Raw genomic sequence first — 144,179 nt, 5'->3', positions numbered from 1 at the left:
ATATTTTCAGTTTCTTTACATTGTTGCAAGCAAACGAATCTGAGTCCAATCGTCCAGGATCACCCCTACAGTATAGTTCTTCAAGATTAGGAGCTTCAATCTTAATCTTTTTGACTCCATATAATTTAGCCTTCTTAAGCTTGGGAGCATAATTTATGTGAACACGTTTCGCTTTCACGCAACAATTCGATTGAGTGAATTCCTCAAGCAAAGGGCAGCAACGTAGGATCTTTGTTATTGTCAAATAATCAACGTCAACTCTCTCTAGAGTCAGCTTTCGCAAATAAATAGACTTAATCATATCGTCACCAAAATAGTTTCCCAACACTTTACAACCCTTCAACGTTAATTCGGCTAAAGATTCAACAAAAAAGGTTGTCTTAGGCAAAACATACCTTCCCACTTTGTTCATGCTGGTCAACTCAAGGTATAGCGATTCCATGAGATTTCTATTAGCCAATTCAATCCAGTTATCAATACGAGAGGCATATTTGTGATGACAAAGGGTCATCCTCAACCTAAACTGTTGGACAATTTGGATTGTTGTCTTGTGCTCACGGAGTGGTAACAAATCTTCATCAACGGACCTAACAAATTTCTCGATTTTCTTCTCAAAGTGAGCTGGGCTATTATCATAATACGTTCCATCACAGAATGTGAAATCATACCTGGGCAGTGAGTTCCACACTTGTTTCCATGACTTGGACAAAACAGTGGTACGAGCAGCATCTTTATGGGGCATGAGGAAGAGGATGTGGTGTATAATATGTTCTGGCAATTGGGATATACGATCCAGAGCATCAACACCATCTAGATTTCTTCTCTTCTGCTTCCTTTCAAACACCATCTTCTCAAAGATTAATAATTATATCTCGGTGGCGGCGGCTTTGCTTTGTTGAGTTGAGTTGTGATGGTTGCGGCGGCGATTCAGGGTTTTGAAGGGTTAGGAGTGAAGTAATAGCCGCAGATGTCTGCCAACAAGCAAAACCTAGTTTATAAAGTGACTTTTCTTTACTTTTATATATATGCAACAGGTTTCCAAGTTCCAATGTTATTCAATAATTAGCATAGGGAAAGGAAATAATTTCGTAACCTATATGGAAAGGCAAACAACTCCTAATTAAATTACATTAATGATTATTCAGAAAAAAAAAAAAAAATACATTAATGATTAAACACGGTAGATAAAATTAAATTTGGCTCATGAATTTGAATTTTGAAAAAAATAAATTGTAATAGTAGGAGTCAAAAAAAATTTTAATTAAGTTGATTACAATATGTCATATGTCAGATGCAACTGCATTATTTAAATTAATGTTACATGGGTGAATTAAAACTTGCAATTTGGGCCATAAAATAAAGAAAATTTTTTCTATTTAGAATTAATGGATAATAATTTTTATTAAAATAATAAGAATAGAGATAATTATTTTCAAGTAAAAAATTATGGAGAAAATCTTTATTGATTATTATCTTTATAAAAATTAGTGTATAAACCATACATATGCATATGTACAATTAAAAACAATCAGCGACGGGTGTTAATGGAAGATGTATGTGATGGTTGTAAGTTGGCATCGGAAAATTCGAGCCACTGTTTCTGGACGTGCAAGTTTGCACGTGAGATGTCGGAGAGTTCTAAGTTAGCTCTACCTTTTGAATTGGACCGAGATTGTAGCTTCAAGGAAATAATGTGGGGCTTGCTTATGGAGGAGGACAGTACACCGGAAAAGGCAGCCAAAGTAGCGACCTGTGCATGGGCGTTATGGGGAAATCGAAATTAGGTTAGAATGGGTGGGCAACACAAATCCGGGTTGGCTCTTGTTCAAAAGGCAGTACAATATTTAGAGGAATATTATGAGTATATCTAAAAGAAATTAAAATAATTAAAATAAAAGAGAGAGAGAGAGAGAGAATAATTTAAATCAATATATGTGTGTAATTGTAATTTTTTTTTAATTATACTGTGCATATACACGAGTTATACACTAGTAGATTTGGGCTACAAAATAATGTTAATTAAAAACCTTATTTTCAAATTTTTTTTTTTATTTTTATTTTAGAAGGAATTGACTTTTATTTTTCTTTCAAATATTAATATAGAAAATGGAGTAAATAATTTGGTGGCTTTTAATTAACAACTCTTTCAATTAACATTATTTTTTACTCATTTATCACATCCGTTGCAATTTATTATAAGAATCATTGGTAAATCTCATTTTCAAATAGTAGTTCATTTATATATATATATATATATATATATATGTAGTTGCACGATTTTCCTGGCCCAAATTTGATTGATCAGGCCCTGGCCCAAAGCGCAACCCACAATAAATATTTGTAGAGGATGAGTCAAAGAACTTGGCCTCAGCGAGTCTATTCAATCTGATGCATGGGCAATATGATTGCAGAAAATAAAGACACGAAAATGGATCTCTCACGTGTAAGTTTATTTCTCTAGTTCCTCATACAAAATTTTTCGTCCCCTTCTCTAAGGGACTCCACTACATTATATAGCTCCCTTCTCTCATCTCAACCCTACATTTGTTGACCATCTAAGCACCTACTTGAGTGGCTGTCCCATCAGACACCTTCATCTCTCCCTATGTGAGTTGCAGAGGCCAAGGCGGTACTGTTCAGGGGTCATTTCCTCATTAATGCGGCCAAGAGGGTGGTTGGGGCGCAATTAATGTGGTGGTAGCTCTCCATGGGATATTTTGAATTTTATTCATTTTATATGTTGGGAGGATGAACTGAAGTGGCCGGGGAGAGCTCCTCGTCTGGGCTTTGTGAGGTCCGAGGAGGTGTTACTCCTCGGACAGGTTTCCTTGGCGTTTATTGGGATTGAGTAATGCTTCATACGTGGTTTCTCTTCGGACAGGACGCTCCTCGGACGGGCCTGAATTTGGAATAGCCCATCATTTCTGGGCCGGGCCCCACATTAGCCCCTCAAAACTCCGGTTTCTATCTCCCTCCGAGGAGGAAAAGACGGGGTTTTGATATTTGGGAGAGGGTGGAAATAAGGAGAACGTGTGGCGTGCGTGCGGACTGTTACTTCTGACGCGCTGCAATTTACGAGGCGCGGCCATTAACTTCTGGAGGCGTTATGTTCCCTCATCCAACGGTGTGGCGTAGATCGAACGGCTATTGTTTTTTCCCGTATTTTTAGGCAGAAGCGATCTTTTCTCTCTCCTCCTGGCTATATAAGACGTCATAAGGGTTCAGTTTCTTCTTTTATCTGCATTTCACAAACCTTAGAGGCTTCCAGAGAACTCCATCGAACCCCAGAGGTACACGAACACTTGCGACCGTTACGCTATCGTAGCCGTTTTTGTGAAGCGTTTCGTCCACGAGAGATTCCCAGCCGCCTCATTGAACGTTTTGTGAAGGTACCAGTACATTTCGTTCATCTTGCTGTTTCAATTTCCTCCTCGGACTCTACTTTTTTTTTCTGAGTCTTTACTTTTGTTCCTCGGTTCAGTCCAGATGGGTAGATTTGAGAAATTAGTTAACACCCCCGCCGCTATGGAGGCCTTTAGGGCTAAATATCACATTCCCCCGGGGGTTGGGCTGCGGTACTGTCCTCTTGAAGGAATATTGACAGATAGGCGTGCGGGAGAAGTCGTTATCCCCATGATTGCCTTCATAGAGGGAGGGATGACACTTCCCATGCGTAGGATTACAAGGGAGTACTTGTTCAACCATAGGTTGACGCCGTACCAGTGTGCCCCGAATATGTTCAAGATACTAGGCTGTGTAGATGTCTTAAACGAGCGGATGAATCTAGGCCTTACTTGGCACGATGTGGCTTATCTGTACGAATGTCATCGCCTCGGGGATGAGGGGTATTATCTTAAATCCCGGAACGAGGACGTTAGGTTGATCTCTTGTCTCCCAATATCCAATAAGACAGTGAAGAATAATTTCCTTATTGCTTCTGGGGAGTGGTTCGACGGTATTCATTATCCAACTCGGGCAGGAAACCCAGGTGCGGCGTCTCTAGGATCGGTCCCTTTTGGGATAGGATTTAGCATTGAGGGGTTACACTTTTTGCTTTCTTTATAATTGGAAGATTTCGTGGACTAATCCTCTTTTCCTTGATTGTTTGCAGATAAAATTCACGTCGCCCCTCGGCTAAACTTTGTGAACGTGCCAGCACTGAACTACCTTCTTAGGTCAGAGATCTACGTTTCCGAGGACGGGTAGTTGCGTGCTGCCCATCTGGTTCTGGGCTATCAACCCCTGAGCAGCTCTTTCCAGGCTATCGGTCACGCCATAAGGGCTGGTAGTCCGAGGTTGGCTAGGATTGACGTGTCCAAGGACGGGCTTCTAGCTGAACACGATCTGCCACCAGTTGTGTTGCCCGGTGTTAGAGATCCTTACTTGGCAGAGCAGCTACCTCCGCCAAACGAGCCTGGTGCTGCCGCTCAGGTCGAAGAGGAAGCTGAATCATCTCGTCTTTCCCTTGAGGCAGAAATAGACGAGTTTTATTTTGAGGAGGAAGTTCAACAGACCCCCCTGGTGGAATTTTCTGATCCCGAAGGAGAGCGGGACCGACATTCTGCAGTTGGTGTTCCTTCCATCGTTATCTGCTCGGACGATACTTCGGACGAGGAGATAGAGCCCATGGCAGAAAAAGGAAAAACTCTAAAGGAGCTGATGGCCTTCCGAGGGAAAGGCCGGTTGCCGAAAGGACAGTCCTCGAAGGCGCCAACTCCACCACAGGGCAAGACCCTCCCTCCTGTGGCTCCTACGGACACCTCAGACCTTGGCCTTAAGGTTAATCCGGACTTAAAGAAGAAAAGGCCGGCCGACACTCCTGAGGAGGGCGAGGTGGTTGCCCAACCGACCAAGCAGCAAAAAACCACTCGCGCGCCAAGGAGCAGAAGGGGCAACTCCTCAGAGAGTCGAGACGAGGAGACTCTTGCGGAAGTACGTGCTACCCCGCGTGTATGGGGCCCCAGATTGGAGCTGGATGGGGTGGCCATTCCCTACAATGTTTCGATCCGAGAGTACAATCGAGGCCGGGCGGGCTACGTGGCCGAGGCCTTAGAGCAGCCCCTACTTCTTCCTCGGGATATGGAGGCTTATAGGCGGTTCTCTCAGCTCGAGATCTTCCTATCCCTTAAAAGGGATCTCGCGATGGTAAGTAATCCTTTTACTGTTTCATTAATTTATTTGACCTCAGATTACAGCAATCTTGTTTCGTTTGTAGATTACCCAGCAGGTGTTCGTGGCTGAGGAATTTTGCCGCGGTAACAGTAGTCGGGCTGAGGTCGAGAACTAGGCGCGAGCGGAGGTGGAGAAAACCTTGGGGTCCCTTCAGCACGATTACGCTGAACTTATGGACAAGTTCAAGGAGTCGGAGAACCGGCGTAAGTCTGCAGAGACTGGTTTGAAGAGTGCTGAGGCCCAGGCGGAGGACCAGCGCAAGGAGCTGTTCTCGACCTAGATTAACCTTGCCATCGAGAAACAGGCAGTGCAGGATCTCAAGACCGCTCTGCAAAGGGTCGAGGATGAGCTGCGACGGGCCAAAGAGGAGGCCCAACTGATCCGAGAGGCCACAGAGGCTGAGAAGAGTGCCGTACGCCAGCTCAGGGCCGAAGAGACGGAGGCCAGGCTATCCGAGGAAATCCCCGAGGTATGCCGGGAGTATTGCGATATCTCATGGTCTCGTGCCCTCGACGCTGCAGGAGTTCCTGCTGACTCGGCGCTGAGATTGCCCGAGAGCATCTTCTATCCTAAAGAGATCCAAGCGCATCCTGAGGGTGTCCAAGCTGCCTCTGAGCAGGATCTGGCGACGCCTGATGCTGTCCTTGTGCCCGATATGGCGAATGATCCCGTCGTAGACTCTACCATCGAGGTTCCGCCTCCTCAGCCCGAGCAGAAAGGAGATCCTCCTGCTGAGGCTTAGCCTTCTAGGCTTTTGATTTTTGTACTCTTTCCTTTTTTGACCGAGAGTCGTCCAATTTTCCCGCTCTTTTGTAAGGACCTCTCCTTCTAATATACTTGGAATATTAATATAAAATGTTCGTTTTGCTTACTATGGATGCACGTCAGTAGCGCTCTTCTTTAAACATTTGCAACTATGTAGATACAGATAAACGGTCAAGATAAAAATGGGTTTTTGGGCTGTGCATCTGAGGGTTGCGATGGTGCCAGACTGCGCGCACGTATTAAAATGGTTTCCTTTAAGTAATGATCTCCCAATCTACCATAAACAATAATTTCCCCCAAGTCTGTGGCCCGAGGAGCCATGCAGGACTTAGGTTCTGTTTAAAGCTATGAATAGTTGTCTTAAGTATCAATTTCCCCTTAGTCTGTGGTCCGTGGAGCCATGCAGGAGGGTTCTGTTTAAAACTATGAATAGTTGCCTTAAGTATTAATTTCCCCTTAGTCTGTGGTCCGTGGAGCCATGCAGGACTAGGTTCTGTTTAAAACTTATAGTAATAATTTCCCCCAAGTCTGTGGTCCGAGGAGCCATGCAGGACTTGGGTTCTGTTTAAAACTATGAATAGTTGCCTTAAGTATTAATTTCCCCTTAGTCTGTGGTCCGTGGAGCCATGCAGGACTAGGTTCTGTTTAAAACTTATATTAGTAATAATTTCCCCCAAGTCTGTGGTCCGAGGAGCCATGCAGGACTTGGGTTCTGTTTAAAACTATGAATAGTTGCCTTAAGTATTAATTTCCCCTTAGTCTGTGGTCCGTGGAGCCATGCAGGACTAGGTTCTGTTTAAAACTTATATTAGTAATAATTTCCCCCAAGTCTGTGGTCCGAGGAGCCATGCAGGACTTGGGTTCTGTTTAAAACTACGAATAGTTGCCTTAAGTATTAATTTCCCCTTAGTCTGTGGTCCGTGGAGCCATGCAGGACTAGGTTCTGTTTAAAACTTATATTAGTAATAATTTCCCCAAGTCTGTGGTCCGAGGAGCCATGCAGGACTTGGGTTCTGTTTAAAACTATGAATAGTTGCCTTAAGTATTAATTTCCCCTTAGTCTGTGGTCGTGGAGCCATGCAGGACTAGGTTCTGTTTAAAACTTATATGTAATAATTTCCCCCAAGTCTGTGGTCCGAGGAGCCATGCAGGACTTGGGTTCTGTTTAAAACTATGAATAGTTGCCTTAAGTATTAATTTCCCCTTAGTCTGTGGTCCGTGGAGCCATGCAGGACTAGGTTCTGTTTAAAACTTATATTAGTAATAATTTCCCCCAAGTCTGTGGTCCGAGGGGCCATGCAGGACTTGGGTTCTGTTTAAAACTATGAATAGTTGCCTTAAGTATTAATTTCCCCTTTTTGACCTTTTGTGTTCCCTCTGCCTGCTCCCGGAGGGGAGCCGATCAACGGCTAACACCCTGGGGATGGGTGGTCCCGTTCTTCCTGGTGCAGCGAAGATGACATGTATCGTCCCGGTGGGTGGTCTTAAGGTCACGTCCTTTCGAGGCTCTTGTGTTGCTTGGCCGGTGTGGCCACTCGACGGGTGCAGCAGGTGACGTAACTTTCCTTCTCGGACCAACTGATCCAGATGATTCCACAGATTCCTGCAGTCCTCAGTAGTGTGCCCATGGTCTTGATGATAGTGGCAGTACAGGTTCTGGTTACGTTTGGAAGGTTCTCCAGCCATCTTTCCCGGCCACCTGAAATAGGGTTCATCTCTTACTTTCTCCAGTACCTGTTGTACGGGCTCTCTGAATATGGCATTCACTGTTTGCGGATTACTCTGCCCAGCCTGTCGCGAAAAATCTCTCCTCGGCTGACCATGATTGTGCCGTTCCGACCTGAAATCATTTGCTTTGGGGTGGATAACCTTCTCCTTCCCCCTCCCTTGCAGCTGATCTTCCTCCACTCTTTTGTACTTGTCTATCCTATCCCTCAACTGATCAACGTTGGCAACCGGTTTACCAGTGAGGGATTTCCTTAAGCCATGGTCGGTGGGGAGGCCGCTTTTGAATGTGCTGATAGCGACAGCATCGTGGTTATCATCCAGGTCATTATATACTTCCTAGTATCTATCGAAGTATGCTTTCAGAGTCTCTCCCTCGTGCATGGACAAGGACAATAGCGAACCGAGGGGCCTGGGGACTCTGGTGTTGGTGATAAAGCGAGAGCAGAAATCCCGAGTGAGCTGCTTGTAAGAGCTTATGAAATTTGTCTTCAGGCCGTTGAACCACCTCATCGCCATTGATCCCAAGCTGGACGGGAAGATTTTACACATAAGGGCCTCATTTTGCGAGTAGATCGCCATCTTTTGGTTAAATTGACTCACATGCTCTACCGGGTCTGATCGACCGCTGTAGATGGCGAATGCTGGTTGGTTGAACCGTCGGGGCAGCTCAGCCCCTTCGATTCTATACTTGAAGGGGGACCTTGAAACCTGATCCAACGCCTTCTTCATGGCGTCGTTTCCCGAACCCTTACTAGATGTGCTCTCATACTTCCGCACAGGGCGTGGTTCCTTTTCGTAGGTAAAGGTTTCACTTGGGGGGGTCCTTGACCTCCGTCGGTAACTCACATCCTCCGCATTAGAGGACTTGTCTGAGTCTGAAGGAGATCGCCTTCGCTGTGCTCGTCGTAGCTTCCTCTTTAGATCATCTATCTCTCGTTGCATGGCCTGGTGACTATTTCGCTTCTGGGACACGTGACTACCTGTCTGAGTGTGACTCTGGCTTGTCTGGATAATATGCACACTTCCCTCACGATTTCCCCTGTGGCCCGGATTGACGGGGTTATTTTGCCTCTAGGACTCGACGGGTTGTGTCTGTTGGGAGTCAGCCTGGTGAGGATTCTCCTGGTGCGGACCTAGTTCTGCCATGCTTGACCGTTGTGCTAGCTGATGCTCTAGTTCTTCCCACAGACGGTGCCAATTGTAGTTGCACGATTTTCCTGGCCCAAATTTGATTGATCAGGCCCTGGCCCAAAGCGCAACCCACAATAAATATTTGTAGAGGATGAGTCAAAGAACTTGGCCTCAGCGAGTCTATTCAGTCTGATGCATGGGCAATATGATTGCAGAAAATAAAGACACAAAAATGGATCTCTCACGTGTAAGTTTATTTCTCTAGTTCCTCATACAGAATTTTTCGTCCCCTTCTCTAAGGGACTCCACTACATTATATAGCTCCCTTCTCTCATCTCAACCCTACACTTGTTGACCATCTAAGCACCTACTTGAGTGGCTGTCCCATCAGACACCTTCATCTCTCCCTATGTGAGTTGCAGAGGCCAAGACGGTACTGTTCAGGGGTCATTTTCTCATTAATGCGGCCAAGAGGGTGGTTGGGGCGCAATTAATGTGGTGGTAGCTCTCCGTGGGATATTTTGGATTTTATTCATTTTATATGTTGGGAGGATGAACTGAAGTGGCTGGGGAGAGCTCCTCGTCTGGGCTTTGTGAGGTCCGAGGAGGTGTTACTCCTCGGACAAGTTTCCTTGGCGTTTATTGGGATTGAGTAATGCTTCATACGTGGTTTCTCTTCGGACAGGACGCTCCTCGGACGGGCCTGAATTTGGAATAGCCCATCAATTCTGGGCCGGGCCCCACAATATATATATATATATATATATTTTTTACCTATATGTTAAATGTCTATTACGAACTAACACACAAAACAAAACAATTATGAATAAATAAATAAATAAAAAAAAAGGAAGAAGAAGAGATTTTAAGTTGTTCCAGACTAGAAAAATCTTTTATTGCCCAAATAAGAGATTTTAAGTTCAACTTTTTTTCTAAATTAAAAAATTTTTATGTAAACAATATTTTTACAAAACTTTCATAATAAATCATGTTAGACAAAGTGTTATATACACCAAAAAAACAAAAGTATTAAATTCAAATTAAAACTAATAATAACACTTTTTATATAATTTATTGTAAAATATTGTAAAAATAAAATAAATATAACTTTTTTTAAAACCAAAAACTAATTAATATTTTATTCTAATCATTTCCCCAGTGATGGATCATGCACTAGCAATATATGCCAATTATGAGACGGATAGACATTGTCAACCTTTCAGGGAAGAATTTCCTGACACCCACAAACGAACCTCGTCTCTCTCTCTCTCTCTCTCTCTCTCTCTCTCTCTCTCACCTGTTGACTTTTTAAACTTCTCTCCTACCTTACCGTTCCCACTTAGATCTCAAACATAACATAACAACCACGTAACATTGTTTTCTCAGTTTTACTCTATATTTCTTGTTTTTTTTTTTTTTTTTTTCTTTCTGTTCTGTCTTTCATTATACTAATCAACACAGCACAAAAAGAAGCAAACATGTCAGGGGAAGAGCCTGTGTATATTGGTTCAATCGACCAAGGAACCAGCAGCACCAGATTCTTAATCTATGACCACTCAGCTCACATAGTTGGTTCTCACCAGGTCGAGTTCACTCAGTTCTATCCAGATGCTGGGTAAATATCAATATATCTATCGTAAATATCAAATTTCATGCACACCCTTTTCGGTTTTCACTGTAAGTGTAAACGAAAAGGTTGTATCTTTTATTAATTTGAATGTATTTTACATATACAGATGGGTGGAGCATGATCCAATGGAGCTTTTGGAGAGTGTGAGGACTTGTATTGCAAAGGCAATGGACAAGGCCACTGCGGATGGCCACAACGTGGACAAAGGGCTGAAAGCTATTGGGTTGACTAACCAGAGAGAGACAACTATGCTTTGGAGCAAATCCACTGGTTATCCCCTCCATAACGCCATTGTTTGGATGGATGTTCGTACCAGTTCTATTTGCAGGTCTCATTTCATTTCTTTTATTATTTGGTATTGGTTTTAGTACTCAGGCCTTGCATTCTTTGATGCTCTATTAGGTAGTTTTTGTTTATGGATTTTTGATCAGTTCTCATTTATTGGATAATAAAACATTTTTCTGTACTAGTTGTTTCTTGTTTTTGGTTTTTGAAGGATACACTATACTTCAATTGTTTGATTATTAATTGGATGTCAACTACTTTTGAATTTTCAATTTTGTTTGAGGCACATTTCTTGAAATTTCTGATCATTAATTGGATTTACTTTTATTATAAATTGGTTTCAGTTACATTCATCAAAGCAAGAAATGGCTTGTGGTTATTTATAAAATTTGATTTATACCCATCTCTTATAGTTTTTGATTGTGTATGGGGTTTCAATGTTTTTTTCACATCAGTGCATATAATATATATATTCTTTTCTCTGGGAATACCAGTGTTTCAATTTCAATGTTTTTATTTATGACAGAAAATTGGAGAAGGATTTGCCAGGTGGAAGAACTCATTTTGTGGAGACATGTGGTCTGCCCATCAGCACCTATTTCAGTGCAACAAAGCTTCTCTGGTTGATGGAAAATGTTGATGCTGTTAAGGAAGCGGTGAAAGCAGGGGACGCTCTATTTGGAACTATAGACACTTGGTTAATCTGGAATTTAACCGGTGGGTTGAATGGAGGACTACATGTCACTGATGTCTCAAATGCATCAAGAACAATGCTCATGAATCTTAAAACACTTGATTGGGATCAACCCACATTAAAAACTCTCAGGATTCCGGCTGAAATTCTGCCCAGAATTGTCAGTAATTCTGAGGTTATTGGACAAATCTGCAGTGGATGGGCAGTTGCTGGTGTCCCAATTTCAGGATGTTTGGGTGACCAACATGCAGCAATGCTGGGGCAGGCTTGCCAGAGAGGCGAAGCTAAAAGCACTTACGGAACAGGTGCTTTCATACTTCTCAACACGGGTGAAGAGATAACTCAGTCAACGCATGGGCTTCTGACCACTTTAGCATTCAAGCTTGGAGCTGAAGCTCCAACAAATTATGCTCTGGAGGGATCAATTGCTATTGCTGGAGCTGCAGTTCAGTGGCTCAGAGACAGTCTTGGGATTATTCAAAGTGCTGGTGAGATTGAGGCATTGGCATCTGAGGTTGAGTCCACAGGTGGGGTTTATTTCGTGCCCGCGTTTAATGGATTATTTGCTCCTTGGTGGCGTGATGATGCCCGTGGAGTTTGTATTGGAATCACAAGGTTTACAAGCAAGGCTCACATTGCTCGAGCTGTGCTCGAGAGCATGTGTTTCCAAGTCAAAGATGTGTTGGATTCAATGCACAAAGATGCAGGGGAGAAGGGTGAGGTTAAGAATGACAAGGGGGAATTTGTGCTTAGGGTGGATGGTGGTGCTACTGTTAACAATCTTTTGATGCAGATACAGGTTTGGGATGCTACGTTTCTTTTGTTATAATTTTGCCTCTGTTAGCTTACTTTCAACATTGTCAATCTAGCTGTTTCTTTTTGTGAACCTTTTCTATTGACATGCTTCTTAAAATCTTTTCCGTGTTCTCCTCTACTTAGTGTTTCTCCCTTAGAAAATATTATTTGACACCATTTTTATGGCTTTAACAATTTTTCTATCGCTGAAAGTTCTATTGGCTATGTTATTCTCATGCCAGAATGCAGGTTTCTTAGTGGTGTAATATCAGAAGTATCTCTAAATAGTTACATATGACTTTTCTCTAGTTGGTCAGTTTTGACGTATTATGGTTAAGGTTCAGCAAACAAACTTTTTCGTGCAAATGTATGTCTTTGGATCTATGGGTGTTGACGGGAAACCCAAATAATGGAAACAATATATGGAATTGAAAGTGAAATCATGAAGTGTATCATGATTATGGTTATTGTGATACACATTCATTTCTATCAGACATTGCTTGGAAAATACTGCAACATGCTTCAAATAGAATCGAGAAAATTGTTTGTAACCATTTTTGCTAAAAAATGATGTTAGTTTATTAGAGCCGTTTCCTGGATCTGCATTTCACTTCCACTTATGGAACCTTTTATGAAGATGTAAAAGAAGTGACTTTGGAAAGCTTTTGTTTTCACCAAAAAAATTGTTCTTTATCTGTAAACTAGTAGATGAATAATCTACCAGCTGTTCATATGACCATCATCCTTCGATTTATAATATCTACTTTATCAAGTCTTCTAAGTTTTTGGTTACTTTTACACTTGTACATTGACTGGATGTTTTTTGTCACATAAACTGGATTTTTTATTTTTATTGTTTAATTTATTATAAATTTTTAAACAAAAGAACTTTTTTTTTTTTTTTTTTTTCTGTTGAAGTTTCACCAAGGCAATAAGTTATCCTATGTTAATTTTTAATAGCTATTTTCAATCTTTATTTATTTCAAATATTGTCAGTGATCTTGTGTTAATTTTGTGAAAAACTCTTCCATAGGTAAGTATACTTTCTTTGTTGTAGGTAACCCTTCCCCAAACTTTGTGATGTAATCTAATTTTTGGAAGCTCCTTTTCATTGTCCTTATTGGGTTTCTTAGCTGTAGAGCTTGCCCTTGTTACTGTTTTGTAGGCGGACTTGTTGGGAAGCCCAGTGGTGAGGCCGGCTGACATAGAAACGACTGCTCTAGGAGCAGCTTATGCTGCTGGATTAGCAGTTGGGGTGTGGACAGAAGATGAGATCTTTGCTGAAAAGGCTGAACGTGCTACCATTTTCAATCCTGAATTAGATGAGGAGTTGAGGAAGAAGAAGCTTGAGTCTTGGTACAAAGCTGTTAGTAGAACTTTTGACTTGGCTGATCTTTCCCTCTGATATACCTGTGGCAATTAGCTTCCATAACCCTTCACCTTTTCTTTTTTCTTTTTCCCAGTCCTTTTATTCTCTAAATTCTGGGATGGTGACAATGTTTTGCTGTTTTTATAGATTTCTGCGAATTATGGACACTAGAATGTATTACAGTGAATAAAAGTTTTAATAAATGCTAATATCTGCAATGTACAACAAAAGTGATTTATCTATAAGGTACAACAGGCAATGGCATTGGCTGTTCTTAAGCACAATTCAATACAGACAATATATGAGATAGAAAAGAAAAAAAGTAACATAACAAATTTTCTTTACCTCTATATTTGTGGGAACTGTAATTCCCTTTCCAAACTTCAAATGCAGTTCCTTTAAAAATCCAGCGGACATGTAATTGGAAAATCTTTTGCACCTATTTCCTTGAATTCGGAAAAACATGACTTCGAAGTAAAATCCTTTGTACCTTATCTTCTATCTTCCTTGTTTTACATAATACTGCTGACATATTTTAGCTACTAGCTACGATTTTCTCCCTTCCACAATCTTTTGTAAATTAATTTCTCATTTTTTGTTTTGGTAGCAGTCATATATTTAATTGATTATAAGTTCTCATTTAGAATCATTTCATCCTTCTCCTTAATGAGATGGAGCTTGTCAACGACACTTTCTGTCATCAAAGAGCAGTGATACATAGCCTTTGTTTTTGTTGTACACTAAAATATGCTTTGTAAACAACCATTTTGAACACTATGGGCACATTGGATTGAGGAGAATTACATGAAGTTGAAGACAAGGTTGGAAGGTAATTAGAGAATGTTAGGCAAAATGTTAAGTATAAAAATATTATTCCTGAAAAAATAATGACAAAGAAATACAGCATTTGAAACAACTAGTAATTTACCCGTGCGATGTACAGATAATGTTGTAATGTTTTATGTAAATATTTTTAGGAGAACAATGTACATATATTTTAGCATATTTGTTATAAGACTTTGTTAATAATGAGTTCATCATAAGAAGCAACAATTATAAATTGCACACATATATCCATTATAATTATTCTGTTCAAGTAACGAGCAATAAAAAAAAAAAAACTTTGGAGTAAAATTGTTTAATAAAAGTTGATAAAAACATATTAATTCATTCCATATTATTGATTTTTATTATGTGATGTAATAAAGAGCTTCATTACAAAATCTTTTTTTTTTTCTTCAATGCTTTGTTATTGTAATATGGCAATGCTTGTAAAGCTTGTTGAGGGGTATGTTATCATCATCTATTTCTTTATCTTCAACGTTTGAAGTTTTGTCTATCCCTATTTGTTCAATTTTTGAACTTTCATCACTTTTTCATTTTGTTGCATCATTTATGCTAATCACTAAAGAATTGGCATTGGAAGATTCTTGATTGGATCTTACAAAGTTTGGACTTGTGGATTTGTTGTCGCTAAGGTTTTTCGTAGGCATTTGCACTTATATTAAATTTTAGTGATGTGACAGTTTTTTTTAAATGTTTATATATATATATATATATATATATATATTGTGGGGAGTAAAAGACCAGGAAGCCCATGTCAATATCTACATTGGGCTAAGGGCCCAGTCCAAGGAAGAACCCCTCCTCGACCATGGGAAAAATCCCTCCTCGACCAGGTATGGCCGAGGACAAAGGGAACAGCTTATCACTGAGAGAGGCACTTCGGGTCACTCCATGGAACAGGAAAAGTACTAAAACAGAAAAGGACAATTGAGAAAATAGAAATGTCTAAGGGAAAAGTTGCCATTATTGCATTCAGTGCCTTGTACCTGACATAGCCATATTTTTCTGTCTTTACAACAACTCTGCTGTCATTATTGCATTCAGTGCCTTGTACCTGACATAGCCATGCTTTTCTACCTTTACAACCACTCCCAACAACTTGGGGGAAGGGGCTGATGGAACAAGTATCAGTACTAGGAACCCAATTTAAGAGGAAGGAAACTACTATAAAAGAAGGTGAAGGGAAGCAGAGAAGGGGGCTGAACCCCCTATCACTCAAGAGGCACCAGAAAAAGCTCCTCGGACCGTGCCAAGGACCAACTCTCTTTGATAAACCCAGTTCATCCTCACTTGACTGTGATAAACACCATGTTAACTGTTGTCCATACATTAAAACCTAGCTCTTCGACCACTCTCTACAAATTTATTGTACCGGGCTCACTAGTCCAAGATCCCATACATCTTGGGTTTGGGCTGTAAAACGTGACCCTACAATTGGCGCCGTCTGTGGGAAGAGCTTGTGCGTTAACGAATGCAACAGCTAATTATGATGGGATCAAGCTCCTATTAGCAAGAGTCCCTCGAGAAGACCATTTTGGCGGTGGTGCAAGCTACACGAATGTTTCCCCATTATTTCCAAGAACACATCGTCGCTGTCATAACTCAGCTTCCGCTTAGGTCTACACTTTGAAGTACTGATTACGCGGAAAGGATTGCTAAACGGAGCGCAGTTCTAGAGGCTTCTGACGTCAAGTATGTGCCCCATGCACTTGTTAAAGGGCTAGTTCTTGCGGGTCTAGTAGTCCGGTTCGCTGAATTCCCTTTAGAGAAAGAAGTCGAGGGCCAAAGCAGAATCTTTTGAAGTGGTTAAACAGAACCTTAGCTATGTCTCGAAGTCGTACCAGCTTTCTAATGTAAGAAGATCTTCCTGTTCTGGGAGGAAGAGAAGAAGAAGGCTGCTTGGGCCAAAGGGTTCTTCAACTGTGTATGGAGAAATTGCTTTGGGAGGTGGTGTGGCTAAAGCAGAACTATAACTGTGTTGTCCTTGGGGCCTTTGGTAATTTGGTTTTGGAATGGTAGACACCAAATAACGATTGACAATAATGGATGGTGGCACAGGTAAGGTCTTTGTTGGACTAGAAAAAGGTACTAAAGGGCCAGGGTTCTTTACTTGACTAGTACTTCTAGTGGTTTGCTGTTTAGGCAACTTTGGAGATTGGGGTTGTACGGGTTTCTTCCCAGACATTTTGAACTGGATTCTGCAAAAATTCACGGGTTAGGAAGTCAGGGATACTGTTCTGAGTTCCGGCTATGAATTCAATGTCAAAATAAAAAACTGAAAGGATGGCTTGCCATCTTGCTCAAAGACCTCCATCAAATTCTTCCTTCCAAATTTAGGTGAAATTATTTAGTATACATAATATATTATTGGACAAAGTTTAGTTATAAAATTAATTGTCGTCTTAAACTACAATTTTACTTAATATCTATTTATTGGAGGTGAATTTTGACAAATCCATCATTGGAATACACATTCTTTTTATATCCTTCATACTTGCAAAATTTCTTAAAAATTAAAGATCAATAGCTATGTCATCAAAAAATTATTTAAATTGCAAGTTTTTATACTTTAAAATTATACATAAAATATAAGTTTATAAATCACCTAGTAAATAATATCCGACTGACATAAAATTTGACATGTGTATTAAAAGTAGAAAAAACATGCAATTCAACAGTTAAATTTTCAAAATATGTAAGAGCATTAGCATCCAATTACTCAAAAATATCCAAATTTACCATTTTAAAAGCTACTTTATCTGTTATATCATACTATTTTACAATACATCAATTATCCCTAGTTTCTATTTTATCATACAACTCATTAAAATAATATATTTTACCCAATAAATAATATAATATATTACCTTACAACTCTCCCTCTCTTCTCCCCCATCTCTTTGTTTCTCTTCCTTGCTGTCTCTTTCTTTCAACCACCAACCACCTGAAGCCAAATAGCTCATCCACTGGCCACCAGCAACCAGCAACTAGCCACTAGCCACCGCCCAAACCCATCTCATCTCAATCCACCATTGCCCACCACCCAACCACCAAAACTCAACTACCACCACTAGCAACCATCACAACTAGCTACCACCAGCCAACCACAAAAAACCATAGTCACCACCACCACACAACATGCCAACCACCAAAAGCCATTAAATCACAAACCAACAAAACCATAAACTTAGAAAACCAACAAACCTAATAAATCAAAAAACCAACAAACCCATTAAATTAGAAAACCCATTTGGGTCTTATTTGATGCCACTTTCTTCTCTTCCTTTCTATCCATTTCCTCCTCCACTTCCACCACCATAGATGCTTCCCTCACCATCGCCACTAGATCGGACTCATGGTCTGGACCAAAACCCACAACCTTTGCTTCTTACCTATGTGGAGGCCCAACCCAAAATCAAAACCCACCTCACCACGCCAATCTCCATGCACGACCTCGCCACGACCTTCATGCCCCACGATGAACTCCATACAAAACAGCCCAAGCAACTCTAGTGGCAAATTTTGAGAGAGAGAGAGAGAGAGAGAGAGAGAGAGAGAGAGAGAGAGAGAGAGAGAGAGAGAGAGAGAGAGAGAGAGAGAGAGAGAGAGAGAGAGAGAGAGAGAGAGAGAGATAGAGATAGAGTGAGGACACTAAGAGAGAAAGAGTGGGAGAAGAAAAGACAAAGTGAGATTTGAAAAAGCTATATATAGGCAAATATGGTAAAATGCAATAACAATTAACACTATGAGAAATCCTAATCAAAATAGTGGCTCATGCAATACCTACCTATACTATGGGAATTTTTAAAATCCCTAAGTCCTTATGTGATACCATAAACTCTACCTTGGCAAAGTACTGGTGGGTGCAGACAAAGAATGAAAAGAAAATACATTGGATCAATTGGAAGAAGTTGTGTACCCATAAACAACGGGGTGGTATGGGGTTTAGGGATATTCAAGCTTTTAATTTAGCTTTACTAGCTAAACAAGCATGAAGGCTGATCCACAATACTCACTCTTTGTTTTATAGGGTGTACAAAGCAAGATATTTTTCCAATTGCTCTTTCATGGATGCAGGTCTTGGTAACAACCCATCCTATGTATGGCGTAGGTTGCTGGCAGCAAGGGAAATTATACAAGAGGGAGCGGTTAAGGTGGGAGATGGCAAAAAAAAGAAAAAGAAGTTTCAATGCATAAATGGCTATCACACAAACCAATTTTCATTGGGGAGACTCGGCCAAATATGCTTGTAAGGGAACTTATGAATACTGTGACTATGCAGTAGGATAGGGAGAAAATTGTAGATCTGTTTGCCTATAGAACCAAAATGGAGATCCTATCAATTCCTTTGCAGAACACCACGGGCGGAGACAATCTGGTTAGGCAGGAAAATAGCAGCAATAACTTCACTGTGAAATCAGCACACCAGGTAGCATTGAGACTTCAGGATAAAGCCCAAAGTGAGCACTCAAGAGCTGGGTTGGATCGCCCAATATGGAGGAAAATCTGGAAGCTAAATGCCCCTCCAAAGGTACGGAATTTTCTCTGGTGAGCTTGCTAAAATATTCTGCCTACTTGAGAAAATCTTCATAGGTGCAAAATGCAGGTGAAGCTGACGTGTGGGCTGTGCTGCCAGTGTACAGAATCTATTGAACATGTATTGTGGGAGTGCCCGCTGGCCAGAAATGTGTGGGCGTTATGTCGAGGAAAAATTCAAAAATGCCCAAATGCAGCTCACAAGTTCTCTCTGTTCAAGCAGATGGTGGAAAAACTTACTCAGCAAGAACTGGAGTACTGGGCGACGGTGTCTAGGGCAATCTGGAATGCAAGGAAAAAATTCTGCTTTGAAAAAATTCAGCGGCACTTGGAAAATATTAAGAGAGGCTACTGGTTTTCTGCAGGAGTATCAGCGCCTAAATGCAGCACAGGTTCCAGGGGATGAAGTTTTTAAAAAAAGCGTACGGGTAGGGGTGCTGACTAGTTTTCCTAGGCTGTGGTGGTGTTGTTTCCTAGCCTTGGCAATATCCATTTGGCTATATTGTAATGCTTCTGTGGCTTTGGTTGCCCATGGCAAAGCTTGTGTAGTGCAATAGTTCTTAAACATCAATAAAAATTTCCATCTTTTTCTCAAAAAAAAAAAAAGTTTTTTTTATTTGTTTTTATTATTATGTTGCTTGCAATAAGACCCCTTAACGTTTTTTTCCCATAAATTTAGTAAATAAATTTTTTTTTTTGGAATAAACAATAATACTTATTAGAACACACATGAAAATAATAATGTGGGGGCCGTTTTTGTTGTGGAGTGGGAAACTCTTGTACTCCCACTCCACTTTTTTACGTAAAAAAGTGGAGTGGGAGTACAGGAGTTTCCCACTCCACAACAAAAACGGCCCCCACAATAAAAGGACTAACTGATGGTACTCATAAAAAAGTGGAGTGAGAGTATAAGAGTTTCCCACTCCACAACAAAAATGGCCCCCACAATAAAAGGACTAACTGATGGTACTCATTTCTCTTTAGCTCACGCTTATAAGGCAGAGGGGGGAAGGAGATTTCTTCAATGTGGGACGCACGTAAAAAAGTGGAGTGGGAGTACAATAGTTTCCTACTCCACAACAAAAATAGCCCCCACAAATAATATTAGTGTTTTAAATTGGGTTTATAATACATTACATAAAGTTTAATATTATAGCAAATAGACCTTTTTATGTTAAGATTTCATTAAGTTTTTATATGTACAAGTGATGCAGCAATCTAGAATTTAATCCATAAAAACTCCTTGAATTTTTTTTACTTACCCAATTGTTTTTATTTATTTATTTATTATTATTATTATTATATTAATTTAAAAAAAAAAAAACACTTTGAATTTTTATGTTGTTGCAATAAGACCCTCTTAATTTTTTTTCCTCTCGTCAATTTATTGTTAGCAAAATTGACAGATTGTTAATAAGAAGGACCAATTAACTTGCTACAATATCAAAGTTTATGTACTAAATTGATAAAGAAAAAAAAAGTAAAGAGATCTTAATACAACAACATTAAAGTTCAACAAGCCTTAGTCCATTTTAAACAAGAAAATAAGTTAAAAAGTTAAATCATACGCATGCTTAATTATTATTTTCAATATAGATTTTTGTTTATATTTCTTAGATTCTATCTTTAGCTAATTACTTTTTATATATATACTCACACATAAACATAAACTTATGGGATTCCCTCCATAAAGAGTAATGACCATGGAACATAAGCTATAAATTCAAATGCTATCATATTTAACAAAATTTTTTAAAAAAAAAAAATCAAATTTTTTAAGCTTCATTGTGGACATAGGGGGGGAGTTGCCTCCTAGTTTTTGCAATGATCTAGGAACCATATATATGGCGTCCCTTCGAGGAAGGACTTTTGATCTTACTACCAGATTATGGGTTCAGAGTTTAGGTCTGCTCTTGGGAAGGTGTTAGGCACCCAAGATCGCCCCACTCTAAGATTGGCCTTCTATCATTGTGTCTTATGTCTTAACCCTATTAAAAACTAACTTACCACTTATATTCTAGACTCACATGCACACTAACATGCATCTAACATACAACATGGCATCTTTCATTCTTAAACAAGCATACTTATATATCCATCAAGCAAAAGATAACCAAACATACAAAAGAAACCCTAGCATTCATCTAGCATGTGAAAAACCCTATCATACATCTAAGACAAGGCAACAACTTGATCATGGCAGTAAGACACTAACATATTACAAACCCTAATAATACATTTAAGTATGTTCTGTCATATCATCAAAGTAAAACAAATGCATGGTCATTTTTAAAGCATGACTTACCCTTTACTTACCTTGCAGCAACACAGCACCTATGACAATAATGCATGAACATATGAATGAATGGCATGGCATCAAAACAAGAAATAAACATAAAAACCCTAGTCTAAACATGTTGAAAACAACAAGCACATAAGATAGAGGCATAAACATATAAACATATGAAAGAAGACAAAGGAAAAGGGACAAAACATGTGAAACAGGCAAATCAAACAAACAAGAAATCTGGATTAGGGTTTCCGGGCAAGCACCTACGTACACAACCAAAAGCCTATGTATGTAGGATTTAATCTGCATGCTCATGGCATGCATGCATGGGACTTACTCAAAACCCTAACCTAGAAACAAATAAGGACAGAAAACAGAGTATGAACTAAAACCCTAATTCTAACAAACAAACATACATTTTAAGCACACCAAAACTTAAACCTAACCAAGAGAAGCATATTAAAACATGTTTTAACAAACAAACAAAGCAAATAGAAAGATTTAAAAACAGAAAAGAAATTAAAAAGGAATACCTCACAAAAAGTTTTCCAAGCTTGATTTTGACCGTTCCCCTCTGTTAAATTTATTACAATTCAATAATATAGTGATTAGCAACATTAAACTAAAAGGATTGGGCTTAGAAAAGGTCTCAATAAAACAAAATTGACTTGAGAGTGTTTTGTGAAAAACTCCCTTTTGATTCACTATTTTTTAGTGAATCTTAGGTTTTTCTCTTGGGATTCCTGTATGTTTTGAAAATATACCATGTAAGGTTTTATATAATGGAAAAAATGGGGTTTGTAGTGGCTCCTAGACGATGTAAGATTCATTCCAAACCTCAACCATTATTGCAGAAAACTTACATTTCTTATGCTTTTAAAACCCTAGCTGCATACGCAGGAATGTGCCTGCGTATGGAAGCTTTGGCTCACGTACGCAGGCCGCAACCCATGTGTGTAGGCCGAGAGCTACTTTGGTAATTTTATTTTCAAAAATAGATTTTTGCTCATTTAAAAGGTTATATTTTCCATCTTAACACTCTTTAAGTCAATTTAATATCTGTTTGAGCTCTAAACTGTGCTTGGGCCTTAGAGTTTGAGCATCATTGGAGAATGGAGGCCTAAGTTGTAAGGGTACAAAATGCGGTGTCTACATTCATAATGAAATTACTCTATTCACAGGTGAATTTGGGATGGACTGAATTTTTGGCTTATCTCACTTTCAGCTTAGTTTTACTACTATTCACTGGCCTCACTGCACTTTTTGATACTATTTATGGGTTTCACAACACTTTTTGATACTATTTATGGATTTCACAACACTTTTTGTTACTATTCATGGGTCTCATTGTACTATTCAGCTTATTTTTTAACATTTTTTTTTTTATACTTTCAGCAAAAAGTTTTTAGTTTTAGCTAAATAAATTGTTCCAAACAGACAATAAGTGTTTGCTTAGGGGAATCCACATTACCTTTAACATTTCGATTCTTAGGAATGTGATATCTTTATTTTTGTAAGCTTAATATCAAGTGCTTCTTCTTCTTCTTCTTCTTCTTGTGTGCGTGTGTTGCACACCTTCCTACAAATAAATAATGAGAAACAAACTACAAATCATCAAAAAAAAAAAAAAAATTCACTAAAACTATGGTGTAACATTTTTTAATTAAATTTATAATGTAAAAACAATTATTTAAATTCTTGTTCTTCATGGAAATCACAACATCATATCCTGTTGATAAGAAATTGGTTATTATAGCATCTAAGTCAATTCCAAATAGGAGATATGAAAAGTGGAGAACAAAAAGACTAATTCTTAAATATAAATTTTAAAAAGAGTATATATATATATATATATATATATATATATATTAAGTTTTATTTCTATTGGTTCAAGAGTAGAGTAGAATGACTAAAAATGCTATTTTATAAAGAGTATAACTTTTTCGAAGCATGGGATTGTGGATACCCACATTTTGTTTTTGTTTTTTAATGAAATTCGCATTCCTACAAGAACGAGATTGAGTGAAATTTCAAGTACTCATATACATTAGATTATTTGATGTGATTTGTAACCAACCATAAGAAATCTACAAAATCTTTTAATATTCACATGAATCCTCAAACATTGGCCTAAAAATGCCTCAATTAACTTTACATCAAATAGGACATATCAAGATTTCTTTAATTTGTTTGTCTCCGCTCACTTGGCATACGAAATTTTCCATCTTCCTATCAAGTATCAACTCTACCCTTGTGGGCCTGTGGCCATGTCCCACGCACATAATAAACACTTTCCAGAAGACCTGACTTTTTAGTCATCAAGCATTAACTACCACATGCCTAACGTGATACTTTCGGCTGTTTTGTCAATTTTATGACATCTTCTGTTGTTTTCTAGAAATTTTCTTGCTTAGGGGAAAATCGTAGCACGGGGCAGTTATAGATCTTACAAAACATGACCCACAATTGAATCTTTTCCCGCCGTAATTAGCGCAAAGTGATCCACATTATTTATTATACAATTGTTTAATGTATGCATAATTAAATGTTAGGGAATGCTAATAAATGTCTTTAGGATAATAGTTAAAAATCTATTTAAAAAAAGTTTTTATTGAAAAAAAAAATTAATGTTTTGATAATTTTTTTCATTTCCTATAAAATTGATGTAAAAATTTTTTAAAAATAAATTGTTAACTATTTCTCTAAAAGTACTCGTTGGCATGACCCTTAAATGGTATAGGAGCTCCATTTTATGAGCAAATCATATTCCATCAACCTGAGAAATACAAATTTAGTATTCAATTGCCATGTTATCACTTATCACCAAGCATATGAAAGGGTCAAAAATCTTAGAACTTAACTGGTTGGCACTTTTAAGTATTTCTATCTGAAATATCTAAAAATCAATTCCTCCACCTTTAAGGTCTCGACACACACATACATATTCTTTTCTTTTTAAGTATATAAATAGTTCTTCTATTATAACTTTTTGTAATTCTAAATTTTATTCACAGTGATCATCGTTACTTAAAGTATAACAAATGAGTCTCTCTCTTCCTTTTTCTTTTAATTTTTAATTTTTAATTTTTAATTTTTAATTTTTTTTTAGAGAGAGATCAAATGTGTCCTTAATATTTCAATTTATGTTCCTGCAATATGAGCAGGACACAGATTTTTTATTTATTTATTTATTTATAAATTTCTCCACACAGTAAAATGGAAATTTTTGTCAAAGCACTCAAGAAGAGTTTTTTTTTTTTTTTTTTTTTTTTTTTGTGATAATCAACAAATTTTATTAATAAAAGAACACCAACTACAAACTAGAAACCAAAATCTTAACTTGCTTAAGAGCTAATACATCACAAAAAACAGAAGGGGAAATGCTAATAACAAAACAATTTAAGTACTTATTTTTAAGAGACTAAGAAGCCAAAACATGAATAGCTTTATTTGCCTCTTTAAGAGCTCATTTGAACTGATGAATTGACTAACAAAGAGCTGCCAACTTGGTAGTGTCTAAACATAGATCCTAGATCCTCCATGAAGATGTTGTGGATGGTCCATTAATAGCATTTATACAAATCTTTGCATCACTTTCAACAATAAATTGATTAATATCGGTGTGAAGCTAATTTTTGAGTTGCTCAATTGATTTCTTCAGCTTTAGCTTAGATGGGAATATTGATTTTTACTCGTTTTAATAGAGCAAAAACTAATATCCCTCTCCAATCTTAAGCAACAATTGCAATATATAATCTATCTCAGCCGTCTACGTCTTAACAATCAATGACCCCTTCCCATTGAAAAAGCACTCTAAAGTCAAGTCCATTACTATTCTCTTCTGCCCAAAAAACCCAAAAAAAGTAAAAAGAAAAAAAGAAAGTCATGTACAAATTTTACTGATTTTTACACTTCACAAGTATTTCCCATCCCAGAGCCTCAGGATGGCTTCCACCTGTAATGTCCTTAAATAATGGTTCACCCACTCTCACGCATTGACTTGACCATTTTTCCACCAAGTAGGAGAAGCGCAATAAAAAACTGGTCTAGCAGCATGTAAGGGAGTATTTCATTTTTCACAATGGCTGGCCTTTCATAAAGAACCTATTTTGGGGTTTGCTCATTTTGGTTCAAATTTGTGGACACAGTGCATGCTTTGTAGAGGAGAGGATGGGTCTGCTAGAATTTGCTGTCTGTTTAGATTGAGGGGGAAGGCGGGAGAGTGAAGTAAAATAGAATAAAATTGATCCAAAATTAGTCTATTTTTAGTCAATTCTACTTTACTTTCCTCCACTCCCCCTCCATTCCCACTCAATCCAAATAGGCCATTAAGGAGTTCGATTGATCCAATGGTGATGATGCTGACCATCTTCTTCCTTCATGGGTTGATGACTCAAACAGTGAGTGTTGTGGTTGGGAACGAGTTAGGTGCAATTCCACCACTGGTCATGTGATAGAGCTCTATCTCCAATGCTACCCAAATATCTGATTATGTTCTCTATATTAACTGGGATATTTGGGACAAAGTATTTTATTACAAGGATTATGATAAAATCTGGCTCTTGAATATCTCTATATTCCAGGCTTTCAAGGAACTAAGAAGTTTAAATTTATCATTTAATGAGATTGGTGGTCGGATTGAGAATGAAGGTATGTTTGAATCTTGCTTTTTTTTTTTCCTCTTTCATTCATGTTCCCTTCGTTTGGTATGGTTAACTGTTAATTTGTTGAAGAAATTAAGTGATCAGAAAAATAATTCAACTTTGAGGTGTGTTGACAATTAATATTTTCTGTGAGATGATAACTTCCATATATACTCGAAAGACTATATTTTCGGATTAACAAAGTCACCAACTGCACGCAAAAATTGTGTATTTCACTCTAATTTAGGCCTTAATTTATGAGCACGGTTTATTTCACACTCTGTTAAGAACCTCTTGTTTTTACCATCGTGCATTTTTTGTACAGTGGTCACACCATAAATATAAGTGCTTGTGGGACGTGAGGGGTAAGGGATGGGGATCAAATCTCCAAGAGGGAGTTTTATACACATATACACTTAGATTATGTTAGAATAGAAATTCTATCTTGTAAAAAAAAAAAAAAAAAACCTCTTGTTTTTTGTAAGTACTACGTGTGTGATAGTGCGTGTGTGGTGTATGATAGTATTTCCTTCCTTATAGACTATAAAGAGTTAACACTTTTGTATGGTAATAACTTTTCATATTTTTTCATAATCCTTCAAAAACAGTGATTTAGTATGTCTCTTTTTGTTTCAATAAAATAAAAATTACCCTCTAATAACTAATTCTATTCACATGCTTGTGTTGAAGTCTGTTTTTCCTCTTTTTATTTATTTATTTTTGTTATAAATTTAATAATTACAAAGGAGAAAAATTATTTATACATCGAATATCTCTTTTAAAAATACTAAAACATACCAATTGTGCTACTGCAATCTACCAACATGTGTTTTATATTCCCATCAAGCGCTTTGTAAACTTTCAGCGTACTATAATTCTTGAAACTAATATCCACATTCGTCCTTCAATATCATTGATAAGTGCATTTTCGTCCTACGATAGTTTCATTATTTATTCGTCCTTCGGGCTTCATTAGGCATGAATGTCTAGACAGAAATTTCCCCTTCCTTGTCTGGCGAGACGCTCATCATGACTGATGGCCCCGATCCTCGCCATCCCGATGGATGAGTCACGAAGCCTACCAACCACGGGCCCTTCGGGCTTTAAGCCCCGTCAGAACCCTTAAAGTCCAGATGGATTGATATGCCACTCTCCTTGAAGACCCGGCAAGTAACTCTCACATATGCTTGATGGACGATTCACACATTATCCTTTGAGTGCCAACGAATGGATGACCATACTAAGGATGAGCATGCTGGGTCCTACATTCTTTTGTGTATTCTCCACGGATGTGTCCCTACATGGAAATTACTTGCTCACCATGCCCAAAGCCCCTACTACATGTTCATATCTCCTTTATATGGAAAGAGAACCCTAAGATCTTGGAGTCTTAACTCCAAATCTCCTTTACAAGGAAAGACTCCTGCATTCAAGGGATCTTGGTTCACTCTTCACTACTATATAAGCATCAAATCTCCTCTTTCCTAAGGTACATAGAAAATCTCTATCTCTCTCACTATAGAGTTCTTAGAGATCTTTCATTCACTGACTTAACCTTTAGAGGGTCTTTGGCCAGCACCTCATCGGTGCTCTCTGTTGGTTCTCGGTTTCTTGTTCTTCAGGTACCCATTGGAGCGATCAAGAACAATTAGGTCACTGACAATTTTTGTGCATCATTAGTTGGTGCTGTTTGTGGGAATGAGTGATTAGCCATATTTCCACTTCTAGGACAAAGAGTTGCATGGTCTAGAAGTGATCGATGGCTACCATCAACTGGGAGACAGGGAACCCCCCCTAACACCTTAGAGAGACAAGTGCAAACCCTAGCCGCGGTAGTTGAGCGACTCACCCAATGCAACCAAGAGTTGGAGTAACAACTAAACAAGAGGAACAAACGATGTCTTAAAGATTAGCACGATGAATGGGACAACGAAGAATAGAACAGTAGTCACCTCCCGATGGGAGACTGGCGGGAAAGGGAAGATTAGGAAGAAAGCAACATCCCCAGCAAGCGAGATAGATAGGCAGATATCGACTGCCCGCCGGAATTGGAAAGTAGCATGATATGCATGACGTAGGACATGTAGATGATGAAAGAGAATATGGACATAATGAGGAACACCATGAGGGGACGGGTATCCACCAACCTGGACGAGCTAGTTCAGTGGATTGACTAACCCTTCATAACGCAGGTGACTTCTTTCCCCCTTCCAACCAAGTTTCGGATGTCGTAGATGGAAATGTACAATGGATCGTGGGACCCGCTCGATCATCTGGAGTCATTCAAAACCCTTGTGCACCTATAAGGGGTCCTGGATGAGATCATGTGCAAGGTAGGGCATTCCCCACCATGCTCAAAGGATTGGCTAGAGTGTGGTTCAGTAAGTTAGCCCCAACACCGTCTCTACCTTTAAGGAATTGAGTGGACACTTTATCACCCACTTCATTGGGGGCTAGAGGTACAAGAGGTTCTTGGCAAGCCTGTTAAACATCAAGCAACGGGAAGATGAAAGCTTAAGATCATATGTTACTGGATTTAACAAGGAGACCCTTTTGATTAACGAAGCAGACGACAAAGTCTTAGTCACTGCATTCACCAACAGACTCTAATCGGGAGAATTCATTTTTCCATCTACAAGAATGACTTGACGACGATGGCTGACATGCTGTACAAGGCCACTAAGTACATGAACGTTGAGGACGCCATGATAGCCTGAGGGGGCAGACCAAAGGCAAGACGACACCTATCAGGACAGAAGAAGAAAGTCTGCCTGGACGAATGACCGAAGAGACGATAGAAGACCAAGACCTCCGCTTGGGAAGACTGTTAACTTCACCCCGTTAAACACTTCACTTGACCAAGTCCACATGCAAATAAGGGATGACACAACACTGACTTGGCCGGACAAGTTGAAGTGCGATCCAAATAACAGACTTAGGGACAAGAATTGTTGTTTCCATCGGGACCATGGGCACAAAATTTCTGAATGCTATGACTTGAAGCAACAAGTAGAAGACCTCATCAAGTAAAGGAAACTGCAGCAGTTTTTCAGGGGCAGAGAGAATCCACCGAGGGACCCCAAACCCAATCAACGGGCCAAGGAGCGACTGAGGGCTCTGCTTGGGGAGATAAGGGTTACCGTAGAAAGGAGTTCAATGGCTGGTTCCTCTAGGAAAGCAAGAAAGAAATACTTGCGGACTGTGCAAAGTGTCCAGATTTCTAGTTAACTGCCTAAAATGACTAAGGTTGACAACTTAACCATCAGCTTCATGGAAGAAGACGCCCGACAACTCCACCACTCCCAAGACAATGCTCTAGTCATCAACTTATCGATAGTTGACTTCAATACCTGACACATCCTAATGGACAATGGGAGCTCAGCCAACATCCTTTACTATCCCGTTTTTCAACAAATGAGGATCGACAAGGAGAGGCTTCTACCCTCTGACACACTGCTAGTAGGATTCGGAGGTACCAAAGTTTTCATTATCAGGACCATCACCCTACTAGTAACCATTGGCATATACCCTCAATAGCTCACTAAGGAGATCAGCTTCTTAGTTTTCGATTGCTCCTCCACCTACAACGCCATCATTGGGTAACCCATGCTCATCATGTGGAGAGTAGCCACATCTACATACCACTTGCTAGTGAAGCTCTTGATAGAGTATGGGATATGAGAAGCACACGGAGACCAAATGGCGGCTTGTGAATGCTACATAGTCATGTTAAAAATTGACGATCGCTTGCAGGCGTTGAACGTCGAGAAACAACGAGTCACGGTAAAACCAACAAAAGACCTGGAAAAGATCTCCCTAGATGACAGCTGCCTAGGTCAGATCCCCCGTATCTGCCTAAGAGAGAGACAAAGCCATAGCGGAAGAGGTTCACAAGTTGTTAGAAGAAAATTTCATTAGAGAGGTATATTATCCTGATTGATTAGCCAATGTAGCGATGGTCAAAAAGGCGAATGGCAAGTGGAGGATGTTTGTGAACTTCATCGACCTAAACAGAGTCTGCCTAAAGGATAGTTACCCATTCCCACATATCGACCTCCTGGTGGACTCGACGACCAGACATCAACTACTAAGCTTCATGGATGCAATCTCCGGCTAAAACCAAATCAGGCTAAATGAAGCTAACCAAGAAAAGACTTCGTTCATCACAAATCAAGGACTCATTTGCTATAAGATCATGCCATTCAAACTAAAGAATATGGGAGCAACGAATTAAAAACTTGTGAATAGGATGTTCATCCAACAGATTGGACGGAATGTCGAGGTGTACGTGGACGACATATTGGTAAAGAGCAAGAAGGAGGATCGTCACCTAGATGACCTTCAAGACCCTTCGTCTCTACGACATGAAACTTAATCCCAACAAATATGTGTTCAAAATATCGTCAAGAAAGTTTCTGGGTTTCATGGTATTACAACGTGGAGTAGAGGCCAATCCCAACAAAATTTCGGCCATATTGGAGATGACACCTCCAAAGAACATTAAAGAGGTACAAAACTTGAACGGAAGAGTTGCGGCTCTCAATAGATTCGTCTCTAGGGTGATGGACAAATGCTTACCATTCTTTAAAATGCTGAAGAAGGCCTTTGAGTGGATTGACGAATGCCAGAAGGCCTTCGAGGAGCTGAAGACATACCTTGCATCCCCATCGTTGCTCAATCCATCTAAACACGGTGAGGTACTCTTCCTGTAATTAGTCATGTCCCCAACAACCGTTAGTTCAGCTCTTATTTGGGAAGAGGACTGCGTGTAGTTACCCGTCTACTACACTAGCCGAACACTCCAAGGGGCGGAAAAGAGATACCCTTCTATGGAAAATTTAGATTTTTCTCTAATCACGGCCGCTTGTAAACTTATGCCATACTTCCAAGCACACACCATGGTGGTCTAGACGGATAAGCCATTGCGAAAGGCAATGAACAATCTGGAGGCAGTCGGACTGTTTATTTTATGGGCGATGGAATTTCAATAATATTTTCCAGGAGACTTCCTTGAACTTGAAAATCCAACCCCATGAGACTGTAATGCGTTAAGCTTCTCAGAAATGTGATAGAAGATCCAAATTGAAGATAATTAACACCAGTTTTCCCAAATGTGATATTACCAAGGCAGCTGGTATGGAACCAGAGAAAGAGTTTCTTGAAAGATCCAGCAAGCCTATCTCATTCAACTGGCACAGCTGATTTGGAATAAAACCGCTGAAATGGTTCCCTGCTAACATAAGAACTTTTAATCTGTAAAGTGAACCAATTTCTAAAGGTATATTGCTAGACAAGCTATTATCTCTGACGTCCAAAGCTCGAAGAAAAGATGAATTAAGAAAAGCATATGGAAGTGATCCAGTGAAATTGTTCCCTTGCAAGTATATATGCCTTGTGCGGAGGCAGAAAAGGGGGGCTGAACCCCCTATCACTCAAGAAGCACTAGAAAAAGCTCCTTGAACCGTGTCGAGGACCAACCCTCTTTGATAAACCCAGTTCATCCTCGCTTGACTATGATAAACACCATGTTAACTGTTGTCCATACACTAAAGTCTAGCTCTTCGACCTACTCTCTACAAATTTATTGTACCTGGCTCGCTGGTCCAAGATCCCATACATCTTGGGCTTGGGCTGCAAAACGTGACTCTACATATATATATATATATATATATATATATATTTGTTAATTTAGGAATAGCGTAGCAAAAGAATTAATATAGTATATTGGTCTGTGTATATATATATATATATATATTTTTTTTTTCACAGCATTCACTATGACCTATGGAATTCTTACGACATAATTGCTTGATGCAAGTAAAGTTTGAGAGCAACTGTCATTTTTACATACCTTCCTTTGAAAGCTACCCTTCCAATTGATTTCTACGCAGGTCTAGTGATGTAAGGGCTGAGAGAGAACCCAAATACCTTAAAGTTTTCATGTCGAAGTCATTGTAACTTAGATTCAGACGCTTCAGCTTTCTCAACTTAGGCAAATAAATGGAATCTGAAAAACTTTGAAACCGTGGTTGTCAAATGTTGCCAATAGTTAAATTCAAGAAACATCATAAAAAAATAATAATAATAATTGTTTTCCATTTCCTTATAATATTAGTAATTTGGTTTGTTGAGCAGTAAGTCTTACTTTAGATACTAATAAAAAAAATGAGTGGTTAATATAATTTACCTGAAAGAAAATTTATAATTTTAAATTTTTGAGTCAAATAGTGTCTCTTTATGTTAAATTAACTACTCATTGACTTAAACTTTTAGATCAAACCTTGGCCCACACCAAAGTTGTCTCAAGTGTGTGGCAAAAAAGTTGGGGCTAAGTGTGTGTTTGGATAGAACTTATTTTGCTGAAACTGAAAACTGAAAACACTGTAGCAAAATAATTTTTAAATGTGTGAATAGTACTGTGGGACCCATTTTTAATGAAAAAATTGATAAAAAATGAAATTTGTGGATCCGTGAACAGTGCATATATGCACTGTTCACTGCAGAAAGTCAACATTTGCGGTTACTGTTCATTGAACAGTAACCGCAAAACGCGTGAAAAAAAAAAAAAAAAAAAAAAAAAAAAAAAAAAAAAAGGAACGCAACGCAACTCCAAACGCAGAAGCTGAATACAAACAGACCCTAAAAGAAAAAGAAAATGCCAATGTGTGGTTTTAGGTTAGGTTTCTAGATTTTAGATTTTGTTTTGATCTTCTTTGGACTTTGAGGTTGTGGGGGGTTTATGACTATCATAGTAACAAAACCCGGACCATACGATCCAACTGATTAACCAAAAACCGGCCTTTGATTCGTTTTTAGAGACATAGAATTGACTATGGCATACTTTTTTCTTAACCGTGTAAACAACAGTTGAACTGGCCAATTCATTGAACGACACCCAATTTACGACAGTTTAGACCAAGTGGGAGGGGAGCGATGAGAGAGAGATTATCGGTCTTAAGGGCAGTGAGAGCCATGAGGGGTGAGGTGAGAGAAAGTGATATCAGATATTGATAGAGTGAAACATTATGGATTAATTTTCTTTTTTACTATTAAAAAAAGGTTGAGCACTCTAGCAACGATTCATTTTCCTTTGAAGATGAATTATTTTGTCTCCATACATACAATACATTACTGCTTCTTTGTGCCTAACAACTTCCACCTATGCCCATTTATTTTTGACAAACAGGCAACGAAAAATTATTTCATCACCAATTGTACCTAATTTTTTACATATTGGAAGATGAATTCTTTGTCGCCATACATACAGTACACAAATAGGCGATGAGAAATTATTTCGTTACCAATGATACCTAATTTTTTACATGCATGTTGGGGAGATAATATTAGCTTTTCGTCGCCTATTGTTAGTAGTATTTGGCAACGCATATTTTCATCTCCTTAGATCTCATTTTTCACGACAAAATAGTTCATTGCTGTAGACATCCTTACATATCCCACCTAATAGTTTTAATGATGATGAATTTAGTTTTTCCTCACTACATCTCCCGTCTAAGAGTTTTAATGGTGATGAATTTAGTTTTTCCTCACAAAATGTTGTAGTGTACTTATTTTGAAAAATAAAAGCTTAAATACTAAGCTTGGCAAGAATAGTTAGACACTATTAATGTCCAATATGATAACCAGTAGCCTGGATGCTTGGAGTTGGTAAGGAATGTAAAACTATTATATTTAAAAACAGTTTAAAGAATCAAATCTATTAAAATAGTTTTTGGAGTTCAACTTTGTATTCAAGCCAATATTAACAAACACACAAAAAAAGCTCCTTATATAATAACAGTTCAAAGTGTCCAGGAAAAATTAGGTTAATATGTTATCCAACTATAGATAAAGCACTAACAAAACATAAATACAAAATCTCTGAGAGAGAGAGAGAGAGAGTAACAATAAATAAATGGATATGTCAAAAGAAAATGGTGATAGGATTGGATAGTTTGTCCTAAGGAAATAACCTATCTATATTGCATATAATTGCATTATATTTTTATAAATTATCTCGTTCTTATGTATGTAACTACGTAAAAGTGCAAGACCCCACCAATCTTGATCGGATGTCATCATCTCCATAATTATTCTTGTATTTGAATAGCTTAGAAATTTGCCTTCTATTTGCATAGTCTACAAGAAATTGGACAAGTAATGGCTGAAAGTTAGAAATATCTCTCTCTCTCTCTTTACCTTGCATTTTCTGGGAGAAATTGAGTCCATTGGAACCTAAATCTAGTATCTCCAAGTTTTCCAAGGTTGATAATTCTGCACGAAAATTAAAACAGATAAGAATAAAATATAACAATTATTGGATTCCATTTTAGATTTCATAAGGAATATCAAAAGTAGCAATGCCTTCGGCAGGAAAGTATCCCATCAGATCATTGCTGGCAAGAATCAGAGTCCTAAGAGATGTGAGCGAACTCAATGATGTCATGACGCTTCTGTTGAAGTCGTTATGACCAAGATCTAATGTCTCTAGCTCTTTCAATCTTGACAAGCTACTAAAACCTGCAAGGTTACAATTTGAATAACTAAATAGTTAACTATATGTAAATGCTTGACAATATAAAAGGTGAATAATTTAACTCTATTCGTTTTTAATTATCTTGTTCTAATCACCCTACCCCCAAAAAGAAAATAGCTTGTCTCTTTAAACCATGATTTATTATTTTGGGTAACTTTGTATGTTATATTTCTTCCATATGGAGATGAGCCCCACAAATATGAGATTCACCTCTATGTAAGAAAGAATCTGTATACAATCATTACACAAAATAGAATCTCTTAAACAACCCCAAATTAAGAAGTTAAAGGGAAACTTGGGTTCAATTTTTTATTTAAAACTTTGACATTGAAAAAATATAATAGAAGTACTGTACAGTTAGACATATTACACATTTCAAATAAAAATTTTGAGGTTATATAAAAGAAAGATTATAAATATTATTAGGTTTTTTTCTCATTATATTCGAACTTAGTAGTTATTTTAATCTCATTTCAAATTATTTATTATAAAAAATAATTTAATAAATTTGTCATTAATTTTCCATATTTAGTATATTTTTTAAAATTATTGAATTTTTTTCAATTAAATAATAATAATTTATTTATTTATTTCTTCATTTTACTATAATTTAAAATATTTTTACTTTTTAGTTCAAATCTAATGTGTGTTTCTTATTAAAACTAATTAAGAAAATACTAGAAAAATATTATTAGGTAAAGAAATGAGTCTTCAATCTATTATATTATTATATTTCATAAAATTAAATAATCTAATAAAAATAAAATCATGGCGTGTTATTTAATATCCCTTTCCTCACATGGGTGGGATATGGAGTAATTGGGCGGGTTTAAAATTCAACTTATTTGGTTTACAAGGGACAATATTTCAAAAGCTGACTGCTTGTACATCTTATTTAGACATCAATTGTCAAAAAAAAAAAAATGTCAAAAAATGGACCCCACACAAATTCCGCCTTAAAAATAACTTGAATAAATAAATAAATAAAATTAAAGTTATACCAAATAGATACTAAATGGATTCCATGCTTGTGAGGTGGGGTGGTGAAGAAGTAAGTTTTGTGGACAAATCATTTCTCTAAAATCAAACTCTTTATATCCATGTAAGATATTAGAGGACCTTGACACAGGATGAGGTTATTTTATAAGAACAAAACTAACTTTCTAAATAAGAATTTATAAATTGAAATAACAAATTTTTTTGATAAATCTTAGTATAAATTTATAAATTTTTATGGCAATCATTTTCCCTTGTTTTTTAGAGATGCCACATGGCTTCTAGCTCGCATGTCCTAGAAGCTTCGTGTAAATTGTTGCAGGACAGCGAAAATGATACTTCACCAAACATATACCCTTAATTGTTGGGGTGATAAGAACATTAAGAAATGCGAATTTTAGAAATCTTGATTAAATTCATGTGTTCGCTTATAATGAAATATTAATTCTTGTAACTACCAAAAAAAAAAACCCCAAAAAAGAAAAATTCATGTTGTCAAGTCATGTTCGTTGTGGAAATCCGTGAGCGTGTTACTTCCAAATTCCAATCCAAAGGGCATTATATGAATTTTATTTTTTTAACTTTTAATTAGAATATTACATCAAAAACACTTGGTCGAAACAGTTTAATTATGACAAACTTTAGACAAATCTAAAAAACTTCTTTAAAGTTTAAAGCATGAAAATAATGCATGGATACTAAAGTTTAAATTCTTTGTATTGATTAAAGTGGAAATATTTTAAAGGACCTTTTATAACAAAAGCTAATCTCAAACTCAAAAGTCTGTATATTTGGCTTCAATTCTTAAACTTGTTATTTGGATTTAAATTTCATTATTTCCATGAATGTGGAATTTTTCATTTTTCTCCGTAATGAACAAACGCAGATGAAATGCAGAGAGAGAGATTAAGATAACATATACCTTCGTCTCCAGCCCAACCACCGATTGCACTGTTGGACAAGTTTAGACTTCTTAACTCCTTGAAAGGCCATAACAAAGAAACGTTGAGGAACCAAATTTTAGTAGCTTTAAAAGGCAAACCCTCGAAAGGTATGTATATTGTTGAGGGAGAGCTCGATTACGTGACTTGTGGTGAAGTTGCATGTAAGTTGCTCCCAAGTACAGCAGTCACTCTCTGTATCGCCAACCCATGAACGGAGAAGACTATCAGTAGCACCATTGGATTTGATAAACGCCTTGATTTCTAAGAGTGCCAACTTCTCTTCTTTAAAGCAGCCTCTACTCACATGGATTTGAACCAAAACTACTATACCCCAGAATATGCACTTGGCTAAGGTTCTCCACTCCATTGAAAAATGATCTTATCCTGCCATTGCTAGACCGGTGTTCATGTATTTAAGCCAGCACAAAGAGTCAAGCTAATGCTAGAAAATAAGGGCCATAATAGCATGGAAAAATGGGCTATACACTTATCAATCATCTTGAATCTTTTAGAGCATTCACGTTAGAGCTCTTATTTTAACTCCCAAACAACCAAAAAATATGTTTTATTGGAGTTCTCATATCTAAATTTTTTTAATAGCTTGCTACAATAAAAACTGTCATATGTAGTAGTTACTATAACAACAAACTAAAATTAAAAATCAATTTTTTTTTAATTTTTTTTTCATTGAAAAATATCTTTTACACACATCTCACTTACATACATTGTACACACACTTTTTGAACTAAAATCATGACTTCAAATCACAATTTTTGTGCAAAAGTAATGTGCATTTATAGTATGTGTAAGTAGATATGTCATGTGTGTAATAGACATTGCCCTTTTGTTTTACCTCTAGACTCTAGTTAGTGAGTCTACATCTCAATCTAGTATTTACATGCCTGCCGTCTCTTAAGAACCCAAATTATTAATTCAATTTTATAAGGTCCTATTAAATAGTGTCCTAAAGGCACATATTAAAAATTAATAAATATTTAATTATGAATTGCAGTACACACTTTAAAAAAATAATAATAAAATGCACATGTTAATAAGTCATTGGCATACACATACAAATTCATTAAATTGTGTCTTTTCAAATATATGTGTACAATATGACTTTATTTAAATAAATAAAAAATTGTATAAAAACATTTTTAATGATGCATTAATTAAATGCATATTTATCCGTTAACAAAATCCAATTTTATATGCAAGCTGATATAAAAGTTTCACTTATCAAGGCTTACTAAACTAGGCCAAGACCAATAACTTCTAGCTAAACAAACATGATAGCCGAAGTTCACCTCATCATATCCATGACAATATTTGCATAGCTAACTTATTACTTTTGCCAATGCTTCACTATCATCTTCTACCATGAATTTGCCTAGAAGTGTGCTCTCGCATATGTACAGATATATAAGTTTGGCTATGAAAGCTCAATTAGTGTGAAAACACTAAAACTTATTCAGACCCCCAATTTTAAAATTATGGCTAGATTGTTTTTACTCTAACTTATCAAAGTGCAGAATAAGAGTAAATGAGCACAATAACCCAGTAACACTACTCTAAGCCATATGCAACCACAATAGACAATAAAAGTAAAGATTAAAGAGTAAGGAAGAGAAATACAAACACAAGATAACACCGAGACATGTTATTGAAGAGGAAACTGAAGAACTTGGCGAAAAACTTCTCCGTGACCCTCCAAGTTGAAATCGATCCACTAGTGAATTCAAGCTCCTACTACCAACAGACTTCTCGGAGTCTTGTCTTCACTAACTTTTTGGATCCTCCAATTCAACCCGATTGCAACCACCACTCAATTGCTTCTTCTAATGCTTCCTAAAGGCACCAAAATATGTCTCAATACTCAGAATGGATGAAGTAAGTGTTTGGGCTAAGAATCTTTCAAGGATGTAGAGATGGAGATGTAGGAGTAAAGGAAAACCATAAGAAAATGTGTAGATGATTATGGGTATAACAATCTTTAACTCTCAAGTGTTTTGCTAGGGTTTTCTCTCTAAAAAGAACTTTTTAAAATTCGTGGGTAATGGGGGTATATATAGTATGGATAAAGAATTTGGTAAAGCACTTTTCATTTTTGCCAAACAGAGAGTTTTGTGAGCACCTCTCGAGATGGCCTTTCTTGCAAAGTACTCGCAAATTTGACAACCTAGCATGACTCTTCAACTTCTAGTTATATGTTTCACATGTGGCCTTTTCGTGGGTTGCTTTACTCGCGAGCTTCTCATGAGCTAGTCGCAAACTTCACTAATCTTCTTTTGACACTTGATTCTTTACCAACTCTCACACTCATCCCTTACAATTAAACCCACACAAATACAGGAAAATGATTGAATGAATTACAACTAAATTTGGCACAAAATTAAAGCTAACAAAGGCTAGTTAGAAACCACAACTTTACGGGCTAAAATTATAATCTCATCTTTCTGAAAGCTAGAGTCAACATTGTCCATAATTAGCATCTTTAAAGGTTTTTTTTTTTTTTTTTCCAAGAAAAAGCTAGCCTCGTGTTGTAAAATCAGATTCTTATTTCATCTATCTATAAAATGATCTCCTATGATTTCTTAGCCACGTCTCAGCCTAAAGACCAAGTTCCAGGAAACTGCCCAAATTCAAATCAAGTAATTTTATGGAATATATTCTTATCCAAAAATATATAATTAAGACAAATTTATTGCCCACAACTAATTCGTGAAATCACAGTTGATTCCTTGCAATACAAATCACAAACCAATGTATTTCCCTTTTCTAACCATCAATCCATGTTATTAGAGTTTTTCAACACCAATAATTTCTGAGGGATCAATCGCCATCGCTTGAAAAATTGGCAATTATCCTTACATTCTTGTAATTTCTTTTCCTCTTCTTCTTCTTCATTTTATGTCTAGATATTTTTTTTTAACTCTTTTTTAAATGTATTCTCTTAGTTTTTCAAATTTCAATTTTAAATTGTTATCAGATTACAAGTGTTAGGTTCTAAAGATTTAGGTTTAAATGTTTAGAATCATGTTTTTAGTGTGTTGGCAAACCGAGAACAAAACATGTCTTGTCCATGTATTAGGCAATGATTAAAACTGGTTGTTTCAAGGTTCAAGTTCAGCTGACTGTAGAAAAATGAAGAAAGTTTCTGTCAAGCTCGACCAATCGAGAATTAGGCTCGACCGATCGAAAATCATAGGCACAGTTTTTCTGTAGAATATTTAAACAAGCCCAAGCCCGCTAAAACGTTTAGGGTTTCATCTAAACTTCTCTACATATAAAAAGGAAACCTTAGCCACGTTTTGAAGGTATGGAAAAGACTTGTGTGTTACTCTTTGTAAAATCTGAAAGGTTTTGTACCTTCTAACTACACAAGAATCTACCGGAGCAAAAACTACAATCAAGCGTTTGGTAAAACATAATTGCTACATCAAGATCATTACTGATGGTGATCTAAAACCTTTGAGTGGGATCTCAAAGTCACAAGCAAGGCGGCTTGTGTTGGTGTAAATCCAAGAAAAGAAGGAGTATGTAGATTTGGAACTTGCACGTGGTCGTGTCAGTAAGTTACTACTGGAGATAGCAATAGATTTAGTGTTAAATGTTATTGTAAAAACTTCAATTCTCTTATAGTGGATGTGTTTACCTTGAGGATAGTTAAGTTAAATTCTCTCTAAATTTTTATCTTAAAACGGTTCGTTTCATCAGTTTTCCTAGGTCATCATATTGTAGTGTTATTTATTTTCCGCTGCTTTGCATGATATAATTTATTTGAGTTTAACCTAGATCTGAATAATTAATCTAAGTAATCACTTGGTTAATATAATAGGTTAAACAATCTAGTTTTAGGGGTCTAAATGAACAAACAACAAGTATTTGGAATTGGTTGTTGATTTTAATCTCTTCTCATTATTACCACATTCACAATATTAGCAGACTGCCATGTAAGAATCTTGCCATCTTGATTTCATTATTGTTTGAAGTATAATTAGCAATTTTAGGAGGAATCACAGCAGACGTATTCTCGACACAACAGCTGCTGATAGAAGCGTTCATAATGAGAGGGAGAGCCCATGGTTATATTTTTTTTATATTGGATTTGTGTAACAAGTAAGATCACAAATCCAGCTTTCAAGTTCTTGTCCTTCCTCTGCTTCAAAATGGCCACATCAGAATTCAGAAAAGCCTCATATGTTGGTTGCAGCGTCAGTAAGAAACACTTCTTCATGTAGCAGAATTACATTTTGATTCTTTAACTCCTATGTAATTGTGGACTTGTCAAATTTTACATTTTATAATAAATATGAGGGAAGTTTATAGCCATTGTCTACAAATTAGTTTAAAGTAGAATTTTGTTCTTGATATTTTTACCTAAAATGAAATATGGAACTATAGTCATACTACCATGTCATTTTTTTTTTTTTTAATTAATTGAAAACCTTTATTGAAAGCTAAACAGACAAAACAAAATAGTAGAGGGGTTGCCAATTATTTACTGGCACACCTCCTCCAAAATTACATTTATAAAAGCAGTAAGGCTATTCCCTAAATCAAAAGTTCCAAAAATAGAATTAAGCATAGACCATCTAGTTAAAGAGTGTGCTGCTCCGTTTGCTTCATGGTTAACCTAACTAAAACTGACATTTAAAGAGCTCTCCAATAGCAATCTCACATCAGCAACAAAGTTTTTAATTCTCCAAGGAAAAGCAGCACCGCCATCACTTAATTCCTCAATAAAACTTCTGAAGTCTCCATCAAAAATCATATTACCAAAATTTTCTTAAGAAGCTAACTTCACTGCCCACAGTATTGCCTTAGCTTCTACTTAGACAGGGTGTTGGTGTCTAGTTTTCTTGAGGTTGCAAACACCACCAACTCTCTCCAATCTCTGGCAACAACACAAGGTGCCCTTGTGGTCAAAATAGGATTTAGACCCGACAGTTGTTCTTACACCAAGGGAGGACTCAAAGCCCGACGGTTCTCCTGTCTTGACGTTCAAAAGAGTTAGAAAAAATTTTTATGGTAAAAAATACCCCCATAACTTAACAATATAAAAGGTGAATAATTTAGGTATAGAAAAATACTAGAAAAATCTTATTAGGTAAAGAAATGAATCTTCATATTATTATATTTCATAAAATCAAATAATCTAATAAAAACAAAATCATGGTGTGTTATTTCAATTCAATGTCCCTTTCCTCGCATGGGTGGGATAAGATGGAGTAATTTACGGAGCTTAAAATTCAACTTATTTGGTTTACAAGGGACAATATTTCAAAAGCCGACTGCTTTGTATATCTTATTTACACCAATTGTCAAAAAATGGACCTCGTACAAATTCCGCGTTAAAAATAAGTTGAATAAATAAATAATTAAAGTTATACCAAATAGATACTAAATAGATTCCATGCTTGTGAGGTGGGGTGGTGAAGAAGTAAGTTTTGTGGACAAATCATTTTGTCTAAAATCAAACTCTTAATATTCATGTAAGATGTTAGAGGACCTTGAGACAGGATAAGGGTATTTTATAAGAACAAAACTAATTTTACTACAGAGAATTTATATATTGAAATAACAAATTTTTTTGATAACCAATTGTAACAACAACATAAGTGATAGGAGTATTAAAAATGTAAATAAATTTCGCAATTATTTATTCTATTTTGTGCTTAAATGTTTTTTTTTTTTTTTTTGTGCTTAAATATTAAGTGATACTAAGAATATTATGATATTCTTAATACATAAGTATTACAAATTCTTGTGCCGGATGTTAAAAGTTAAATACAGTACCAACTAAAATGCATAATTTTTTTTTTTTTTTTTTTGAGAAGGAACTAAAATGCATAATTAAGAAAATTATTAATGGAAAATTTTATATATTTTTATAGTAATCATTTTCCCTTTTCTTTAAGAGGTGCCACACGGCTTCTCGCATGTCCAAGAAGCTTCATGTAAATTGCTGCGGGAAAGAGAAAAAGATACTTTACCAAACACCCTTAATTGTTGGGGTGATAAGAACATTAAAGAAACTCAAAATTTATAAATTTTGAAAAAGTTCATGTGTTCGCTTATAATGAAAAACTAGTCGCTAACCCGTGCGATGCACGGGCTAGTTAAATAAAAAGATAATTAATCAACCACATGGTAAAAAAAAATAAAAAATTAAAATTAAAAAAACCAATAAGAGACTAATTTTTTCATCAAGTAATCAATCTAAGTAGCATCATAGCTCATGTACAAAACTATTAATCTATTGTCAAAAGGTCAAATGACAATGTGGAAAACATTTCATAAATAACTTATTGATAACAGGTATATAGAGAGGGGACTTTCGTAAATCATCAATGGAATTGGAGTCAACATCTCATTGCAAATGGAATGTAGCTCTATATTAAAACTAAGAGTAAAGTTTCAATCATTCTCTTTCTATAAAACATTATCGAAACTATATGTAGTTTACCTTGGTTTCAAATAGAAATTACTTGAAGAAACAACTATATCTATGTCCTCAGCACCATACATTTCCATCACGTATTACTGTGTCAAGCACGCCAACACAGTGAAGAAACAGTTACCAATGCATGCTCTCACCAATCATAGAAGTTGGAATGCCAAATTGTGACGATGCAGGAGATACCATTGCCATACCATAAAAAAGATTCTCTCTTTCGTCTTATTCAACTTCAATTCCATTACTCTTTCCACAAAATTGTAAAAAATGAAATGAAAAAGCATGAAGTAAACTTTGACATCACAGCCACCAAGAATGTTGTCTTTGCTAAAAATTGAGGGATGAGGGTTCACACCCATCACAACTTGGCAACAAAATTCATTCCTCTACTTCAAGTTCATAATTTCTGTAAAAGCCATAAAATGTTAAATACTATCCCAAGTTTCACTATTGCAACTGAAACCTTCATGACTGCCTGTTTTATATGCTTACAATTAATCATTAAATAGGAAGATAAATACTTGATAGATCTCATTTACCTACTTTGCCAAGTGCAAACATCTTCCAAATCACTTTTTTTTTTTTTTGATTTTCTATTATTATTATATGGTAACATCTTCTAAATTACCTATGACATGGGTGTGATGATTTAAAAAAAAAAGAAAAGAAAAAAAAACATGAATTGGTAAACCTCAATCCTATCTATGTCTATAACCTTGAGATTTTGGAAACCTGACTGAGCCAAGTCTTTTAGTAGCTCACAGCCCAATCCATCAGCCCCTACTACTAACACTTTTGCATATTTTGCAAGATCCTCACTCAAGTCTCAACTACCACCAATTAAGACAAAAACCTTAAAAGTTTTAACATATTTGAATAAGGATTAAACCCAAGAAGATTGAAGCTGAAAATTGATAAGAAAGAGCAGTACCACATGGGGGTACCTTGTTTGCTGATTAAGTCCATGAAATAAAAGAAAAAGAACTGAACCCATAAAAGTTGAAAAAAAATAAATAAAGACCCAGATATTATAAACTAAAGAAAATAAAATTTACTTTAAGAAAGTGAGTGAATTTGAAGGAAAATTTAAAAGAAACATTGCCATCACATAACCAAGTATATGCTTTGAAGAGCATCCCAAAAAATAAAAACCTATACCTGAAAGGCCAGAGACAACCTTCATGGCCTTCTACTTTGATCTATAATCATATAATCTTTTACATAGGCTATTTGAGACTTAAAGATTCCATTTGTGGCACTGTGAGATGATAGCCTACCCTAATAAATAAAAATAGAATTGGTAAAGCAAATAATACCTTCATAGATTTCATCCCATCCAATGTAGTAATGATGTCCATTTTTCTTTTCAAATCCAAGGCTTTTCTTCTCTAAAGATTTCATTGCATCTTCCATCTCTCCAACTTTCTCTTTTATGGTTATTGTCGCTGCTGCCTAATGAATTAAAAGAATAATCAAAATATTTAGTCAAAAACCATGTTATATGTACAAAAGATTGCAAGACTTTTATTTTTATTTATTTTATTTTGCCTCATCCTCTTCACACAGGTTCAAAATTTTTGGTAGCACCAGACTCAACAATATAGTTGAAATTTTGTGGGTCAGTCTTGATGGTAAGCTCAGCAAAGCATCTGTACATTTGAAGTAGAATTAGAACCTTCGAATACCTAAATAATTGTCACCAATAACATCTACTTATGGGGAGCATCATGCATGCTTGACCCCTCAAAAGCCTCTGGGTTGAAGACAAGTGAGTAGTATTTGTCTAGCACCTTCCTCTTTCCCATCCTTCAATTATTAAAACCAAGAAAATTTTCAAAATCCAACACCTAATTGTAATGTGTAAGACACAAATAAATACTAAATCATAAGAAATAATTTGTTAGTAATCTCCATCATTTAATCAAACAAAACACATCCACTCAGCTTATTTTTACCAGTCAGCATCTGATACCAAATACCCCCCCTTCTTTTTATAGAGGAAAGAGTTCAGTCAACATCCGATACCAAATACCCCCTTTTTTTTACAGAGAAAAGAGTGCAATAGTGATACACATTGTGATTTCTTAGAATGAGCCAACAATTATGAACAATCACATGATAACAAAGTCAATGTTTGGTACATGTTTAGTCATATAACATACAAACGAATAAAAGAATTGAAAGTCAAAGATTTCAAGTTTTTCATATCTCCTCTTAGATTCATTGTGACTGCTTTGGTTCTCATTAAAATTATAAAATATGCAGATTGAAGTGGCTTTTCATTCTTCTTCTTATAGTCATGCTCCAGTTCCTCCTAACACATAGACACCTAATAATTAAATAAAACATATATAAAAAAATATGCTAGAGTTCCAAAGATTGGTCATTTGGTTGCATTCAGATAAAAAAATAATAATAATAATGGAAAAGAGATGAACAAACAATATGTGCAAGAGTATAAAACTAAAAGAGAAGAAAAAGAATCTGTCCAATACCAAAACAATCTCATATACATAATATTCAACTCCATGCTTCATCTGGTTGTGCCCTCTAATACAACAATCTCTTCATCAGTATTAGAGGGCACCGGTCTGACAGTAGTGAAGGGCCTCCCATAGATCTCTCTCTTTCCAACTCTCTCTGCACAATAAAAAATAAAAATAAAAAAAAAGAAGAAGAAAAAAAAGGAAATCAAAATTAAATCGCTGAAAACTAAATTGGAACAGAAAATTAACAACAAAAAGCTTGCATTTCTTCTCAGCGTCAAAACAAAGGTCATATACTTGTATTCATAGAAAGTAAGGACTTCATTAATTTTGACCCTTTTTTCAAGTAGAGAAACCCCTGATAGGATTAAAATCAAAAGCACAAATAGGAAGGCGGAAAACAAAAATCAGATAATAAGTCATAGATTAAAACCCAAATTGCCCAACAAAAACAACAAAATTTTCCATTTTTTAACCAATGAAAGCAAGCCCAGATTATAAATCAATCAGGACTACCCAAATTTTGATCGCATAAACACAATAAACCTAAAAACCCTAGAATATGAAACTAAGATAAAAAACCAAAAAACAGAAGGCAAATAATAGAAAGATTCAGAGAGAGAGAGAGAGAGAGAGAGAGAGAGTAGAAACATTGTGGATTTGAAATTTACTCCACTACCTTCTTGTCTAATAACCCAGATATCAAGCCAAATAAATAAAAATAAAAAACAAAATAGAATAGAACAGAACATGAAACTGAAACTGAAACTTACCGACAACTGTGTGGAACTAGAAGATGGAGGGAGATCGGTCTAACAGTAGTGAAGAGGCCTCCCTCAGGTTTCTCTCTCCAACACTCTTTGCATCGTATCAGATTTTTTTGTGTTTCACAGTCACAAAAGCTCTCTATTCTTTATATATAAATATATATATATATATATATATCTCTTAGTCGTTTTTTATGTAATATAGAGAAGCAGAGCATCCGGTTTAGGGTTTAAAAAAGTTTTATTATTATTATTATTATTTTAATATTGTGCTGACGTGGAAAATTGTAGAAGCTTCAAAAGCTTCAATTTTGTATAGATATATAGATTAATTCATGTAAGGACGAAATAATAACCAAAAAATACTATACTATCAATCAGTTAATCATCAATATATATATATATATATATATAAATATATATAAGCAGAAACCTCATGTGAGAGTGCATGAGGTCCTGTCACATGGCACTCTAATATTGCATTTAGCATTTTTTACCTATTTTCATTAAGTTTTTTTTTTTTTTTTTGTTTACTGTTACCCAATAGATCATAATAACTCATTTTTACTATCATATAAATTTAACATTTTTTACCTTTTCTTTATTAATTATTTTTTACTGTTACTCAATAGATTATAGTAACTTCTTTTTACTATTATATCAAATATGAGCTATTTTTGACAATTGGACCAATTAGACCAAAAGCTATTTACTACAAAATGGATTACCTTTTAAAAGTAGACCAAATCTTATGAAAAACTCAAGCCCAATCATTACCTCAATATATATATATATACACACACACACAGAAGCAAAAACCTCATGTGAGAGTGCATGAAGTTCTGCCACGTGGCACTCTAATATTATATTTAGCTTTTTTTTACCTCTGTTCATTAAGTTTTTTTTACTGTTACCCAATAGATCATAGTAACTTATTTTTACTATCATATAAATTTAACATTTTTTACCTTTTTTTATTAAGTATTTTTTACTGTTACTCAATAAATTATAGTAATTTCTTTTTATTATTATATCAAATATGAGCTGTTCTTGACAATTAGACTAATTAGACCAAAAACTATTCACTACAAAATGGATTACCTTTTAAAAATAGACCAAACCTTATGAAAAACTCAAGTACAGTTATTACATTATACGTTATGACCAAAGTTTGACCATTCCCACGTGCAAATCAAAGCAAAAAATCTTACCCTCTTACAAACTCTCTTCTTCCTCCCCCCACGTATAGATGATACTTCTAGAAAATCTCATTATCATGAAATCATGTCTCCATTTTTCCCCAATTTCAATTCAATATACTTTTGTCTATCAATAATGTTCTATGCAATTTATGCAGACAAATTCTCTATCATTGACCAGTGCAATAAAAATAAATATAAATCTTGAGATCCCTGGGGTTGTTGAAATAATTGACAAGTGCATATTTCTAAAATTTATAAGAACAAAAAGTCTAATAAATAGCATATACTATCTCACAAAATGCCATTAACTTAATATTTTCTTTAAAAAAATTCAATGATAGGAATGGTAAAAAACATGATCCTATACAAGAAATACCAAAAATACGTGCAAAAAAAATTTCATAAGAGGATCTATCTTTAAATAATATGAAAACAATAATAAAGATAAAATGCATTGAATAAGATCCTACGAAACAGGTTTGTTAATCGTTTCAAATTATACTCATCATTTATGTAAAAAAAACAATACATCATATTATTTATATTAAAAAAACAATACATCATATTATTTATATTAAAAAAATAATACATATTAATTTCAAAGTTCATTGCAAGATGTGAACTGCTAGGGTATTGCAACAATAAGTAACATTGATACAACAATGGGTTGGTATTACATTTTGTGCATACTTTGTGGAAGAAATGTCAAACCACAAGTAGGATCATTTTGGTGTGCAAAATGTGAAACAAAAACAAATCTTTCTATCCCAAAGTTAGAGGCACTCGCATTAACTACAAACTCTCCAAATATTTATAATATATTTATCTCACTGTAACTACTATATATATATATATATATATACACGCAATTGCAAACTACTTCAGATACTGGATTCAAATTGAAGTTTTCGATGCAATTGACAAAACAAATTTTGTGATATTTGATCGAGATGCCAAGAAAATCCTAAATAAATCTACAAGAAATCTTGCTGAAAAATAAATTGAGGTACAACTTATTTAAATTATTATAAATCTATTGATATTGGAGAAGGAATCCCACGTGATTTGAAAAAAAAATAGGAAAAAAACGAATTTTCCTACTTCATTTGAATAAATTTAATCTAAATGATAGTTTCGAAAATTACATAGTTACTAAGATTTTTTATGCACCTTCAAATGACAAAAAGGTATGGAAGAAAAAAAATACATAAACAATCCAATATGCTATATTAATTCTTTTTGTTGCATTATTCCAAAATTAACAAAAAAAATATATATATATATATATATATAAATTTACAAAAAAAACTATCACATCATTGAAATTTAATATAATTGCAAATACCTACGAAAAATCTTAGCAACAAAGTCCAAACTTTGTAAGATCTAATCAAGAATCTCCCGGTGCCAATTCATTAGTGATTAACACAAATGATGCAACAAAAGGAAAAAATGGTGAAAGCTCAAAAATTGAACAAATATGGACGTACTAAACTTCATTGATGATGATAACAAGCGTCACCATACCGCAATAACAAAGCATTGAAGAAAAAAAAAGATTTTGTAATGAAGCTTTTTATTACATCACATAATAAAAATCAATAATATAGAATGAATTAATATGATTTTATCAACTTTTATTATACAATATTACTCCAAAGTTGTTTTAATTATTGCTCATTGCTTGAACAAAATAATTCTAATAGATACATGTGTGCAATTTATAATAGTTACTTTTTATGATGAACTCATTACTAACAAAGTTTTATAATAAATATGCTATAATATATGTATAATATTTTCCAAAAACAAATTTATATAAAACATTACAATATTATCCGTGCATCGCACGAGCAACTTACTGGTTATATAATAAAAGTTAGACTTAGGAGCCGTGGTAGTGCTAAGTGACTACTCTCACTAATTAATAAATTAATTTTCTTAAATTAAGATATGTTTCCTCAAATTAAAAGATAATACTTAACAATTTTTTAACTTGGGTAAAACTTTATTATTTAAATTTCAAAAAATTTAAATTCTATTCAAACTAAAAATCTATTATAAAAAATAAAAATATAAAATATAAACTTAAATCTCAAACAGCAATCCTCATTTTCTTTCTCTAATAAAAAAAAATCCCACATTTTGACTTCTACTCTGACTAAAAATCTATTCACAATATTTTAATAACAACTAATTGGTAAATCAATTTTATACATTTAAATTTCAACAAATTCAAATTATATCCAAACTATCAAAATTTTCTAAACTTCAATATTTCAACAAATATAAACCCTATTCAAACTAAAAGTCTATTATAAAAAATTCTAAACTTAAATCCCTGAAAACAACCTACATTTTTCTTTCCAAAAAAAAAAAAAATCAATATTTTGACTTCTACTCCAACGAAGTCTATTTTTATCAACATTTTAAGAACAACTAATTATTAAATTAATTTTATATTATTTGTTATGATATATTTCCTCAAATTAAAGGATAACATTTAACAACTGTTTAATTTAAATAAAACTAAAAAGCCAATCATCAAAATTTTCTAAACTTAAATCCCACACAACTCACTTTTTTGTTTTTTGTTTTTTTCCTCAAGTTACATTTTATTAAAATAATATTTTATTTGAATATTAAGTTACAAGACTCTTGACTAATTGATAAAATTTGACAATAATTTAGTTGAAATAAAAACTTTATCATCTAAGTTTCAAAAATTTAAATTCTACTCCACCTAATAGTCTATTATCACACAAATTCCTAAACTCTCTAAAATACTCATATCTTTTAGTTAGATCATTTTAAATTTAAAAATACAAACTGGTTAAAGAGTAATTTACTAGTATTTTTAAAACGTTCCTAAATTTTAGGCTTATAAACCTTTATCAACTCTCACGTAAAGAAAAATCCTAAAAATTAGAGCGCTGTCTATATCTCATTTTTAAATGTTATTTCACTAAACCCAAAATAAAAAATAAAGCCTCATCGCACTCAAAAAGTGCGTGTGATGAGGCTAGTGTGTGTGTGTCTGTGTGTTACGTCATGGCTTTTCAATGTAATCTCTCTTAACCAATAAAGTCATCCCTATAATTAAATCCCCACAATACACCACATGTTGTTGTATTTTTTTTTCACTTTTTTTTTTCCCCCAAGATGCAATGCTTATATTTTAATCCAATAAATTCATATTATTTTGTTGCTCTTTGCTTTTGAATTTGCGTGTAGGATATTATGTGAAAGGAAGTTTACTATAAAGAAGCGAAACAATGAACACCCATTTAAGTTCTTGGTTCTCTTATGTAAGTTTTAATTTTTTTTTTTTTTTTTACTCTCGCTAATTTGAAAATTAATTTTATATTATTTGTTATGATATATTTCCTCAAATTAAGGGATAATGTTTAACAACTATTTAATTTAGGTAAAACTTTATCATTTAAATTTCAACAAATTTAAATTCTATTCAAAGTAAAAGTCTATTATAAAAAATTCTAAACTTAAATCCCTGACAACCCACGTTTTCTTTCTTAAAAAAACTCATGTTTTGACTTTTACTCCAACTAAAAGTCTACTATCTATATTTTAAGAACACCTAATTAGTAAATTAATTTTATACATTTAAATTTCAACAAATTTAAATTATATTCAAACTAAAAGTCTATTATCGAAATTTTCTAAACTTAAATATTTCAATAAATTTAAACTCTATTCAAACTAAAAGTCAATTATAAAAAATTATAAACTTAAATTCTAGACAGTAACCCATGTTTTCTTTCTTTAAAAAAAAAAAAAAAAACACTTTTGTCTTCTACTTCAAGTAAAAGTCTATTATCAACATTTTAGAATAACTAATTAGTAAACTACCATCCCAAATTGTTTGGTCTGTATTCCATCTTGGGATGTTCCAAACTTATGTCCTGTTTGAAAAGCCAAATACCATTAATTTATTAATATTCCTTTTATGCCCTTAATTTATTTGTGAGAGCATCTTTTTAATTTAAAAAAATTAAAAACCTAAATTTTGAAATCCACTATACATGCTGTAAGGACGCGATTCGTGACGGACTGTAACAGTGTCGGGTTCGCACGTAAAAAGGCCCCTAACAATATCACTTGTAGAGCGTGGGTTTGGAAGGCTAGGCCCTGGTTGACAGGCGGTGGGTTTTCACGGTGTTCGTACGAGTTTAAGTTTTCCTTCACCCCTGGAGTCTTTCTCCTGGAGGTGGGCTGGGAGGCTCTGGTTTCTGGCCATTTTTCCCAACCACCCCTATAGATTACTTACTCTTCCTTTTATACTAGCTCGCGTCCACTGTCCTTCGTCCACGCATAGGGTTAAACTTTCCAAGGTTGATACTTGTCCCATCAGTCCATATTCAAAGTCGTTAGGGATGGTTGTAAAAGCCAAAGAATACGGCTCTGTCAGGTTCAGAGCATTAAATGGCAGTAACAGCAGCTTTCCCTTGATATTTTAGATCTTTCTTCCAAGTTTCAGTCCTATACCGTCTTTACCCTTATTTCTTCTTTGGGGGGACTTTGGGTCTGCCGAGGATTGAGCTGTCCTCGGCGGTATCCAAAGGCTATTTTGTCGAGCTTGGGCCATAGCCCTCCTCGGCTTGGGCCTCTGGATTCTCCCTGGGTAGATGGGCCTGTCCCATAGATCATGTGGGCCCCACACATGCCATCTTTATTCAAATTATAAAAATAAAAAAAATATTTTAAATAATTTTTTGATAAATTTGTTTAATGGTAATTTAGGAAATTTTTAATTTTTTTTTAAAAAGATAAGGCAGTTAATGATGTTTCCTTAAATAATTAGGTTTTTCTAACTAGGGCAAACAATTTGGGATGGAAGGAGTATAATATATTTTCTCAAATTAAGGGATAACATTTAATAACTATTTAATTTAAATAAAACTAAAAATCTATCAACAAAATATTCTAAACATAAATCCCACACAACTCACATTTTTGTTTTTGGTTTTTTTTTTTTTAATTTTCTCAAGTTGCATATATATATATATATATATATATATATCCCTTAACCAATAAAGTCATCCCTATAATTTTTTTCCCAATATGCAACTTACTCTTATATTTTAATCTAATAAATTTATCATATTTATTGTTCTTTGCTTCTGAATTTGCATGCAGGATATTATGCTAAAGGAAATTTACTATAAAGAAGTAAAACAATGGGCACCCATTTAATTTTTTGGTTCTTTTACGTAAGTTTTTATTATTATTTTTTTATATTCTCAATTTTGAAATTTTTGTGTATGTTTTGATTTTGGGTTTTGGTTATTGTATTTAATTTTTGAGTGTATTGATTTTTTTTTTTTAATTAGACTATCACTTGAAAAAATTTGTATTAAGGAACTATTTTGTTTATTATTGTTTATGTTGGCTAGAGTATAGATTAAACATAACCCAAAAAGAAATGACCAAACTCATTCAATATCTCATGTTAAGAAATTAACACAAAGCACAAAGAGAATTTTTGGATATAAAAATTGATAAACACTAATAAAGTCCAAGCTCTAAACAATTAGAACTTAAACAATTTTTTATTAAAATTATTTACTTATTTTATAATTTATTATTTCTATTTATTTAATAATTTTATTTTAATTATTTTTAAAAAATTAATTTACGTATAGATTTTCATTAAATCGTCGGCATAGCAAGAAAATAATATTAGTATAAAAAGAAAAATTCATGTTATCGAATAATGTTTGTGGTGGAACTCCCTGAGCGCATTACTCCCAATCCAAAGGGCATTATATGAATTTTTTTTATATAACATTTTAGAACATTACATCAAAAACACTTGGTCGCAACAGTTTAATTATGACACACTTTAGACAAATCTAAAGCCAACATCCGTCGAAAGAATCAAACGAAACAAGGTAGGCGTTGTCATGCATCCACTATGTCCATGAATGTGGAATTTTTCACTTTTCTCCGTAATGAATAATTGCAGATGAAATGTGGAGAGAGAGAGAGAGAGAGAGAGACCAAGATAACATACCTACGTCTCCAACCCAACGACCGATTGCATCGTTGAAGAACCAAATTTTAACTCTTGAAAGGCCATAACAAGGAAACGTTGAAGAACCAAATTTTGATAGCTTTGAAAGGCAAACCCTCTAAAGGTATTCGATCGTATATTGTTGAGAGAGAGCTCGATTACGTGACCTGTGGTGAAGTTGCATGTAAGTTGCTCCCAAGTATAGCAGTCACTCTCTCTCTGTATTAGCACCATTGGATTTGATAAACGCCTTGATTTCAAAAAGTGCTTAACTTCTCTTCTTCAAAGCAGGCTCTACTCCATGAATTTGAACCAAAACTACTATACCCCAGAATATGCACTTGGCTAAGCTCCTCCACTCCATTGAAAAATGATCTTATCCTGCCATTGCTAGACCGGTATTCATATATTTAAGGTAGGACAAGGAGTCAAGCTAATGCTAGAAAATGAGGGCCATACTAGCTAGTATGGAAAAATGGGCTAAACGCTTCTCATCAATCACCTTTTGACTCTTCATTCACGTTAGTGCTCCTATTTTTAGCTAAAAAGATATGGACAAAATTTAGTTACAAAATTGATTATAGTCAACGACTACAACCTTATTCAATATTTTTTTATTTTAGGTGAATTTTGACAAATCCACCATTAGATTATATCTTCTTCTTATATCCTCTTCTTATATCCTCTATTCTTGCAAGTTTTTGTAATTTAAAAGTATACATAAAATATAAGCTTATAGATCATATAGTAAATAACATCCGATTAATACAAAATTTGACATGTGTATTATTAAGAGCGTAAAGGATATGCAATTTAACAGTTAGATTTTCAAAATATGTAGTAATATTTATTTTATTAAGTAAAATTGTAGTCTTACGCTACAACTAATTTTGTAATTAAACTTTGTCCAAAAAATATTTTATCAAACAACCAAAAACCATGTCCTATTATTGGAGTTGCCATATCTTTTTTTTTTTTTTTACTAACTTGCTACAATAAATTGTCATCTATAGTGGTAGGACAAAGAGTCAAGCTATAATGCTAGAAAATGAGGGCCATACTAGCTGGTATGGAAATATGGGCTATAAACTTCTCATTAATCACCTTGAGTCTTTAGCGCATTCATATTAGAGCTCTTACTTTAACTAAAAAGATATTTTAACTCTCAAACAAACAAGAACCATGTTTTATTAAAGTTGCTGTATCTAAATTTTTTTACTAACTTGCTACAATAAATTGTTATCTATAGTAGCTAACAACAAGCTAAAATTAAAAATAAAAAATAAAAAAAAAGTTTATTGAAAAATATCTTTTACATGCATTGTACACACTTTTTTGAACTAAAATTGTGACTTCAAATCACGATTTCTGTGCAAAAGTGATGTGTATGTATAGTATGTGTAAATGGATGTGTCATGTGTGTAATAGACGTTGCCCTTTTGTTTTACCTTTATTTAATGAGTCTACATCTCAATCTAGTATATACATGCTTGCCGTTTCTTAAGAACCAAATTATTAATTCAATTTTATAAGGTCTTGTTAACGAGTATCCTAAAAGTACATGTTAAAGATTAATAAATACTTAATTATGAGTTGCAGTGCACACTTTTTAAAAAAAAAATGCACATGTTAATAAGTCATTGGCTTACATGAACAAATTTATTAAATTATGTATGTTTTTAGATATATGTGTACAATATGACTTTAATTATTTAAAAAAAATTATAAAAACATTTTTAATGATGCATTAATTAAATGCATATTAATTAATTCGTTAACAATCCTATTTTATATGCAAGCTGATATAAAAGTTTCAAGGCTTACTAAACTTGGCCAAGACCAATAACTTCTAGCTAAACAAACATGATAGCCCAAGTTCACCTCATCGTATCCAGACAGTATTTTGCATAGCTAAGGGAGTGTTTGGTACATACACTTAAAAACATGTGTGAAAATATGTGTGGATGAAAAAGTATGTGGAAATACGTATAATGCTGTTTAAAAACATGTTTTTTTTTTTATTGAAATGGTGTACCAAACCCCCCCTAACTTATCACTTTCGCCCGTGCTTCACTGTCATGTTCTACCATGTATTTGCCTAGAAGTGTGCTCTCGCATATGTACATATAGAAATGTTTGGCTAAAATTATAATCTCACCTTTCTGAAAGCTACAATCAACATTGTCTATAATTAGTGTTAGAAATACTAAATGAATAGTATTGTATTTCTCAAGTAATAAAATATATATGAGTGTCTTTATATAGAAGGCAGAGTGTGTAGTACAAGTATGTATTCTATACAAGTAAACAAGATAGGCCGAAGGCCCACAACCTATTACACATTAACAGCCTCCCTCAAACTCAAGATGGGTGTGAGACCAACTTGAGGTTGTCAACCAAAGCACGAAGGTGTCCCTTAGGATGTGACTTATTGAAGATATCTGCAAGTTGATCTTTAGAGGAGACTGAGAACAGCTTGAAAGCACAATGGACAAGATGATAACAGATAAAATGACAATCGATCTCGATGTGTTTAATCCGTTTATGGAAGACATCATTGTAAGTAGTATGAATGGCACTTTGGTTGTCATAATAAAGAGGAGTAGTTGATAATGTAGACACACCTTAATCCTTACGAAGTCAAAGGAGCTCAAATGTGGTATCAGCAAGGGCATGATATTCTGCTTCATTACTGGAGTGGGCCACAACGGTTTGTTTCTTGCTTCGCCAAGAAATCAAAGAAGAACCAAAAAGAAAGTAATAACCAGTGGTTGACCTTCAATTAGTGGGATCTCCTGCACATTAAGTTCAACAAGAGTGTCAACAGTCTTGCTATCAGTGAGTCCAACTCGAGACAAAAGTTCAGAAGCATACTTGACTTGAGTAATATAAAGTCTATCTATGGAATGAGTGATTTCAAGATCCAAGAAGTAGCTAAGATGTCCGAGATCTTTCATCTCAAACTGCTAACTGAGAAAATTCTTGAGTTCTTGAATGCCACTGAGGTCATCACTAATTATGATCATATCATCCACGTAGTTTAAAATAGAATTTTGTTCATGATATTTTTGCCTAAAATGAAAGATGGAACTATAGTCCTACTACCATGTCATTTTTTTTTTTTTTTTGGTTTAATAACTGAAAACCTTTATTGAAAGCTAAACAGGCAAAACAAAGCAGTATTACTGGCATGCCTCCTCCAAAATTACATTTATAAAAGCAACAAACCTATTCTCTAAATCAAAAGTTCCAAAAATAGAATTATGCATAGACCATCTAACTAAAGAGTGTGCTGCTCTGTTTGCTTCATGGTTAACCTAACTAAAGCTGACATTTAAAGAGCTCTCCAATAGCAATCTTACACCAGCAACAAAGTTTTTAATTCTCCAAGCAATTGCAAGTCCCTTAATTCCTTAATGAAACTTTTAGAGTTTCCATCAAAAATTACATTACCAAAATTTTCTTGGGAAGCTAACTTCACTGCCCACAGTATTGCCTTGGCTTCAGCTTATACTAGGGTGTTGGTGTCTGCTTTTCTTAAGGTCGTAAACACCACCAACCCTCTCCAATCTCTGGCAACTAGAGTGTTTGCAGTGCGGTTTGATTCTAAGCCATTTTTAGCACCGCTCTTTGCAGTGTGGTTTAGCCAAAATCATAACTACACCACACCTCATTTTTGCAATCACATGTGTGGTGTGGTATGATGCGGTTTAGAGTTTAGTCAAAACCATAATAACACCGCACCTCATTTTTGCAATCATATTGCGCGGCGTATAATATGCAATTTACAGCCAGTGTATTTTTCAAATTTTAGGTTTTTCCTACCCAACCCAAAACTAATTTTTCTGTTTGTTTTGGACCAAGTTTTAAACTATTGAGCTAGTTTTTCTTTATTTTGGGCTAGCTTTCCTAATTAACACTTGTTAGGGTTATTAAACTTTTTTTTTTTTTTTGGGAAAACTAGGTTATTAAAATATTCATAATATACTTAATATTAAAAAAATAATAAATATATTAATATATAGTAAGAGTGCGGTGTGATTTTCTTATTATAAAACTGCAAACTACACTGCACCATGTGGTGTTGTTTAGTGTGGTGCACTATTACTTGTGGTGCGGTGTGATTATGCCAATTTATGGGCAATTTTAGTACGCTTGTTGTGATTTAATAAACACCCCTACTGGCAACAACTGCTACCAGTAGCAAAGCTTGAATCCCCAAAAATTGCATCACAGTTCAACTTATAGGCATTTTGCGGTGGCTTTAACAGGGGCAGCTTGAGGCGTTTGGGGGCCTGAGGCGAAAATTGATTATCTTGTTTTAAATGCAAAATTATTACTAATTAACATGAACTACATAGAATTTTTTTCTTTTTTTGGAAAATTTATAGATGTAAAAAATTTGACAAAATTTTTCATATTTGTTGATATTGCAGATTATAGTGGTAAGTAAAAGAGTTGTGTTAATGATAGACTTAAATGAAAACTAGTAAAAGTTTGCTAACTAAAACCTTATTATTATTATTATTATTATTATTTTTTGTTTAGAAGTGCAATATTCACAATATCTTTTACAAAAAATTTTAGATTTTAAGTTGCTTTTGTTTTCTATTTGAAAATATCACTATAATTATTATTTTTTCCATCAATAACAAACTGTAACAACCTGCTACTTAACATTAGTTGTAAAAGGGTTGTGAAAAATATTATGAACGATGCATTTTCCTATATCTTTTATCTGTATTTCATCTGGTAAAAAAATATTATTTTATTTATTGATTATAAATAACCCTATTAGTTAAAATTTAGAGATATTTTTTTTTTACTTGGACCTTAGACGACCGCATCTCTTGCTCTACTATTCAACCGGCTCTTGACCTGCTCAAAACTCTTCTATATACCGTGTCATTAATTTTGTTCTTTTAAAATTTTCTGTGTAGTCCAAAATGTCTTTGTCAATGAAATATCTAAGCAACTTATTCCCTTAAACCCAAAGTCAACAATGCCACTATTTCGACTTTGGCAATCCATCGGTAGACCTCATAACTTTTTTTCTTGCCAAACAGAACTACCACTCAATAGAGTCCAAATCCGACAATAAAGTTATGAACAATTCTACATAAACAAAAATTTGACAACAATGATTTAGTAATATTTTTGTGGGGCCCGGCCCAGAAATAATGGGCTATTCAGGCCCGTCCGAGGAGCGTCCTGTCCGAAGAGAAACCACGTATGAAGCATTACTCAATCCCAATAAACGCCAAGGAAGCTTGTCCGAGGAGTAATTCCTCCTCGGACATCACGAAACCCAGACGAGGAACTCTCCCCAGCCACTTCAGTTCATCCTCCCAACATATAAAATGAATAAAATCCAAAATATCTCATGGGGAGCTACCACCACATTAATTGCGCCCCAACCACCCTCTTGGCCGCATTAATGAGGAAATGACCCCTGAACAGTACCGCCTTGGCCTCTGCAACTCACAAAGGGAGAGATGAGGGCGTCTGATGGGACAGGTACTCAAGTAGATGCTTGGATGATCAACAAGTGTAAGGTTGAGATGAGAGGAGAGGAACTATATAATGTAGTGGAGTCCCACAAAGAGGGGGACGAAAAATACTGTATCAAGAACGAAAGAAATAGAATTATACGTGAGAGATCCATTCTGGTGTTCTTGGTTTTTCTGCAACAATATTGTCCATGTATCAGACCGAATAGGCTCACTGAGGTTAAGTTCTTTGACCCATCCTCTACCAATATTTATTGTGGGTTGCGCTTTGGACCAGGGCCTGATCAATAGAATTTAGGCTAGGAAAATCGTGCAACTACAATTGGCGCCGTCTGTGGGAAGAACTAAAACATCAGCTAGTGCAACGGTCGAGCATGGCAGAACTGGCTCCGCACCAGAAGGATCCTCACCAGGCTAATTCCCAACGGACACAACCCGCCGAGTCCCAGAGGCAAAATAACCCCGTCAACCCAGGCCCCAGGGGAAATCATGAGGGAAGTATGCATACTACCCGGACCAGCCAGAGTCACACTCAGATAGGAAGTCACGTGTCTCAGAGGCGAAATAGTCACCAGGCCATGCAGCGAGAGATAGATGACCTAAAAAGGGAGTTACGGCGCGTGCGGCGAAGACGATCTCCCTCTGACTCAGGCGAGTCTTCTAATGCAGAGGATGCGAGTTACAGACAGAGGTCAAGGACCCCCCCAAGTGAAACCTTTACCTACGAAAAGGAACCACGCCCTGTGCGGAAGTATGAGGGCACATCTAGCAAGGGTTCGGGAAACGACGCCATGAAGAAGGCGTTGGATCAGGTTTCAAGGTCCCCCTTCATGTATAGAATTGAAGGGGCTAAGCTGTCTCGACGGTTCAACCAACCAGCATTCGCCATCTATAGCGGTCGATCAGACCCGGTAGAGCATGTGAGTCAATTTAACCAAAAGATGACGATCTATTCGCAAAATGAAGCCCTTATGTGTAAAATCTTCCCGTCCAGCTTGGGATCAATGGCGATGAGGTGGTTCAACGGCTTGAAGACAAACTCCGTAAGTTCTTACAAGCAGCTTACTCGGGACTTCTGCTCCCGCTTTATCACCAACACCAGAGTCCCCAGGCCCCTCGGTTCGCTATTGTCCTTATCCATGCACGAGGGAGAGACTCTGAAAGCATACTCCGATAGATACTGGGAAGTATATAATGACCTGGATGATAACCATGATGCTGTTGCTATCAGCACATTCAAAAGCGGCCTCCCCACTGACCATGGCTTAAGGAAATCCCTCACTGGTAAACCGGTTGCCAACGTTGATCAGTTGAGGGATAGGATAGACAAGTACAAAAGAGTGGAGGAAGATCAGCTGCAAGGGAGGGGAAAGGAGAAGGTTATCCACCCCAAAGCAAATGATTTCAGTCGGAACGGCACAACCCTGGTCAGCCGAGGAGAGATTTTTCGCGACAGGCTGGGCAGAGTAACCCGCAAACAGTAAATGCCATATTCAGAGAGCCCGTACAACAGGTACTGGAGAAAGTAAGAGATGAGCCCTATTTCAGGTGGCCGGGAAAGATGGCTGGAGACCCTTCCAAACGTAACCAGAACCTGTACTGCCACTATCATCAAGACCATGGGCACACTACTGAGGACTGCAAGAATCTGTGGAATCATCTAGATCAGTTGGTCCGAGAAGGAAAGCTACGTCACCTGCTGCACCCGTCGAGTGGCCACACCAGCCAAGCAACACAAGAGCCTCGAAAGGACGTGACCTTAAGACCACCCACCGGGACGATACATGTCATCCTCGCCGCACCAGGAAGAACGGGACCACCCATCCCCAGGGTGTTAGCTGTTGATCGGCTCCCCTCCGGGGGCAGGCGAAGGGAACACAAAAGGTCAAAAAAGGGAAGCTCTTTGATACTGGGGTTCTCGGACGAGGATAAGAGAGGAACTATTCAACCTCACGATGATGCCTTGGTGGTCACTCTGAGGATTGGGGGCTTTGACGTGAAAAGGGTGTTGGTGGATTCGGGAAGTGCAGTAGAGATAATGTACCCTGATCTATACAAGGGGCTGAACCTGAAGCCAGAAGATTTGGCGATTTATGACTCCCCCCTTCTCAGCTTCGAGGGAAGAATGGTTACGCCAAAAGGACAAATCCGACTACCCGTACAGACTGGGGCGGAGGTGGTGGAGGTGAATTTTATCGTCGTCGACGCTTACTCACCCTACACCGCGATAGTCGCCAGGCCATGGATCCATGCCCTGGAAGCCGTAACCTCCACACTTCATCAGAAAGTGAAATACCCATCCAAAGGACAAGTAGAAGAGATCCGAGGAGATCAGGCCGTATCCAGGCAGTGTATGGTGGCCGCCGTCTTACATCGGCCCCAGGCCGAGTCCTCGGCCCCTGAAAGTTTATAGCAATCAGCCGCCTCGGCAGAGCAAGACGACGGACTAGCCGAGGAGATAAGGTGTGAAAGTTTAGATAAAATTGCTGTCAACGACGACCCGAAGAAGTTCTTCCTGGTCGGCTCTGAATTGCCCTCTCAAGAAAAGGAGGAACTGGTCAGATTTCTTAGAGAAAATGTCGACGTGTTCGCATGGGACGCCTACGACGCCCCGGGCGTCGATCCTAGCCTTATTTGTCACCACCTGAACGTCAACCCCTCTTCCACTCCGAAGAAGCAGCCACCCCGACGCCCTTCAAAGGAACATGCTAGTGCCGTAAAAGACGAAGTGGCAAAACTAAAAAGAGCGGGGGCTATCAAAGAGGTCTTTTACCCGGAGTGGTTGGCAAACACTGTGGTGGTAAAGAAGAAGACAGGGAAATGGAGGGTCTGCGTAGACTTCACGGACCTGAACAAGGCGTGCCCAAAGGACCCATTCCCCCTACCCCGAATTGATCGATTGGTGGATGCAACCGTAGGGCACCCTCGAATGAGCTTCCTGGACGCCTTCCAAGGCTATCATCAGATACCCCTTGCGTTAGAGGACCAAGAGAAAACGGCTTTCATGACGCCCCTCGGAAATTATCATTATAAGGTAATGCCATTTGGGCTAAAGAACGCAGGCTCAACCTACCAAAGGATGATGACTCGGATGTTTGAACCACAACTGGGCAAGATTATTGAGGTTTATATAGACGATATGGTTGTCAAGAGTAGAAGGGTGTCCGAGCACGTGAAGGACCTCGGAACAATCTTCACTATATTAAGGGAGCACCGATTGCGGCTCAATGCCTCCAAATGTTCATTCGGGGTCGGATCTGGGAAATTCCTAGGGTATATGGTCACCCACAGGGGAATAGAAGTAAGTCCCGATCAAATCAAAGCCATTAACAGCCTACAGGCTCCTCGGAATCCGAAGGAAGTACAGAAGCTCACTGGTATGATTGCGGCATTGAACCGGTTCATATCGAGATCGGCGGATCGATGTCGGCCTTTCTACCTCCTGATAAACAAGTGGAAAGAGTTCGCATGGTCGGAGGACTGCGTTCAGGCTTTCCAGCAACTTAAAGACTACCTGTCCCGACCACCCATCATGTCCAACCCTGAGGCAGATGAGGTGCTGTTTGCCTACATCGCCGTAGCTCCCCACGTTGTAAGCCTGGTACTGATACGGGATGATAATGGGGTGCAGCGACCGGTGTACTATGTGAGCAAATCACTACATGAGGCCGAGGTGCGATACCTACCTTTAGAAAAGGCAATTCTGGCGATAGTGCATGCGACCCGAAAACTTCCTCATTACTTTCAGGCGCACACGGTCATCGTTCTGACTCAGCTTCCCCTCCGAGCAGTGTTCCGAAGCACTGACTATACAGGAAGGATTGCCATGTGGAGTGCGCTCTTGGGAGCCTTCGATATAAAATATATGCCCAGATCCTCCATCAAAGGACAGGTCCTCGCAGACTTGGTAGCGGAGTTTGCTGAGCCCTCCATAGAAACAATAACCGAGAAGAGGGACATGGATGGAAAGTCGGTTGGTGCGATTTCAACAGGGAGGAACACGCATTGGAAGGTCTACGTAGATGGCGCAGCCAACCAGAGAGGGTCAGGAGTTGGGATAGTTTTAATATACCCGGACGGTGCTGCCATTGAAAAATCATTAAGGCTCGAATTCTCGGCTACGAACAATGAAGCCGAATACGAAGCCTTACTTCAAGGGATGACGATGGTTCAAAGGTTGGGCGGAAGAATAATAGAAGCGTTCTCGGATTCCAGACTGGTAGTCGGACAGGTGATGGGTGAGCTGGAAGCCCGAGATACTAGGATGCAAGAGTATCTGGGACAAGTCAAGCGGCTGCAGACGAATTTTGAGTCCTTCAATCTGACACACATTTCCAGGAGTGTAAACACCCATGCAGACTCACTGGCCACTCTCACCACGTCCTCGGCACATAATCTGCCGCGAGTAATCCTGGTTGAAGATCTAACCCAGGCAAGTCCCATCAGCAGAGGCCCTGCCAGAGTCCATCAGATCAGAAAGAGTCACAGCTGGATGGATCCTATAAAGAACTTCCTTCAAAACGACGTCTTGCCGGAAGAAAAATTGGAAGCCGAGAAGATACGAAGGAATGCTCCTCGGTTTTGGCTGTCAGAGGACTACAAACTATATCGGCGCTCTTACTCTGGACCGTACCTACTCTGCGTGCCTCCAGAAGAATCCGAATCTCTACTTGAGGAGTTACACGAGGGGATTTGTGGAAGTCATACCGGAGGGAGATCGCTGGCGCACAGGGCACTTACCCAAGGGTATTGGTGGCCGAACATGCAGAGAGAGGCCCAAGAATACGCTAAGAAGTGCGATCAGTGCCAAAGATTCGCCCCGAATATCCACCAACCCGGAGGAGTTCTCAACCCCCTCTCGAGTCCATGGCCGTTCGCACAATGGGGCCTTGATCTAGTTGGACCCTTCCCCAAGGCCGCGGGGAACAAGCGATATATAATAGTCGGAACGGATTACTTCACTAAATGGGTGGAAGCTGAACCATTGGCCAACATTAGGGACGTGGACGCCCAAAAATTCATCTGGAAGAATATCATCACCCGCTTCGGGACTCCGCGGACACTCATTTCCGACAACGGTCTGCAGTTCGACAGTAAAAACTTTAGGGAGTATTGCCGCGAGTTTGGAATCATCAACCGATATTCCACCCCCGCCTACCCTCAGGGAAATGGGCAGGTCGAAGCCGTGAACAAGGTCATAGTGAACGGACTGAAGAAGAGACTGGACAAGGCAAAGGGGAGATGGGTAGAAGAACTCCCCCACGTCTTATGGACTTATCGGACGACGCCGCGACGATCGACCGGAGAGACCCCCTTCTCGATGACTTACGGGGCCGAGGCCGTGCTCCCGATTGAGAACAACTTTCCCACACTAAGGTCTAGATCGTTTACCCCAAACGATAACGACGAGTTATTGGAACGGAGTCTGGACCTAGCCGAAGAAAGAAGGGAAAAAGCGATGATTCACATGGCCTATTATCACCAGAAGCTAAGACAAGGGTATGATGCTAACGTCAAACCACGGCCTCTGGGTCCAGGTGATCTCGTGATGAGGAAGATTCTTGGCAGCGCAAAGAACCCCTCTTGGGGCAAGTTGGGACCCAATTGGGAGGGACCATACCGTGTCACATCCATGGCCGGAATAGGCGCCTACTACCTAGAAGATTTAGATGAAAAAGCTGTACCTCGACCATGGAATGTAAATAACCTCAGAAGATATTATTATTAATGAGAATGGCTTAGCATACGTTTTCTTTCATGATTATCCACTGCTTGCTGGGCTACTGACAACTATTCATAGTTTTAAACAGAACCCAAGTCCTGCATGGCTCCTCGGACCACAGACTTGGGGGAAATTATTACTCATGACAATTTTTATAAGTTTTAAACAGAACCTAGTCCTGCATGGCTCCACGGACCACAGACTAAGGGGAAATTAATACTTAAGGCAACTATTCATAGTTTTAACAGAACCCAATCCTGCATGGCTGGACCACAGACTTGGGGGAAATTATTACTCATGACAATTTTTATAAGTTTTAAACAGAACCTAGTCCTGCATGGCTCCACGGACCACAAACTAAGGGGAAACTAATACTTAAGGCAACTATTCATAGTTTTAAACAAAACCCAAGTCCTGCATGGCTCCTCGGACCACAGACTTGGGGGAAATTATTACTCATATAAGTTTTAAACAGAACCTAGTCCTGCATGGCTCCATGGGCCACAGACTAAGGGGAAATTAATACTTAGGCAACTATCCATAGTTTTAAACAGAACCTAGTCCTGCATGGCTCCTCGGACCACAGTCTTAGGGGAAATTACTACTTATGATAGATTGGGGGACTATTACTTAAAGGAGATCATTTTAAGGCGTTCGCGCGGTCAGGCACCATCGCAACCCTCAAATGCGCAACCCAAAAACCCCTTTCATTCTGACCATTTACCTGTATCTACATCGTTGCAAATGTTTAAAGAAAAAAAAAAAAAGAAAAAGAGCGTTACTGGCATACATCCGTAGTAAGCAAAACGAATATTTCATATTAGTATTCCGAGTACATTAGAAAGAGAGGTCCTTACAAAAGAATAAAGGAAAAATAGGACGACTCTCATTTAAAAAAAAAAAAAGAAGCCTAAAGAGCTAAGCCTGGGCAAGAGGATCTTCTTTTGACTCAGGCTGAGGGGGAGGAACCTCTGTGGAAGAGTCCGTAACATGATCTTTCGCCATATCAGGCACAGGCGCGGCATCAGGCACCACCAGATCCTGCTCAGAGGCCGCTTGGACACCATCAGGATGTTCTCGGATCTCCTCAGGATAGAAAATGCTCTCAGGTAGTCTCAGCGCCAAGTCAGCAGGAACTCCTGCAGCATCGAGGGCACGAGACCATGAGATGCCGCAATAGTCCCGGCATACCTCGGGGATCTCCTCAGATAGCCTAGCCTCCGTCTCTTCGGCCCCGAGCTGGCGAGCGGTACTCTTCTCAGCCTCTGTGGCCTCCCGAATCAGCTGGGCCTCCTCTTTGACCCGCCGCAGCTCATCCTCGACCTTTTGCAGAGCAGTCTTGAGGTCCTGCACTGCCTGTTTCTCGGTGGCGAGGTTGATCTGGGTCGCGAACAGCTCCTTGCGCTGGTCCTCCGCCTGGGCCTCAGCAGTCTTCAAACCAGCGTCTGCAGATTTGCGCCGGTTCTCCGACTCCTTGAACTTGTCCATGAGTTCAGCGTAATCGTGCTGGAGGGACCCCAAGGTTTTCTCCACCTCCGCCCGCGCCTGGATCTCGACCTCAGCCCGACTACTGTTACCGCGGCAAAATTCCTCAGCCACGAATACCTGCTGAGTAATCTACAAACGAAGCAAGATTGCTTTAATCTAACAAGGTCAAATAAATCAATGAAACAGTAAAAGGATTACTTACCATCGCGAGATCCCTTTTAAGGGATAGGAAAATCTCAGGCTGAGAGAACCGCCTATAAGCCTCCATATCCCGAGGAAGGAGTAGGGGCTGCTCTAAGGCCTCGGCCACGTATCCCGCCTGGCCTCGGTTGTACTCTCGGATCGAAGCATTGTAGGGGATGGCCACCCCATCCAGCTCCAACCTGGGGCCCCATACACGCGGGGCAGCACGTACCTCCGCAAGATTCTCCTCGTCCCGACTCTCCGAGGAGTTGCCCCTTCTGCTCCTTGGCGCACGAGTGGTTTTTTGCTGCTTGGTCGGCTGGGCAACCACCTCGCCCTCCTCAGGAGTGTCGGCCGGCCTTTTCTTCTTTAGGTCCGAATTAACCTTAAGGCCAAGGTCCGAGGTGTCCGTAGGGGCCACAGGAGGGAGGGTCTTGCCCTGTGGTGGAGTTGGTGCCTTCGAGGACTGCCCTTTTGATGACTGTCCTTTCGACGACTGGCCTTTCCCTCGGGAGGCCATCAGCTCCTTTAGAGTTTTTCCTTTTCCTGTCATGGGCTCTATCTCTTCGTCCGAAGTATCGTCCGAGCAGATAACGATGGAAGGAACACCAACTGCAGAATGTCGGTCCCGCTCTCCTTCGGGATCAGAAAGTTCCACCAGGGGGATCTGCTGAACTTCCTCCTCAAAATAAAACTCGTCTATCTCTGCCTCAAGGGAAAGACGAGATGATTCAGCTTCCTCTTCAACCTGAACGGCAGCACCAGGCTCGTTTGGCGGAGGTAGCTGCTCTGCCAAGTAGGGATCTCTAACACCGGGCAACACAACTGGTGGCAGATCGTGTTCAGCTAGGAACCCGTCCTGGACACGTCAATCCTAGCCAACCTCGGACTACCAGCCCTTATGGCGTGACCGATAGCCTGGAAAGAGCTGCTCAAAGGTTGATAGCCTAGAACCAGATGGGCAGCACGCAACTGCCCGTCCTCGGAAATGTAGATCTCCGACCTAAGAAGGTAGTTCAACGCTGGCACATTCACGAAGTTTAGCCGAGGGGCGACGTGAATTTTATCTGCAAACAATCAAGGAAAAGGGGATTAGTTCACGAAATCTTCCAATTATAAAGAAAGCAAAAAATGTAACCCCTCAATGCTAAATCCTATCCCAAAAGGGACCGATCCTAGAGACGCCGCACCTGGGTTTCCTGCCCAAGTTGGACAATGAATACCGTCGAACCACTCCCCAGAAGTAATAAGGAAATCATTCTTCACTGTCTTATTGGATATTGGGAGACAAGAGATCAACCTAACGTCCTCGTTCCGGGATTTAAGATAATACCCCTCATCCCCGAGGCGATGACATTCGTACAGATAAGCCACATCGTGCCAAGTAAGACCTAGATTCATCCGCTCGTTTAAGACATCTACACAGCCTAGTATCTTGAACATATTCGGGGCACACTGATACGGCGTCAACCTATGGTTGAACAAGTACTCCCTTGTAATCCTACGCATGGGAAGTGTCATCCCTCCCTCTATGAAAGCAATCATGGGGATAACGACTTCTCCCTCACGCCTATCTGTCAATACTCCTTCAAGAGGACAGTACCGCAGCCCAACCCCTGGGGGAATGTGGTATTTTGCCCTAAAGGCCTCTATAGCGGCTGAAGTTTTTACTAATTTCTCAAATCTACCCATCGGAACTGAACTGGGGAAACGAAAGTAAAAACTAAGAAGAAAAGTAGAGTCCGAGGAGGGAATTGAAACGGCGAGATGAACAAAACGTACCGGTACTTTCACAAAACGCTCGACGGGACGCCTAGAAATCTCTCTTGGACGAAATGCTTCACAGAAAACAGCTACGGTGGCGTAACGGACGCAAGTGCTGGTATATCTCTGGGATTCGATGGGGTTCTCTGGAGTCCTCTGAGGTTTACGAAATGCAGATAAAAAGAAGAAACTGAACCCCTCTGACGTCTTATATAGCCAAGAGGAGAGAGAAAAGATCGCTCCTGCCTAAAAACACGAGAAAAAACGATGGCCGTTCGATCTACGCCACACCGTTAGATGAGGGAACATAACGCCTCCAGAAGTTAATGGCCGCGCCTTGTAAATTGTAGCGCGTCAAAAGTAACGGACCGCACGCGCGCCACACGCTCTCCTTATTTCCATCCTCTCCCAAACATCAAAACCCCGTTTTTTCCTCCTCAGAATGAGATAGAAACCGGAGTTTTGAGGGACTATTGTGGGGCCCGGCCCAGAAATAATGGGCTATTCAGGCCCGTCCGAGGAGCGTCCTGTCCGAAGAGAAACCACGTATGAAGCATTACTCAATCCCAATAAACGCCAAGGAAGCCTGTCCGAGGAGTAATTCCTCCTCGGACATCACGAAACCCAGACGAGGAACTCTCCCCAGCCACTTCAGTTCATCCTCCCAACATATAAAATGAATAAAATCCAAAATATCTCATGGGGAGCTACCACCACATTAATTGCGCCCCAACCACCCTCTTGGCCGCATTAATGAGGAAATGACCTCTGAACAGTACCGCCTTGGCCTCTGCAACTCACAAAGGGAGAGATGAGGGCGTCTGATGGGACAGGTACTCAAGTAGATGCTTGGATGATCAACAAGTGTAAGGTTGAGATGAGAGGAGAGGAACTATATAATGTAGTGGAGTCCCACAAAGAGGGGGACGGAAAATACTGTATCAAGAACGAAAGAAATAGAATTATACGTGAGAGATCTATTCTGGTGTTCTTGGTTTTTCTGCAACAATATTGTCCATGTATCAGACCGAATAGGCTCACTGAGGCTAAGTTCTTTGACCCATCCTCTACCAATATTTATTGTGGGTTGCGCTTTGGACCAGGGCCTGATCAATAGAATTTAGGCCAGGAAAATCGTGCAACTACAATTTTATTTGTTTTTATTTCAACCTATTCCTAATATCATATTTTTACTTATCATTAATAATTTGATATATAGAATTTTAAATTTTGATTAAAGATGTTTTTGGTTAGATGGAAAATATTCTCCAACCGTAAAAACTTTTATGTGAAAATATTTTACAGAAAAAAAAAAAATTATTTTTAAGTTTTTGGTTACGTTCTTAAAATTATTTTTGAAAATATTTTTCAGTATTTGGTTGTGTTCTTGAAAATGCTATGAAAAATATATTTTCTATTAATTTCTCACATTTTCTCATCTCTAAAGCATGTATAAAAAATTAAATAAAAAATAAAAATTTTAAATAAAATATCATAATTCAGGGACCAACGGTGGTAACAACCGGCGACAGTGATTGGTAATCAAAAATTAAGGATGTTAATGGGGGTGGTGGTTGGGTGACAAATATAGGAGAGTGGAGGTTCTGATAAATTTTTTGTAAAACATAAAATGATTTATAGAAAATAAAAAAAAAAATTTCTAATTTCTATTATAAGTGTCATTATTTTACCGCAAGCCAAAAAACAATTTTGGCAGCTCAAATTACAATATTTTACAAAAATTAATTTTCGTTTAACCAAAAAGTTCGTAATCTTTTATTCATTTTTATACGAGCGTATCATTTTTTTATTTTATTTTTTAACCTACAAGACAATACATTTATGAGTTAAGCCAGATCATGTAAACACTCTTTTTAATAGGGACAATCTTAATCCAATGTCAGAGGAATCAGACCGCAAGATTTACAGCAGTCACTTCACTTCACAATAAAGTAAGCATAGTCCTGGCAACATCGTATTAAATACCTAAAAAAGAATCCTAGCCGTTTGTTTTGTCAGACTCAGACAACAGCACCGCTTGCTTACTTCCTCAGTCTGTCACTAAATCAAACGGCTCCTAGCTTTTAACTCTACAATTTAATGCTCACAAAAATTGGAGAATCTCAATTTAATGAAATATATATCACGCGCCGTTTAACACGTGCAAACGCGATGGCTCGAAGCAGCAATCCAAGCCGTTCGATAATTAAGATCACAAACCCCCAACGGTGCAGATCAGTACTCTGTATCAACGCTAAGAACAAATTAGTCTAAATTGTGCCTATCACAAATTATTTTACAAAAATATTGATGTAGCTAACCTTCTTATTGGAGAAATTATAAGGTCTTTATGATGGTCAAGTGATGTGATCCATCATTTCTGTAAAAAACTCTCACTTGTTTAAAATTGTGGAATTTTAAATAAAAACTAAATACTGACTCAACAATTTTAAATGGATAGTAGTCTTTTACTGGAATGGTGGACAAATGACGTGGTCCACCAAGAGGATTGTATAATTTCTCCTCTTATTGGTTTTCATTAGATCTACAATTAATATAACTTTTTCATTTGTCAATAATCACTCACCACATCCGTAATTTATAAAAAAATTTGCAAAATAGTTTATATCTCTAACATTATTCGAAAAGTATTTGAAAACGAAACAATGCAAACTCATCACTCTTCACAAATCTACGGTTAAAAATAATAGCAATACGCACTATGACACACATATAAGAACAAAATAAAGTTGAGTTCCACAATATTTTCTAAAAATGGATGATTAATATGCCGGCATATATTAACTAGATCTCTATAATATTATTAAAAAACAAGATGATCTGGTAGGGGCCACATAAATCAGCTTATTATCTATATTTTGTTGTAAATTTATTGTGAACTTGTGTACAATAGCATTACTGTGAGAAATAATTTTAAAGTAATGCTAAATATAAATTATTTTACAAACAAATTTACAACCTGTTGTTATAGTAAGTAGTTATTACTAAATGAAAAAATGATGTTAGTTTATAAAAATATTATAAAATAATTTATAGCTGTAATATTACTCTTAAAAAAAATATCTCATATTCTTAATTGATTATCACATCTCTTTTTTTTTTTCTTTTTTCTTTTTAAGGAAATGATAATCGGTGTCTCAATTGATTATCACGTGTTGTTTAGATATCGTTTATTTTGCTGAAACTAAAAATTTATTACTAAAAATACTATAAATAAAGTAAAAGTTAGTTGAAATAGTACAATATGTATATACCAAAAAATACAATAAAATCCATAAATAGTAGTAAAAATAAACTGAATAGTAAAATAATTTTAATTTTTATTGGTATCTAAACACACCACATCTGTTTTTTAGGAAATGATAATCACGTCTTTTTCTTTTTCATTTTTAGAAAATGATAATCACATCTTAATTGTTCCAAATGAGGCATTTAAAATTAAAATCGTCAGAATAAGTAATAACTATCAAATTATATAAAAATAATAATAATAAAATTGAGAAACCACGCGCAACAAAAGCGCGTGTGGAACAGTGTAAGCACCAACAAATTCTTGAAAAACTAATGAACCCAACCCACCCATTCACCAAACATTGTACTGCTGCTACCAATCAACACTTATAATTAAAGGGAATAATAATTAAAGTGAAAGGCAGTTAAATAAGAGCCCTGTGATTCAATTTATACTCACACAAATAAATCGATTTTGTGTCTTAGTTTAATAAAATAATAAAGAACTATTATCACTGAGAGGATAGAGGATGAATCTCTTTTTAAAAAAACTAATTAAAGGGAACATTTAAATTAAGATTAGAAAATTAAATCCACAATAAAATAAAATAAAATAAAATTTATATGATGATTATGTTACAAAATTAAGAAGGAGAAGAAGAAAGATTTTGAATGTTGTCGCTGCTAATGGTATGTGTATTAGTAGGAGAATGGAGAGGAAACAAAGGCAGAAGCTCGGGAGGGTCCGAGCCACGTGGAGTAGTGAGTGGACTCGGATGCATATAGAACCCTTTCTCAGCAATTGCTCTCTCTTCTTCTTCCTCCACTACTTCACGCGGCGTGCGTGGACTTCCACGCGCGTAGAGCTCCAGCTCCAATGGCGAGACTGGGGAGAAGATCATGGGCCTCAAGTAAGGCCCAGACGGAGAAGATGAAGATGATGGTGATGGGCCGAATGGGTTTAGGCCTGGGTTGAACTTGAGCTCGAGCTTTTTGGTGGCGAGTCTGCGCTCGTGGAGTTTGAAGGTGGATTTTCTGGGACCCATTTCGGTGGCGGAGAGGTGGTGGGGTTTGTGGTTGAGAGGGAGCTTTTGGGCTGATGGGTCTTCCGGGGCTCCGGTTAGTTTCTGGACCACGGCTCGGAAAGTTGATGGGTCGGCTTGGACAAAGGTGGTGTTGGGTGAGGTTGGGTCTGATGACATATAGCTTGGTGAGTTCATGTTGTTGTTGTTGTTGTTGCTGTTGGTGGAAGCCATGAGAGAGAGAGAGAGAGAGAGAGAGAGAGAGAGAGAAAGGGAGAGATAATGTGTCTTTGTGAGTGAGGGAACGTGAAAGAAAGCGGGAATGGAGTCCTGAAAGGTGAGGATTTATATTCTACAAAGAGAGAGAGAGAAGGGTTTTTGCTTTTTACATTTTCAATTTGTTTTATGGGGATAAATTTGTGTCTTTTTGCTTTCGTGTACTTTTCTTTTTTGTTTTTGTTTATGGGGGCTGTTCTATGCTTTATAGGTTACTGTGTGCGTGGTGGGAAATAGGGGTGTGCAGAAAACCCACCGACCCGTCAAATCCGATCCAACCCGACCCATCGGGTTGGGTCGGTTTTTAAGGCTTGGTGGGTTGGGTTGGGTTATCAAAAAAATTATTATGGCGGGTCGGGTTGGGTTTGGGTCATAAAATTACAAACCCGTCAAACCCGACCCGACCCACCCATATTTAATATATATTTAAAATATATTTTATATTTAATAATTTTTTTTAAAAAAATCAATTGTAGGGCACTTTTATATATATATATATATATATATATAATATATTATATAATTAATAAATTTTTTTAAATAACCAATTCTTCCTATCCTATATAAAAGCCAATTAATTCACACAAATTCTAATAAATTACTATGGTTGTTTAGTCATTAGTGTTGAGTCTTTGAGGAGTTACATTGATACTAATTTTTAGGTTTTTTTAATATATTAATATTTATATTTTTTTTCTACTCAATTTAATAATAAAAAAAAATTGTCAAACCTATGGGTTCAAACCGACCCAACCCGACCCACGCGGGTTGGGTTGGGTTGGGTTGGACTTATGTGATGGGTTGGGTTGGGTCGAATTTTTTTTGACCCACCATGGTGGGTCGGGTCAAAAAATTCCCTCAACCCGACCCAACCCGACCCATGCACACCCCTAGTGGGAAATGTCAGGGAGTCGGGTGTGTGAAGTATATGCATGCGGTAAATAATCAGTACTTTTATGGAGTTATTAATTTTAATAACTATTTGGATTTTTTTTTTTTTGGATTGGTATTTGGATTTGTTGTTGTTGTTTGGCAAAAGGAGTAATCCAATGCTTTTTTTTAGTTTATGGTCGGTTTATATACTGCTTATTTTGTTGAAATTAAAAATTTATTATTGAAAGTACTGTAGATAAAAGTAAAAATTAATTGAAATAATACAATAAGGTCCATGAATAGTATCAAAAAGTACAATAAAGTTTATAAATAGTAGTAAAAATAAGTTGAATAGTGAAATAATTTTTATTTTTCATTGATATCCAAACGAAGGCTTAGTGTCTATTTGGGTGTTTCTGTTTCATGGTTTTTCGGCAACTTATTTGCACTATCATACAAAAGTTATAATTTTTGGTAAATGTTATTATTGACCTCACTCCTCAGCTAATTTTTTTTTTTTTTAATATTCCTAAATTAAAAGTTACTGCAAAATCATAACCTTAAACCCATGACATCAACTCTATAATATATAGTAAATTCGTATGTTTTTTTCATCAAAGTAGTAGTAAGATATATACCTGGATGAACCAATTAGAAAGTTCAAGAGTGTCATTAATTAATGTCATAATAATAGCAATTCCACTAGAATGAATAAGCAATTAAACTACAAAAGAGAAAAAAACCGAGAAAGATTTGCCCACATGCAAATGAAAGAAATATGAGAGGAACAAGTGGAAACTAGAAAGTGCCATTTGAAAACAAAAACAAAAACAAAAACAAAAAAAAAACAAGAGAGAGAGAGAGAGAGTGAGGGCAATGAATTATGAAGAATGAGCTGGCATTGAATGATGAGAGATGGGAGAGTCAGCGGGGCAATGAAACAAGAAACGAGGTGAAAGACTACACAGCCGGCAACAGCAGCAAATTAAGGTCTGTTAAGTCACAGTCTCAGAAGACCTTCCTTCCTAACTTTCTCACTTTCTTTTTCTTATGTTTTTTTGTTTGTGTGTCAATTTGGTGCGTGGGTGGTAAATTTCATTCCCTTTTTCCTCTCTTTTTCCATGCTTTTTCCCTTTGAGTTTGCGTGAGGGTTTGCACTTTTGACGTTTTGGACAAAAAGATTTTTCTGCCTTATTTCAGGTCCACTTTGGCTTCGTTCGTTGTAGTTTCTTTGCTTTACTCTTCCTTTCCTTTATATTGCTTTGCTACCAAGGGTTGGTGTTTTTGTGAACGTTTTTTGACATTTGTTACTTTCTTGCTTTCTTTACGAGTTTTCGTTCTACTTTCTGCCAGTTTTCCTTGCCACTTCTCTGGGTTTTTTTTTTTTTTTTTTTTCCCTTTATCTCAATTCTAGATGAAAGCAATGCTATTGCGTTACAATTTGGTCAGTTATACAATTCAATTACAGTTTTAAACATCCCATTGGTACAAATTTTTTGTTGAAATCTGATCTCAGAAACTTTCAAATGGGTATGATGTCAGTGGATGTCTTTTACACGCTGTGTGTGTGTGTTTGAATTAGAATGAAAAATGAAAATTATTTTGCTACTATTTATGAGTCCTATTGTACTTTTTGACATTATTTATGGGTCTCACTGTACTATTTAAACTAACTTTTATCTTTATTTACAGTACTTTTAATAATAATTTTTCAATTTCAATAAAATAAGTAGTATCCAAACATACTCACAATGGTTTACGTTTGGTTAGGTGTATTTTTTTTTCCTGAGTTTATTTACTTATTTAAAATTTATACTCTTCTCTAGTGAGAACTATATTTAATAACTTATATTTGGGTGTTTTCATTTCAGTACCTTATATTTGAAAATTTTCATTTTCAGCCCTTTTAAACTATTTTCAAAGTGGTTCTTCTGTCCATCTTTATTAGTGATTTTTTTTTTTTTTTTTTTTGAGAAATCAAGAGAAACATACACAAGGGAGTAACACAAAAATATGACACAAATTCTACTCAAAAATCATTGCAACCTTTAAGAGTAGTTTCTCAAGTATCTTTATTAGTGACTTGGATGTCAAGTACCAAATAATTTCAAAACAAAGTGATTTTTTAACAAAACATTGCCATTTTGAATATTGTTTAAATCTAGGGTTGTCCACATACTCGCAAAACCGAACCCACGCAAGTTGACTCAATGAGCTACGGTCGACTCGGAATGCACAAGCGTTAAGTAATGAGTGTTTGAGAGTTAAAAACCGATTTTGGTTCCAGTCTCAAGTCCCATGATTCCTAACCCATTGAAACAGACTTAAAAATTTAAAAAAAAAAAAAAAAAAAAAATTGGATTAGGTTTAGGTGTCACATTCTCATGGATTGGAAATCCAACCTTATAACTGTGGATCACGATCCCAAGTTTTCTTTTCCCCTTCAAATCTTCTCTCTCTCTCTCTCTCTCTAGCCTTTGAAGTTAAAATCCTAGTCCATCCTATTCCTAATGCCGTCGTAATTGACTTACCGCGCATGGGTTGAATATCTCTCAATCCCCAGTTTCTCTCATATATGCTTTGAAGCTAAACCCAAAATCGCAAATGTGTTGGAACATCCTCTAACCTTGTAACGATGAGTAAGTAAAAAAAAGTATTTTACTGAAAGTATTTTCCACCATAATATCTTGTGATGAACGTGAAAAAGGTGGTGGTGCTAGTTTAGGTGAGGAAGGTGGTGGGGCCACTTAGGGAAACGGCCCTAGAAAGATATGCAATTTCGAAGATCAGAAGTGTAAACAGGAAGGAATTGGAAAATTTTCTATGACCTATGTAATTCACCCAACGATTCCAACCCACCCTGCCATTTGAAGACTAGAAAGACCATGTTTCAACTTACCATTCACTAAATCCGATTAGGTCAAGTGGTGAGTTGGACCCAAACCTAACTCAACTCAACTTAACCTGTAAACAACTCTAATTTAATGCACTTATATTTTACTTTATAATGAATAAAATTTTCTTTTCCTTTTTTTTTTTCCCCCTTTTTTTTCTTCCATGAATCATCTCTCTCTCTCTCTGTGCAACCTAGTGCGAATTGCAAACCGAAATCCAAACATAACTTAAACCTTATCTTCAAAGTGGAATTCAAACCAAATCCTTTTTTGGTTTTCCTTATCTCCACTATTGTCACATCATACTCCACGACGTTAAACCCCTCAAATCTTTTATCATCAAGATTATAGTCATTGAACTGATTGAAGGCATCACCCATTAGTTGGCTTTACTAACATGTATATTTGCGTATTTTAATTGGGCTAGCTATCAATCAAACATATATTAGGGAGGAATATGAAAATTTTCAAAACATAAAAGACTAAATGAAAGTATTGTCAAATGTAAAGGGTCGAAAAAATGTAATTTTGGCTATAATAGTATAACGAACCGTGGTCCATGACCGTTGTTGGGAGCAATTGCAAGAAAACAAAATTCAGAAAATTTTAAACATATCATCTACAATTTAGTTTTTCCTTTTCTTTTATTGGCTAGGTAACTGGGGTTCCTTCACATATTATAAAACCTTTTTTTTTTTTTTTTTATAACTATTTTCTATCACATTCCCTTTTTAACGTATATGTCCAAGATTTTTCTTTTAAAAGGATAACTTTACGCTTTTTGAGTAAGTAATATAAACTTCACAAACTAGGGAAATTAAGCTAAGGACAATTTCTAACATTAAGATTAATGAAACACAATATAAACGATGGGAAAAAAAAAACAAAGCAAATTTTAGGAAATTTTTCAATTTATCCTATGTGGTTGTTATTGTCTTGATTTAGTCCACACAAATTTTCAAATACTACATTTAAACCCCCAAAATTTCGTTTAAAGGAAAGTGTTAGAGTTTTGTTCAATGACAATTTAATGATTTCATTTTAATCCAAAATTTAAAGGATTAACATGTAATAATTTAAAAGATTGTAAAGCATTTTTTTTTTTTTTTTTAGAAAATAAAATCTGGTCCATTTTATTAGCTAATAGCAGCAAAATATGGAACAAAACAGTCATAAAGATCGGGAGGAACAGATTCCATCCAAACTAAAATAGGAAAATAATTTTTTGCTCTTTGGACTAAGACATGAGCTAGAGTACTACCTTGTCAGGGAGTATGAGAAAAAGAAAAACTTTGTAAGGTGTCTTTAATAATATGACCAAATGAAAAATGCAGCAACTCTTTGTGGCATTTATTGAAATGGCCGAATCACCTTCAAAAATTGACCCACAAAATCTGAGTTCATAAATGAATAGTATAGCTCTTCTAGCCGCCAAAGTCTCTAATAAAACAATTGAAGATGGCATGGGGATCTTTTCGGACAAAGCCACCATTATTTCCCCTTGAAAGCTTCGCACTACTACTCCGATACTTGCTTCCTGCAAACTTCCAAACACAACCCCATCAAATATTGTTTACAATATATAAAATTTGTTATTAGGACAAAACCTTAATAATTTTATTTAATCTAAACTTTTAGGGATCAACCTATCAAATAATTGAAATTTGTGTACTAAATTGTAAGAGAACCTAATGGTCCAAATCACAGTGAGTAAATTACAATTTTCTCCAAATTTCAAAAAAGTCCATCACCTTCTATTCTTCAACATTTTCTTTTTCTCTCGGTTTCTTATTTTCTTTTGTGACAATTTTTAAGTGCCATTTTTTACTTGGCTTGAAAGTGCTTTAATTTGTAACACGTTTTCTACAGTTCAAAAAAAAAAAGAAAAAAGAATAAACAGATCTGATTCGTTAAATTTATTCTTAAAAATATCCTCCCCACTAACGAGCTAAACAATGTTCTTCTTCTTTTTTGTTTATAGATTGAATTTTAAACTTAATAGTTTAGAATTAGCGTCGAACTAACCATTACATGCAAATTTGGAGTTTTCAAACTTAGCTTTAAATTTTAATAATCATTTTAATGCAAACCATAAACTCATTATTCTTGAAACCATTACTGAAATTTTTTTTAAACAAAGTGATATTGTGTGGCTTAGAATGAGATAATATTCAAATATAATAGGCACGTGTATAAAATTATCTATCAAGTGTCATTTTGTTTAAATCTTTTTCTTAAACAATATCATCATAAATGAGTTTATAGTTTAAATGGATACGTTTTTGAAAGTATAAAGTTTAATTTTAAAAATCCTAAATTTTTGAGATTTAAAATGTTATATGCTCTTTGCTCAAAAAAAAAATTGTTATATGCTCTTCTTTATAATAATAATAATAATAATAATAATAATATATATATTTATATATATCCAAATATTAATATAGATGTTGAAGATAAATATGCAAGCCCTTTTTTGCTTTATCACCGTCTCTCATTGAAACAAAAATTCTAATGACACAAGTTTTATGATTATTATTATTATTATTATTATTAATGTGACTTATATTAAGATATATATATTAAAAATGTTATCCTTAGATACCATAAACATATATGCCTCTAGTAAATTTAGTGAAACGATGTTTTTTTTTAAAGAATATAACCTCTTCTGCTTTTTAATTTATAACAAGAAGATCTGAAATATAACAATCATGAAGGTTCGGAGGAACACACTCCATCCAAGCAAATGTTTATTCAGCACAAAAAGAAGAAAAAAAAATGCACAACATTGAATTATATATTATTGAAATGAGAATAAACTATCTTGTTTTGCCTAGAATTCCCATATTTAGTATCCCCCACCATACTTTTAAAGGGTCAACCTATAATATTATCGAGCACCGACCACGTGCCTATATCATGGCCAATTGATTAATTAATATGCTCATAATGAGTGCCTTCTAATATTCAGAAACACAAAAAAAAAAATTCATTTTCTTCTTTCCCATAGTCAAAAAGTCACTTATAAGAGGTCATCTGTTTGGATTCCTTGAAAACATGGAAAATGCCAAGGGAACACTCAATCATATGAGTCAGCTATGGAGGACAATATGATTGCAAAATAGACTATGTTCCAAACATATATATATTAATGGGTTTTTAACTAACTCAGAAACTTAATATAATAACTACAATCTTAGGCAACCAACCCACTTAGTTAAAGTGATTATTAAATCGTACGTAATTATTAAAGTAATAAGCTAGGTTTTATGTTCTCTAGTGGATCGATGACTATTGCTTTGGAGACAAGTGTTGGGTGTCCATCATAGCAGCATAAAAAGTCATGGGTATTTGGATAGTAATGAATCTTTGAAGAAAGAAAGATTGACCTTTAAGGATAAGGCAACAAATACAACTTGTTGTACTTGTATTCTTCTATTTTCACATTGATGATAATTCTAAAAACGAATGGCGAAACATTGGCACCTTATTCTCTATATGATATGAACCAACCATAGTCTGGAATTCCAAACTCCTTTTGATTTCTTACTTTTTTAGTTCCTTTTTTACTAACTTTTTTTTTTTTTTTGAGTATATAATCTTTCATAGTTAAAATTTTTGTATATAGTTCCCCTTAAGCCCACTAATGTCCATTGTCCTGGCTTGTGATGGAGCCTTTTTGCCTTTCATTTGGGCTATACCCAAGGAATAAGAATTCTATTATCATGGGGAGAAATTATTCCACACGTGGAATTCATCTTTATGTCAAAGGAGGGTATAGTCCAATTAAGTGCATAAAATAATTTCACGACATTAATAGCTACTATAGTGCTATTAACATTTTTTTTTTCACTAAAGTACACTTTTTGGCCCTTAAAGTTTGGGTTATTTTCATTTTGAGTATTTTCAAAATTTTCATTTTAATCATTCATGTATGATTTCGTTTACATATTGGGTCTATTGTCCATTTTCATTAGTAATATGTCTAGCATTTTCTAGGGAATGTGTTAACAAAAATGGACTTATGTAAGTGACATATCTTAATGGACAATATTTATCTGGCACTTAATAGACCAAATTACTAAAAGAAATGGACTTATTATATGGGTGACATGAAGCATTTATCTACCAATAAATGGACCAAATCACCAACAAAAATGGATGGCATGACCAATACGAAAACATAGGCAAATATTAATAGCTAAATAAAAATTTTGAAATATAAAGGGTTAAAGATGAAAACAACCCAAATCTTTAAGTTTGAAAACTATACTTAAATTTTTTTTTTTTCTATTACTTGAATAAACCTATTATGAGAGAGAAGATAACAAAAGAAAATGAGACATTTCAAAGTACAAAACGGTTCAATATATATATATATATATATATAGAGAGAGAGAGAGAGAGAGAGAGAGAGAGAGAGAGGTACCTATAATCTCTATTGTAATAGTAGTATTATTGATCAAAAAGATTTAAAAATTAATGAAAAAGGTAAAAAGAACATTTTATTAGTAAGCATGTATACTTAGAGCATTCGTATCAAGAGAATTAAAAACGCTAAATGCTATTTTTAACACCTCAAACCATAAAAAGATACCTACAACAAAGGTGTTAAATGCTAAATATTTTACTATTGGCGTAAATGCACTTTTAGTCCCTATATTTTGACATTTTTCCATTTTAGTCCCTACATTTTATTTTTTCCACTTTTAGTCCCTAAAACCAATTAACGCGTGTTATTTTCGTCCTTTCCGTCAGTCAACCAACGGAAATAGCTGAGGTGGCAGCCGAAACAATTAAAATATTATAAAAAATGCCACATCACGATGACACATCAGCATATAAATTTAAAAAATTAATTTATTAATTTTAACTAAATAAAAAAAATAAAAACATAATTAAAAACAATAAAACCAAACCCAAACCCAGAAAATCAAACCCAAGAACATGAAATTTATACCCACCAACAGCAACCCACAACCACCGAAATTTATACCCACCACCGAAACAACACCACACACCATCGAAACTTCAAAACCAACCTAAGAACCACAACCTATTCAGACCCACAACCCATTCAAACCCAAGCCTCAAAACCGATTCAACCCATGGCGGCAAACTCTGGTAATCAAAACCCATAACCCACAACAAGTGAACCCTAGTGAGCAAAAGCCACAACCGACAACAACAAACCCAGGCGAGTAAAAGGTCGTCTTCAAACTCTGTCACCGCCATCATCGCCTTCAAGATCTACCATCGCCACCGTCGCATTCAAGCACTGCCATCGCTGCCATCGCCTTCAAGCTCTGCCACTATCGCTGTCATCTTCAAGCTCTGCCGTTGCCTTCAAGCTTCGCCATCGAGTGAGATAGCTCAACTCTCATCCTTAGAGACCATGCTCTAAACCCACCAAAACGAAGAAGAATCCGACACCGGCAATTTTCAAGCTCGGTCGAAAGAAGCGCTGGCTAGATCCGAAGCCGAGTATAAGAAACCCAGAATGAATACCCAAACCCAGAAAATCAAACCCGAAAATCAAATACCCAAACCCAAAAAATGAAACCAAAAAAACAAAAAAAAATCAATAAGCTGAGTTTGGCTGGGTTTTTCTAGGTTTGTGTGTTTTTTTGATTCAATGAGCCGAGTTGGCCAGGTTGGTTGATTTTGTTGTTGATTGTTTGAAATAAACTGGGTTTTGTTTGAGTTTTTGGGTTTCTGGGTTTTTGAGTGTTTGAGATTTCTGGGTTTTCTTTGATTTTATGATTTTGGCTATGAATCTTTGGGGAAGAACGAGAAAAACTTATGGATTTTCAGCATGGGTCTTTCAGCATTGATCTTTGTTCTCTTCTCAAATTTTATTGCATTATTGATTTGATTTTAAGTGGGAAAGGAAGTTGATTCAATGGGTTTAATTTTGAATTCTTGTTCTTGGTTTGATTTTCTGGGTTTGTGTTCTTGTGTTCATAGGCATTTGATTTTATTGTTTTTAATTCTGAATTTGTGTTCTTGGGTTTGATTTTATTATTTTTAATTATGTTTTTATTTTTTTATTTAATTAAAATTAATAAATTATTTTTTAAATTTTATATGCTGATTTGTCATGGTGATGTGGCATTTTTTATAATATTTTAATTGCTCCGGCTGCCACCTCAGCTATTTCCGTTGGTTGACTGACGGAAAGGACGAAAAAACACGCGTTAATTGGTTTTAGGGACTAAAAGTGGAAAAAATAAAATGTAGGGACTAAAATGGAAAAATGTCAAAATGTAGGGACTAAAAGTACATTTACGCCTTTACTATTCAGCTACAATGAGATGTTATCAATAACAGCTCACCGTAGCATGGAGCTAAACATAAAAAGCATTTTTTTTATTCTTACCAATGTCTCCTTTTCCTCAGTCTCTTCTCTCTTCTCTTTCCCCTCACTTCTCTCTTCTCTCTCTCCCGCGCCTTTGCTTGTTCTTGGTGGTTCGACGATAGGAATGGCAACGGGTCGGGTTCAGGCCGAGTTTTTGCATACCCGAACCCGACCTGCGAGCCAAGACCCGCAGCCCAGACCCTGCCCGTTTACTAAACGGATTTTTTTCCCGAGGCCCGAACCCGCTCCCGCCAAGCCCCACGGGCCCCATTAAGCCCAAGCAGAAAGGAAGCTTTTTTGAAACAAGCCCCAAACTCAACATCAAACCCACGACCAACAACCAATCCCAAAAATACCTTCTTTTCAAATCTCCACAGTCACACCCAAATAAAAAATAAATAAAATAAAATAAATCCCATTTTTCAATCCTCAAACCCAGAAATAACCAAACCAACGGAGGAGATTTTGGATCAAACAAAAAATAAATATAAAGAAGAAGATAAAAATAGAAATGGAGAGAGAAGAGAGTCTTGGCCCTGAGTTGGAGATCAGAGAGAGAGAGCTTGAGGTCTTCGGCCTTGGGTTTTAGATCTAGAGATAGAGGGAAGAGTGCTTAGGTAACAAGCAAATCACGACCCAAAACCAATTCAAGAGGAAAGTGCTTGAGAGCTAGTAAGTGCCTATGTGAGCTGTGAGATTGAGTGTGAGTGACTCAGAGTGAGGCCAAGGAGTGACTCGGAGTGAGGCCAAGGCGTGGCTACGTGCTCTTGTGCGTGGCGGCGTGCTCTTGTGCATGGCTGAGTGTGTGGCTACGTGAGTGACAGAGAGATTGAGGGTTAGGGTGAGGGCGTGAGTGATAGAGAGATTGAGGGTTAGGAAGAGGCGAATGGGTACTGGGTTATTGACTTAGGGTTTACAACCACACACACACACACACACACACACATATAAGGGCAGGTTTTTAGTAATTTGACTAATTTCATGGTAACCGGGTCTTATCCGGGTCGGGTTTCAGGCCGAGTCTCAGATTTTTTTGATAAAACTCGAACCCGACTCGGACCCGCTTCGGGTTTTTTTTTAAAAAACCCATACTCGACCCTATTCTTTATCTGGTCGGGTAAAATCCGACCCATTAGGGTTGGGCTGGGCCAGGTATCTGCAAGTCAAATCTAAATTGCCGTCCCTATTCAGCGATTGTGGTCATAAGGCATGATGGTGGTTCAGCGATTGTGGTCATGATTTGGTAGGTTTCGTGGGTCTGATTTAGTGGATCTCAATGGCAATTGTGGTCTAGCGGTTCGTGGGTTTGATTTGGTGGGTGAGCTCATGAGGCACGGTGGTTATGTGGGTGTGATTTGGTAGGTCTCAGTGCTAGTGGGTCTTGGTTGTGTTGTATCGGTGGTGCCTCGACAATGGTTTTGATGGGTCTCGGTGGTGTTGTTGATGGGTTTGGTGGCACAGTGGGTTATTAATGGGTTTTGATGAGTCTTGGTTGCTGGGTTGCTCAATGGGTCTTGATTGTGTTTCTCAGTGACAGTGGGTGGCTCAACTCGTGGGTCTCGCAGTTGGTTTGGGTTTGTGATTTTGGTGGTTAGGGATTGTGGTGGCTGCTAGCTAGTGGTTTTTTTTTTTTTTTTTCTTCAGTGGTGGTGGCTGGCAGTGGCTAGCCGTGGCTGTTGCTGGGGTTTGCTTAGATTGAGAAGAAAGTGGTGGGTTTCTTCAAAGAAAAGGAGAGAGATAAATAAGAAGAGAGAGAGAAAGAAATATAGTGAGAGAATAAAAATAATAATATTTAAATGAAGTTGTAATAAAAAATAGGACCTTTGATGTTTAGTATATTGTAAAATGAAGTGTTAAAATTGTTAAAGTAGTATTTTGAGATGTTAAATGCTAAAAATTTTGACTCTCTTGATGGGAATGCTCTTACTAGTTACTACTAGTTAGAGGCTACTAGTTTTCGGGCACACAATGTTGTTTGAAAAAACATAGGGACTGACCTCATCCCACTTACAACGTGGTCACTCAGTAGAGGAGGACAACCCTCTTCGGCTGAGCCCTACAAGTCTACAGCCATGAAGCTTAATTGGTTGAAACAAACTTTCTCACATAGAGAGGTCAGAGAAATAATCAAATTAAGAACTATTCTTGTTCGATTAACAAGCTAATTTAGGAGAAGTTATATCCTGTTTCCGTTGTATGTTACCTCTCCCTCACAAGAGAGTGGGCCCTACATGTGAGAGGTCAGAGAAATAATCAAATTAAGAACTATTCTTGTTCGATTAATAGGCTAATTTAGGAGAAGTTATATCCTGTTTCCGTTGTATGTTACGTCTCCCTTAAAAGAGGGTGGGCCCCACAGTAAAGGACATAATAATCAAACTTTCCAGAGGGCTCTCCTAGAAGGTCAACTTCTGGATCTCCTACTTCATATCTTTCTTTGAGCTTTTGCTGGGAGGATTTTTTCTTTCTCTTGAAATAATCTTCTTCAAAGCCTTCTTCTTTCTGGCAGTCAACACAATCACAAACGTCCCACCATATGTGACCGAAGGGTGATTTCCCTTCATAACAAGGCTTTCCATCTTCTCAAAATGCTTTGATTTGAAGTCCTTCTTCACCGACATAGGAAACTGGTTGGAGCATAGCAATTTGAGTTGGGAAAACTGTGACATCCTTCTTCTCTGATGGTGCCATCAAGAATTTTGTTTCTACTTCACCATTTGCTTTTCTGATAAAGAGAGGATCTTTGGACTGGATTGGTTTAGTTGCTTGATGAAGCATCTCATATTTTGTAATCCATGATTCTGGGAAAAGAGACATCATCTGGTCTTTGTTGAGTTGCCTTGGGACAAAGGTACACATGGGCGTCATTCCTGGATCAACTTGAATCAGCAACGCATCATTGGATTGGGCTATGTCTGGAACCGCCATGTCAAATGCATGATTCTGAAGTCTATATGCTAGCTGATAGTGAAGTGTGGCAGCAAATGTATCCTGCACCTGAGAAGCTCCCATAATTTGGACTTGTACTTTAAGAGCATCACAAAGATGGGGGTCCTTCAGAGACATGTTAAGTTAGGAAAATGGGTAACAAAAATTGAACCTGCATTTAAGGTGGTTTGGACCGTCCCTATGACAGCATTTTGATATTCCAAAAATCTGGAGTCAAGAAGTGAAATTCTAGAGACTACAGGGAGTCCCTTTCTTCCATGGAAAGTTAATGCCAACCTTATTGCTCCAAAGTGGAGGTGTGTATATCCCTGTTTCTGCCATGGAATTATAAACTCTCTAGGAAGTGCAAGGGTAATGAAATTTTCTATTTCACTAGTTGGAATATTATACTGGTCAAACTTAGAAGCTTGGACATATTCTTTAACAGTGGAAGACTGAGAAGGACCTAACAATTTTTTTATGGATTTTTTGAAAGAGATGTGAGGTTTATCAAACACAGTATAAGGATTTACAATAGGAAAGTCAGTAATAGGGATTTTACTATATCAAGGAAAATAGCAAGGAAATGGCATTGGTGTTTTTTAAGGTAATCATGGAGGGTTTTAATAATTCTTTTAGTTCTGGCTTCAAGGGTCAAGGTTTTGATTTGGTCTTTTATTTCTGAGGGAAGGTTTTCTATCATATTAAGGATATCATTAGGGTCTGCAGAGGAAGAGCTTGAGGATGAGGATGAGTCTGTAATAGGATATACACATAAAGGTGGAGGGATAATTGTGGTATTAAGGGCTGGAGGTTTCCTGGAAAGGTAATCAGTGATAAGGTTGTCCTTACCTTTAATGTGCTTGACTTGAAAAGACTATTGTGAAAACCAATTTGACCATCTGAGTAGCTGAGGATGTGGGAGCATTTTCCTTTTGAACTGGAGCATCTTGGGAAAGGAAGACATGTCCATTTCTACTAAGAAATTATGTCCAAGAAGGTGGAACTGGAATTTTTCAATTCCATGCTTGACTGAAAAAATTTCTTTGAAAGTAGAATGTTAATGAAGTTCTGAGGGCTTGAATGCACCACTTTTGTAGCCGCAAATATTCCTTTTGCCATCAATTTCTTCAAAAAGAGCTGCTGCCCAATATTCATCACTTGCATTTGTGTGGGGCCCACTCTCTTATGAGGGAGAGGTAACATACAATGGAAACAAGATAAAGTTTTTCCTAATTTAGAACTCAATATAAAGTACAAACCTACTCATTGTTGCATTTAATCCTAACAACTATCATCAATCACATTTAATGCGACATTTATGTGTCATGTCTCACCCACTCCCCCTTCGGCTCCATGAGACATGTGAGATGTTAGACCCAACTTTCAAATTCAAAGGATGAGGAATTTCTAATGATGTCCTCAAAGAATTAAAGGTTTTTGTTAACCTATGCCTTTTGGAGATATTTTTATAAATTTTTTAAGGGAAATGAAAAAAAAAAAAAAAAAAAAAAAAAAAAAACAACAACAACAACAAAAAAAACAACTGATTTTTTAACCATTTTTTATATCTTTTATGCAAATGGTATTAAAAATTTCTTATAATAGTTCATTAACAAATATTCTAAAGGGACCTGTTAACCAAACTATTATAAATAACAAGACCAAATCCCAATCAAGGTATGAGAACTTTGATACTCTTACTCTGCTAAATTTCCTTTCAACTATCTAAGCCTAACCAAATCGCCAAAGCAATTTGAAACTCTCTCAAAAATAAAAACTTAGAAGTGAATTTTGTTGATCTTTAGGTTTGTTTGATATTGTGTTGATCTTTAGGCTTGTTGGATACGAATTATCTCATCGAACACATATCAACACATGTTTATTCATGGATTGTGCTGTGATTGCTTGTAAGGTTCAACAGTACGCAACCATAACCAATCTCTTTTTGACAAGAAAACATGATATTTTTCTGAACTCTTTTTGACTTCTTCAACATTATATTATGCCTTAGTGGGTATTCCCAGCTCTTTGGGCTGGACATCAATAATGACCTTGGGACATAGCTACAACACCAGTACACCTCTGGGGAAAAAGAATTAAAAAAATTATCACAAATGAGCGTTTTAATGCATTTTCTTGTTAGGGTTTCTAGATCTAGCTAGCGTCTTGTTTTCCTTCCCCATTTTTACCCACTACTTAAATACTGCTATTGTCTTGCATTCACTTGTAGCCTAGGGTTACGCAAGATATTCAATAAATGATAACTCTTTCTTTGAACAAATAAGTTTAGTAAATAACACACAAAATTTCGCAATCTTTGTCTCAATTGTAAAATAAGGTTATTTTATTAATTTACCACTTTTCACCTTACCAATATGTAAACGATTTGTGTACCTAACAATATTACTCGAATGTTTCTCCTTTTATAATAAAATTACTTTGGTCTGGTTTCTCACCAAAATATATATATATATATATATATATATATTTCTCCCCTTTACTTTTTTTTTATTTTTTTATTTTTTATATATACAAGATAGAAATTCTATTCTAGTTTAATCTAAATGTTTATGCATGTGAAACTCTCTTCTAGAAACTTAAACCCCGACCCTTGTCCCCCAAACCCTACAAATGGTAATAATGCACTAAATATTAGTGCATCACCCTTCCATTCTATAAGTAGAATCGACTGACTTTTCTTTTATTTATAAAGTGGCAGGTATTGCTCTTTATTACCAAGTGAGAGTCACTTTCGGATTTATATTAAATAAACATACAAGATGCTAATAAATCCATTAATTTCCTGTTATTTTGTACTTGATTATCTTTTCACAATTGATAATATATATATATATATATATATAAAAGATATTAATTAAAAAATAATGCCATCTGAAATCTCAAACTCATGATGCCAAATTATGATCGTAATGATCACTTGCTCTAATTTCACCTTCAAGCCATTCCACAAAAGTAGAAACTCAAGATGATGTTTCTACTTTTGGGTCATTTATATCTTATATGATTAATTAAAACTATTCATAAATTTAAGAGGCATCACACCAATTATATATCGTAAACTAACAGTAATTTTGCTCTGCCTTGGCATGTCTATCTTTGTAAAGGTGTGTTACGTACGTATATCGCATATTTGTTGCAAATTACTTCTATTGTACCTACATGGGTTTGATACAACTAAGTCAAAACTTTCATGGTTTCGTACACATCTTTTTGCTAGTCCATGAAAACGGATCGTGGTTTCTAAGCCAAGTTTCCGGTCTATATAATACTTTTAATATATATATATATATATATGACAGCATAGTAATATTTGAAAATTATTTTGGAATTTTTGAATCTGGTCTTCTAGAGAGACAAGAGACACAATGCTCAAGAGATTTAAAAATGGTTATGTCCTCAAATGCTTTAAAAGAGTACTCCTAATTAGTAAAATAATTTTATTTTAAGTAGTATTATTTATAAGTAAAATTGGCCAAAGATGATATAATTCTTTTTAATTTTTCATTTTATTTTTCTCTCTCTTGACAAATTCTCAAGTTGGGGTTTTTTTTTTTTTTTTTTTTGATAAATCAAGTTGGGATTTACATGGGGGGCAGGGAGAATATATATATATATATATATATATATATAGGACAAAGTTTAAGGATAAAGTTTAGTTACAAAATTGGTTATAGCCTAAGACTATAACCTTACTCAATATTATTAAAATTACTATATATTTCGTAAATCTAACCGTTGGATTACATATTCTTTATGCTCTTAATACAAATGTCAAATTTTGTGCCAATGGAATATTATTTACTATATAATCTACAAGATTATATTTTATGCATAACTTTAAATTACAAAAACTTGCAATTTAAACAATCTATAGATAACATAGTTATTGATCTTTAATTTTCTAGAAATTTTACAAGTAAGGAGGTTATAAAAAGAAAATGTAATCCAATGGTAGATTTGTCAAAATTCATCTTCAATAAAAAAAAAATATTGAGTAAAATTGTAGTCTTAGGTTACAACCAATTTTGTAGCTAAATTTTATCTAATATATCTATACTGCTAAATTACTAATAAGAGGATTCTTCTGTTTGGGATTTATCATTTTGCGTACTAAAATGTCCTTACACAAATTCTTAAACTCTCAAAAATACCCATATCTTTTAGTTAAATAATTTTAAATTTAAAAAAACAAATTGGTTAAAAGAGTAATTTACTATATTTTAAAAAGTTCCTAATTTTTAGACTTTTTCCTTTTTCTTCTCCAATTTGAATTGCCACTTTTTATTTTAAATTCAAATTTTCAAACTTTTATCAAATTCAAATTTCCTTAAGTTTATGATAACCAAAATATAGGGAATAATTGTTTCAAAAATTAAAACCGTTTGAAACTTCTCATCTATTTAATTTTTAATTCAGTTTCTCTTATTTTGAAAAAAAAAAAAATACTTGCAACAATTATCACTAAATCTCCATCCCTCCACCTTTTTTTTTCTCTTGCAAAATTCAAAAGTTAAAACCACATTTAAAAATTTATCCCAAAAAAAAAAAACTCTCCACATTTTTTCAAAAACCTTCACATTTTAAATTATTACCACCACAATTAGATAGGATCATTTAAAAAAAATAAAAAATAAAAACTACTACGCCCAACACACAATTTTTTCCCTCTTCATTGCACTATATATCCAAAATTTGATTAATATTTACTTTTCAAAAGTACCAGTTAAGTTTTTTTTTTTTTTTTTTTTTTTCCTATACTAATATTTAAGGGGTTTCCCCTGTTTGGACTGGACATTTTTTTGGTTCCAAGATACCCCTACAACTTATGTTTAAGTAGGGAAAAAACTTGAGAATGATACTAAAAATATATCTCTAACTCTCACTTAAAACATTTCCTACAAAATAGGATCACTTTCCCACTAACCCACTTCTTCAAAGTAACTATACATTTACCTTTATTTTTTTAAAATAGAAAAACAAGTTAAACAAAAAAAAAAAATTAAAACAACCCCACTTTGCTGGGTTTTTTTTTTTCGTTCTAAAAAAATCATCCTCACATTTATCTTCCTATTAAAAAAAAAAAGTTTTTTTAAACATCCTCAAGTTTATCCAAAAAAAAAAAAAAAAAGATATATACACGTTTGATTACAATTTAAACTTTTTTTAACTTCTTTTTAAAAAAAACTAACTACTCTTAACTTCTTTTAAAAAAAACTAACTGCTTTTAACTTCTTATACTTATCTATACTACTATTTAAAGGGCATCCCCAGTTTGAAATTCTCAATTTCGATGCCCAAAATAATAGGGTCAAACATGTAAAATTACTAATTTAAAAACTCCTAAATTTTAGATAAATTTGAAAAAACATTGCCTAGAAGATGGGAACACTCCCACTAACCCACTTATTCAAAACAACTGTATAGCCCGTATCCTTCTTCTTCTTTTTTTCTTTAAAAGAAAATTAGAAAAAACAAGTTAAATAACACACGTTTCTAATATTTTATTTAAAACTAAAAATAAAAACACCCTTAATTTAAAACCTCCTAAATTTTAGATAAATTTGAAAAAACCTTGCCTACAAAATGGGAACACTCCCACTAATCCACTTATTCTAAACAACCGTATGGTCCGTACCTTTTTTTTTTTTTTTTTTGTTCTTTAAAAGAAAATTAGAAACACAAGTTAAATAACACATGTTTCTAATATTTTATTTAAAACTAAAAATAAAAACACCCTCACGTTCAGTAAAAAAAACACACACACACAACTAAATATATATATATATATATATATATACACATTTGATTTCCACCCTCAGACATTTAATTCAAGTTTCACTTTTTTTGTTAGTTTTTAAATTCGATTTAAATTTCAAATTTATTCAATCAACAATTTTAAAATCTTTTTCTTTTTTTTTTTACAATTTATCTAGCCGAGGATTCTAATAGCCCACTGCCCACTAACAAAAACCTCTAAACTCTAATTGCAGTTTTTCTTTTTTCTTAAAAACAAATAAACAAATAAATAAATAAATAAAAACCACATTTTTTTTATACAGTTTGTTTAGTATAGATTCTAATAGCCCACTAACCACAACTTCTCCTAAAGTTACTGTAGGGCCACAATTTGAGGCCCAAACCCAAAATGTATGGAGTCTTGGTCCAATGAGCCCAATACAATAAATTTGTAGAGAATGAATTGGAAACTTGGATCTTTGCAAATTAGATGATCAACTGATAGATTTTGATGGTGAAGAAAGAAAGATAACATAAGTTCACTAGGGAAAAACATCCTCGAATTTTACCCGAGGAGGTTGATTCTTAAATATTGTTCTTAAGGCTTTGTTACAAGTCTGGCACCCAAATTGCTCCCCCCCCCCCCCCCCCCTCTCTTTTCCCTTTCTCCTCTATTTTATATTGTCTTCCTCTCATTTCCACCGTCCACATGTAAATTTAGATTGATAGTGCTGATACTTGTCTCATCAACCCCTCCCTAAAGTCTTTGGGAGTGGTTGTAAAGGCTGAAAAGCATGGTTCAGTTAGTTGCAGAGCATTTAATGTGATAGTAGCAGCTTTCTCTTAGATATTTCCATGCCTTCCTTTGTCCTGTCCTTTCTTAATACTTATCCTCTTCCATGGAATGGTCCGGAGTGTCGCTCTTAAAATCCGAGGATGTCTTTCCCTAGTGAACTTATGTTATCTTTCTTTCTTCACCATCAAAACCTATCAGTCGATCATCTAATTCACAAAGATCCAAGTTTTCAACCCATTCTCTACAAATTCATTGTATTGGGCTCATTGGACTAATACTCCATACATTTTGGGCTTGGGCCTCAAATTGTGACCCTACAGTTACTATCTCTAATTTATATATCTCACACAATTTCTAAAAAGAAAAATATATCTCATACATATTTGACACATCTTTTTCTTAAAAATTAACATACATTATCTTTGTTTAAAAGTATCTCATATGTCAGCTTCTCTGCATAGTTTTTTTATATTGTTTCTCCATTTGTTCTCATCCTCATTTCTTTCTATTGCTAAAACAGTGTTCTACAAAAGGAATCAAATTCTGTCTTTGGATTTTTTTGTGAAATTTATAATAGTGGTTGTAGTATTTAATTATGGGTTATTTTCCTTCCTTTTTTTAATTTAATTTTTATGAACAAGTTGTGAATGGGTTTGTGTTGCTATTGGAGTCTAATACAATACACCATCATCAAAATCCAAAAAGAAGAAACTCTATTTACAAAAGCAAAAGACTTCTTTATCATAGCTACTGACGGTTTGTCTTTTGATGAGGATTTCACAATTCGTAGTTAGTTTTTGTTGAATATTGGTACGTTATTTTTACAAAAGCATTTACATCATGTTGTCAAGTTTTGATATTTATCCTCTGTAGCACTGTGGTTTCTTTTTTCTTCTTTTTTAGGGACTACTGTGGACTGCAATGATTAATGAGATTGAATAGCTTACTTAATTGCGAAGTAACAACGGTGCAATACCAATGTTGCCTCCTATTTAATGTTTGCTGTTTTTCTTATTTTTAATCCTTACCCTTTTTTAGGGTTACATATCAACAATTTTGTTGGATTGCATACTGGGCATATTAGATGACTTCGGGCGAGAGACTTTACAAAAATATTGTATGATTCAAGGCTCATATAAAGTGGTAGTTGGTTGTTTAAGACCTTTTTTTGTAAAAAAATAAATAAATCAGCCTACCTATGTCTATATTTATCAATTTGTGTAATTCTACGTTGGATTCAATTTATTATTTTTTGGAATGGTAATGAACATATCATTATTAATTGAAACTCCTATAGTTTAACTTTATTTTTCTCAATCAAATCTTTTCCATATGAAATTAGTTATCCCTAGCAATTGTTGTGCCTTTCACTACAACTTCTTTTCATTTTTTATAAGAAAATACATTTTTAAAATTAATTAAAAGATAATATTGCTTACGCGCAAGCCTTTCTCATAAAAATTTAAAACTATTTATTATTATTATTATTATTAATACTTGCTTTTTTTAGACATTTGAAACTTTTGTACTAGAATTATGCCAGTTTTAAAAAATAAATTACTTTTGGGCTTGGGTTCAAAAAAATTATGTGGCTTGATATTAAACTTTGAGAATAGATGGCCTTCTCAAACAGTATTCTTGGTGTTTTAAAAAATTAATACTTTAATTTTTTTTTTTTTCATTTTTAGGCAATTAAAACATTTGCTTTAGAATTGTGCCAGCTTTAAAAAAAAAAAAAAAAAAAAAAAAAAAAAAAAAAAAAAAAAAAAAAAAAAAAAACAAACAAAACTTCTTGGCCTAGGATTAAAAAAAAAAAAAAAAAAAATAGATGCACCAAAATACAAAAAATAAAAAATTATGTGACTTGATTTTAACTTTGAGAATAGGTGGACTTTTCAAATGGTATTCATGGTGTTTAAAAACATTTAAGACAATTTTAAAGATAACTTCACAACTTCCATTACACACACAAAAAAATAAAATAAAATAAAACCCCCTACATAACATGAGAGCCTTTCCAATAAAAAAAAAATACTATCTAATATTTCGGGTTAGGAAATTTCAGCCAATTAAGCTACACTGCGTACGTGCGTGCTCAGAGGCTCTTTTTTTTTTTTTTAAAGGTTAATAATTTGCATCAATTATAATTTGGGATTAGTACTGATGATGTGCTAAAATTGTCAATGGGTTGTAGGCTCCAAGTTGCTCAAATGGATACCTGTGAATAAGAACAAAGGGACCAAACAGAAAGCACCGGTGTGGTATTGACCAAAACCCTTTTGAATGTCAAGTTAGTGAATGAGAAGTCTCTATGAACTCTATAGTGAGAGAGCTAGCGAGTTTCTGTGTACTTGAGAAAAGTGGAGGCCTAGTGTTTATATAGTGGTGAAAGGCGAATCGAAATCCCTTCAAAATAGGGATCTTTCCTTGCTTGGCGGGTCTGGCACTTAGGGTTTCCAAGATTTCAAGGCGCCTTTCCATATAAGAGAGATATGAGTGAGTAATGGGTTTTATCTTGCATGTTATACAAGATATTTCCATGTTTAGGCATTCATGGGGACCAAGTCAAGCCACGCTAGATCCGTTAGCCTCTTCACCCCGTCGGCCTCTTTGCCCCGTCCTCGTTGGTTTATAGAAGCGCCTGTCAGGTTGTTACCGCAGGGTTGTCGCTCATGTTCCCGTCACCCCAGGTCTTCCATTTGTTTCCGTAAAGCTAACAGGCTTGCTGGCACCGTCTGCGTCCTTGCGTGACATGTCCAAGGACATTAACTTTCGGCTAAAATACCCCTATCAAGTACATTTTCCAATTACAAAAAAAAAAAATAATAATAATAATAAAATAGAGGTGTGATGAACAAATTATTTTACCCGCAAACACATAATACTCTCTCATTATACCCCTAGATTTTCTTTGTGATTGGAAAATGTAATAATCCCAAATTATAATCGATGCAAACTATTAATCTTTACCAAAAAAATAGAAGAGCCTCTGAGCATGCGTGTGAGCGCATACTCAAAGTTTAGTTTGAATTAATGAGCATATTTGACCCCTTTTTAATTTTTAATTTTATTTTCATGTGTTCTTAGTCTATATATATATATATAAAACCGAAGCCTCTGCTAGCTTCACAATTTTCCATGTCACCTTTTTTTTTAATTATTTTTTATGTTTTATTTATATTAGAATTTTTCCATTTATTCCCCCCCCCCATCAGCTTTCACGTCACCTTTTTTTTTTTTTAACGTTTTTGCTAAATAAAATGTTTTTTTAATTCTTCTTAACGTTTTTTAGCTAAAACGTACACTAAGTGTTTCTTTTCTTTTTTTTTTCTTTTTTTTTTTTTTAAATTCTTCTTAACGTTTTATTAGTATTATATTATATTATATATTATATATATTATATATATTAATATATAGATTATCAATTTAGAACCCTAATCTAAGTTTACAACTCTTTTTTTAGCCTTCACGTCTAAACCCTACAACCTCTCTGTTTTCTAACATACACTGGCACGCCAAAACTCGATCCTCCCACCGCCACCGCCACCATGGATCACTGCCACTGCATCGATTTCTCTTTGCCTCTCCATCGTCGCTCAATCCAGCCCATCATATTTTATTTTGAGGTAATTAAAACATGTTTTTTACTCTCCTTAATTTCTATATATTGCTCTCTCTTTATCCGCTTCAATTGTTCATGGAATTTTGTTAGTTTGTGGTTGTGGGTTGCTATGGATTTAAGTTTTTTTGTTTTTGTTTTCATGGAATTTTGTTGGTTTGTGGTTGTGGGTTGCTCTGGATTTAAGTTTTTCTTTTTTTTTTCTTTGCAGATTTCCACGTTTTCTTCTTCTTACTTTGTTGTCAAATCTATGGCAAAGAAGAATCACGAAATTTTTGTAATTAGATTTTCTTTTTCCCTTTTTTTTTGTATGCAATTTTTATTGGATTTTTGGTTTCTTGGGATTCTTCTATTTGGTTTTAATTCTGGGTTTGTTTTAGTTGATATATAGTGTTTTTCTCATCTTCATTTTACATTGGTTTGGATTTTCTTTTTCCCTTTTTTTGGTTATGCAATTTTTATTGGCTTTTTGTTTCCTGGGATTCTTCTATTTGATTTCAATTTTGGGTTTGTTTTGGTTTGATATATAGTGTTACTGTCGTCTTCATTTACATTGGTTTTTCCTTTTTATAAATTATTATAATCTCTGGGTTGTCTTATATGATAGCCTACGGAATGTTATGTTAGGGCTACCGCTATTTTGGATTCTTTGGGAATTTGTTTTGAAGGTCGGGGTTGGTTAGTATAGTTGTTTAAGAGTTATATAACTCATTTATATATGATTATGCAAGATGGGCATGGTATTAGATATTATAAATTTGAGGCAGAGATTCAGAGAGAGGGTTAAGAGAGACTTAACAAATAGCAAGCTTTAACAAATACCTCTATCATTATGCAAAATCAAAAGGCATGATACATATTTTTAATCTGTTGACTTCATAACCGAAAAATACATAGGTACCTACAAAAACCTCATTTTATGTTTTCAATTTTTAGGCACAAAGGAGCCTGCACAGGCCTTGAGAGAAAAAACAACCCTTGGTTATATTGATGCTGGTGTTGCTTCAACATGGTACTCTCTTTTCTTTTTAAAATTCTCTCTTTTCATTAAGTTTTTTTTTTTTTCTTACACGTCGTTTGATAAAATTTGTAAGTGATTGTTTGTTGTTGTTCTAGAAGTCATAATACATGGAGAGTGGTAAGGAGGAAGATAAGTAGGGAATGTGATGCTGTGTTGTTGATTTAATCAGGGTGAGATGTATTTGTTGGCCTTATTTTCTCAATGTCATTTTTTGTGTGATGTAAAAACATGACTGTCATTTTTTTATGCTTTTTCAATTGAACCAGAATGGATTTTTTTCTCCAACTTAAATGAATGACTAGCTTTTATGTACTGCACCTATTCTTTGAACTTGCTTTCAAGTTTCATATGATTATATTCTTTAAGAAAACATGTACATACTCCAAATTAAAAGGTAGACTCTAACTATTTGTATTAAAAATTTGTTGTTTTTTTCCTCTTGGAATATACTTTTAAATCCTTTATGAGATTTTGTGTTACCAATATTTGCTATAGCTCAATTTGTTGTATAATTTATAGTGGTGGAACTACTGAGTGTGTATTTTGGCTTCTACAATGAAAATGGTTGGTTTGAGATCTCTAAATGTGACAAGACTTATTTGCGAAGTTTTGTTTAATGGTGGGGAGCAGAATTTTGTGTTGGGTAGGAAACATAGGCAACCACAAAATTTCAGAGAGTGGTTAGAGATGATCACCCGGAATGGAAGTGGTGGCTGGATGGTATGAATGATATAATATATTAAGTAAATGTTTTGAGTTGTTGTGAGAGTGAATATTATTTTTTCACTTTAACATTAGAGAAATCGATGCATCAATAATAAAATTTATATATTTATTTTATTAATATATTTCATTCTATTTTTCTCCTCAAAATTTTTATAGAGATGGTAGTAGCTTCAAAGGATACACAAGTAATTTATTCATATTATTTTTTTCCTATAAAGTTTTATTCTCTCATTGTCACCATTATCTACCCATCAATATATTTTAGCGTACCAATTACTTGCATTGGTACCAACTAATAAATTTCCAATAGGTTTAATTCTTTTTCTTGGTGATAGGTTTCAAATTTGCTACATAGAACATTTTAAATCAATTTTTTTTTTCTATTTAAAGTTGTGCTATTACCCCAATCCATTAAAAATCACTACTCATGTTTTAGTTTTAAAGTTGTAATATCTATTGGACAATATAGTATTTTGTGTTTAAATGCATTAATATTGTTCTTTTTTTAGAACCAAAAAATTTTCATATTTGAATGATATCTTGAATAATCACTAACTATATATAGTATATTATTAATGTCATCTCTTATTTATAAGCATTTCATTTAATTATATAAGTTATTCCAACTAAAATAAAATGAAATGAAGATTTGAAATAATATTTTAAACTACCATAAATAAACATTCGATATAAACTAAAATTAATAAAATTTTCTTTTTAAAATCTTATTTTCAATAGTTTTCCCGTGTATCGCACGGGTTAGCGACTAGTTACTCTGATTTTGGAACCGGATACGATGCTGTTGGGATTAGTATACCTTCACTTCACGATTCACTGGATTAAGGAATTTTGTTTTTTACATTTTATTTTTTATTGTCATTCTATCATTCATTTTTGCACAATTATTCGTCTCCTTCCTTTACCATTTTTTTTTCCTAGTATATATGAATATTGCCTTGTAACCGTGTAGACTATAGTAATCATCTTCTCCTCTATTTTCTTGAACATAATGCACAGTAGACAGTTGCCGGGCCCTCCAAATTAACAAGTAAAGCATAATTAATTTTGTACAATTTGATGGTTTATGTCCATAACGAAAAAACTCTAAACAACGACATTTTTACTATTTTAAATTGTTTTATTATAATGAGGCCATTAGGAATATATATATATATATATAGAGAGAGAGAGAGGCTCACCTAATCTAATCATATACCGATTCTAAAAATAAGGTTACTGCAATATGATTAGGATTTACTTTACTTGCACTAGGTCCTAATAAAATGAATCTAATTAGAATACTATTCAGACTTGGGCCTATAGGCCCTATACTGCAATAATAGGCATAGGCATTAACTATGATTCAGCCTTGATTTAAAAAATGCGTCGTAGACTAATTACTTGACATGACACGATGAATTGAAGATTTCATACTCCTGAGTCCTGAAAGTTATAGCCATGCATCAAAGAAATGTCAAGATATTATTATTGATCAGTGTTGTTCTTTTGAATTTAATAGGCCCATTTTTTCTTATCTTTGAATAGACTCTTTCAATAGTACACATGGGGATGGGGGGCAGATTCATCAGGCTTATATCCTGTTTAATTTCCCAAGAATAGATGAAATTAGAAAACCACCAAATTCTTGATCATTGCAATATCTGCACTTTTTGTGATTTTACTGTTTGTGATCTACACAGTTTAGCTGAGTTGCCTGTGCCAGTCAAAGTTAAAAGTTTGTGTAACCTCACAATATTGCCTAGGCTAATACCATTTCGGCAATGATTTGTTTCCCACAAAAAAGAAAACATGAAGTTCTGAAGCATTGGAGACAAAGCTTGTACTAAATACATCAGTTGTAGCGCCAAGTATATATATATATATATAAATGATAATCACACAATTATAGTTGTGACAAAGTTCTCCTAAATAATGTGCAACTAATGTGACAAGAAATGTAATTTTAGCACTCAAATTTATATTTATATGTATGTATGTATATATGATTCTCCCAAATATTTTAGTTAAAAATCATATTAATATTTTCCTAATTACATAATTATTTATTCCTATTAAACAGGTCAGAAAATGAAAAGTGGCCATGGACAAGTTATTACCTTTCTGTGCAGAAAAAGCAAGACCAACAGAAATAAACAGAGATCAGCTTGTATTTTTAGGAGTAGGGAAAATGATGCTCCAGGGAAACCTCCACCCTCTCCTATAATGCCTCATGGTGAATGTCCGTCCTCTAGTAAAATGGATCCTATGTTATAGTATTCGGAGCAACAATGGACTACAGTGTATATTGAACTCTCATTTAAGATTTCATATTGACAAGAATCTGCATCATGATCAAGCTATGTTAAAGTAGCCTCGGACATGCTTTTCATTGCAGATTCTCTATACCGATCTGCATCTCTGTGTGTCACCAAGTGTGTGTGTGTGTGTGGAGAGAGAGAGAGAGAGAGAGAGAGAGAGAGAGAAGAGATCAACACTTTAAAAAATGTCTTTGTGAAATGCAAATAGCACTTCTCTTTATTGCAAAGTGACCTACAAAAACATTACTAGTCCAAAGTTTATAAATTCTCAGAAACAGAACTTAAAAATAAACAGTAGCTCAATTTTAATTCATCAGAGCATAGACGGAGTTGGAATAAGTTAAAAGTCCACTTCAGATTATAAATGGAAAAAATCCAAAACAAAAACACACTCACATATGGAGGAATAATGGAAGTATTAGCCAATTAGCTTTTTATTGATAAGACAAAATCTCTACTATAAGAGAGATATTACATTGGTTATTAAAACGTCCCAAGTGAAACTTATAAATCAACAGAAAAAAATAATTATTATTATTACCAAAACTTCACTTTCAATAATTTCTACACTCGATGCAAAGAGATTCACGAGACTAGAACTAGGAGATGAACATGCAATGCCATCCTGGTGACTTCTTGATGATGAATAGCAAATGAACTCCTGGTGATTTTAGTTCAGATCATCCCCACTCTTCAAAAAACAGAAGCACGGATAGATTGCTGATTGTACAACCCAGTTACCCCATTTGACTTCTTGATGATGAATATTAAATGAACTCCTGGTGATTTTAGTTCAGGTCATCCCCACTCTTCAACGAACAGAAGCACAGATAGATTGCTGATTGTACAACCCAGTTACCCCATTTGGAAACCTTTGCCTGTTTCTTTTCCTCTTTGTGACAGTTATGAATCCTTCACTATCACCATTTTTATTCTTATTTACATCTGCTTTTGGCTGCTCACAATCATCACATTGAGAAACCAAGTCCTTCCCCTCATTTCCATTGAGAATTTTTATAATTGCACTGTCATTTGCTATTGCATCTGAAGAATTTTCTGAACAATCCAATTTTTTCTCACTAACTGCAGGCTCACTCACATGTTCCATATTATGATGGACTGACTTTACAATGAGGCTAAGCAGTATCTGACTTGCAAGCTCTGACTTTTCAGACTCGGAGAAATTCTTTTTTGAAGCCCCATCTTTAACTTCATTATTGGATTCATCACCCAGCTTCTCCTCCTCTGCACTACTCATTTCAAACATAGAATTTGACTCATTTTGAATGTGAGAATTTTCATCACCAGGATATGGTTGCCTAGCTCTCCAAGGTACAAACTCAGGTGCATCTGGGTTCATTCTTGGAGGCCCAAATCCACTTCTTCCCTTGCCAAGGGTATGATGTCTCAAAAAGCCATGTTTCATGCGGAAAGAATAATTGTTTCTATAATACAAGGGTGATCTAGGACCACAAGGAATCCTGGCAGCAACTGGAGTAAGAACAGGCTCTGCAAGCATGCCTTGACTAACGTTTACATCATATATACTAGTCGCTGCAACTGAGTTTAAAAGGTGTGGCATGGGTCCTGGATTAAATGGTTTAGCTGCGGCAGAAAGCTTACTCCCATTTGTTTCTACAGGCTTTACCTGGTCAGAAGAACATGAAGCCTCTTCAACCTTCAGTGTAGTGTCTTCCTTTTGAGTGCTTTCTTCATGAGTTTGCTCGATTTCATCATCTTTTGGGCTTGCTTCAACTACAGAGCCAGTGCTGCTTTCCTCATCCTTTGATGTCTCGTGAGGAATGTTGTACATCTGAATTTCAATTTTTTCATCATCTATTTTTTCAACTCTCTCCATCGACGGTCTTAGAATGGTACCTGGTGGTGCCAGAGCTACTTCTTTGTAAGAAAGAGATTTTGAGGCCAAGGAAGTAAGAGTTGCTGGACTGGAGGTAACCTTGGAAACAGGAGCTTTTGCCTTCAGATTAGTTGAATCCTCTGCAGAGCTCAAGCTACCAGCCTTTGACTGTTTCAGAGGAGACAACTCAGTTAAAACAGTCTTTGGAGTTGTTTTTTGCACTGGTGAAATGAGGTCATGCCTATAGCTACTTTCTCTGAAATTTGAATATTCAGAATTGTTAACGATCAACTTTGCAAGAACGGGTCGCCTCCCAAACTTCCGGCCAGAAGTTTTCCCTGACCGCCCTTTGGAATTGGCTTCTTGCCACCCTGCATCTGAAGTAGATTCTTCAACAACTTCACTTGCAACTGTCGGCCTATATCTAGTAATATCATAATTTTCTTCAGGATGAACCTTGCTGACTTTTACTTCTGTATTTCCATCTGTTGTATGTGCAGTGTTTTCTGGGCCATCATACAGCATATCATCATCCCCTATAGCATCATTTTGTGCTTGATGGGTTTTATCACTTAAATGCAAAACCTGGAAGTTATGGGAAAAATCAAGATAAGTATGCACACAAAAAAAAAATGTTCTGTTTTTCTTTTTAGCGGATCCATCAAATGAATGATTCTAGATATGCAGAAAAGAAGAATTTGGTAGATATCTTTTTACTAGCATGCTCTGAGAACATCTTTGAAAACTTGAGATGTGTCAAAGGTTCAAAAAGGTTGTGCTCTAGAATTTCTAAAGTTCAACAAGACTGCCATTGATTAACCTTTGAACAAACTCTAAAAGAACAACAAGCCGATTAAGACCACCCTTTACTTACCCACCAACAAAAATCCAGTTTATCAAAAACATCCCATCTGCTTCAGATGCATTGGTAATAAAAAAAAATAAAAAATAAATAAAAGGATAAATTTCATATGAGGGGCATTTCATTCCACGTAAGTATATTGTAGAAGCATGGAACCTGGTTCTGCTAAGGTCATATTGATTAGAAAATTTTCACTCTTTTCATGGGCACTTTGAGAAACCAAATGGTTGGCTGCACTTGGATAGATACCTCCATCAAATTCTGAACTATTACAAAATTTATAGCATGCATGTGCATGACGCAGCCAATTCAACCAAAGTTAGAAATCAGCTGGCACTACATTTCATTTCCTACCCATGCTCCATAATAATAGAAGTGGAAATTATAGTAGTTGAGTTGAACGATGGTGTTTGCAAGCCATGCAAAGAAATCTCACCAAACCAAAACAATTAAAGGCGCTTATAAAGCTTAGTTTAACCTACTCTTTGTGTCGAGTAGGTGATTATATTAGTGCAAGGGTAATACATTGTTCACAAAACAACATTAGTATCAAATGTTATGAATTTTGACTTCTTGCTGATAGGACAGTTAACATAAACCAATATGTTCCTAAATTCTAGTAAAGAAAGAAATATCCGCCTACCTTTGCACGCCGCTGTTTCCTCTGTGAATCACTCCCTTTCAAATCTTGATCAGGACTTATGTAATCCAGGAGATCCGAAACACTGCAAGAAAAGGCCAAGGGTTTGGGTGACCTGAAGTATAATAATTCAATTTATAACCAAGTAATTTGGGAATACCATATCAATACCTAAGGTGACCTTTGCTTGCAATGGATGCATCTGGCTTTGGAGTTCCAGTTCTTGCTGCTTCTTGCTGCTCCAGAGCTTTTGATTCAAAATATTCAAGCCATGCAGCAGCATCCTGCAATTAACAACATACAGCATCTTTATATGTCAAATCTGGAAAGAGCATCCCCCATTGACAGATTGGCTGAAATCATCCTTGAGTTCAACCTGTTGTGTATTGCAAAATTATCTTCTATAACAAATTTCAATAGAGATACCAAGATTGGTTGTGTTGCAAAATTTTACTTCTTTAACGAATTCCAATAGAATAGAATTGAAGAAAACAATACACATGGCAACCCTAACTAATATATTGAGGATCCATAGCCAACCCCAAAATTTTGGGACTTAAGACTTTGTTATTATTGTTATTGTAAAGAACTCCAGTAAAGATACCAAGATTGGAAATACTTTCCGATTGTAAAATTAATGAACTCAAACAATAGTAAAAGATATGTGACCTGAGTACGAAGATCTTCTAGCCCAAGTTTGGCTTGAAGTATTTGAAGAGTAGTTTGTTCATGTTGCACACTCAGGGAATATGCTTCCATCAATGAAAGAGCTATGGCTATGGCATGATAGCTTGCAGCTGTCTGTAAGGTAAAATAAAACATTTAACTTATGAGAAGATTGCATGTAATATGGGTATTTGTGCTGGAAGTGCAAATACAATTTTATTTTAGTTTAGTTTTTTTTTAAATTTTGGAATTAAATTGTACTTTTAATGATCAGTAGGATTTTATTTGAGGTTTGATTAGTTAATTAGGCTGTTAGTGTTTTTATTTAATTTCCTAGACCAACCGTTATTTTTATTTTTGTAAATTATCCCAAAAAAAAAAAACTTGTTTAAGTAAACTAGAATTAGGGTTTATAGTTTTAGTTGTCTATATAAGTGTGCAATTCTACTCCAATGAAGACATATTTGATTGATTAATAAATTTCTCTTTGAATTTTTCTAATGGTCTGGTGCTGACTCCAGCCAACCATAGGTGTTGACTATAAGGATTGTTCTCTCTTATTGTTGAATCTAAGCAAACCGAAGTGATAACTCCTAGATTACCTATATTTTATCTTTTTGTTGCATCAGCTTTGGTTTTTTCCTGAGTCAGTATTCATAGGGGAGAGAGAGAGAGAGAAGAGATCGAAACCTGTATGTGATCCTCTCCTAATAATTTTTTGTTGCATTTTAGAGCTTCATGCAAGTATCTGAGAGCAACATGGACATTTCCCATGCCCTCTTCCATCATTGCCACATTTATATATGTTGCTGCTGTATTTGGGTGAGACAGTCCGCATGTAAAATGAAGAAGGAACAGAGCACGGTTTACATACCTGAAAATTACCCAATAGGTTTAATCAAGAGAACCAATAGAAGGACAAGGAATGAAAAACAATGAGAATAGTGAAAATTTTCTGTTGAAATTAATTAGAATTTTATAGTTGGGTAAGGGAAAGATTCAACAGGGAACTCATTTATCAGAATGTCAGTATATAATAGTATACAGCACAATAATCTAGAATGAAGAGAGCATAGATAATCGATTTGACAAAATATCAAGTTTAACAATACGTTGCTCTAACTTACTTCAAAGCCAATTCAATGTGTTGAAGGCGATAGTAGAAAACAGAAAGATCCCCATAGCTTTTCATTGTATCTGGATGGTCAAGCCCAAGTTCTCTCTCGTTGATATCCAAAGCCTTTTGCTGATATATAGTTGCCTAGACAATGGAAAAGAACTCAAACTTTAGAGCATAAAAAAATATAAGTACTCTCATACAGTAACAACCAAGTTTAGACACAGAGCTACAAGACCAGTTGGCAGGAATAGATTGTCTCACAAATTGTAAATGGTTCACATTATAAAAAATAAAATTAACAAAACAAAAGATTCTATAGTGCACCATCGATTTAAACATTTATACACATTGGCCATCAATTCCAACTGTATTTGTGCTTGGTGTCATATATTTTATTCACAAGTAGTCCCAAGTTTGGAAAAAGAAGGAAGGTTGTGGTAGATTGATGGCCAACATAAAATTTAGTCACTTTATTTTGAATAAATCTAGTACAATTCATTTGGCCGACCTTAATAAGTCTGTTGAAGATACATAGCTGACCCCAAAGTTTTGAGACTAACACTCAATTATTGTTGTTGTGGTTGTTACAAAGCATATTTCAGTTTGACCAATTTGTATTTTTATTGTAATCTGACCTCTGCTATAGATTGAATTTGAGAATTATACATTTTATTAGCGCTAGACACAACAGGGTCCTTTAATTTACATAATGAAGATTAGTACTTAGCTTCAATAAATAAAAGATAGATTCTTGGCTCAATTTCCCACAAGTAAAGCTAAAAGATCAACTAAAGATTTTGTTACCTGATTGAAGTCTCCAGTGTGATAAAGAACAACAGCTAGAAGACTGTAAGCACTTGCAGTGGTTCGATGGTATGGACCACATACAGCTATCATCTTTGCTAGTGCCTTCAAATGCGAGTATTACAGTGAGGTCAGTTTCTGTTCTCTTTCTAAGAAAAGTGCACATGCCTTTATTATATGGACAGAATGGGAGAGTACCTTTGTTCCATAATTAACAGCATCCTCTAACTTTCCTTTATCAAGAGCAACTTTAGATGACTCCAATAGATTCCGTCCATCTGCTGAAGAGCATCCTACATGCTGTTCAACAAAATTAAAAAAATCAGAGATAGTTTTAAGCCAATTTTAGCTGCCTCAATGAGATGATAACTAGCAAATCAAAAAAATAATTCAGAGTCTAAGCTATTTTAAGTCACTATTATCTGGCGCAAAGAGGTGGTAACCATCAAATCAAAAACAGAATAGATGAGGGAGAGAGAGAGATTCCCACCTTACACACAGGAATCATGCTGATGATATCATATTTCCTGAATGGGTAAGGGCACTCCAAGTCATAATTTCTGGAAACCAACTCCAATCCAACCTGGGAGAAGAATAACAAGTATAAAGAATGATCATGCTTTGAGAAAAAAATAGAAGCAAGTGCAATCAAAAGCAATAATTACCTTATGGCAAAGACCTCGGAGAATTGATAACTTTCTCACATGGCGAAACTCATCTTTAAGTGTCCAACCATATCTTCTGGCTATAAACATTCTTAACCATTCAAATCTAAGAATATGGTCATCATTCAATTCTTTGTCATTATCTTCCGTCTCACAACTTCCAAGTAAAAAATTTAGAGCCGAAGCTATTGCCGCCGGTAAGTCCTCTACATTGTCAACAGAGGCAACAACTGCTCTAAGTAGATGCTTGAAAGCTCGAGCAAGCATCTCATGGACACAAAGTGACTGTATATGGGGAAGTTTTTCTGCAAGTTCAACCTGATTTGTACAATGAGATTAGGACCAACAGAAACAAAACACTGCACATTTACTAGTTTTAAAATCATCCCCCTCCAGGTTTTCTAGAGACTAAAGTCAGAACAGCATTGATCTAGAATGTTGTTAGAGGAGGCAGGGAGGAAGAAAGAAATAGAGGGATTGTTTCTTACCACTCGACCCAAAGAGCGCATCTGCAGTCCCCTTAAATGCATGAAGTCAGTTAATGTACGGCCATCAACTGGAGAAAGTTCCAGTGACCCAAAATCTGTTACCTAAGAAAACAAGAGATCTAGTTCATAACCCTGCATATAACCATTGTAAACTTAAGTACATAGCAAAACTCAGTGTATAAAAAGAATATTACCAGTTTTGGTAGTGCAACTTCATCATAATACTCATGTGCCAGCCTGATCAGCTCATCTATTGACTGTTAGAAGAAGCAAATTGAAACAGTTAGTCCAAAAGATAACAAGAAACAACATTGGTACCATAATAACAACATTACAACAACCAAAAAATAAACAATGAAATGTTCTAACAAGAAGAGGAAAGAATAAAATTTGAATGAAAATTCACTCCAAATCGGTTTGGAACAAAGTTCTTACATCCTTCTAAATGGCAATTCACATAATCATCTATGTGTACTTTTAATCACATGACTTATTTCTTTTTTTATACATACAGTAGGATTTGAAACCTAAGGCATCTGCTCTATGATAATTTCTATTGAGCATCAGGCCAACACACAAATGAGTTTCTTTTTGGTGTAGAAGGATTTGAGCATAGGTCCTTCATTCAACAATAAGACTCTTTACTAGAAGATACACATTGATGGTCATCCACACCACATAATGGGTTTAAGTAGTTTCCTCCAACCCAATTTATTTTGTAAGGAAATTCAGTTAAAATGAACAAGCAAAATAGCACATATGTACTAAAATTGAATCAACAGGTTCATAATGTAACAAAAATTATTAGAGTTCCAAAGAAACCTTTAAATGAAGACCAGTCCCAGTTTCTTTCAGACTCAAGAAGGCATCTTCAGAAATTAGCTTCTCCAGTTCTGCTACGCCTTTGAGTTCACCATTGCTTAGCTCTCCCAAATCAGTTCCCGAATTCAGATTGTCAGGTCTAGAATCATTTTCTTCATTATCAGTGCTACTTGCACAATTTTCTTTCTTTTCCCTCTTCTTCAAAAATTTAAACTGCTTTCCAAGACCTTTGACCGAATGTTCAGCCCCATTATCATCATCTGGGCTTTTAGACTTGTTTCCAGTTGGACTTTCCTGCTTTTGTAGATGTTGTACCCAAGAAGAACCAAGTTCCCATCTTATAGACCTCTTCAAATCAATGGGCATCTCCTTTAACTTTTTCAAGCTCTCTTTAACTACTCTTCTGACCAGACATCTGGACACTTCCATGCCATCCAAGTTAGACTGAGGTGACCAACATCCTCCTGATGGTTCAGCACTAAACTTATGAAGCAGAAACCTCAAGCTGTAAAATAGTTTTGTATTCAATCAGTCCAAAGGGTAATATGCATGCAGCAACAGTCGGCCTTTAAAAATATATCTTAAACTCTCTAAAGCACTTCAAAAGTACTTGATCATTACTATTGAATCCAGCATAAGGGAACTGAACTAAATCCATTGAGAATTGTTTTCAGAGCCAAGTAATCTGCATTTCCACATGCATATTTATGATTTAGAGGATCTAAAGCTATGCATTACAAGAACATGCCTAACTTTTCAGAATTTTCCATATTTATGAGAGGAAAAATCAACTCTCTTTTAAGTTTCAAAGGAGTTGATCAGAAATTAGGAAAATGATCCAAATAATTATTCTCCAGACAAAGGAACTTAAGAGTTCTAAGCCACCAATCATACCCACCGCATCATGTTGTTCAAAGGCATACTGCCATTTTTTGGCTAAAAAGGCTATAGAATCCTTTTTAACAACTTTTATATTTGTATTACCAGTCATTCACTTACAAAGCATATTAACTTAACAAGTCTGATTATCATTCTTTTCTTTATTTTTTTCCTGTTTTCAGTGAATGTCCTCAACATCATTAATATATGATGCAGGTGAGGCTAGCTGTATATTGTTAAGACCTGCCAACAGTATTGCCTAGCATGTGTGCAATATGTGCATGCAACTACAAATGGATCAAAACCAGATTCTTTAGTAATGAGGGCATTAGCTTATGGATCAAACCTGTTAATGTTAAGAGCATTTGCCCCACCATCTGGTTGATCATCAATTTCAATATCTTGAGTGTGAAACTTTGCCTTCTTCACATTACCAACAACCTTTACAGTAGCAGTGTATCCACAATGCCTTACATTGACAACACCCAAGGAGGATGTATCCTGCAAAAGTTTCAACCACTTGAGAAAGTTTGGACATGTGCAAAGAGCATTACAAGGACAAGGAGAAGAACCAAAGATAATGGATAATTAGGAAGTGGAATAGACACGTTGCCTTTGATATCAAAGAAAACGATGACTCAATTTCAATGAACAAAACTGGACATAGAATTTGTGTAGCTTATAGTAAATAGTTGGGAGAAGGGCAACATGCATGCTCAGTATAGAAACAAAACTGAAAATGCTTAAATTACTAGGTTTATATCTAGACAGATCAGCTGAGGAATCAGAGACAGCCTACTGCAATTGAATACGTAGTATCAAAAAATGTAGAAACTAGAAAGTAGCCTTCACTTATATTTATAAACTTATTTAGATACATATTACTCACATTTTAAACATGCATTCATATATAATCTTGCAGCATAGGAGAAAAGTACTTACATGAATCACTACACTCTCATCTGCAGTTAACCCCTTAAGCAAATTCCGTTGAGCATCTTCCTTGTCAGACATATTGGATAATTGACGGCCATCAGTTTTTATATCATATTTTGAGCCTGCATCAGTTGTATCACGTTTTACAATAATGGACAGATCTCCCACACGATCCTCATGCAAGACTGAGCCTGGTTTACTGCTTATTGTATCCTTTGCTTGCATATTGGAATCTATGAGATGGCGTATTGCTGCAACAGCTTTAAAGATTGAGACATCAACAAATTGACTATGAAGTAAAAAAGCCTTCCGGTCTCGGACCACCCTCTCCTCCTCAGTTTTACAAGGTAGGCAAGCCAAAATTGCAAAATCAGTTGCCCATGGTCGAAGATCAAATTCACCATTTCTTCCCCAGCCACCACCATTGCCACCCCAATTTTCATCTTCTGTTGGTAGTAATGGGAAGTCTGATGGAGAATCAGCAACAGATGGAGGAGCAAGCCATGTATTTGCTCGAAATCCATATGGAAGATTACCAAACTAAGGGAGGGAATCAGAAGAACACAACGAATTATTTAAAAAGCTTATGCATTTTTGCTGTAAATAAAATACGTTTTTAAATTGAATTTTTTATTGTGAAAGAATATCTACCTTATTATGTTCTACAAAAGCTTTCATCAAAGATTCATATGCCTGCATTAATCACACATTTGTTAGTTACAAACTAAACAATAAAGTTCAAAACAGATCAGCAAGATAATATTGCAGACGAAAAACATGCGACTCCAGCTAACTCTCGACCAAGTCACCAAATGAAATAAATTTCAGCAGAATCCAATTAGAAAGATTAGCTGAGACATTGGTGTCTTCAACTAGCCAAGGTTATTCCGCAAATCGATAAATTTGGTTTGGTATGCAACCTGATTAATTTGAATATAAATTCAGATGGAAGAATTTTAACAACTCCTCTGAAAATATAGCTTTTCAATCCAGAAAAGAAATCAAATTAGAACACTTCTCAGAAGTAAGGTTAAATTTAAGCAAATCATAACAAATTCGTTAACGACCATGTGGTGATGCAGTTTGGCAGTAGATTAATGAATTTACATATTAAAAAATAAAAATTATAATCTTTTATTTTTGAGTTGCAAACAAAGGTTTTAAGTTTACTTTATAAACTAAGTTTATGTGCTACTTTATAAACCATCAAAAAATAATTACTACAATTGGCCTAAACTTAGCAATTTGCACTCACTGTGAGGTGATTGCAAGGAGAAACAGAGTGGTTCATGCGCAACATATGCAAACTAGTAAATAGAATTAAAGAAAGTGAAATATATGTATCAAAATTCAAGTAATATATAAAGTACCCACATTGCCAAAAGCTCGGCTAAGCTGTGGTAGAAGATCCACCAGGGAGTGGCTTTGTAGAGACTGTTTTTCCATGGTATAGAACCCTTTCAAGGATGCAACCACTCGTATTAGCTTCCCATTGCAGATCTTAATCTGCATGAATTAATTATATTTTAAATATCTTCATTTAAAATGGAAAAAGAAGTTTTTTAATGAGATTTAGTCAACTTAAATTGCAGAAAGATTGAACAAAACTATCATGAAGACAGGAAAAAAGTTAAGAAAGTTGTACTAATGTCTTGAAAGAGGCTAATTTACTCATAAAGGAACATAATACATAGTATGGCATGAATGAATTGGTGTTCAATATTAATGATCAAACAAATAGTTGTGAAGTTCTGTACTTCACAGGAAAAATAGCATGCTCTTCTTCCAAAAGAATCTAACTTAATCAAGAACAATTTCATGTAAGTTACAAAATGACATATTATAAAGCTGTTTTGAAAATTGAAGATGGCAGCTAGACTAGAAAACACACTAGGCTGCTAATGTTCAGCTGAAGATCTAATTGGTAAGTTAGCCACCAGTTTTATGCTTATGGCAAATGAGCCAATGTTGAACAACCTCTTGGAAAAGGCCTTAATGAACAAAAACCATGTCACTTAGCTCAAATGATCAGCTTGAGAAAAGGCCTGTCCAGTATTTGCTAAAAGGACAAAACGAATTTTAATAATCTAATACTTCGCTTTACTTCACTCAATAATGGTTTTATTAATAGATATTTGGATCAAATATCACCTTCAGACAAGCTTAGAGGTTTAAGGATGGGATGAAAAATAGTACCATAGGCTCAATCAACCGTCATTGAACCATAAGGCAAAGATAGAAAACAAAATGGAGAATAGCAATAGCACCTGAATTTCAAAGTAATCCCCATCACGCCTTTCTTGTACATCCCTCTGGTCGCATCTCCTTAAATCTGCAAAACAAAAATTATATAACAAAACAATCAATTTAACAATTTGTAAGAAAATTTTCCCAATGTGAAAATTTAAATGATCACCCATGTTTTCTCTTAATCATACAACCTATTTGACATTCATGTAACTCATTTAAATAACTTATAGAGTTGTGTGAATAAAACATAATGATCAACTAAATCAACAAAAAATAGTTTGAAAGAGATTACTCTAATCTTTATCCAATTATCCTATATAATTTTATTAGGCGTGTGGCATATTTAATCACTTCTTCATTTGATACCATTGGTTTACACTTAAAATATGACACATGGCCAAAAGTCTTGTATCTCAATGGCATTGCCTACTCTCCTTATATAGGCAAATCAGGATTCAAATCTCCTATTCCCCATTATTATAACTATCAGATTATTTGTTAGAAAAAAAAAAAAAAAACAAAGAGAAATACTGTACAACCTTTTAAATAACAAATTGACACCTGATAAAATACAGGATAGCACTTAGACTAAAGTAAACTTTTGACACTTTTTTTTTTTTTTTTTTTTGATAAGATAAACATTTGACACTTAAAGTTTGGGTTATTTTCATTTTAACTCTTCACGTTTCAAAATTTTCATTTTGACCCTTTCATATTTGATTCCATTTTCATATTGGCCTTTATCGTCTATTTCCATTACTAACCTAACCATTAAGTGCATGTCTAACTATTATGAAATGCTAGCTCTAAAATACTATGGAATGCAGGAATGCCATTATTGTGAAGGGGAAAAAAAAAAAAAAACATGCTCTGAAAGGTCAAACCAAAAGAGCCTAAATGAAAACAACCAAAATTTAGAGCCCAAAAGTGAAATTATTTATTAAAAAAAAAAAATTGGAAAATTCCTAAAATAAATAAATAAAATCCTACTGCCTAGTAATAAATTAAGCCACGAGTTTTTTTATTGTGACATTTTAAACCCTATGGTTGTTGTCTCCAGAGTTACTAATAACGAAAACTAAACATATTATAATTCTCCTTTTTATTTTCCCACATTTTCTGAGGAACCAAACAGAGCAGCAAGAATTGAAGGAGAAAATAAAATACTCACTTAGAATAGGAGGAGAGAGGTGTGAGAAGGAGAAGAACTCATAGAAGTCGGAGAGCTTCGGGGTTGGGTGAATTGCCACCATCCCAATGTTCTCCGAGACCGCCGCCGCCGCAGCCGCCGCCGCAACCGACGGTTCTGATGACGGGGATCTTCCTCCATCGGACGGTGTAGGTGGGGCGGAGTTACTACCCCTCTTGGGCTGGGCTTGGGCCTTATTCTTTTTGGACTTCAGCTCTGATGTTGATGGGCTTCGTCTGGGCTTCGCGAATCTCGTGGTGCAGGCCACTATGTCCAGTAGCCTTCGCACGTGCGATACCGCTTGGGCTTCCTCAATGTAGTCCTCTGAAAAATACGTAATGGCATTTTTGTTAATAACTGAAAATAAGACTATCCCAATTCCCACCTCGGCTTTAAAAATATATACTATATTTTTGGGGACAGTTAACAATTGTGGTAAGGATGCATGTTAAAGATTAATAAATGTTCTATAATGAGTTATAATGTATATTTTTCAAAGAAGAAAATACATGTGTTATTATATATCTTTTATTTGATAATAAAAAACTTTATAGTTGAACTAACTAAAACCCAAATGTTCATTCTCACTACTTAACCGTGAAAAAGTGATGCGATATTAATAGGAAAACTGTTTTATGATTGGTGCATCCAACACCAATTTTTCACCAAGTACTTATGGTGGTTCTACTTGTAAGTGTTGTAATCAAATTGTCTTTGAGTGATGCTATGAGAATGCTACACATTTTAGATTTTACTATATAATTTAAAATTTTATGTGTCTATCAATTACAAAACAAATAATTATGATATTCATTAATTATTTTAAAATCTAATAATCATATTTATTGTCATATCAAATTATAAATACTATGTAGCAAAATTTAATAAAGCTAGGGACAACAATTTTACATTCATAAATTAGCGTATTACCTCATACATGGACCCTCTACAATCTTCAATTTAAAATGTGTGAGATGGTAAGCTACTTTGAAATGTTGTGAAATTTTTATTATGTGTCCCTAGAAGAACTCAACAAAATTTGTGTTTTGCAAACAATTAGTCAATGTGAAAATCAAAGGTCTTGGGTTAGTTGCCAAATTTGGTTAGGCTAGAAGGCAACCAAATGTAGGTCTAATAAGTTAACTGAGAGGTGTGGTCACTCAGTAACTAACGGTCCCCTATTGTAAAGATGGTACGTATGGAACATTACAGACCAAGCTGGTTTGTCCATTCACATTAACTCATTACGGGCCCATTTGGGGATGAGAAAAATAAAATAATAGAAAATGGTGGGATGAAAAATGTGAATAAAAACAATTTAAGTTTGTCCTAATATATGTTTGGTTGGAGTGGAAAATTAGAGTAGAAAATTCTTTTATTTGATTGACAAGAAAATGAGAGAATAGAAAATATAATTTTATAAATTTACTTTTATGCTCCTATTACATTAAAAAAAAAAAAAAAAAAAAAACCTATTATGAAAGGGTAATTTCTCATCTTAAGCCTATTTTTTCTCATTTTCTCTCCAAAATCCACCCCTCCAACCAAACACATAGGAAAACTCCATTCATTTTCTTTCTTTTCTATTTTGTATTCTCCCTCACCCGCGCCCCCCGCCCCCGCCCCCCCCAAAAAAAAAAATCACTCCGCTAAAGTCCTCAGCAGTTAGATCCTCCTTTTGAAAAGCCTACCTATCTAATTCTTCGATGTAAAGCATGTTTCATGAGATAGGAGTAAAACTGAAAGAGTACTATATATAGTACGATCTAAAAACAGAGTACTAGGCTATATATTTACTATATACGTATATAGTACATTTTGTGTTTGGCACTTAAAAAGCGAATTTTTTTTATTATTTAATTTTTTTATTATTATTTATAGATTTTATTATATTTTTTGGTACTATTTATGAATTTTACTATATTATTTTAACTATTTTTTAATTTTATCTATAATACTTTCAGTAAAAAAAAATTTAATTTCAACTAAATATATTATTCTAAATAATTTTAACCTTCTTCTCTAAATAAATAAATAAATTAACTTGGTAAAAACACATAAAACAAAAATAAAAAGGTTCTTTGCTTTACAGCTAATGATATAAATAGTTTCATTGGGGTCAGTGGTCACACTTCAGGATCTTGGATAATAAAATCTTAAATCTTATGGCGGGGCTTGACGACGAAACCAATGATCCTTCAATTTTTTTTATAATTATTTTTTATTTTTAACCAACAACTTTCTAGGGTCCCCTCTGATTTGCTCTGAAGAAAGTCACTTTATGGGGGGGTATCTGAAAGGAAAAATTATTAACACCTAATCTAGGTTATACCAAAAAAAACAGATTAAATTCTTAAGAGTTAGTACAAAAAATAACACTAATAAGCTGATATTATATTGGAATAGTAACAAGTAGTGGGAAAAAAAAAAAAAATCAAAAGCACAATTTTGTACATGTGACTCTCCAGTTCAAATATTGAATAGCAATTGTGTAGTACTAATATATTGTGATTTTAATAATAAATATATAATTGAGTGAGTTTACCTAGAACAAAACTAAGAATGCATGTTTAATACAAAGGAATTTAAAAAACAGTGCACGCTCGCACAAGAGACAAGGGAGACCTCTTCAAAAAAAAAGACAAGGGAGACAAGTTCTTCACCACTTAAGTTCTGCGGTGGGATAAAACAATGGAAGTCTAGACTGGAGAATGAAGATATTTATGCAATTCATCTTTCTTTTTCTTGTTTTTTTTAATAAGAACGGTAGTAAGGACTTTGGGAATTGTTAACTCTCTCTTGGAAAGACTCACCCAGTTAGCCAAATGTAAAAATAAAACATAAAATAAAATTTGTGCCTCAATGCAAACATGTGTAGTTCAATTAACTCTCAGGGTGCTTTTGGTATAATTTATTTGTATTCTTATCAAAAAGGAAAATTTATTTGTATTGATTCATTTTATTTAAATAGTAGGTTCGTTCATCAAACCAGATCCAAACATATTTATAATAAATAAACTTACCAAAAACTACACCAAAACTTATCATTAAAATTGGTAACTTGGTATAGTTACTACTTTAAAGGAAAGATATTATTATAAAGTTGGTGAAAATAACAAATTAAAGGTAATGCCATCGAATAGTACAACTTACTAATTTGAACTAATTTGAAATGTGACTACATGATTCACACTCACCTTTCTTTAAAATTTATTATAACTTTTTAAGTAAAATTTGTGACGTGTTTTTTCTACGCTCTTTTTATATTAATTAATGGGTTCATGTATCTCCCTTCAAGGAATCATTTTTGGCACTCTTTGAATAAATTATGGTAATTACTAATAGCTTTACGTCTATATTTTCTGCGTACAACAAATATTTTAGAACATGATACCTGTAATAAGTAATGAGGTTAAAGGAAATCATCAAAATAGTAATAAGGCAAGAAAGCAAGATTTGGATTCTACCTAAATTTAGCAGTTTTTATTAGACGAGTAATGAAAACGTGACCGACACAAAGGTTGATGCTGAATTACTAGTAAGAATATTGCTTCACCTACCTTCAACCATTCTCAGAATACATGGTTTCAAAGTAACCACCTCGGTCCTATCATTCAATTTCTGGCCTTTGACCTGATAAAGAAGATTAAAATTTTAATTTAGCATTCATAGACTATATAACCGTGAATGTTAGATAAATTAAGAGAGTATCTATCTACTTTATAAAAAATCAAAAGGGTCACCTCATGAGATAAAGAATAGTTTGTACGGTGGCATGTTTCTACATTCACAGCCAAAAGCCTCCTTATATCAAGTATCTTGTCAGTGGAGATTGCCTTCAAAAGATTTTGGTTGGTAAGCCAAAACAAAATTTAGTTAAGAAACACATAGATAAAGTAAAATAGTTGAAGAGAAAAGCAAAAAAAAAAAAATCAGTACCTTGAGAATAACTTGTGAATCATATGGTGTGATGACAGTAATGTCAAGAACAGTAGGCACTATAATAAAACAAGAAAAAGGAAAATAAGGATTCAATAATCAAATTTCCCACATATATAGAAGAAGTAGAGACAAAACCAAAAAAAAAAAAAAAAAAACATATAGGAGCTTCTTTGTAAGTAAAAAATGAAATCTAATTAAACCTTTTTCTTCTTTCCTCTTCTTTTCTGCCTTGGTTTTGTTTGCCTTGCCTCTACCAGACTTTGGGGCCATCTCCTTCCTCTTGTCGCTTCAAAAAGAAAATATATATTTGGAGACACAATTTCAAAAAACCAATTCAGAAATCATTGACAACTATAATAAATATGAGGGAGAGAGAGAGAGAAGAGTTTCTGAGAATGAGAAGTCTTTATTATAACTTGAAGCATAAATATAGTGAAAGGTGTTGAAGAGGATAGGATAAGGGGTTCGAAGTTTCAACCTCTTCTATGGATTTTTGAGAAATCCTGGCCTCACCTTCTTGCTAACGAGCTCTCTCTCTCTCTCTTCTTTTTTCTCTTTTCTCTCTCTGTCTGACTGTTCTGAATGTTAACATGTGATGTGCGGTATACTCTTATAGTAGCAGAAGAGGCCCCATGCACTGAAAGACAGAAAAAGACTGGTGGGGTTGGGAAGGGCGTCCTCTTGATGATGACACGTGGCAGAGGGTGATGTGGCCGTTCATTTTTGTTTTATCACATGTTTGGGCCCTAGCCTTAGCCTTAGATTTCAACACCACTTTTAGGGGGCTCATTATGGACGGTTAATTTGCATTAGGAGCCCATGGAGAATCCCTTTTAATTATTTTTTGGTTGAATCTCTCTTTTAATTATGCTACCTCCATTATTGAAACCCAAATTTGTTTCCTTGCTAATTACTAGACATGACAAAACAAGCGGGTCGGGTAGGGTCATTTTTTTTTATTATAAAGAAAACAACATATATTTACCATTTGGAAAGTCATGTAACAAATTACTTGATGTAAAAAATATTACCTTTGAATTCACTACTTATATTAAGAATGAACTCAGTTAAACTTATTAATACTTGTTCAATAATTTTAAAATTATACAAATCCTAACATTGCTATCTAAAATAAAATAACACAGAGATAAATAAAACAAATACATAAGTTTTATTTCTACACAATATCAACATCTCAAAATATAAAACAAAATTACAAATGACTTATTAGATAACTCATTCGACAAAGAATAAAAACATATAAGAAATTCACAATCTTGAAAGTTAATTTTATAATCTATTATCAATTGTGGTTAGCACTCTATTTTAATTTGAGATATACATTAAAATTTTATTGTTTACTTATTTATACATGGTCTCTTTTATGAATATCATATCATTCTTAAGCAACACACACTCTAGAAAATATCATAATTTATTTTGAAAAAGTATTTATTTTGGACATAAATTGTTAAAAAATAGGTCTAAGTATTCATAATTTATGCTAATTTGATACTTTGGCTTCACTATTTTCACACTTATGAATGTTTCTCACATATGTCTACAATTTTAAATCTATGTTTTTAACTCTATTGTAACCAGATTATCTTGACATGTATTTTGCTATTTGATATCTAAAAATCTTTACTCATTACAGAGTGTTCAACCATTCATCTTTCAATTAATTTGCATGCAGTTATGTAAATGTCTTAATTGTTTCCTTAAAACTCACAACAAACAATTAAACCAATATTGTCTTAATTTTACTATTTTTTTATCCAAAAAAAAAATGTTTTAGGTTCAGATCACAGGTTGGGTCGGGTTGAATCAAAAAAAAAAAAAAAAAAAAAAAAAAAAAAAACACACAGGTCGGGTCACGGGTCAACCCGTTTTTGCTTCGAGTCAAAAAAATCAAGTTCAGGTCAGATCAGAAAATTCTGATCCATTTTGCCATGTTTACTAATTACTACTCCTTTCGTCCCAAATTGTTGTTTTTGTATTCTATTTTGTAACCCATGGATGCATTTGAAATTAAATACAATTTTTATTATAAAATATAAATAATTAGTCAAATTATTAAAAAAATAGCATGTAACACATGCATATGTATAAATACATTTAAAATTAAACACAATTTTTATCATAAAAATATATAAAATTAGTCAAATTATTATTTTTTAAGTAAATATAATTAGTTACATATTAAAATTCTTATCTAAATTTAATATTACTTATGATCATTTTTCTCTAATGGTGATATTTGTTGTGTGATAATTTTTATTGAGTATATGTGATTGGTTTTTAAAAAAAAAAAAATTATAATTCATTAATATTAGACTCTTAGTATTTTGCATTCATTAACTCGCTTAGCACAAAGATTAAAAAACTTAAGTGGACACATGGCACAAACTTAAGTGGATAATTATGATGTGGTTCTCACATAAAGACATGTGGCGCAAAATTGGATTCTAATTTCAAATTCTGATTGAACTTTATCTGAGTTTTGCCTATTAATTTATATATATATATATATATATATATATATAGATAAATAGACTAATGTGTAGTCCCGCGCATATGCACAGGTACAATTAAAAACAATCACAATTATACAATTCAAATTATACATTTTTTTACAAGATGTTCAAATTATACATAGTATTAGCTTACACTTTTTTAAAACCATACATTTCTAAAATATATAATGGTTTCTCATTTTATATATATATATATATATCTATATACCTACGATTTAGAATTTTAAATGATTTTAGACTCTTCGATTTTTGCACCCAATAATTCACTTGCCCCGAAAATTAAAAACTTAGATGGAGACATGATGGAAAATTAGACTCCAATTGAATCCAATTTAGAATCTAATTAGATTTGGACTCTTCAATTTTTACATTCAATAATTCATTTGGCACAAAATTGAGAATCCAATTAACATCTAATTGGATTTTCTCTGACTTTTGGCTATTAATTTGGATCTAGACTCTTTGATTTTTACATTCAATAATTCATTTGCACAAAATTAAAAATTAAATGGTACATATGGCGCAAAATTGTAAATCCAATTAACATCTAATTGGATTTTCTCTAAATTTTGACTATTAATATATATATATATATAAATGTATTTTGTCATATTTATAAAATTTAAAGACATTAATTAGTTTTCTATAAAAAGTGCATATATGACATTAACCTTCCTCTTCCCACCTAATATCAAAACCATTAGGATAGGGTCCTACCATCGCAGCAAACTGTTAGGTAAAAAAAATACAATATTATTATATTTTTAGAATATTGTATAATTACCAAAAAAGAAAGACCACAAAAGTCAGATTTTCCTGGAAAAAAAAAAAAACGAAACAAGATTAGATATTGTATTCAGTGTCCAAATTAATGGATTCCATGCATCTAACTGTGAATTAATTAGATTTTTGGGAAGAAAAAAAATTAAGTAGATTTCATACAATGTCCATAAATGTTCAATAAATATGAATAGAGCATTATGTCAGATTTTCTCAGATAAATACAATTTTGTTTTCTATAATTTGATAATTACAATGAAAAATAAGAATTTAAACCATAAAAGTCTTCATTACTAGCTAGTTGAGCTTTAAAGTTCTTGCCAAATGAATACAACTCTAAGGAAATAAAATATCTGTAATACATTGATTTTATATCATTTTATACAATTAAATTTCTATTTCAAATCAAGAACCCATTATAGTTGTTCTCAACGAGCTTTTATATTATGAAAGTGTTACATGATCGCCCCATCGTCAATGCTGCCAAAATAAAAATTCAATCGAAATTAAGCATTTTTAAAATATAAAGTCATTTTATTTTCTAAAAATACTACCAGACATAAATTTTATAATATGTAATAAAGACTTCAACTAAATTTATCAATACTTAAACCAATATAATATCTAAGAAATTAAATATTCAAAAATAATTAACAAAGGCCTTAAAATAATCTATTTTGATTCTCCATAAAAAAAAAATTTAAAAATTGCTAATTGAAATTTTCAATTAAACAAACTAAATTATTAGAGGAAATTCTAAAATTATGATAATATTGTCAAATAGGCATCAATATGTCAAGACAACCAAACAATTAAATAAGCAATAAAACTAAGATCACAGAAAATAGTTTAAGATAATTTTACATCCCTTAATTTGCCTATCACTTCACAACTAGACCCGCCATAATGTGCATTTTCTTTACAACTCAACTCTCATTTAAAGTCCTACCAGGAAGGTGCATTTCTAAGTAGTAAGTAACAAGTAATACAAAAAGTGATTTAATTTTTTTCATTTATATTGTTGGGAATTGTTATGCTTGAGAGAAACAAAAGTGAGAAATAGTCTCTCTCTTTTTCCCCATTTTGGGTTCTTTTTTTTTTTTTTAATGATTATTTTATCTGTCGATAAGATTTTAAATTTGGAAAGAGTACTCATTTTGTATAAATTCTCTCATAATTGATCCCACAATTTCAAAACTCTAATATATTCACCTGCTGACTCGTCTCATCTGAATGAAGCAAAATTTATAATTTTTTTTCTTTGAAAAAACAAGGTTTTTTTTTTTTTTTTTTTTTTTTTTTTACAAGATAGAATTTATACTTTAACCTAATCTAAGTGTATATGTGTGTGAAACTCCCTCCTGAAAATTTGAACCCTGGCTCTTACCCCTCATACCTCACAAGCACTATACTTATAAAGTGACTATCGCACCAAAGGTGTGCGGTGGTAAAAAATAATAATAATAAGTTTTAAAACTTAAGAAGTCATATATCCCAAATGTTTAATATACAGCATCATTTTCTTTAGCCACGACCTTATGAATAGGAAATTTGGAATTGAGATGATAAAATGTCAAAAGTTATGGAATAATCTCCAGGAATATTATCAGTCTTTCATAGTTATCAGATTAAAGGTCTATTTATTGTAATATAAAATAATAAAAAAGCTATTTACTGCGTTCCATGTTTACAATTTTTTTTTTAATCAAAATCAATTCACAATCTTGGACCTTTTTTTCTTTTATGTTGAGTGAAAAATTATCTGTTCTGCTATTCCTTCTAATTATATTCAAAATAAGGAATTATGTTTAATAAGAATTAAATTATCCCAATAGACCATCCTATTTCTCATTTGTGTACATTATTCAAGAAATTATATATTTAATAAAATTAAATAGTCGACCATTTGTCAAGGCATTTTAAATCAATTAACACATTCTAATGTTTCTAACAAAAACATTCAGGTTCCAAATCGGCCCTCCCCCATTGTAACTATTGAATAATAATAATAATAATAATAATAAAAGTCAACCCTTTTACTCATTCAATAGTTGGAGCCTTTGGGGAAGGGAGATTAAATCCTAAATATTTTTTTATTAAAAACACTAAATTATGTCAACTAATTGAGTTATAAGACTCTTGACTCCTTCAAAAAATTCAGGTTCGTTATGAATAAAAACTTTCATATCCCTTCAACTAATAAGACATCTTGTTCACATAATATATATTGATCACACTATTACAAATTTCATAAAGACCACTGAATTAAAAGAATAAAGGGAAAAAATTCACTAAATTAATATATAGGAAAGGAAATATTAGTCAAACTCTTTCGCCAATTGTTCATCTTACCAATAACAATACAAAAAATGATCATTTTTATAATTTCGATAATATATATGTGTGTATTTGGGCACGCGCGCGTGTGAATTTTGATAAATCTACCACTAAATTACATTATTTGTGTACATTCTCCATACTTAAAAAATTTAAAGATGATCAAAGATCAATAGTCATGTCATCGATCAATTGTTTAAATTCAAATTTTTGTAGTTTAAAGTAATGCATAAAAGATGGGTTTATGGATCGAATAGTAAATTGCATCCGACTGGCATGATAATTGGCATACATGTTAAGAACATATAGAACATGTAATTCAACAGTTGAATTTTCAAAATATAAATTTAATAACAAATTATTGGGTAATGTAACATTACTTAGAGTTAATACACCAAGTATAACTTGAAGTGTGCGCGTACACACACACACATATATATATGTGTGTGTGTGTGTGTAAGAGAGATTTTCCATGTGGTGTTTTTTTTTTTTTTTTTAAATTCTTTCATTTAGCCTTAATTTAATCTTTTAATTAGCTTCATGTATATTTTTTCCTTAAAATGAATTAGATTCTATTTTATTATAACCTTCCACCACCTAGCAAGGGTTTGTATCATTTAATCTTCCATCTAGTAATTTATATAATAAATTATTTATTTATATTTAACAATAAATAAATTTATTTTCTTAGTATTTAAATTTTGTAATAGTCACTTAAGAGGATTTCACTCCGAGGTTGGTGAATTAATTTAGGGTTGGTAGGAGCGGATAGCATGCAAAGGCCGAAAAAGGAAAATTTTGGAGTAGCTGCATTCAAGTGCCGACAAGAATGGATGGCTGGCACTTAGACTCAGTGAAAACCTACATTATTTTTTATTTATTTTATTTTTTCCATCCACGCGTGTGAGAACCACATGTTACTGAAACATAGGTCTCATAAGATCGTCTCATACAATTCTCACTCTCTTTGCACAAGATTTTTCTAGATTTTAGCTAGTTTTCAGTCAAATCACATTAAATTTGACATTAATCACCCCAAATCATGACCCAATTAACCCAACTAGTGTATGGCCCAGTGCATATGCACAGATACAAATAAAAACAATCACAATTATACATTTTTTTATAAGAGATTTAAATTATACATAATATTAGTTTACATTTTTTTTAAATTATACATTTCTAAAATATGTAATGATTTCTCATTATATATATATGATTTAGAATTTAATTAGATTTGGACTTTTCAGTTTTTTCACCTAATAATTCACTTGTCACAAAAATTAAAAAATAAAAAATAAACAGACACGTGGCAGAAAATTGGATTCCAATTGAAATATAATTTAGAATCTAATTGGATTTGGACTCTTCGATTTTTACACTCAATAATTCATTTGGCACAAAATTAAAAATTAAATGGGACATGTGGCGCAAAATTAAAAATCCAATTAATATATATATATATATATTAAAAAGATAATGTCATCGATTACTCAAAAATCATTAATGTTTGACAATATGTTAATCAAGTTTATGCAACCTTATCATTATTATTAGTCCAAGCCAATAAGATCATAAGTCGTAACATATCATTTTGATCATTATGATTTTAAGTTTTGTTCTATATGAAGTAATTGAAAATTCAATGGTCAAAATTATATTTTTGCCCTGAAGAAGGAACTTATCGTTTTACCCTCCAAATGAGGTTAGATGTAGTTTATAAAATGGATTGTTTACAGCTGGTTCTTGTGGAAATGAAATGCACTTGAAGATCCTTTTGGGAAAACTCGTCAGCAAAAAGTTGAAAATCTATGTCCACATACAGTGTGTGCATGGAAAACAAGATTGGCAGTGAGAGAATATTGTCACACCATGTGAGAGACCATGATCTCAGCACACTAATATATTTCATTTTGGCCAAACTTAGGTGAATGGGTGAGTTCATGTTATTATCGCTCAAAATGATAATTTGATTGATGATATTGTTCCCTCTAGATTGAGGGTTTTATATTTGAAGTTGTCACTTATTTTAATTTAAGAAAAATTAATATTTCATTTTATTAATTAAATAATTGAATTTATATTTGATAGAAAATAACTTTACAAGGTTTTGGTCTTAAATACGATCCAAAAATATACAAGGCTTTGATTCCTAATTATATCCTATACAATGAAAATTACACGATAAAATTTAATTTACGAACAATTGGTTTAAGATCAACGGTTAGATTGGGTTAGGAAGGTGTTAGGCAATAGATACCCATCCCACCTAATGAACCGTAGTCTTCTAAAATAAGATGGCCATGGATTCAAGTCATGCAATCAAAGCATCCAAACATGTTGTAAACAATAACATAGAATGTTAATGTCATGAAAACATATTAATGATTACAATTTTGAAAATTAGGGCTTTAAACATGTGAATATAAACTCTAGGTGTGATCTAGCATCTTCAAAAGTTAAAATTTGTCTCTATTTTCGCTTATAAACTATTAATGCTCTTTTATTTAGGAAAAACAAATTATTAATGCTCTTTGAAAATTTAAGGACAAAAAATAAATATTTTTAAGTTTATGGATAAAAACAAAATTCATGAAAATTTTAGGGATGTAAACAATATTTTAGCAAAACTTTTGATAAAGTCCATTACATATCATAAACATCTATAAAAGAATTTCTTCTCTCATTTTTATCAGTCTGCACGGAAATTTTGTTTTGTCAAATTCATATAATTATTAGATAGTCTTTATAAATAAACTTTTTTTCTTTTTTCTTTTTTTGTGTTTGAAAGATAATTTCAACTTATAACACTTATTCCTAATAATTGCTCTTTGTCATCAGACCAAGACACTAATTAATTTTTTGGTGTAGGTGGGGATTGAACCTCAGTTTTCTTATTTGAAAATAAGAAGCTTTACCATTTGAGGTAATTGGAACCTACCTTTATTAACAAACCTCATAGGAAAAAAGGAAAAAATCAACAATATTATTGTATGATAATTTTCAATAAAGGCTTGTACTACAGATTTGTCGAAGGCTAAATATAGAGCGAAAGAATAATTTTAAATACATGGTCAATACTTAGCTTACAGTCACATAAACAAAAAGGAGTAATGCTACAAACACAAACTATTTTACAACATTTTTACAAATTGCTGATGTGGCTTTAGCATTTTCCAAATAGTTATTGTAAGTAAAAATGTGATATTAGTGTTGGGCTCATATTAGAACTAGTAAGAATTTTCCACATTAGCAGTTTGTAAAAATGTTGTAAAATAGTTTGTGCCTGTAGTATTACTCTTATTGAGTAAATGTTTCTTTTTCTTATCAATGTCTAAAAACTTATAAGGTTCAAAAGTCAAAATCTATAAAAGGAAAACAAAGCTAAGGGAATATAATAAAGCTAGAGTACTAACAAAGGAAAAATGAGCATTATTGTTATCTTTTAAAAGTGGTACTGCTAAATCTCAAATTCTTTATGTAAAAGTTTATTCTCTTGCATACAAATTGTGTAATAGCAATATAATTTTGGAATAATTATACAATAACATAAGTTTACATATGTTGTACTTGGTGTCTATCTAACTATAAAAATCTTTAACATCCACTGAAGAAGAAGAAGAAGAATAAAAAAAAATAAAAATAAAAACCATGACCACTCTGGAACTGCCCCATGACGCTAATGACCCTGAAAGCAACTTCCTGAGAGATACTTCCCGAAAAAAGAAAACATATGCTAAGGTGACTCGGGATATCTGCATGCCGGACTTGAGCTGTGACTTAGGAGAAGAGGATGTTACAGAGGATACTGGAACGCCCATGCATGGCAACGCTGATGAAGACTGCTCACGCAACGACGAACTCCACCATAGCGATGACGACGAGTTGAACGCAGAGGCTTGGGAAATTCGGGTGACTTTAGAACTGAAGCGTAAACTTGCTGGGCCATGGCAAACGAGCATCATTCTCAAACTCATGGGACGACCTCTTGGATACCGGGCACTCCAAACCAGGTTAGCGGGTATTTGGCGACCCTCAGGTATGATGCATTTAATTGATATTGGATATGGCTTTTTTATTATGCGTTTTGACGAGGTAAAGGACTACCACCATGCGCTCATGGATGGGCCGTGGTTTGTGGGCGACTAATACCTACACGTACAAGCATGGGAAGCGGATTTCCACCCGCATATTGCCAAAATATCAACTAGGCAGTTTGGATCCATTTGGAACAATTACCTATAGAATACTATCATCCAGAGTTCCTCAAACTCGTGGGAAATAAACTAGGAAAACTTCTAAAGGTGGATGCCATAACTAGTGCCACCATTCGAGGGAGATATGCTTGGTTGTGTTTCCAAATAAACATGACTAACCCGCTACCGAAACGTGTTAAAATTGGATCCTTTTGGCAAGACATAGTCTATGAAAATCTTCCCATGCTTTGTTACCGGTGTGGGAGGATTGGCCACCGCGAAATTCACTGCTCCGAGGGACTTACTAAAACCCCAACCACGGCCCCTCTAGAACCTGACACACATGTTGACCAGGGGACTTCAGTACCGACCCATGAGACAACTCCCTGGAAAATGGTGCAAACCTGGCGCGCTAGAGCTTAAGGTCCACCTCCAGAGACTTCTACACGTGGTAAGCTATACCAATGTGATGTGCACACCTCAGTTAAACCACGTGTCCAACCCGTTTCACCTCAGGTCCATGTGATGCGCAATCCTCAGGTTGGTTCAGCGATGGGACAGACACTTGATGGGTTGAAGCAGCCAGCTGGATTTCACCGCGATAAGGTGGCATTGCATGCTAAATATCAGCTTTTACTACAGCCATGTGAGGTGGACACGGACTGCATGCAAACTACTTGCATGAACACCTGTCCTAGAGCTGAACAGAACCCACCATCCTTTCAAGCCATGCACTCTGTAGAGAAAACCAAAGCTGCTCTTTATTCCGCACCCACACAACCAGAGCACATCTTGCACAATGCCCCCCTCATCGGACCAAAGCTCCTCAACTCCCACTCAGACAGACCCCAACCTGCGTCTCACTCCCACTCCCCACAGCACCCCGACTCTCAGGAAATTTTTGAACAGCTTACTATACCTTCAAATTGGGGACTCACAAACTTGGTGCTTATTCCAAAAGTTGCTCATCCTAACCTGATCACTCAGTTTTGACCAATCAGCCTTTGCAATACCCTTTATAAATTGCTTTCTCGAATCATTATACAATGGCTCAAACCGTATATTGCAGAGGTAATATCAACCCCTGCCAAGCTAGGCTTGTGCCAGGACATCGAACAAGTGATAATATTATCCTCGTCCAAGAAGTGATTTGAACTTTAAAATCTAGGCGAGGTCGGGTTGGGTATGTGGCTCTTAAATTGGATCTTGAAAAAGCTTATGATCGGTTAGAATGGCCTTTTATTCAAGAAACCCTAGAATTTTTTCAAATGCCACCAACCCTCATTACTCTTATAATGAATATGATTTCCTTAACTCGGTTCCATATTCTGTGGAACGGGACTCCTCTCCGGGAAGTAGCACCAAGTAGGGGTGTAAAACAGGGCGACCCTCTATCTCTATATTTGTTTATCCTTTGTATGGAATAATTGTCTCTCCAATTGGAAGAGGCTGTTCGTGGTAAACTCATTCACCCTATAAATTTTAGGACTAGGGTATGCCTCTCGCATTTATTTTTTGCCGATGATATCTTTCTCTTCACAAAGGCCATGACTAGGGATTGCAAAAATTTATGCTAAATTTTACAAAAAATTTGCGATTCGTCTGGCCAGCTCATGAGTGCTACCAAATCGAGATTATGGTTTTCTCCCAGTACCCCTAGGTGTATGAAAGAGCAAGTGGCGGGAATATTTGGGATTCCCACCACTGACCACATTAATACCTACCTAGGCACGCCCATTTTCACCTCTCGCCACACTGCACAATCTTACCAATATTTAGTGGATAATATACGATCGCGAATTGAAGGCTGGCAAGCCAAATATTTATCGATGGCTGGCAGGGCCACCCTCGTCAAAGCCTCTGTGACTTCCATCCCGATCTACGCCATGCAAACCATGCTCCTTCCTCAAAAAATTAGTCACCAAATAGACAAATTGAGTTGTAACTTCCTTTGGGGGGATACTGATCATCATAGAGGCTGTCACACAGTTAAATGGGAGATTGTCACATTACCCAAGGAAGCTGGGGGGTTGGGTATCTCATCCACCCGGCATTGAAACCATGCGATTCTCATGAATCAAGCCTGGCGCCTCTATACCAATCCTACTATGCTATGGGCCTGGGCGTTAAAAGCTAAATACTCTCCACAGGCTACTTTGTTTACTAGTTCGCGTAATTCAAGAGGGTCTCATATTTGGACCACTTTCTCGCTAGGAGCAAAATTGCTTCGTCAAGGCAGAGTTGGATAGTAGGAGATGGGCAAACTATTCATATTTGGAAGGACCTTTAGCTCCCTCACAGCTCTCTTTGTAACTATATAGAGGGGCCCTTCCTCCCCCATGATGAAGACTGTAGGGTTAACTCGCTACGGACCAATTAGTCTTCGTCTTTTAAAGCTCTTAATATCTCTCTTCCCCCCCCCCCCCCCCCAACTTCAAAACCTCATTCAGGGTATTCCTATGGCACAGTTTGCTCAACTTGCTGATACTTTCTTATGGCCCTACAATAATGGTACTTGTTCAGTAAAATCCGCTTTCGAATTTCTTTTTCACCAACAACACGCACCGTGGATTAAACCACTATGGAACTGGATTTGGGCTTTAACATGCCCTAAAAAGATCCAAATTTTCTTCTGGAAGGCTATGCGTAACCGATTACCCACTAAACAATTCCTTGCTTTTGGGCATCCACATGTGGAAACTCACTGTCCTCGGTGTCATACCCCAGAAACGACCATACAAATCTTACGCGACTACCCCTAGGAGAAAGAGATCTGGAGACAATCCCCAGGAATCCTGCCCCTAACCTTCTTTCGAATGACATTGCAAGACTGGCTACGGTGCAATGCAACGAAGAATGTTGTTATCTTGCCCCATCAAATTCCTTGGCATGTGTATTTTACTTTCACTTGTTGGCATATTTGGTTGGCTCGTAATGGACAGATTTTCAGGGATCAATCTCGATCCCAACACAGTACTATCTACTCCTTTGTACAAGTGGCTACGAAATTTTACTACCTAGCTAGCAACGCTAGGCGGACCCAGGTCAAACTCCCCCGAAATATACGCTGGCATGTGCCCCCCAACCCCTTTATTAAAATCAATACTGATAGAAGTGCCCTAGGTAATCCGGGTATAGCAGGTGCTGGGGGAATTTTGCGGGATCACTTGGGACAATGGATATCAAGTTTTTCTCTCCACGTGGGTCTAGTGACAAATAATATGGCTGAATTAGCTGCGGTCAGGCAGGGCTTGGCCATGGCATGGACTATGGGTTTTAAGTTTATTCACCTAGAACTTGATTCTAAAGTGGTTCTAACTTGGTTAACAAATCCCAATACGAGTTACCCTACTAATATGATGTCTTTAATTTGTGATTGCAGGAACCTCTTAGAGCAGGACTGGGAAGTGCGCATGCAGCACATTTACCGTGAAGCAAATGAATGTGCGGACACTCTGGCAAAGCGGGGAACTCACCAACGGAACCTTTTGATTGTCTATAGTACCTGTCCCAGTTTTGTATATGTTTGCTATGTAAGGGATTTGGCTGGCCTAGGCGTGACTAGACTATGTGCCCCAGGCTCAGATGTTGGTGATGTATAAACGTTATATAATATAAATAAGACCTCTCGTTTTCCACCAAAAAAAAAAAAAAAACTATAAAAATCTTTTCTTTCATACATGGAATTTTAATTTAAGAAAATAGAAAATGGCTTATTCATGCACCCAACAAAAAAAACTTAACACAATCAAAATATGATGAATATGCCATTATTTTGGGTTTTTTTTTTTTTTACATAAAATATCACTTAATTATATTTCCTATTAGTCTTTTAATTACTATATGTATATTGGCCTCCTAAATTCAAATCATAGTTGTCACTGATTAGAGATATAAATTGAAACTTTAGAAAACAAAATCAAAATTATCCTAAGTTTTTAAGGGTGTAAATTGCAATTCAGTCAAGATTTAATTTCAAAAATGTCAAAATTTGGGGGTGTAATTTAATCAATAATTATAATTTATACACTTAATATAATACATGGGCTAAAAGCATTGTAGCTTAATTGATATTTCTTGTTATTTCAAACAGAAATATTCAAGGTTCATTCCTCCCGCCTCAAAAAAAAATAAAATAAAAAATAAAAAAATAAAACCACGTGGGAATATGGAATATGTGTTAGGAATAAAAACTGACAATAAGTGCCCATAAAACTAATATCAAATTAAGATTATTATTATTATTTTACTTAAATGTGTTGCTTTAGAATACATTTATCAAAGCAAAAGCTGAATACATGTGATCCAAATGCAAAAACTTGTTTTAAACGTGAATGCTGAATAGTGAATACATATGATCCGTTGATTCCCACCTTTTTTTTTTTTTTTAATGTGAGTGGTGAATAGTGAATAAATGTGATTCATATGGACTATGAAGTTAACATCATGACCTACCATTCAAAGTTAAGAGATGTTCGGGGGGTCAAATGTAAATATAATGGGTATAAAAATAAATGCTAGCGTAGCATCTATTAGAATCCAATATAAGATTCGTCCCAAAAAAAAAAAAAAATCCAACATAAGATTATCTTCAAGATTTAATTTGATCATACAGAGTTTATTCTAATAAGTTATTAATTACTGTATATATAGATTTGTTTGATTTATATTAAATAATAAGAATTATAGATAAAGTCTTCTCAAAAAAAAAAAAAAAAAAAAAGCCTTGAGGCAATCCGTGAATGTGAAATTGGCTAATTGCATTGTACCTCCTGTCTCGGGTATTTCTGAGATATGTAAGGTTCAAATCATCCATTCTCGATCGGTTGGTTATAACTATCAAATTATTATTTTTTTTAAAAAAAAGTCTATTTGTAGAGTAGAATATGCTGAACAGCCTGAACTGTTATTTTATAAATATTTATTCAAATATTTCAATAAATTTTTTTTTTTTTTTTTGCTGCCGAAGAAAACAAAGGGAGTTCTCTAGCCTAACTTTTGAACAAGCACGTATTTCGTTAAAGCTTTCTAAAAGTGTAGTCCATAGGTTAGAAAATTTTAGAAACTGAGGTTTTTTTTTTTTTTTTTTTTTTTTTTTTTTACAAATTACTTGAAAAATCATGGTTAGAGGTATATTTTAATTTCTTTCAGTGTTTTCAATTTTTTACCTCCAAAAACAGAAGCTTTTTACTGCTTCAATTCCCTCTTATGCTAATTTTTGGTGGGTACAGAAAATGTTGCCTCCAATTTTACTGAGCTAATGGCTTTTGGCTAACGCTGATCTTTGGTGGGGCACAGAAAATTTTAGTTCCCATCCGCCTAGGCATAAAAAAAGGTTGAAAAATGCAATTTTAGCCCCACGAATTCTTTCACAACAGGGCTAAACTTGCCATTTATTTGAGTGACACACATAGGACCCAAAAATTGTTTCTTTTAGATTTCTATTGGAAAAACTTTTCAGTTGGCGAATAAGAAATGGTTGAATTATTGGCAAGTTCAAGATTGTTATTGGACCACTAGTATAGACCAGTAGTAGTAGTACACAAAATTGATGGAGGTCATTATTATGAACAGAAGCTCACATGTGATAGAAATGGAAAATAAATGCAATAAAATACTAGCAGTTTGTATACGCATGAAAGTTTGAAACAATTGCTTGCTACAAATAAGTTGATACCAAAAAAAAAAAAAAAATGCGCATGTTGATGTTACCAATGTTTTGGGGACTAAATTTGGAGAAGAAGCCGGTTTCTATTCACTGGTTCTATGACTAGATTGTAAATTGTTTAGTAATGTTGTTTACAAGTTGAAGAACAGCAAAAGCAAGAAACCAATATGGCCAAAATTTATACCAATGTGTTGTCATTTTCTTTAAAGCTTGCTTGGCAATTGTTCATATGGCTTGAAATTTTCATTGAGTATCACGTTCCAACTTATAGGCTATATACGCAAATGGTTTCTTATGGTTGGGATTCCCATCATGGAAAACACCAAACCACCTTAAAGTAGCCTCTCTATTTTAGGGACAATCAGCCGCTTGACGGTGGGACATGTGACCTTTTAGCATCTAGCTAGTCTCTAGTCTCTACTATCTAGGTGCCTTCTTTGTGAGGAAGTCCTAGGTAAGTTCAACGAATTGCTTAAAAGAGTTTGCAAAAGGAAGTTCTCTGTTAATTCATTTTACTATTCAGTTTATTTTTATTACTATTTATGGATCTCATTGCGCTTTTTACTATTATTCATAAGTCTTACTATACTATTTCAGCTAACTTTTACCTTTATCTACAATACTTTTAGTAAAATTTTTTTAATTTTAACAAAATAAATAGATCACAAACGGATCCATAGTACCAACCTGATGGGTTAGCTTAGATGTTTCCAAAGCCTCTAAGAATCATGAGGTCTTAGATTCAAAATTTCTATATAGTTTTTTAGGATCATCTTTATGAAATCCTAATTACTTGTTTTATGTGTGTAGAATGGAGGAAAATATATACATACCCAGGAAAATAATAATCAAATATTTGAAGAGTTTTAGACATATATATATCTACATTTACGGGATCTAAATATACAATGAAAATAGATTTGTAGGACAATTATGCAAGGTTGGCTCAAGGCGTTGTAGGGCCTAAGGCAGCTATTTTAAGTGTGACCTATTCTTATATTTTAAATATTAATAAAATATTTATTTTACTTTTGATTTTTATTATTTAAAATCTATTTTTTTAGATGCAAAATTACAAATTAAAACAAATCAATCGTATTACTTAATAACTATACAATTAAAATAAATACTATCTATTGAGTGATAAACTAAATACTAAAAAATTATTATTGAAAATTTTAATAAAATTATAGATTTAATATCTCTAAATAAAATTTGAGTATAAATTTATTTACTAGTACGAGATTAATGAGTTCTTTTTTGTATTTGTGTGTGAAAGATTAATAAGTTCTACATTTTAAAACTAAGAAAAACAAACAATCATTGTCACATCTAATGAAAACATTTTTCATTTTTTGGTTTTTCTTTGATAAAATTTATTTATTTATTTATTGGTGAATATTTGAAACTTAAATAATATCTCTATTGGTAAAAATTTATGGGCCTTTTTTCAATGGGGTCTTTGGCAGTTGCCTACTTGCCTCATACATTGAGTTGGAATTGCGGTTATGCTCATATTCATTTCCGCATGGATTGTTTGTCAGCCACCTACCCTAATATACTAAGAGACCACAATTTAATAAGGGATCTTTTGCTCTTGATTTTAGGGATTTTCTTACACTAGTTACAAGCCTTCAGTCTCTCTCTCTCTCTCTCTCTCTCTCTCTCTCTCTCTCTCTCTCTCTCTATATATATATATATATATATGAGCATAAGCTCTCATTGTAATACACTAAGACATCAAGAGACAGAGAAAGCATAGAGATATAGATGTATTAGTATCAGTATCAGTATCAAAAATAAAATGAGGTTGTGGTTGACCCCTAGAATAGAAGAAACTCAGGTATAATCTCAGTCTCATATTTCTTTATCTTTTCTTTATATTTCCTTAATTCACAATAAGAACCCTTTTATTCTCACTCTTTTTTTGTTATTTTTCTTTTGGATGTTTTATATTGGGGTGACTATAGAAATTAAAAGCCAAGGCGTTTGAATCGAAACAATGAATTGATTATAATTTTTAATCACTCTGTACTGTATCCTCCTTGGTCAAGGGAAGGTACGTAGTTTATTAATGCTAGGTTTAACTTTTACTTCAAAAAAATTCCAAAAACAAGACAAAATACTCCAACAAAGGCCTGCAAAATTTTGTATACATATTCAAAAAGACAAATGCACGTTTGTTAAGCTGAAAACTAATGAATCAAAATTATCAAATTATAAGAGTCAATGCATTTAGACATCCTAAAAGAGCTAGCATTAGAGTCTACGACTACGACGCTACGTGACTTGCGTTTAAGAAAAGTAACTTTGACAAAAACTATACAAACACGTGCATGTTTGATTAGTTGATTCACAAAATTAAAAAGTTTGTTGAACTGAAAACTTATGCAATCAAATTAGAGTAACTGTATTTAGATCACGCACGCGGACACACACACATATATAGTTAATGGAGCGAAATTAAAAATGACATGATTTAAAGGAAACAAACTTCCACAAAATTAACACACACATTCACAATTTTCACATGGCCTCCAATCTCACACTCTATCAAGTATATCTCTCAATAGAAAAGTTAACAAATGCCCTAAGGTTGCATTTGGGAACTTATATTTGGATTTAAATTTGGATTTTAAATTAATAGATTTTAAATGCATTGATTTTAAATCCATTAATTTTAGAAGTTATTTCAAATCCAAGCATTTTAAAGGTTTATAATTTTTGGTGGATTTGTCAAATCCAAATCCTTTACCTTTTTAAACTTTCCAAACAAGTTATTTGAATTTAAATCACTCAAATCCAAATCCAAATACCCAAATCATGCCATTCAAACACACCATAAGGGCATTGGTAAAAAAATGATTTTAGAAATTTTTTATAGAAAAAGAAAAAAGAAACAACTGATTTTTTTAAAAAATATTTTTCATAAAAATGGTAGTATTAAAATTTTTCTAAGATGATCCATTAACAAATGCAGTAAGACTGTAAGAGCATTCGTTAGCCGAACTCTTTATTAAATTACTAAGAGCCTTGTAACTTAACTGATTGACACTTCCTGGTATTTCTAAAAAAAATATTCAGGTTTAAATCCCTCCTCCAATTATCGAATTTTATATGTATATATAAAAAGATTTAATGATAATTGCATCAAATAAACGTGAGGTATCATAATGTGGTTCCTAGTTCCCACCGCGACAATGGCAAGGTCCCAACTCCCAACTAATGAACTTATTATCACCGTCAATGTCCAGGAGTAATTGAATGAGTAGCTGATTCAACGGAAAAAAAAAGGATTACCTGTCCATCTACGACAAAGACAATATATACAGGAAGCCAAACATTATTGAAAATGCGAGAACTAAATGCGCCTTTTTTTTTTTTTTTTATACTTATGTGTTAATTAAATTAATATTTATTTAATATTTTTATATTATAATATATTTAATTTAAAATCTATTTTTCTTATTTTTTGAGATGTAAATTGACTAATTAATTTTTTGTATTCAAGTTCTTCTAACATCTTTTTTTCAATCGATAATATAGCTAATTCATTTAATCTTTTTGGGACATTGTCGATCTTAGATATGATTTTATTAATTTTAATTTTGAAAAACTTCTTTCTGCAGAAGCTATTGTAAAAGGTATTGTTAGTAAAATCCTATAAGCAATGCATATTTTTGGAAATGAATCTAATCTTTTTGTATAATTTAGTATGTCAATTGGAGTATAATATTTTATTTGTAAAATTTCTTGTAAAACCTTTAACTCTGAAAATAAATTTAAACCATCAATATCATAATAAACATCATGTTTGAGAAAAGATTCAAGTTTAAGACAGTATTTTTGTAAACTATTATTATCTAGTATTTCAATTTTTGTAAAATTTCTTGCTCATTTGTGATATTTTCATCTAAATTTTGTGTTATATTTTGTTTATTACTAATAACAAATTTATCCATCGATCATTTTTGAGACTCAATTATTATTTTTTTTTTTTAAGTTTTTCATATCCAAATGCATATTTTCTAGTAGACATTTCTAATCAAACAATATATTTATGAAGACTAAAATAAAAAATAACTTTCAAGTATAGAGTAAATGAGAAATAGAACCTAGTTTATATAAAAAGTATTGTTGTAGTTTCACAGAATAATAACAAGTTTTTAGCAATCTCAACCTATATAAATAAATATTTATTCATTATATTACCAATAACTAATATATATATATATATATATATAAACACAAGATTAAAATTAAAAAAAAAAAAAAAAGCATAGCCATAACAAGAGTACAAGCCCAGCCAAGCTAGGAAGATGCCAAGATGGCCACACAAGTCTTATTAATAAAACCCACCCACAAAAAACATAAAACAAATCCTATTACACCTATAACCAAAAAAAAAAAAAACCTTGAAGGCCCAAACGTGAAACATCCAGCCATAACTCAATATATATAGCCCAGTCTTAACAAATCTAAAGTAGAGAAAGCCAAGCCTTATAAGTTATACTCAAAAGTCGAAAAAACATTTTGCAAAATCAAAATGCAACAGTGAAGAAAAAAAAAAAAAAAAGGCAGTCGGCTCGATAGTCCTCACTCCTCAGAGTTTTCAGATCAGATGCGATCGGATGATTTAGATCGGAGAAAGCGATTGATTTAGATCCTTGAGCCAAGCAGCCAGCAACAGTGGAGAGAAAGAATGAGAGAGGCGGAGAGCAAGAGTTGAGAGAAAAAAGTAGAGCAAGAAAGAGAAAAAGAAACGGTAAAAATTTTAGGTATTTGAGGTTTTTTATTTGTTTTGATTATTGATTGTTTTGTGGTTAATTTTTTAGACTAAATTTGTAGTTTATCTGGTTGAATTTTGGTTTGTCTAGAGGATAATGATGTTATTTTTGGGACAATTGATTTTATTTAGACCATTTTTTTTTTTTTTTTTGGTTTAACTGGGTATAACAAAAATTTTGTTTTTTGGTCAAAAGGATGTGCTGGATTTTTTTAGATTCATCGGAAACCAAAATTTTTTTTTTCCCTACTACCCCTTCTTTTCTAAAATTTTTTTAGACTCAAACCGCACGTTCACAACAGAGATATAGATCGACGCCGCGACAACAGCAGTGGCGAGTTGAGGCTGATTCGTTGTTGCGACCTAAGGTTATGGCTCATCAATTAAACTCCTCTGCTCAGGTCTTTGACGACGCCGAAGGGATCACTGATTGGAGTTCCAGCCAAGTTTTGGGTAAGTGATGAAATCCCAATTTTTTTAATGTGTTTTGGCATTTGTGAGTTCATTAATGTTTTGGTGATGGCATTTGTGAGTTCATTAATGTTTTGGTGATGGCATTTGTTTTGATCGGTGATGGCATTTGTTTTGGCATTTGTTTTGATCGGTGATGGCATTTGTTTTGGGTAAGTGATATTTGTTTTGATCGGTGATGGCATTTGTTTTGGGTAAGTGATGAATCGGTGATCGGTGATGGCATTTGTTTTGATTCAGGGGAAGGGGAACGATCCCTTCATATATATATATATATATATATATATTTTTTTTTCGAATTAAAAAAAAAAAAAAAAAACCATAAACATGCAAAACGACGTTGTTTCAAGAGTTCTAATGACAGCCACTAACTGAGTTGTAACGGAGTTCTAAATTGACAAAAATTGAAAGTTAGAGGACTGAAATGAAAAACAATGAAAATTAGAGGATCAATTTTACATTTTTACCTTTTTTTTTTATAACTAGAATAATAATAATAATAATAATGGAAGGGTTTTGTTAATGGGTACCTTAAGGTGCCTGTCAACAACAATCTTTTGCAGCTTTTTGCTGCATTTATTCTACTTTTTCAGCTTTTTGGTAATTGTTTAACAATTTTTTATCTTTATTTGTCATTTTTTTAATAACTTTTAATCACCTTTAATAAGTCAGACCCAATTTGGAAAACGTCAACCAACACCGTGCGGTACTGATTAACATTTCCCATAATAGAATAGCAAACTAGTTAGGTGCATGCATTTTATTTATATGAAAGCTTGCGGAGTCGGACTCAGAGGTTTATGATTGTGGGGCCAGAGTAACAATTATAATTATGGACAAAAAGATTATTATATTCATCATTTAAGAGCTTGGAACAATCAAGAATGGGTTATTATCATGGTGTCAAAGTATGTTGGATCATGATTTTCAAGTTTGTCTTCACTCTAGCTAGGACCTAGGACTATAGTTAAATGAAATGATTAATTCATAATTATATTTGGGGGCAATTGGCATGGTAATTTATCAGTTACAATTAATGGTATTACGCAGCCACGCGGTGAGCACAGAGCGAACAATTAATGGTATTAAAGAAAAAAAGTAATCAAACATAAAGTGGTTATATAGAAAATATGTTAATATTATGCACATATTCTGTGCTATGGATCAATTAATACATAATGTTATTGATATGGATAATTGCAAAGTGCTAATATATTTCTTTTTCAATCTTAATTTTTCCATTATTGTATTTGGCAATTAATCTGAAAATTCACCAAATACAATAATAAAATTAAAATTTGATGCAACTATACATAAAATTTTGGAGAATTAATCTTAAAAATTGTATTTGACATAAAATTTTACTTAAAGCTTATGCCTAACTTAAAAATACAATTGTATTTGGAGAATAAATCTGACATAAATTTTTGGACAATTAATCTTAAAAATTGTATTTGACATAAAATTTTACTTAAAGTTTATGCCTAACTTGAAATTCGTCAAATACAATAATAAATTCACTAGTGTATGTCTCACGGCTAAAGAAATTCTCTTAACTTTCTTTGCTCCCACATATACTATTTATTTCTTCTCCACACAGCTCTCTCGCTCTCTTGTCTGTCTTCTTTTCTCTATGTGGCTCTTCTTTCTAGCTTCTCTTTTGCGCGACACCCGGTCATTGCTTTTATAAACAAGCCAATCTCCTCTTATTCTTTTTTTTTTTTTATTTTTTATTTTTTTTATTTATGGGATTCTCCTCTTATTCTTAAATCTTAATCATATTTGAATTAGAATTCTTTGGTAGTCACATGACTCACATTAAAAGTATGTTTGGCATCAAATTTTAGCATTAACTTTTATGTACAGTTTTTTAAAACTTTACTTCTTCCCCTTTTTTTTTCACTTTTTCAAAAAAAATTTCAAGGACATTGTTATTATAATTTTCATATTGCCTAATTTTTTAATTTATAAGTATGGTCATCTGAGCAATAGAAATTTAAATTGATGGGGTTAAGATTCTCATCAATTTAAAATGTAACATTTTGAAAATTGAAAAGAAAATCAAATTCTTCCTCTAAATGCAACTTGAACAATTAGGCCTTATATTTTACTTACTGAGCATCCGTAGTAGACGTTGTAAAAATTATGCCATTTTACCATACCAAAAGCCTACTTTATTATTTTAACACATCATTTTACAATATCTCATTTATCAGATGTTCTATATTTTTACCACTTCATTTAAATATTATTTCTTTATTCTTTTTAATTCTGATTTTATTCTTTCTTTATTATTTGTTCAACGGTAACATTTTATTCTTTCTTTCAAATCTCAACATACTGTACAGTTGCTGAGAGTGAAAGAGAAATAAAAAATTAATAAACCCAATATACCACATCTTACCGTACAGTTGCATATTTGTGATTGTACTTTAGCAAGTTGCAAAAAATATAGCATTTACAACATCTGATAAATGGGGTCAAACTTGGTTTGGTGTGGGATATATGCCAAATATTTAGCATTTGGCACATATCCCACATCTGCTGTAGGTGCTCCTAGTAGACGTTTGGAATGATAGAACAGTTTCATTTTTAATTTTAGTGAAATTTGGAGACCCACAATAAAAGAGCAAGAAAACTTGGTAGTTGGTACAGTTAGGGGTGTCCACGGGTCGGGTTTGTGCCTAACCCGGAACCGAACCGAATTTTTCGAGTGGGTAAAAATCAAAACCGAAACCGACCCGTTTTAATGGTCGGGTCATCCGGTTCGGGTCCGTCGGGTTTCGGGTTGGTGTCGGTTCGGTTTCGGGTTTCGCTGCCAGTTCCGATATTTCGCCGCCGGTGCCGATATTTCGCCGGATCGGTCTAGATCTGGCCGATATTTGGCTAGATCTATCGAATCTGGAGTAGATCTCACCGGATCTCGTCGGATCTGGTGGATTTCAAGTAGATCTTCATCGGAAAATAAAAAATATCGCCGGATTTGGTGGATTTCAAGTAGCTCTTTGTCGGAAAACCTTTCAATCTCACCGGATTTTGTTGATTTTATGGTCGGGTCGGGTGGCTCGGGTTTTTGGGGAGGAAACCCGCTGGCCGACCCGAAGGGATCGGGTTCTGTGGGTGGTGACCCGCCGCCGACCGTCGGATTGGTCGGTTCGGGTGGTGGCGGTTCGGGTTCGGGCGGGTCCGACGGGTTGGGCGGGTGGACGGGTTCTGTGGACACCCCTAGGTACAATGTAATGCTTAGTGTGTCTCCCATTGGACACTACTTTACATAAAATACAATATGTGTGATACTCTATTATGATACTGATAAATGACTTTGATTGAAGTCCTAACCTCTTTTAAAGTTGATGCAAATTGATTGAAGTCTATCTTAAAATTGATTGAAGTTTCGGCCCGCTAAATTTGATAGGCCGAAGAAAGTTTTGCTCATTGAGTTGATTGACTATGATCCTCGGAAACGTTGTCTACAAAAGTCTGCACTTCCTAGTGGGCTTCACACTCGGGCTTCAAGCACGTTTGTAACTTGAAGGTTTTCCTTTATTTATTTATTTATTTATTTTTACGGGGTTAAAATAACTTGACTTTTCCAGTCTAATTACAAAGTCGTATCTTAAAAAAAAAAAGTCTGATTACAAAGGGGCCCTATTCTAAGGCGACTCAAGGTGTTTAGCCCAGACCCGGTAAACAATTTTTTTTTAATATATATATATATATATATATATATATAAATATATAAAAGGTCAAGTTAAATGTGGGCGTTTTTATATACCTTATACATGCAATAAGAATAAGAATTGCATATTTATAGTGTGCGGGTATTTTTGGGAAGAGTTGAATTTTTTAGCTTATTTCTACTTTCAATTTATTTTTGTTACTATTCATGAGTTTCATTGCACTTTTTGATACTATTCATGGGTCCTACTATATTATTTAGCTTATTCTTTAACCTTTTTTTTTCCTATATTTTCAATAAAAAATTTTCAGTTTCAGCTAAAAAAAAACAGTTCCAAGCAAACACTTAATCAATAATACTTTATATTATCACTACCGTTGCTATTGTCATCGCCTCCAAATCATTGTCACTGTTTCTCAAAAAAAAAATCATTCTCACTATCAATGCTGTCATTATTGTATTTTCTATACTTATCTAATTTCTCAATTGATAAATATGTTCATCTAAACAATAGAAATTTAAATTGATGGGTTTAAGATTCTCATCAATTTAAAATTTAAAAGATTGAAAAGAAAATCAAAATTTTCCTTGAACGATTAGGCATTAAATTATACGAAACATTGGGTAAAAATTTGAAATAATAGGTCAACAGTTTCATTTTATTTTAGTGAAATTTGGAGATCCACAATAAAAGAACAATACAAACTGCTTGGTGGTTGGTTGCCGGTTGGTACCATGTAATACTATGGTGTGTTTCCTATTAACAGTAATGTTTAGTGAAATTTTAAGTTTAAGGGGTATTTTGGTCTTTTTATTTTAGTTTTAGGGGTATTTTGGTCATTTTTAGGTTTAGGTGTTAGTTTGGTCGTTTTTTAAGTTGAGGGGGTATTTTGGTAATTTTAGTGGTTTTGGGGTATTTTAGAGTTGGGTGATTTGTATAAATGATAGTTGGATCATAATTGGGTCAATTGGGTACCCAATTAAAACCCAATAAACATTAATGTTAATTGGGTTTAATTGGGTTAATACCCATTTAACCCAATTAATAGTTGGGTGGGTTTGGATCTAATTTAAGTGGGTGAGTTTGGGTGGGTAAATGCGTTTGGGTTGATTTTGCCACCCCTAACAGAATACAATATGAGTGTACTACTATGATATGGATAAACATCATATTCACTTTAATTGAAGCCCTCTTAAAGTTTGTTGCACATTGATTAAGTCCTAAGTGCTAATATCTTAGGGCCATTTGGTTCGCATGATGTGATATTATATTCTTACATTATATCAATATAACATTAATATTTCCTATTAAAAAAATATATATTTATATATATATATATATGTATATAACATTAACATGTTTGGTTCATTAATTTCATTCCTAATATACCATTGCTTAGCCATCACAAATTCTACAGTAAATTTCCAAAAAGTCCATCTAAAAGTAACTACAAAAAATTTTATTTTTTAATAAAAAAATTATAGAATAATTAAAAAATATTTTATTTTACTTTCTTCCACTTTCTCATCAACCAAACAACAGATACTTAAAAGAATAAAATAAATTTCTTTCAATTTATTTTCTAATTGACCAAACAACTAACATTAAAAAATAAATAAATCAAATTTCTATTATTTTCTTGCAATTTCTCACCATCCAAACAATTACACTCAACCATAACACAACCAAATAACATAACTGAAAACTCAAATAGTGCAAAACACTATAACTTGTTTAGACCCCCAATTCTTAATTATGACTTGATTAATTTTAATCTAAACACACTTAGTGTGAGTTTGGATAGCGGGGGTTTGCGCGTTTCTAGTGTGTTTGCGTTTTTTTTTTTTTGTGGGTCCTGTGCACTGTTCACGGGACCCGCAAGTACGGAAAAATGCAAATTTAACTTTAAAATTAAGTCCCATGGCACTGTTTACACCTTTAAAAATTATTTTGCTACAGTATTTTCAGTTTTCAGTAATAAGCGGTATCCAAATAGACCTTTAATGCGAAATATACGTGATTAGCAAATTAATTAATCAAAGCATTCAAAAATTGCATAGATGAACAAATAAGTGCAATGCTAAAATGGAAAGGGCAGTGGATAAAAGAATAGCAAACCCAAGATAACATGACGATGTATTATCGAAGAGGAAAACCAAAGAATTTGGCGTAAAAACCTCTTCGCGGCTAATGATCCACTAATGAATAAGTTTGTGTATAAGGATACCAAAAAGACCCTCTAATTCTAATCTACCTAAAGTACTTGAGCCCTTCAAACTCTAGCTACCAACGGACTTTTCGGAATCTTGTCTTCACTAGTTATCCGGATCTTGCAATACTGCTTGATTGCACTGCCAAGCCTCATTGACTTATTTTGGCAAATACCCAATACTTCCTAAGCTCCAAAACACTCTCACACTCTAAATAGGTGTGGGTTGTGTTTGGGTACAAATCACCTCTCAAGATATAACAATGAGAGAGAGGAGGGGAAGAGACTACAAGGATCTCTCTTATGAGGATGAGTAGCTCTCTCTAACGAGGAGGGTGTTGTAGAAACCTCTCTTTAAGTTTTTCTTCTGAATAGCTTCCTTACAATTATGTGGGTAATAAAGATATATATAGTATGGGTGAAGAGTAGAAGAGTCATACTTAAATTCCCAATTGTTAGGCCATCTCACGGGATATCTCATAGGTTGGCCAAGAATCAAGATACTCGCGAGATGCACTGACTCTTGAACTTCTACATGTGCTCCTCACATGGCCTTTCGCGGGTGCTGAGTCCCAAGC

The 144,179-nt window shown here is 34.8% G+C and overlaps 5 protein-coding genes and 1 long non-coding RNA gene across 7 annotated transcripts in view; 2 read left to right on the top strand and 4 right to left on the bottom strand.

Annotated features, from left to right (window-relative positions):
• Positions 1–912, bottom strand: part of LOC115990355 (F-box protein At5g03100-like) — a 1,165-nt gene extending 253 nt beyond the window's left edge. Inside the window, exon 1 of the mRNA XM_031114192.1 lies at positions 1–912. This exon is cut by the window's left edge and continues 161 nt beyond it. Coding sequence (XP_030970052.1) covers positions 1–847 — 847 coding nt within the window. The 5' untranslated portion in view covers positions 848–912.
• A 9,138-nt stretch (positions 913–10,050) lies between these two features.
• On the top strand, positions 10,051–13,820 carry LOC115989024 (glycerol kinase-like). Its single transcript, XM_031112672.1, has 4 exons — positions 10,051–10,411; positions 10,533–10,754; positions 11,238–12,204; positions 13,366–13,820. The coding sequence occupies exons 1-4, from the start codon at positions 10,275–10,277 to the stop codon at positions 13,603–13,605; spliced, it is 1,566 nt and encodes a 521-aa protein (XP_030968532.1). The 5' UTR covers positions 10,051–10,274; the 3' UTR covers positions 13,606–13,820.
• Positions 13,821–33,916: 20,096 nt separating this feature from the next.
• On the bottom strand, positions 33,917–44,622 carry LOC115990354 (receptor-like protein 45). The gene is made up of 6 exons (XM_031114190.1): positions 44,558–44,622; positions 44,382–44,466; positions 44,134–44,269; positions 34,246–34,401; positions 34,081–34,155; positions 33,917–34,020 (listed from the first exon to the last, which is right to left on the bottom strand). Exons 1-6 carry the CDS (start codon positions 44,620–44,622, stop codon positions 33,917–33,919), a joined length of 621 nt encoding a protein of 206 aa, XP_030970050.1.
• Positions 44,623–71,823: 27,201 nt separating this feature from the next.
• On the bottom strand, positions 71,824–72,610 carry LOC115992834 (VQ motif-containing protein 11). Its single transcript, XM_031117070.1, has one exon. The coding sequence runs from the start codon at positions 72,479–72,481 to the stop codon at positions 71,870–71,872; it is 612 nt and encodes a 203-aa protein (XP_030972930.1). The 5' UTR covers positions 72,482–72,610; the 3' UTR covers positions 71,824–71,869.
• Positions 72,611–95,610: 23,000 nt separating this feature from the next.
• On the top strand, positions 95,611–97,069 carry LOC115988623. The gene is made up of 3 exons (XR_004091595.1): positions 95,611–95,758; positions 96,688–96,763; positions 96,868–97,069. It is a non-coding gene; the product is annotated as an uncharacterized LOC115988623 (long non-coding RNA).
• A 3,146-nt stretch (positions 97,070–100,215) lies between these two features.
• LOC115991404 (protein TSS) lies at positions 100,216–117,511 on the bottom strand. Of its 2 annotated transcripts, none has more exons than XM_031115098.1 (24): positions 117,416–117,511; positions 117,138–117,223; positions 116,935–116,993; positions 116,739–116,831; positions 116,556–116,628; positions 112,978–113,319; positions 111,824–111,888; positions 110,931–111,062; positions 110,208–110,249; positions 109,563–110,096; positions 108,967–109,121; positions 107,742–108,246; positions 107,114–107,176; positions 106,920–107,021; positions 106,432–106,749; positions 106,257–106,349; positions 105,965–106,066; positions 105,767–105,871; positions 104,970–105,103; positions 104,533–104,716; positions 103,846–103,977; positions 103,348–103,460; positions 103,180–103,261; positions 100,216–102,259 (listed from the first exon to the last, which is right to left on the bottom strand). In XM_031115098.1, exons 2-24 carry the CDS (start codon positions 117,205–117,207, stop codon positions 100,628–100,630), a joined length of 5,130 nt encoding a protein of 1,709 aa, XP_030970958.1. In that variant the 5' UTR covers positions 117,208–117,223; positions 117,416–117,511; the 3' UTR covers positions 100,216–100,627. The 2 variants fall into 2 exon arrangements, with proteins under 2 accessions (XP_030970958.1, XP_030970959.1); XM_031115099.1 differs by having other exon boundaries at positions 100,496–102,259; positions 117,451–117,468.
• Between the last annotated feature and the right edge of the window lie 26,668 nt (positions 117,512–144,179).

The sequence above is a fragment of the Quercus lobata genome, chromosome 5, assembly GCF_001633185.2.
Source record: "Quercus lobata isolate SW786 chromosome 5, ValleyOak3.0 Primary Assembly, whole genome shotgun sequence".
Classification (NCBI taxonomy): Eukaryota; Viridiplantae; Streptophyta; class Magnoliopsida; order Fagales; family Fagaceae; genus Quercus; species Quercus lobata.
Note: the sequence above shows the minus strand (reverse complement) of the source record. Positions and strands in the feature narration are given on the sequence as shown.

Excerpts from the sequence above, each read along its gene's own strand:
- LOC115989024 (XM_031112672.1), top strand. The coding sequence starts at position 10,275 with ATGTCAGGGGAAGAGCCTGTGTATATTGGTTCAATCGACCAAGGAACC. Across the intron at positions 10,755-11,237 it reads CGTACCAGTTCTATTTGCAG|AAAATTGGAGAAGGATTTGC; the intron begins GTCTCATTTCAT and ends TATTTATGACAG. Across the intron at positions 12,205-13,365 it reads ATCTTTTGATGCAGATACAG|GCGGACTTGTTGGGAAGCCC; the intron begins GTTTGGGATGCT and ends ACTGTTTTGTAG.
- LOC115990354 (XM_031114190.1), bottom strand. The coding sequence starts at position 44,622 with ATGGGAAAGAGGAAGGTGCTAGACAAATACTACTCACTTGTCTTCAAC. Across the intron at positions 44,467-44,557 it reads AACCCAGAGGCTTTTGAGGG|ATGCTTTGCTGAGCTTACCA; the intron begins GTCAAGCATGCA and ends TCAAATGTACAG. Across the intron at positions 34,402-44,133 it reads ATGGGATGAAATCTATGAAG|GTTTTAGTAGCTTGTCAAGA; the intron begins GTATTATTTGCT and ends GTAACCTTGCAG.
- LOC115992834 (XM_031117070.1), bottom strand. The coding sequence starts at position 72,481 with ATGGCTTCCACCAACAGCAACAACAACAACAACAACATGAACTCACCA.
- LOC115991404 (XM_031115098.1), bottom strand. The coding sequence starts at position 117,207 with ATGGCCCCAAAGTCTGGTAGAGGCAAGGCAAACAAAACCAAGGCAGAA. Across the intron at positions 111,889-112,977 it reads CCTCTCTCCTCCTATTCTAA|ATTTAAGGAGATGCGACCAG; the intron begins GTGAGTATTTTA and ends TTTGTTTTGCAG. Across the intron at positions 110,250-110,930 it reads TTAGCCGAGCTTTTGGCAAT|GCATATGAATCTTTGATGAA; the intron begins GTGGGTACTTTA and ends TGATTAATGCAG.